The sequence below is a fragment of the Leucopleurus acutus genome (assembly GCF_964270905.1).
Source record: "Leucopleurus acutus genome assembly, chromosome: 5".
Lineage (NCBI taxonomy): Eukaryota > Metazoa > Chordata > Mammalia > Artiodactyla > Delphinidae > Leucopleurus > Leucopleurus acutus.
Genome location: NC_139147.1, coordinates 68,438,398 through 68,558,777, shown reverse-complemented (window position 1 = coordinate 68,558,777; position 120,380 = coordinate 68,438,398). Strand labels below are relative to the sequence as shown.

Here is a 120,380-nt window from a genome sequence, read left to right as displayed (position 1 = left end):
TGATTATCTCTGAAAGAAACTAGTCAAATGACCCCAGTAGTTCTGGATTCTCTGCCCAGGGCTGGGTCATTGTGGTGCTGCCCCAGTGTGACATGGGGACCAAGGCTGGAGCAGGTTGTCCACCTTTGCCTAGCAGTCTGCTTTACCCAGCGACATCCCTCTGGTCAGAGGCAGTGAGGACTGGGGGCTGGAGACTGATCTGTGCTGAGAAGTCCTTTAATCTGGGCTGGCACATTCCTCGGCCTTTCAATCAGAGTGCACGAAAGGTGACCCAGGAGGAAGGGAGGCGGGAGGCCAGTGGAGACGGCTTTCCAGTTGCTGCTCAACAGAGCTGTTGGCTGAGACCCGCGTGGGAGTCTCTGCTGGGCCCTCATCTGTTCAGGAACGCACACATGTACACACACAATCACAATCTGCCGCAGCAACAAAAAGGATGTTGGGCTGTGGCATTATTAAAGATGGTATCCAGTCTCCAAATGTAACGTCGTCTTCGTGCATATGTGTGTGGGCTTCTCTTGGCCCGGTCTGGTCAATTAGAGCAATGCACTGGGGTGACAGATGGTCTTCTCAGGGTGGGGGAGATGACCCCAGTAGAGTTTGACTTTAATAGAGGATAACTTTCCATTTGTGAGTAAATCTCCACATACACACGTTGCCCCAAACCCTTGTTGGAAAAGAGGGATAATCACAGATTCACAAGTAGGGACACAAGTACACCAAAGGCAATACAACAGGAGATTTCTGCCCATTGCCTTAGCAGCTCTAATCGGCAGCACTTCCACAGTGGAAATGTGTGAGTCCAGCAGGGGAGTATTGATGAAGATTATTTTATGAGGTGCTTACATTGCTGAGTTTAATAAAACCAGAACTGACTGAGAAATGAGTAAATCTGTGAGGTGGGGGAAGCCCTCTGTAGTTTTGGCTGGATTAAATCAAAATAGCCTCAAAGCCTCAGCCCACCACATCCGTGCCACCATTTTGGATGAGATTGATGGACATGTTAAGTTTAGAGAGGAATTTCCTGACTTAATTGGCTGGATCAATTACAGGATTTGCAGCAAAATCTATTTGTAGGTCAGGTTGTAAAGTGTGAGATCCCGGTGGTAGAGGAAGTAGAGGATCTTGGGGAGGGGAGGAGGAGAAAGAAAGGAGCACTCCTGGACCTCGTGTCTTGGACTCCCTTGTGCTTACTGGCTCAACTGCAATAGCCGTGTCCTCAGGCCAAGGTGGAGCCCAGTCAGTGAGAGCTCAGGGGACATAATGAGTATTTCTGCAGTTTGGGAATTCCTCACTGAGTTTCTATTCACCCCATGAATCCAGAGCCTGTAGAGGCCTGTGTTAGATCTTGGGGTTTTGGATTCCCTTGAACCTGGTAGAGCCAATGAAGTTCAAGAGTGTTCTAGGGCCCAGGGTGCCTGCTTCACAGGGGCCACTCATATATGTCAGGCACTGGTCAGGTCTGTAGCAAGCAGTCATGAAGAATTCCCGGGTCATGCCCAGCCACTTTTGACTGGAATGGCATCAGTGGGGTGGAAACCCATGTGTGTCATGGCAAAATACACACCGCATGTGTGTGCATGCACGCACCATCTGTTACATAAAAGTATCAGTCCTTCACATGAATTAATCATAATTTATTTAAACCACTCTGATTTGTTTCAAATTTTTCTTTACCAAAGAATGCTATTATGGACCTTCTTATCCGTATCTCTATGTCCTTAGGATAAATTCCCAGAAGCGATTGCCCTTAACCTCTGTGGCCAAATCTCTTGCTGATGGGAGTACACAGCCACCAGCAGCACATTCTCATTGCATTATTTCTAATGCTAGTAGCTAACTCTGATAAGTGCTGTCACCTCCAAGCACCATACCAAGTGCTGGTCATTTCTCTTATTCAGTTCTCACAACAGTCCTGAGAGGAAAGTACTATTGCCATGCCCACTTTACAGATGAGGAAACTGAGGTTTAATAAATTTAAATAACTTGCCTAAAGTCACACAGCTAGTCAGTGACGGTTCAACCCAGGCAGTCCAACTGCTTGTTATCAACTTGATAATTTTTTAAAGCGTAATTGTTTAAGTTTTTAAAATATTTACTGAGTGACCATTTCCCTCCATTTATATATTGGCCGTTTGCATTTCTTATTTTTAAGAAGGATATTTTGTACCTTTTCTCTTAGGTGGTCATCTTTTCCCTATTGCTTTGTAGAAGATATTAACCTTTGGTTAAAAGATATTAACCTTTGGTAAAAAAAAAAAAAAAGATTTAAATATTTCCTTAATTGATCCTATGCCTGTTTTGATACATAGATATTTGAATTTTTCACATAGAACTACTGGGTTTTTGTGGTTTTTTTTTAAAGGAAACTATACGGATTTTGCTTGAATGAAACTGAAGTAATGAGTTTTCTCACTGTCACCACCATGAATCTCAGGGATGCAGGCTTTAGGGGACACAGTTCTCTCCTTCTGCATATGCTGCATAGTGTCAGTTACTCTAAACAAAGACAGGATCCAGGCTGGGGATCTATTGGTTTGGGACTTGACTTAGGGGAGCATACAGCCTTATGCACTCCAGAGGAAGGGGTGCCTTAGAGGGAGAAAAAGAACAGAGTGTGTGTTGAGAGGTTCATTTCTCTGGGAGGAGGAAGTAGAGCTGGGTCCCCTATACCTGTCAGGGCAGGTGAGATTTAGACAAGAAACAAAAACTGGGCTCCTCCTCTCTGGTGGCAGACACTGGCCATGTGGTGGACAGTTATTGGGACCCAGAGTACAGGGTCCTTGTCTCACAGCCCAGTCCTTGAGCAGGTCAAGTATGACCCTCAAGCATCGATGGCTAGGAGCCCATTAACAATGAAAGGGATCATCTCCCCACATGGTCAGGCAGGTGGCCTTGACAGGAGGCAGTACACCTGGGTGAGGATCTGGGCTTCCCCGACTAGAGGCTGGATTCCAAGTCCTGGTTCCAAAGTCACACGGCACAATTCAAGCCTCTATATTCAAAGTTAAATTTTAGTTTGATTTAGCGCCTATCGTCTGGAGAGAGAGGATATTGACCAAACTTGCTTTGACAGCTGGACAAGCAATCTTCCTCCAGTAGCCATTCTTCCTATTCATTGTGTGGGAGGATGGCTCAGTCTCTAGCTTTACTGCTCACCAGCTGTGTGACCTCAGCAAATCTCTTCCCTCTCTGGATTTCAGTTTTCTGGCCTATGTCATGTCAGGGTTGGGCCCAGAGTCTCTACCAACTTCTGTGATTCCTAGAGCTTTGGGAAAAATTCTTGTACGTGGTGCTTTTTCCTCTTTGGTGCTAGCCAAGTGCTCCAGTGTTACTCTGGCCCTGTCTCTGCCACCTCTAACTTGTCTCAGAGTCGGCTGTGCTACTCAGGGCTGGGTCATCTTCAGGGGAAATCAGGCACCCTGAACCCGCTGTCCTCACACAGGAACCTGGGGAAATGTCTTCCTCAGAGTCTCCCATTTTTGATTCCTGGGCCCCAAGTTCCCCTTCATTGAGGCGGATAGAGGTGGACAGTGGATACACATGCATATGATGTGTATTTGTGTGTCACTGAAGTTTGGCTTTGACCTTGCTATTCAGCCCAAAATCTGTGAATTGGCCTTCAGCCTCTGCTTTTGGAAGTTCAACTGTAACGGGTGGAGTGCACGCACATTAGGGTGAGACCTTAGCGCAGTAGTTAGAGGTCAGGCTCCGCCAGCAGTCAGCCTCGCAGGGCTCTCCTGGCAGAGTGCGGTGAGAGGCGGATCCCGGCCTTCTCCCTGGGGCCCTCCGGGTCCCCTGGCCTCGGGGCCGGTGGGTGAGCTGGGGGGCCCGGGGACAGGCTGAGGGCTGTGTCCCGCAGAGCTCCAGAGCCCTCGCCACGGCCGACCACTGGCTGGGCCCAGGACCCAGCTCTGCGACCTGATAACAGTGACAGTCTCCATGGGTCGCAGTCCATGGAGGCCTCAGCAACTGGAGTATATGGACACTGCCATTAAGGTAACAGCTTCAACCAGCTTCAGTCTTTCCGTTCAAGTTTCAAAAATTGATACGCTGAGACCGGTTGTCTACCCCTAGGAGGCGGCCAGAGGTCAGGGTTAGGCTGCAAGGACGTCACCCGTCGTTTCTTCAGGTCCGTCTCTGTGGTGGGCTGTTCTCAAAGAAGGGCGACGGTGAGCTGTGAATTCGCCTGGTTGGTATTCGCCACAACATGTACTCCTTCACAAATGATTTTGTGTAGGATCACAAATGATCCTACACAAATGATTCTCTCCAGTGTAAATGAAAAGCCTGAGGGCCGGCTGGGTCCTGGGTGCCCGGCGTCCTCAGTGGTGATGGCTGGGCAGGGTCTGGGGACCTGGCCTTGAGGGCGCCACAAGCTGAGATCTGCCTGGTGGGCCGGGCCTGGGCACTGGTGGGAGGACCCAGCCTGGGTGCTGGATGAATGCTCCCGGGCAGGGTAGCCGGCCCCCGCAGGGACCCCGTCCTCTTAGCCAGGACCTGGACCTCGGAGGGTGAAGGTTGAGCCTTGGGACCTTGCCCTTTCTCGTCGGAACAGAGAAATAACATTTGTTTTGGTGGAGGTTTACAGGAACATCGTGACCTGACCGTGACCTAACCTCAAGGACAAAGGATCTGACACCAAGAAGTTTGCAACAACTAAACCACTCCCCTCCCTCACCTTTCCTGTAAAAGGGCTTTGCTGAAAGCTTTCGTGGAGTTCTGGGTTTTTAAGGCATGAGTCACCCATCTCCTTGCATGGCCCTGCCATAAACCTTTGTCTGCTCCAAACTCCAACATTTTGGTGTTGTTTGCCCTCACTGTGCATCAGGCACACAGACTTCGTTCGGTAACATAAATAGCTGAATGTGTACTTCATCATTTAGAGCACCCTCGAGCTTGTACCTGAGCTACAGCCATGGTTACATAGGTTACCGGTATTTCAATCAGCTCATCAACTCTGGTGACATGCACAGGGCACACTATTTAGATTTATTGTTAGTAGATAACACTCACTATAAATGTCTAGATGAATCTTGAAGTGAAAAATCTCTTTATGCTTCATATGTTAAAATTCAATTAGTCAGTTGAACTATATATATGCATATTTAGTACTGTAAGAGTAAAATGCCCCAATAATAAACAATGATTGTGAAAGCTGCTAATTTTATGTTCAAACACAATTAAACCCTTTAAAATAGCAGATAAATAGGGAACAAGACTCAGAGTTAAAAAGAATACTGAGAGAACGTTAGCTAGATAACTTTAGGAAAACATTACAGTCTTTGTGAACTAATAAATGTTAATTTAAGGGCTTCCCTGGTGGCGCAGTGGTTGGGAGTCCGCCTGCCAATGCAGGGGACATGGGTTCGTGCCCCGGTCCGGGAAGATCCCACATGCCGCGGAGCGGCTGGGCCCGTGAGCCATGGCCGCTGAGCCTGCACGTCCGGAGCCTGTGCTCCGCAACGGGAGAGGCCACAACAGTGAGAGGCCCGCGTACCGCAAAAAAAAAAAAAAAAAAAAAAAGAGTTAATTTAAAATAATACAGGGCAGGAACTTCCCTGGTGGTCCAGTGGTTAAGAGGCCACCTTCCAATGCAGGGGACGCAGGTTCGAGCCCTGGTCGGGGAACTAAGGTCCCACGTGCTGTGGGGCAACTAAGCCTGAGCTCTGCAACTACTGAGCCTGAGAGCCACTGCAACTAGAGAAGCCCACGCACCGCAACGAAGAGCCCATGCGCCCCAAGGAAGACCCAGCACAGCCAAAAATTAAAAAAAAAAAATACAGGGCAGAATAATAGAGATTTGATTAAGTCATAATTCCAATATTTTCCAATTGGCTTGGTGTCTATCATTCATTATGTTAAACAAAATAACCTTTAACCATTAAGTTTAATGTTGGTATTTAATTTCATTTAGCTTATGAGTCTTTCAAGAATAAATTCTGTTTGGGAATTCACGTCTTATGAAAATGGATTTCTAGAAAAGAATGTCAGTTTTTCTACTTCAACATTTCATAGGTAGGCAGAAAAAATTACCAAATCATGTATAATTTCCATGATAAATCACCTTTAATCTAGACATAATAAATAACATAAAAGGGATGGAGAAAAGAAAAAAGTCCAGGAAAATGTGATATCCAAAAAAATGTCTGGCTTCTCTACTGTTCTCAGTGAAGTGAGCATCTACTTAGCACCACAAAACTGCAGCTGACTATGCCAAGCAATTACTTTTCCTGTACTGTAATGTCAAATTTAAAATTTATGTAATATTAATTATTTGATTTAATTAGTATTAATATAATTTTAATAGCAAAATTATAAGAATAATTACATTCTTTGGGGTGAGATTTCAGATTAATTCCTGAATCCCAGATGTTTTGTTTTGAGATGGTGCTATCTGGCTTTGGCCTCAGTTTTAACCCAATATTGATCTTAGCATTTGCCCCAGTGTGCATTCCAGGCAACGTAAAAGGCCACTGGCACACACTGCTCAGCACCAGCCTGTCCATTTGCCCATCTCCCTGCAGAGTGCTTTGTGGCTGTCTTCTTTTCCTAACAATTAAACCACCATTTATTTAACCCAACCCCTAATGATAGACTTTGAGGGTATTTTCAGTCTTTTGTTACAAACAGTGTTGCAAAGACTATCCTTGTATATGTACAACTATAATGGCAGAATAAATTCCTAAAAATAGAATTACTCAATGAGTATACACATTTAAAATTTTATAGATGATCCAATTTATTGCACCTCACTTAGCACCTTCTGGTTTTATCTGTCTCTCTGTTTTAGAGGTAGTTCTCCAGTTTTAGTGGTTGGGCTCAGTCTGGGGGAAAGAGAATCAATCAAGGTGATTTCATTGTGCCTCCATCGCCAAGGCACTCTCTTCCTTCCTCCCCACCATGGTCCTAGTCCCCCAGCTACCTGGGCAGACCCCTATGAGGGTCCCACCACACCTGTTCAACTTTTGCCATCAAAGCTTGCCCGCTCAATGTCATAGGTTTCCTGGGTCCCTGTTCTCCTAACTGGATAAGCAGAATCCAGCTTCGGTGTGATTGGTTGACACTGCATTATAATTAAGGCTTTCAAAGCCTAACCTCAAAGAAGTAAATGAGGCTGGGACTTTTAGGAACTCTTCCTGGCGGGTGAGACAGAGATTTTGAGCAGAGGGATTCCCAAAGCCCTCTGCGTCAAAGCTGCCTGGGACACTATGACCCTCCTTTCTTCTACCTCTTTCCTTATTCCAGGCGTTGGGAAAAGGTCTGATGCTCCTGGAATTTCTCCGTGGCTCCCACCTGACCCTCCACTGGGCAAGGAGCAGGGTCCCTCCTGCTGCTTAGGGCATCTTTTCCAATTTAGAAAGTTCCTTTGTTCTCTTAATCTTCATTTTAATGTCTGTATAGGACCATGGTCCATCCCTAGGCCATGATTTTTACTTGATTTGTGGGAGGGGCTTGGGACAAGCAAGCATGGGGAAGCCAAGATTTCCATCTCAACCACAGAGAAAGACACTCAAATGAACGAGTCCTGTCAAGTTCATTACTCCCGAATCTCTGAAACAGCCCCACACCCACACCACCCATCAGACGAGCAACGTTAGGCTGGTCTTTACAGGAGGATGGCCACTGATTGGTGGCACCTGCCATAGGGTGGCCTGGCATGAGGGACTGTGCCTAAAGCCCAGAGGGAAATCGGCTAAACCAATCCGATTGGCTTCTGTGGGATGTGGCCTGGAGAATGAAAAGATTGGTTGGTAGCAATAGAAGAAAGGAGCAGACAGAGATGGGCAGGCAGAGGCGGGGTGGGGCAGGGATGGCTGCCCCTTCTCCTGGCTCCCGATGGCTGAGATAACTAGGATTCTCATAACTGGAGGAGCACACTCCCTGGTGCACCTCGTGGGTGTGGCTCGGAACTGTCTCTCCTGGCCTGTTCTCTTCCACCTCCCGCTTCTCCCAAGTACCCTGCTGAGGAGATTCTACACCCCCAGGGTGTAAGACTGACTTGACCTATGGCCTTTACCTTTAAATTCCCTTTTAGAGAAAAGAGGAGTTTGAGACGTTCGTGTCTGACGCCTGGGCCCCATCCAGGAACAGTCTATGTGCCGAGGTAAACCCACTTCCTGAGTGTGGCATCTCCCCGCTCCCAGGAGCACGCCCAGCGCTCAGTCAGCACCCGGCATCCATCGCTAGTTCTTTTATGTGAGGTAGAGCGGTGGCTATTAGTAGTAGTAGTATTACCTTTTTTTTTTTTAAACTACATACTTTCTGAAAGATTTTTGAAAAATTTAGTTACACCCTTACAATTTTTACGTTGATATCTAGAATTTTTCATCATAGCTTGAAGAGCTGCAAAGGATGTAATTTCTGGCATATTGCAAATACTGACATTTAAAAATAAAACTGTTCTTTTAAATGTAACTAATAGCATCTAACAAACAGAGCATTTTTTAAAAATATAGAAGAGCTCTACTTTCACAACTGGAAAATTTACATTGTTCCTTTTTCCCTTCGAACATGTATGTTATATGTTCACACAGAGTTTCATCCTAACGTAATATTTTTTTTTTTTGGTATGCGGGCCTCTCACTGTTGTGGCCTCTCCCGTTGCGGAGCACAGGCTCCGGACGCGCAGGCTCAGTGGCCATGGCTCACGGGCCCAGCCGCTCCACGGCATGTGGGATCTTCCCGGACCGGGACACGAACCCGCGTCCCCTGCATTGGCAGGCGGACTCTCAACCACTGCACCACCAGGGAAGCCCACGTAATATATTTTTAAGCGTGAAAGTCTTTTATTGTTCGCACTATCATACTTCTCTGCAACTAAAATATACATGTGAATTGAAATGTTAATTTAAAAAATTTTTATAAGTTAGAAAATTATTTGGGATCAAGATATCATGATTATTATTAACACCAAACATAGAGATACTTGAATTTTGACAATTATTAAATGTAAAGTTATATTTTAGAGAGCAGCAGTTTAGAATAAATGTGATTTATCACTAGAATGAGAAAGATTAACAGCAGAGAGACAGAGAGAGTGAGAGTATTAGGACTTAACATCAATGATTAGTGTCAAGTGCGTTATTTACAGAAGAATCTACAATATACTCCTGGTAGAGTGTGGACATTGAAATCTATGGTAGGAATTTAAAACGATAGAGAAGCTGGCAGTTATAACAAGGAGGCTTGTACCCAAGTAAAAGATGAGTATGGTTTTATGGTATTTGGTAATCTTTTGACAAAATTTAATAAAAACAATAAAACTTTTCTAAGAAAGAATAGGAGAAAATCTTCATGAGCTTGGGGTAGGCAAGGATTTTATATGACACCCAAAGCACAATCTAGAGAAGAAAATATTGATAAATCATACTTCATCAAAATAAAAAACTTCTCTTTGAAAGACCCTGTTAAAAGAGTTAAAATATAATTCATTGGGCTGGAGATTCCCTGGTGGTCCAGTGGTTAGGATGCCATGCTTTCACTGCCAATGGCCCGGGTTCGATCCCTGGTCAAGAAACTAAGACCCACAGCCGTGCGGCGCAGCCAAACTAAAAAGAGGAGGGTGATCCACTGGTGAGGCGAAAATACTGGCAAATCCAGATATATGAAGGACTATTAAGATGCAGTAATAAGAAAACAGAGAACAACATAAATGGGCAAAATGTTTGAAGAGACCCTTCACCAGGGAAGATTTATGAATGCCAAATAAACATGTGGAAAGATGCCATTTGCCATTAGAAAAACATGAATTAAAACCACAATGAGGTACCATAACACGCTATTAAAATGTCTAAAACTGAAAATGCTGATCATAAGAAGTGTGGTGAAGATGTGGAATAAGTGGAACTCTCCTACACGCTGGTAGAATGTCAAATGGAACAACCACTTTGGAAAATAGTTCGGCAGCTTCTTAAATAAACATACATTTACTATAGAATCCAGTCATTCCACTCATAAGTATTTGCTCAAGAGAAAAGAAAGTATACGCCCACACAAGAACTAAGACACAAATGTTCACAGCACTTTTATTGGTAAGGGCCCCAAACGGGACACAGTCTAAATATCCATCGCCAGGTGAATGGTAAACAAATTGTGGTGTATTCCTACAATGGATATACTCAGCAATAAGAAGGAGCAAAATGTTGATGCATGGAGCAACATGAATGAGTATCAAAATAATTATGCCAGGGCTTCCCTGGTGGCGCAGTGGTTGAGAATCTGCTTGCCAATGCAGGGGACACAGGTTTGAGCCCTGGTCTGGGAGGATCCCACATGCCGCGGAGCAACTAGGCCCGTGAGCCACAACTACTGAGCCTGCGCCTCTGGAGCCTGTGCTCCGCAACAAGAGAGGCCGCGATAGTGAGAGGCCCGCGCACCACGATGAAGAGTGGCCCCCGCTTGCCACAACTAGAGAAAGCCCTCGCACAGAAACAAAGACCCAACACAGCCATAAATAAATAAATTAATCAAAAAATAATAATAATAATTATGCCAATTATGCCGAGTGAAAGGAGCCAGACAAAAAGAAAGAAATCTACTGTATTGTTCCATTTATATACAATTCTAGAAAATGAAAACATCTATAATGGCAGAAGGCAGATCAGTGATTGCCTAGGGATGGGGTATGGTGACGGGGAGGTGGAGCGAGGGATGCTAAAGGGGTGATAAGTTCACTTATCTTGATGGTGGTTGTGGTTTCATGGGTATGTACATGTGTCACAAAGCTTATATTGTATACTTTAAATACCTGAGGCTAACTGCATGTCAATGCTACCTCAATAAAGTTTAAATGTGTGAATAAATGCCTAAGAAAATCTAAAATATTAGCTTAGCTCTTACAATGTTTCCTTTACTTGAAGGTGTACTATTCAGCTGTCTGAAGTGCATAGGGAAATCCCTTCCTACCCCGATTTGAAAGGCTCTCGATTTTGCCCACACGGAGGGCTGGGTGAAAAGAACACTCTCAAAGCTCTTCCTCCAGCTGAGAGTGGGGAAGAGGCAGAGAGGATGAGCTTCCAAAGCAGTGTGCTTCACTGCAATCTTGAACATTCTAAGACAGATACAGTTAGATAAGGCTGCAGTCGTGACATGCACAGGTCACATGGGAGAAATAGGGTCCTGACATCTTTACCGTCTCACTGTTGCTTTGCTTTCTTGGAACTCTCCCTCTGGAGTTTGGTGATCTCTGACAGAAGTTGGGGGATGGAAAAGGTGAGGTTATTACACAACAATTGTCATCCTTCCTGCTCTCCCGTTCTATTCTACATCTGAATTCTCTGCATCTCAACAGGAGTCAAAGCACCCCACTTGAATGCCACATTGTCTGTAACAGAAATATGTGTAAGAAAGCGACAGATGTGAAGCCCTACCCTAGGTTCATGATAACTTGTCACAGGAGGTGTTGCAGACACATATTTTTTTCTTCCATTTTTATTGAGATATGACTGACATACAGCACATATAAATTTAAGGTGTACAGCATAATGACTGAATTATATCACGAAATAATTATCACAATAAGTTTAGTGACCATCCATCATCTCATATGGATACAACATTAAAGAAATAGAAAAGAATTTTTTCTTGCAATGAGAACTCAGGATTTACTCTCTTAACTTTCCTATATAACATGCAGCCGTATTAATTATACTGATCATGTTGTACATCACATCCCTAGTACTGATTTATCTTATAACTGGAAGTTTGTACCTTTTGACCACCTCATCTAGTACCTCTTCCTCCCTGCCCCCCACCTCTGGTAGCCACAAATCTGATCTCTCTTCCTGAGTTTGTTTGCTTTTGAAGCATAATTGACCTTCAACATCATGTTGTTCCTGATGCACAACATAGTGACTCGATCTTTCTACACATTACAAAATGATCACCCTGATAAGTCTAGTTCCCATCTGTCACCATACAAAGATATTATTACCTAGTTATTGACTATATATTTTGTAATAATATACAATATATATAAAATAATATAATAATATATATATAATATATATAAAATAATATAATAATATATAATATATAATACAAAGATATTATTACCTAGTTATTGACTGTATATTCCCCACACGGGTACACTTCATACCCGTGACATTCATTTTGTAATTGGAAGTTTGTGCCTCTTAGTCTCCCTCACCTATTTCTCTCCTCTGCTCACCCCTCCCCCACCTTTTCGTTCTCTCTCTGACTCTGTTTCTGTGTGGCATAATACCCTCTAGGTCCACCCATGTTGTTGCAAATGGCAAGATTTCATTATTTTTTCATGGCTGAATAATATTCCATTATATATATATGTTGGACAGATGTATTTTTAATTACCCTTCCTCCTCCCCCCCTTTTCTGGCAGTGGGAAGGCTTTTACACCCCAGGACCTCCATAGTAATATTGCTAATTGTGAGAGATATACCTTTTATTTGTAAAGTGAGAAAAGGACAAATCTGAAAGGGGAGGTGGGACAGCAGAACCCAGCCCTGGCCTCGAGTCAGAAGGAGCTGTCTCAGATGGATTGAGGAAAGGCAGTACTTGGTTTCCTTAAGTCTATCATGCTGTGAACCTCTTGTACTCACGTGCCCTGGTCTGAAGGCTCCTGACACTAAGGGATTGTCAGTAATCGGGGCCCTTGCACTCTTTCTTTAATCAATAGAAATTGGTAAGGGGCCAGATGAGAATTCCATGCAAGGCTTTATTGGGGCTGAAGCTGCAGCACGAGGCAGCAAAAACAGGTAACAGGTGCCCTTGCTTACTCTGGGAGAGGAGCTGCTTGGGTCCTTAATGGGGGTAACAACAGGGGTGGTTCTGTGGGCTGGGCAGGAAGCATAGCTTAGGTGGTCCGCCCATCCTCTTGGTGGTGCTGCGTGCAGGGATCATGCACAGGGTACCCTGCTTTTGCTCTTGGCACCTCAGAAATTGCAGTTAGTGTGTGGTCCTTTTGTATCTTGTTCATAATTGCCCCAGCTGCTGCCTGAGTGCAGTTACTTTTAGTCCCTTATAGTTTCTTTTTATTCCATTGCTCGAAGAGATGTTTGTCCAGGTGCAAGCACTCCGGTAAAGTGTGGCAGGTCCCAGCCCATCCATGACGATCCTGGACTTTTGACTTCTAGACCCACCATTTACCAGCTGTGATATGTGAGGTGGGAGCAATGACACTTACCTTGCAGGACTGTTGTGAAAAGTAAAATGATTCTAGAACAGGGCCTTGTACAAAGCCCGCAGTACAAATACACTGCCCTTGGGAAAGCTCCTTCACTCGTGTGTGTGTGTGTGTGTATGTGTGTGTGTGTGTGTGTGTGTGTGTGTGTGTGTGTGTGTGTGTGTGTGAGACACAGCTTTATCCAGGACCTGCTGCCTCCTGGTGGGGGCCCAGAGCTCTGAAGCCACAGCCTGGGCTCAAATACAACCCCTGGCTCACCGCCTATGTTTTTTCTTCTTGTGCAAAATGGAGCTAATAATAGAACCTACTCTGGGTTTGCTGTGAGGGCTGAAGCATGGAAAGTACTTACAACAGTATCAGACACTTAGCAAGCACCCAAAATTGTTACCGTTGTTACTGAGCTAAGCATGGGGGTTAGGTTTGTCTCTGCAATCTGAGTCACTGGGAAGTCAAAGTAAATATATGTGGACTGAAAAAAATGCACAACCTAAAAGTTGAGAATTATGGTTTATTTGGCGAAATTTCCGGAAACTTCACCTGGAAGTCCGCCTCTCAGATAGCTCTGAGGGACTGCTCCAAAGAAGTAAGAGAGGAGCCAGGATATATAATTTTGCAACAAAAACCACAGTCGGAACATCAAAGATTACCATTAATTAAAGAAAACCAGACATCTCAAGTTAATGAATTTTGCGCTTTTCTATGTATGAGAAGATGCAAGAGTCTGGGCTCATTGAAATCATTCCTTTTTTTTTTTTTTTTAAATGATCAAACTGAGGTTTATTATAAAAACACCATGAAAACAATCTAAATGCCTCCCAAAGGGCGTGGTTAAGAAATCATTCCTTTGATATGCACCTTCACTATCTGGGCCAGTATTCCGTTTTTCTCCATCCTGAATTCCCTCAAGGTGCACAGTCTGGGGCAGCTGCAGTGGATGCTTGATGCCCACAACATCTTTTGTTTACTGATATGGCAGGCGAATATGGAAATATGGAAAACATGGGCTTGAGCTTCATAAAAATTGTTTTGTTGACAAAATTCAAAAATACGCCCTAGCTTCCTTTGGGGAACAAATGATACCAGTCCAGTAAATTACCCATGAAACATCTCTGAAAGATACCACTTGTGAAAGAAAACAAAGTCTCCCATATAAGGGCCTTTCCATCTCCATTTATCTGAACTTGAGAATTTCCCTCCTTCCCTCCATCCCTTCTGTACGATCAGGACACCCAAGATGGCTGTTCTCTTGCTCTCCCTACATCTCCTGCTCTACCAGCGTCTACTTCACCTACACCCTACTCACGTGACTGACCTTCCTACCTACTTGCCCCTGGGCCCAGCTAATGGCTGTTCTAATCTTTAGATCAGAACGTCTCCACCTGATAGCTTATCAAAGGGGCAGTGAGGGGGCATGCTCCTCTGCTGGTTTCCCAGGTAACCAATGAGCCCACCTGAAGTCAATTCCCCTTCAACTAGTAATCTCCCACTGCCCGGGGAAAATAGTCTGCCTACAGGTCCTGCCTGCTGTCTGCCACACACCGTGGGGTGTTGCTCCAGGACCTTGCTTCAGACATGTAAGTTCCCCCAACCATTAAACCACCAACGTCTCTGTTGCTGACTCTGAGCTCTTTCTTTGGTCTTGAAGCTGGGCAAGTACAGCTTGGGTTTGTAGGCCTGCGGGGTGCAGTCCATCTTCCTGCATTGCCTCCTTTCTGCCTCTTACTTGCTGGAATTCAGAATTGATCAGGCTCTTAAAGATCATCAAGTCCAGTGTTTGTTTGTTTTTTAATTAATTTATTGGCTGCGTTGGGTCTTCGTTGCTGCACACAGGCTTTTTCTAGTTGAGGCGAGCGGGGGCTTCTCATTGCAGTGGCTTCTTTTGTTGTGGAGCACGGGCTCCAGGCGCGCGGGCTTCAGTAGTTGTGGCTCACAGGCTCCAGAGCGCAGGCTCGGTAGCTGTGGTGCACGGGCTTAGTTGCTCCACTGCATGTGGGATCTTCCCGGACCAGGGCTCGAACCCGTGTCCCCTGCATTGGCAGGCGGATTCTTAACCACTGTGCCACCAGGGAAGCCAGGTCCAGTGATTTTTTTTTTTTTTTTTTGCGGTAAGCGGGCCTCTCACTGTTGTGGCCTCTCCCGTTGCGGAGCACAGGCTCCGGACGCTCAGGCTCAGCAGCCATGGCTCACGGGCCCAGCCGCTCCGCGGCATGTGGGATCTTCCCGGACCGGGGCACGAACCCGTGTCCCCTGCATCGGCAGGCGGACTCTCAACCACTGCACCACCAGGGAAGCCTCCAGTGTTTTAATGGAAGAAAAAACTAATAGGTTGTAATAGGGCCCATGCCAAGCTGTGTGGTTTATGAGAAGTGAAGTAAAGAACAAGAAGGAGGAGCGGCCAGTATGATCCGCCCTCCTGTCACCTCTCCTGGTTATTTTTTCCACCTGAGCAGAATCCCTGAAATTATCAATAACTCATTTTCTGGTGGAACCTAATGGAACTTGTGACACAATGAGAAATAGACGTTTGGTCTCTGCCCCCACTTCCTGGCACACAGATCCCCAAACCCTTGGGATCTCTGAAGGACATGTCTTTTGTATGGTAATGGTGGCTAGGGGCTGGGGGCTCTTGGGTAGCCTCTGGATGGGGGCTGGTTGCCAGGGGAACCAACCAGGTGATTAGAGGGTTGGCACTTCAGCCGCAACCTCCAACCTCCTGGGAGGGTAGAGGGACCGGAGGTTGAGTTAGTCACTAAGGGCTAATGATATAATCGGTTGTGCCTGTAGTGAAGCCTCCATAAACAACTCTAACTGAAGGGCTTTGAGGGGCCAAGCTTCTGGGTTGGTGAACACGGGGAGGTGCTGGGAGGATGGCGTGCCTGGAGAGGTCATGGCAGCTCTATGCCCTTTTCCCCCATACCCTGGCCCATTCATCTCTTCCATTGGCTGTTTCTGAGTTGTATCCTTTTATAACAAAGTGGTAACCTAGTATAGAAACTGTGTTCCTGGGTTCTGAGAGCCGTTCTAGCAAATTATCAACCTCAAGGAGGGCATCATGGGAACCCCTCATTTTCCTTTTTTATTGAACTATAGTTGATTTACAATATTGTGTTGGTTTCAGGTGTACAGCAAAGTGATTCAGTTTTATTTATATGTATATTATATAATATTTTATATCTATATATAATCTTTTTCAGATTATTTTCCATTATAGGTTATTACAAGGTATTGAATATAGTTCCTTGTGCTATACAGTAAATCCTTGTTGTTTAGCTATTTTATAGATAGTGTATCTGTCAATCCCAAACTCCTAATTTACCCCTGCCCCCCCTTCCCCTTTGGTAACCAGTTTGTTTTTTATGTCTGTGAGTCTGTTTCTGTTTTGTAAATAAGTTCATTGTATTATTTTTTAGATTCCACATATAAGTGTTATCATATAATATTTATCTTTCTCTGATTACTTCACTTATTAGGATGATAATCTTTACGTCCATCCACGTTGCTGCAAATGGCAATATTTCATTCTTTTTTACGGCTCAATGATATTCCATTATGTATGTGCGTATGTACACACACACACACCCCACATCTTAAACCAATCATTTGTTGATGGACATTAAGGTTGTTTCCATGTCTTGGTTATTGTAAATAGTGCTGTTATGAACACTGGGGTGCATGTATCTTTTCAAGTAAGAGTTTTAATCTTTTCCAGATATATGCCCAGGAGGGGGATTGCTGAATCTTATGGTAACTCTATTTGTAGTTTCTTTTTAAGGAAACTCCATACTGTTTTCCATAGTGGCTGCACTGATTTCTACCAACAGTGTAGGAGGGTTCCCATATCTCTACATCTTTTCCAGCATTTATCATTTGTAGACTTTTTGATGATGGCCATTCTGACCGGTGTGAGTTGATACCTCATGGCAGTTTTGATTTGCGTTTCTCTAATAATTAGCGATATTGAGCATCTTTTCATGTGCCTGTTGGCCATCTGTATGTCTTCTTTGGAGAAATGTCTATTTAGGTCTTCTGCCCATTATTTGATTAAGGAACTGTGATTTATAGCCTTTCACTGGTCAGAAGCAGAGGTGACAACTCGGACTTGCAATTGGAGTCTAAAGAGGAGGGAGGAGAGGGGTACTCCGGTGGGACTGAGCCCTTAACCTGTGGGGTCTACCCTGTTCCAAGCAGTTAGTATCAGCAGTGAGTTCAACTGTTGGTGTCTGCTGAGAATTGGAGAATTGCTTGGTGTGGAGAAACCCACATATTTGGGGTCAGAAGTGAGTACCGAGTGTAGAGAAGAAACAGGTTTTTCCATTGAGACTGGATAAATAATTAAATTAATATGGGGATACTTTTTAGGAGCTAAAAGCCTTCATACCTGAGCCGAGTAATTCTCCTTCTACGTATCTTTTCTAAGAAAATAATCAGAGAGTAGAAGGAGGATAAATATACAACAATGTATTCTGCAGAAACAGCCTTAATGTCCAACAATAAAATTAAATACTTCAAATTATAAAAGTTTCCCTTGTCATGGGAAAATGTCCGTGATATGTTAAGGATATAAAACAAAAATACAGTTTTGATCTGTTCTATACTAAAAACATTTATAGCAAGATGTAAAGAAAGCATTACAGTTTTCTGTATTTCAAAAATGAAGACTTTGGAAACTTCAAGAAGAGAATAGGACTATTTGATAACTAGTCCAGGAAGGTTAAGAAAAACTTTCCTCCAAAAGGTTAACGGATGTTCATGATTCCAAGTTTTTCCAAGAACGGGCTCCCCACTACTTAACATGGGATGTGCTTGCTTTGAAACTACAAAAATAAGTGCTTTCACATTTTTGTGATGACTCTGGACCTACCTTCAGAGCTTTTGCTGCTTGTTCTTTTGTTTTAAATGCCACAAAGGCAAATCCCTTTGGATCGCCAGTAGACTTATAATGTGGTGTGCTTATATAAACATTGCCACGTTTCCCAAATACTGTCTCAATCCAGCTGTGATCAACATTTTTGGGAATTAACTTCTATGATAAATTAGGAAGTTATTAATCCTTACATATTTAATACTATCGCCTTACTCAGAAGGTCAATACGTTTTGAACTTGAATATTAATTTTTTTAAAATGAAGACTTTGGGAGGGATGTAAGAGGGAAGAAAAGGAAGAAGGCCAATAACGCTTATCAGGCAACCAGAATGTGCCAGGTCTGTTAGGTTCGTCACTTTATCCCATCATCACAAAATGTGTAAGTATCCCCCTCCGTTATTTTAGCTCTATTTTTTAATGGATGAGAACACAGGATCTCCAGAAGTGCTGAAAGAATTCCCAGGTCTCAGGGCTTGTCGGTGGAGGAGCAGGATTTGGCCCAGCCTGTCCTGCTCCCGAACTCACGTGTTTTTTCCCACCACATCTTGCTGCCCAAATGCTCAAGGAGCTTTGGCTCCATTCCTACTGCCATTTGGAGTTTGATTAAAAACAAAATGCGGACCACGTCATCACAAGTGCTTTCAATACACATTTATTGCAAAACCACAGCACAGTAACTATAATGTCAACATAACCATATTTCCAAACTGAGCAGGAAATCACCATTCTCATGTGCACTCTCCCAAGAAGCGGGGGTGACACGGAGGCTCCGTACTGTGAATAATGACTAGAAGCCCCATTCTGAACTAGGAGTTCTAAACCATTAAACATTTAATTACCACTTTGGCAAAGCAATGCACATTACCATTTCTAAAATGTAACAGCACAGAGATTTTAAATGCATCTTTATTTTTCAGAATCTTCAGTATTCACAATGTGTAAAATGAAGCAGAGTTTTAAATAAAAAGCTATGCCAAAACACATTTCCTTAAAAAGACCCGATGGAAAGGAAGGAAAACCGCATATGAATAATATTTATCAGTGCTTACAGTTGACATTAACTGTAGTTTGAAAAGAATAAAAATACTCAAGACTTCAACATTTCCTTACAAAAGTATACTTGGCCATAAAATAAAAATCTATAAAACCCCAAATATTACAAAAGTAAAATGCAAAAAAAAAATCTTTTTATTAAAATGTAATATAATATTTACATGGTAAGAATTATTTAAAAATGCACAGAACACTCAGAAGTTGTGATGAGCGTCGGAGGGGAATTTATCACACACAGTCATGTTTTGACAGTTGCATAGACCCACCAGGTCACAGAGCTGGGCCAGCAGATATGCACATCCCCTGGCATCAAGGCTCAGTGTGGGCAGATTTTAAGCCCCCTCCCTGCACCTGTCTATTTTTGCACCATGTCTCCTGCTGGGAGAAGAATGTCTGCCCAGGTACATGGGGTGTCGCGGGAGGAGGAGCACCTGCTGTCAGTGAGCCTGTATGTCACCTGGATCTTAGTGTTGCTATTTAAAAGCCAGGTTCTGGAGCTGGGAGGAATCTCAAGAGATCATCTGGTCTATCCTTAGTCCTCTGGGACGGTCCTGGACCGTTCCCTTATTTACAGCCCCAGAGGCAGGGAAGCTGCTGCAGCCTGCTGGAGTACCCTTTCACTCTGGCAGTCAAAACTTCTTGTGCTCAACTGCAGCAGTTTCAGCTAAAAAGCATCCCCAGAGTGGACCGGATCCCAACAGGCAGGGACTCTGTTCTTCCGCAGACTGAAAAGGAGTCAGGGGCTTCAGTGTAGCCTGGGACTGGGAGGAGGGGACAGGGAGGGCATGAATTGCAATGAGACTCACCGCCAAGGGGAGGCCCAAGGCTGAGGGAAGGGCCGCCTCCGGGAAACCCAGGGAATGCCAGAGCCTGTATGGCACACGAGGACCCCAGCGTGGATCACGGCGGCCATGGGACTATTGCAGGCTCCCGCGTCAGCAGCTGCCTCTGCTCTGCTTCTGCAGCCATCCTGCCTCTACTTCCTTCCACCTGATCCCCCGGCCTCTGCTTGCTTTCCTGCTCTGTCATGTGGTGCAGAGCCCTGAAAGCCAGAGAACTATAAATGGAGTAAAATCAGACCAACACACTGTGGCTTGAGATCAGAGGGAGAACAAGAAAGCTCTTGGGCTTTCAGATAGTGATTTTGGTTGCAAGGACTTTCCGGTTTGCTTCTAGGAGTGTGACTGAGAGGGTGAAGGCAGATGGAAAAGTCTGAATGGAGTAAGACATGGTGACTTGCCTTGGCTCTAGAATCCACTTGGACTGCCCAAGATTTCTTTGCATCCAAGAATTGGTATGAAAAGAAATGACTCGGGCAGAGTGTATGAAATGCAATAGGGTACTGAAGGCGTTAAGAGGCGGCGGATGTCTAGATTCCCACTGCTTTCGTGGAGCAGAACGGGAACCTCCGCTCCGCCAGACAGGGCTTCCGCGAGGGCGGTTCCCAGATGGCTGGCTCCCCTTCTAGTGTCTCCACCCGCACTGGGGTGTGAGGTCCCCATCTCCAAGCTCTACGGCAGTTCCTCTGCCCTGCTTTGTTGTCTCCCCATTTTTGGACCACCTCTCTCCTGCCTCCATTCTTTAAAAGCAAGAACTTCTAAGTGCAGAGCGGGGGTGGCTCTGGAACAGATGACAGGGTAGGTTGTAGAATCTTTATCCCTCGAGAGCTGAAAAAGCAGTTGGCCAGACACAGCACAGGCAGGATGTGCTCGGAGGCGGGAGGCTGGGCCAGATGACTCTGAGAACAAGCCAGTTTTGGGGTTCTGTTTTCCAGAATCTGCTTCCACCACAACTCCCTGCCTCCAAACCTCCTTCTCCACTTTCACTCAGCAGACATATCAACAAACGCCTGTAGCCTGGCTTCTCTCTCGCTGACTCCTTCAGTGGGGTCTCCATGCTCACATGGCCCCAGCTCCCACTTGCTAGAAGGCTTTTCCCTCTGCCTAATCCCATGTCTGGACACTAGCAGATCTAAACTCTTTGGAAGCTGGTTAGCTTCCCTAAAACTTTTCCACTTCTTTTCAAGCCATCAAAACAGATTTCTCTGCCTGACACTTCAAAAGCCGTCCAGACGCATTTTTTACTCTATGAAGGTTACACGTAACTATAAAAACGGATTAGGGACAAGCATGGATTTCTAACGGCCCAAGAAAGCAGGATTTAGAGCGTATTTTTCCAAACAGAGTACGATCCCATAGACAGTCATAGAAATAAGCTACAAAGCTTCTAACAGCTTTTGGGGGTATTGCTAGGTTTGAATTACAGTTGTTATGAATGGACTCATCAGAATATGAATCTCTCTGAGGGCCAGGATGCTGTCTTCTTTGTTTCTGCATCTTCAGAGCCTAGCCCTGTGCTCAGCATGCAGCCGGAGCCCGAAATATACTGGTTGAATTATGAGATCCAGCTTCCTCCATCCCAGCTCTCCTCTCTTTTTAAAAAAATATGATCTGCCTCTCTCAGCATTTAATAGTGGTTAGGATGAAATCCCTGCCTGGCTTTATTTTAGAATGTTCTATTATATTCGAATTGTATTATAAAGTACTCAGAAGCAAAAAGATCACAGTCTGCTCTAAGATAAAAGAAGCAATTTTGTAAGAAAAAATTTAAAGTTTAAAAAAACATGAAATAAATTTCAGGACCTAGATAACTAAGAATTTACTGGTAAAGGAATACTGATAAAAGAGTGAATAGGTAAGGGAATCAGTAGCTGGTTCATTAGAGTAGCCTTTCGCCCAATTAGATGGAAGGACAATTATAGGCAACAGAATGCAGCATGGAGTTGCCAGTGCCTGGGGATCTATATTAACCTTGAGTAAAAAAGACAACAAATGTGAAGGGGCTTCTGTGTTCTGAGATAAGAGGGTGAAATGTCAGGGCTAAGCTCTCAATCAATGTCTTTTTCCCTGAAAAGGACAAGGGTAACTGCGTTTCTATGGGACACGGAATGAGGATTCTGGGGCACAGACTAAAAGGACAGTGGGGTCACGGAGGGGGACGGCTCCACTGGAGACATTTACGTCATTTACTGATTTTCTCCTCAATAAGTTATTGATCAGGAAGAGCAGTGTAATGTGAATTAGTGAGTTCAGGGAAGGACCGAGAGAAAAGGACCACCCCAGCACAGCCCTCCATTTTAGCAGGATTCCAGTGGGCAGCCCCGTTCTGCCTATAGCAGGAGGGGTGGGATCAGGCACCTGCCCTGACTTCTTCCAGGCCCGCTCCTCCGAGTTACAGACCTTCCTTGACCTTATATGCATGTAAGTCAAGGAAGCGATTTTGTTTGGGACTTGTAGATGCAATCTAGTAGGACGGGGGCAGAATTTTCCTAATACTTAATTTTCATAAGCCTCCAAAAGATTTATTTCCGGTGAAGAGGGAAGTAAATTTGGAGGTGGGGACATTGGCAGTAAATAAACCCATCTGCAGAACTAAAACCTGCCCTTTTGAGCATCTTTAGGTTTCTGCAAAGGCTTAGAAGGCCAGGACTGCAATAGCGATGCCTCAAGTGTGGACACAGCTGAAGGGCTCCCATAGAGTCTCCTGCCCCCAAAGCAGCCCTTCTCTCTCTGATGGGCTGATGTCCCAAGTTCTATCACTAGAAACCCTTTCTGTTGGTGTTCAGTCTTTGTTCTCTGTTAAAATTCAAATTCCTTTTAGAAAGGAAATGCACAAGGCCTTATGTGTATCTTGGTGTGTTTGTAATTAAGTCTTGTCTTCAGAGGAAGCTGGAGGTGCCAACAATCTTCCCAACTTCCTAAAGGAATAGTAACCCACTCCCCAGCCATGGGATGATGGGAAGGCTTGGGATTCCTCATGTGAAAATTGATTCAGTGCTCCCAGACAGATACAGGTTCTGCCTATGGTGGAAATTCCAATGGAACAGAATACCTTCCCTTGAAATCAGTTATGGTTAATGATGGTACAAGAAAAAAAAAATTGGGTTCCTGCTATGCATAATTATTTGGGAAACTCTCATTATTCCTTTTTCTAGCTAGTTCAGGAGAGTATTTGTTTTTTTTTAAAAATCTGTCTAAAATGTCCTGAAGGGTAGAAACATCTTTTGTTTTTCTGATTCTCCTTCATAGGCACACACTGCACACATGTAATTACTCTGTATATAGAATGAATAAAAGCGTGAATGAAGGAATAGTGGATATGTCGGTGGCCTGAGAGTTTCCATAACTGCCTGGCACCTATAATGCATGACTAATGGGGCCTTCCTTGTAGAAGCTCCTTGCTTGTTTGAAAGATAATGTGTAACTGGAAGGACCAGTGGAAAGGTATTGCACTTGTGTTGTTTTCTACTTTCTGTCTGGTGTGTGACCAAGTAAGTGTATATTAGATGCTATAAAACTCTTCAGCAAAAAGGAACATCCACTTGACCCTTCTATTTTAGAGGAAGCCAGGGTCCAGAGAGAACAGGTGACTTTTCCAAAGCCCCAAGGTGCTCAGCAGCTGCCCTGGAGAGAGAAACTGAAACCCAGGCCTCCTGACTCTCAGGCTGGACTTTTGGTTCATTTCTCTGACAGCTTTTGTGCCCATGTTATAATTTCAGTGAAGCCTTGTTTCCTAACACCTGGGTACAGATCAGACATGACCTTCTAAACCTCTGTTCTCACTCTATAAAAGATATATGCACAGCTCTACTGGCAGAATCTGGCCATTAGAGACAACACTGTTGCAGAGCAACTTACAGTTCTTCGGTGCTGTAACTCTAGAAATATCAGTTCGGTGCTGTAACTCTAGAAATATCAGTTCAAGGATCAGCTTTACCATCTGATCCAACAGTTTGATTTCTACAGGTGCCAAGTCGCTGCTGACTCACGATGAGTCAAACCAAACCAAAGGTTGGGTTTCTGATTTGTCCTGACTCCAGTGAGCAAATGCAGTACTCTGACCTGGCTCCCAGGATGCTATCTCAACAGCAGATGACAGATTTTCTCGTATCACATTTGATAAATTTAATAAATGCTGCATTTCATATATAAGGTCCTTTGGGGAAATAAACAGTACCTATAGCTTATCTTCTAGCACAGGCAATGAAGGAGCCATTTCTTCTTGTTGCTGAATGTGTGTGGTGGAAGAGTCTGTGTGTTCACGTGTAGGGACTCACAGGAGGAGGGCTACTGCACAAACAGGTGCATGTACATCAGTCATTTCCTAATATTTAAATAGAATGGACCTGAATTTCTGAACTGGAAGAGACCTTAGGGAACATCTTTGTTCACTCCTTCATTTTAGAATTGTGGGTAAATGAAGAATGAAGGGACTTGGTCAGGGTCAAACAGCTGAAGACATCAGGCCTGGCCACGAGCTGGGCCCTGGGGCTCCTAGGCTAGGGCTCTTTTTCTGTCCTCTCTAGTCTAGTTCATGAAGAAATTGGCCAGCTCTCTTCAATCATATGGGCAACTCAGACAATGTGGGTTTCACACAGCTTGCTTCCAAGCACAGTCAGAAATAAATAGGAAGATACAACCAGAAAGGGGAAAGCCTGATGGGAAAGATGGCAGGAAAGAAAGAAGTGACCAAACAAATGTAAGTTCTTGTCCTACTACAGCTCATCAATTTTACTGGTAGCTTGAAAGTTAGAACAGCTAAGGAAGGTGACCAGGAAAATAGTTAAGGATTACCAGAATCTTCATTAGCCATTATTTTTTTTTAAAAATGGGATAGCATAGGGCTTCCCTGGTGGCGCAGTGGTTGAGCGTCTGCCTGCCGATGCAGGGGACGCGAGTTCGTGCCCCGGCCTGGGAAGATCCCACATGCCGCAGAGCGGCTAGGCCCGTGAGCCATGGCCGCTGAGCCTGCGCGTCTGGAGCCTGTGCTCCGCAACGGGAGAGGCCACAACAGTGAGAGGCCCGTGTACCGCAAAAAAAAAAAAAGGGATGGCATAAGCTGTCTTTCTCGACTTTCTGCTTTCTACAGTATGGCGTGCCTCTGCTGAGATGGACAGCCAAGAAAACCCTGTCAAGAAAATCCGTTTGGATTTTGGGGGTAGATCATTCATTTTCTTCTCTCACGGGACATGGGCCTTAGTTGGCAGCATTAAAAACTGTCTATAGTTCCAATAAGAAAACCAATATTGCATATTGAAGTTCACCTTTAAACTTCAGAATATGATAGAGCTTGATGGTACATAACCAGGTCTGTAAAATGTCTCCATTAACCACTGCTACGGTTGATACAGATTTGTCTTGGAGAAAAATAAGGAGCTCAGAAACTCCTGCCCAAGTGTTCATGCCAACATGGTCTTAAGAAATAGTCCCTGAGATCACTTGATTTTAAATCCTCTCTGTTTTTATACTTGATGTAGGTAAATGCATAGAAAATTTTCTGAAAGGACGCATAGGGATTATCTCTGAAAAGGAGAATGGATCAACCAGCATATGTTTGGAGGTAGACTTCACTTTATATTTCTGTACTGGTATTTTATAATGGGTATACACTCACGTGTTTTAATTTTCAAAAATTTGAAAGAAATTTTACTTAAATTACTTCTGGTTAACACACTGATCACTTATGGAAAGAAGGCTGGTGTAGGAGTCGAGTGATCTGCTAAAACTGAGCTGTCATTTAACCTGAAATCTTCTCTATTTACTTATTTGTAAAATGGGGTGTTGGAATAAATCCTCATCTCTGATTCTACAATTCTTTCAGGTAAATGGGAAGAAAGCCAATCTGAACTAGAGGAAGTCTAAATTAAATTGTAGTTTAAAAAAGCATCATTTTCTATCATTAAGGTAAATCAAAAGTGCCTCCAAGTCACTCTTGCCATTTTGATCAAGACTGCAGAAGCCTCGCTTGTAAACTAGAAGAGCCTGGTGGAACCCCAAGAGTGCTGTGCTGTAGGGCTGATCTTCTGTCATCCCTTCTGGAGCCCCAAGCCTCGCAACGTACCAAACGTAGCATGTTTAGAGCTAAAATGGTTTGATGTGTTTTTAGCATTTTTCCAAGGTTGCTGAAATGAATTCCATGTTTTGTTTCATTTTTTAGCTGTTTTTAAAAAATTAATTCTCCCCTGTTGAATGAACAGAACAGCTAGGGTGGGGCAGCTTTTTGCTCTCTTTTTGAGTGTTGGCTGAGATGGAAGGCTATTGTCTGAGGCCTACCAGGTTCCGAGACACAAGAGAAAGACTACACAAGGCAAGTTAGTCCACATTCTAAAAGCACAACAAATAGGGACTCCCCCGGTGGTCCACTGGTTAAGATTCCGCACTTCCCACGTGCAGGGGGCGCGGGTTTGATCCCTGGTCGGGGAACTAAGATCCCGCATGCCGCCTGGCCAATAAATAAATAAATAAACAAACAAACAAAGAAACAAAAGGCATTAAAAAAAAATAAAAGTACAAGAAATAATAACACAAGAAACTTGTTAGAGACTTTTGTAATTCCCTTCCCATTTCAGGGGAATATTCTAACTTACACGACTTGGCTGTGAGAATAACTGTTAAATCTTTCTGGAGTGCCTGCATTTGTTTACGTTCTGCCCATGCTAGCATCCTGTTCATGAGAGGGCAGCATGGGTGTGTGGCTTTACTACTAGGCAGGAAGGAGACTGTGTTTTCGGCCCTGGAGCTTAGGGAGGGGTTGAGGGTAAAGAAGCCTATGCCAGGAAGTCAGCTCAAGGAAGCGGAGACCAGGATGGAACAGAGGGCAGATTCATGCAAGTGTTCAGAAAGCTGAGGTACAGGGCAGTGAGGACAAGCGAAGAACCTCAGGAAACTTCAGGTGAAACAAGGGGCTGAGGTTTCAGTCCTGACCAAGAGCAAACTAAAATTATTTATAAAAAGAGAAGTGGTTCAGGGGAGAGATTTAGGGCATGTCATTGCCTGTACTCTCTGCCCACAGCCTCTATCATTCCCATCCCCTGGCCAGAGGTGACACCCTCAAGAGTCTCTTAAGGGCCTTGGTATTAGCTCCTAGAGGTCATCTTCCAAGTTTGAGGTTCCAACTGAACCGGGAAGACACCTGAAAGGACATGAGTGCTCAGGATGGCCAAGATGTCTGCTTACTGAGCAGACACTCACCACTGTTGAGCACAGACTACCCAATGGATGCTGTTAAAAGAGCACCTAAAACTTTCCCTGTCAAGTTTTGTCCTTCTGGGATGGTCCAACACTCTCCCCCGTCAGTATTGTTTTTATTTCCCAACAGATTAGCAAACTGTTGACAGTATGGAAATAAGCTTTATCTCGCTCTTTTCTATATGATTATAATCATACAAGTTAAAGTGGAATTCTATTTTTCCTACATTTATGAAATAGGTCTGATGAAATTTCCTCATAGTTTTCTATGTATTTCTTTTTTAATAGGACACTTTCTTCATGTCACAGCTTTTGCACTTGCTTGATAATATGGTATAATCACAGTAATTCCTGTACTTATTGTTTCTGGGACAAATGTGGAATTAATGTGATTTTGAACATTAAGTTAAAACATCTACTACGCACTTGATCTTGAGTTTAAAGTGAAGCTTGTACTTATGCAAACAGCAAGATGAATGCGTAGATTTTAGTAAAAATAGTAAAAAAAAAAAAAAAAGAAGAGTAGATGAGAATTTAATCTCAATTTAAAATCTCTTCGCTTGAATCCCTCATTAGAAAGGCAAGCTGTAAACATTCTCAATAATTAAACATGAACGTATGATCTATGATAAAACATGCCCTTAGGCCATATATGCTTAAACATACAAAATGGTGCTTGACTCCCTCTTGTTATTTTATGAGCTCTACCCTCCAGTGAAATGCATTTGTGTATGTAATTGTCTGTTCTATATCTCCACCAGGGACCATATTAAGAAATGCTTCTTCCCATAACTGTGAAATATTCACTGATAAGCCACAGGGAACTTACACTATAACATGTCCTTACCAATTAATAATGCTGTTGACTTGGTTTATGAGGACTGAATTATTCATCAGAAACTTTTCAGATCGCGTCACTCACTGCAAGCTAAGACTTAGAGATGTCAGAGCACCAACGGGATAGCGATGAAGAAAAGAAGACAGATTTTACTTAGAAATCAAGCAATCACCTAATTTTAACAGTATCTTACTCTTAAGCCCCATCGTTTTTGAACATGAAAGAGTATTCACGAACACCCCAAAATGTCCAAATTAAGCTGCAGTTCTCTGAGGTAGAGAAAAAAAGACTGCTTTGGGAGTCAGAAAATGTGGGTTTTAGTTTGTTTTACTTTTGTCATTAACTAGGATTGTGACCTTTGGCAAGATCCTTTACCTCTCTGGGGCTGTTCCTATAAATTCTAAAATGAGTGCTTGGATTAGTAGAGGGTTAAGATTTTTTTCAATTATAAAATTCATTAGGACTCTTTAATGTTTGTTTATAAAGTGCAAAGATTATGGCTGGTCTTTTGATGCATGTGAGAAATACAAAAGTAAAAAAAAAATTTATGACATATACAGGTAGGTAAATAATGTGTAATCCTCCCCCTACCCCTAAAGATTTTGGTTCTCTTTCTATCAGGTTTGGTACATGAAATCTTGATCATTTAAAACAGCTGCAGCTTGTGATTAGAACAATTATCTGCTGGAGGGGTTAAGCGGATATAAGTGAGACAAATGGACACCTCTCATCTCAACTCATCTCATCTCACGTATGCTAAAAACAGGGGTTGGTGCCTGGTACAACGCAAGAATTTAAAATCACTACCCATTTGGTCTGTCTTTGAACTAATCAGTCATTTAGGTAATATTTTTTAATGTTATTTTTCATGTGTTAAAAGTAGAATTAACCATAATTAAAATGCTCTGTATGAGAAGTCTTATAGCAAAATTTTATATAGGAGTGTCCTCAAACACAACAGTTCTGACTAAAACCAAATGCATCATAATTCTTCCCTCACCTTTCTAGATTCATTCTAAACAGGAAGGGGTGGTGGTTATTTTAGCACCTGGGTCATGGACTATTGATACCTGGACTGGCTGGCTTTCAATTATCCTTAAGAATTCTGCTTTGCTTTCCTTTTATTTTTATTTGAGAAGAACGACAGAGTTAACAGGAACTAAGCCTAGCTTTCACAGGTTTTCGTCTTCTCTTTAGCAAGTTCCTCAGTTCTTTCAGTTCTGGCTGCTAAGTTATTAGCAGGGTGGTTCTAAAGGGGGATGGTCTAAAGGTGACTGAAGACAGATGTTAAATTTGAGGGTTTTCTTACTTTCCAGGTTGCACAATTTCGGATCTTAGAAGGCCTGACAGTAATAGCATCCTCCTCTAGGACCGAGGTTAGTAAAAGCATAGCCTTCAACTTACCAAGGGGGAAAGGAGGGGTATCTGGGACTGTGTGTGATGGTGTGTGCGAATGTGGCGGAGATGAGTCAATTAAGTGCTGACCAGGTCCCCTTAACCATACTTCACCACCTTGGCTAATAGAAGGAGCTGCCTTACACTCTGCTGTCCAGAAGAAGACAAATAAAATATATATTTAGCTGACAATGAAGATACAATTTCAAGTGAGTAAAAAAGGAGAGAGGGGGTTGGAGGAAGCTGAGAACAATGAAGATAAAACATCATTCTTCACTTTTTGAGAAAGTGTTTGATTTTCCAGCATGAGGGGAATTATGTAAATCTGAATAGTGGTACTATCATAACCCCACCAGAGCATATTTTATGTCATAGTGAAATACACGTCTGAGAGCTGTCCAGTGGGTATTATTTTTGAAAAAGCTGTCATCCACAGAAGGAAGGCAGGTATCGGCAAAATACTGCCCTCTCAAATATACACTCTATATAGAACTGAATATTTTATAACCTGAATTGAGATACAAGAAAGTAATTCAGAAATCACTCAACAGATCTGAAAGTTTCAATGCTATAAATTGTTATTTTCAAACAAGGGTCATTTAATAAAATGCAACCTTGGTAAGCAACAGCTGGTGCTGGATTTTCCATCCCATGCCACCACACATATATCTGCCCGAAGACACAGGATGTTCTATGGGATCTGTCATTTCACTTTTAACAAAGTGCTAAATCGGAACAAAATTACATTTTTCATACAGCATTTAATGCGACTGTATTAAACATTTAGTCACATTTAATATAATCATTTAAGAGCCTAGCAGATGAAATTGTATTTCACAGAAACAAGGATAAGTTAAGATCGAGACACAAAGTATGTGCTCTGCGGTCACTGGAAAGCACTTGATCACCATAATTAAGGTGGCCAAAGGTTTCCGATCTAATTAGAAATAAGGAGTCATATAAGAAATGGCTTTATTAGAAAAAAAATGTAGTGTACAGGTGGCTAATATCTATCATTGATACACCTCTTGGCTATTTTATAATTAAAATCTGATATAGGGTTTAAACTTCTTTAGAAGTTAGTGGCATTTCTTCCTTTTCTGATATGTGGCTTAGGGAAGGAGTTATCTTCATGTAATAGACACCCTTTATTTCTTTTCATAGTTACAATTAATCAGTAGTTTAGCACTGGCACAAAACATAGAGGGAATTACCTAGGTAGTGCTTTCTGTGTAAGACATCACACTTCTAACCCCAGACTCAGGCACACGTATGCCATTGATACAGTTTTTAAATACACTATTATCACTCAAGTTCCACATTATTATTACCTAGCAGTAATTAAATTAATGTGATCATCTGTAACCTAACAAAACCTCTGAATGAAGTTTCTCTCTTCTCCTTTTTTTTTTCCCTGTTAGATGTGCAATTCCAAGCAAATGTGCAGTATGCAGTATTGATTTCCAGTCTCTTTTTTAAACACTCCTTCAAGTCTGTGCTATTAAACTGAGACAACCACATCAAGATAGAGTCTGTCATAGGATTCCCTGAAGCACAGAATAAGGAGGAGACTGAGCAAACACGACCCGGGAAGGCACCAGTTGAACCAAGACAACTCTGTAAGACAAAAACATGCAGTTGTAAGCATTCACGTGTCACCAGCAGGACACCACCTGTATGCTGGGAGCAACCTGCTTTGCATTCAAAAGCACTTATGATAAGTGTGCCCTGGGAGGCCTGAAAACCGGCTTTCAATAAACAGGGACAAATGTGGAGTCTAAGTGATGCATGTAATATGTGACAGGGCTTTCCTGTGCAATATTTTTAATCAGTATTGTTAATGACTTTTCATCAATTTAACCCAACTTGACTTTGGTGGCCAAAAAAAAAAAAAAATCTGTTACTTCAAAGAAAGAAAAATCAATCACCTTTAAATGTTAGCTTGTTTTTAAAGTGCCCCCTATCACCATCACTCTTGTCCTTGTTTAGAAATATCTGATGGATTAGAAAGACAAACAACAAAAAGCACCTGAATTTTGAGATAACACTTTTAAATTTTTTGGGAAAGAAATAGCTAATTCTCAGCAAAAAATCAAGTAGTAATCACTGTAAAACAGAGCAGAAAATACATATATATATAAAATAAGTAAAACGTAAAAAATGAATCCTAAATTCTACTCTCAGAGAAACTACTGTGAATACTTTGGTTTCTTTCTAGTCTTTTTTTCCTACTAACATAACGGTTGTGTATGATGCCAATTACCAGAAGATTTACAGGAATCATCTAAACAGGCAATTCAAATAATGTTGTTTTTTAATTTAATGGAATTGAGAACGTGCTTCTTCAAAAATGCTCATTCACGAATGCAGGACTCTCCAACAGGCCAATCCTGGGCCTCTTGCTACCCAAACACACATGCTTGCCCTGCCGACTGTGCTGTCTCTAGCTGCTTCCTCTGGCTCCGGGGGCCTTGGAGCCAGGCATCTGTTCAGCTTCCTTCTCTCCCAACCCCCTCCGTCAGACTTGAGGCTTCCATGCAGAAGTGAGCAGCTTCTTGGCATAAAGGGGCTGGCGGAGGGGGGTGGCGGATAACGTCTCTAGTTTAATATCCATTTAGCAATTTCAATGAAAAAATAAAAACAAAACAAAAAATGAAGGAAACAGGTTCCCGGTACATTTTTACCTCTGGGCACTGCTATAAGTTTATATTTTCCCTCTGTGCTTCTACAGAATGCTAATACTGCCTTAATCTTCAAAAATCATCCTAAAGATTTCTATGCTGCTGCTTTAGATTAATCCATAATTCATATGGCTAAAAGAGCAATTTATGCTCAGGAACGGAAATCAGAAAACCAACCAGTAAGAAAAGGTGCTGAAGTACGTTTTTTTCCTATAATATGTTCGCAAAAGCAGCCTCCCTAACCTCTCAATTTCTACATTTTCAAAGTCAGACATGCTATTCTATAGCACAGAACAAAGATGTGTATTTCAATGGTATTTTCATGCAAAGCTGTTTTCTGTCCTTTACTTGGACTGACTAGAATCTAAACACTCAGAAACGCTGTGATCTCTGGGATCCTGTCTTTATTCTAATATTCCCTGAAATGACGCACCAAGCATTTTCTGCTTTTATATTAACCATAAAACCTCTGGATTTCTGATGATAATTTTAACAAGCAAAAAGAAGCAGTGAAAAAATACGAAAAGATAAAGTAGTAAAATAGAGATAACAGCGTACTGTTTATACTAAAACTGAGCGTCTTTTACTGTAAGGTCGCATTTTAGGCAACAGCTAAAAGAAAGTATGGCACTTGAAGTCTACAACAGAGATGTTTCCTAAACTTTAGAGACTATTTCACAGGGAGCTAGAGCAACACACATGCAGCAACAATCAACTTGTCCTAGCTCTCCTTAAACCTAGAAGTTAGTCAAATATTGCCAAAGCAGACCTTTATTTCATCAGAATTGTAAAACGATTCCTTCTACCTGGGTTCAGATGAAATCTCTAAAAATAACTCAAAATTGCTCTTTAGTGTCATGGTTTGTTGGTTGGTTGTTTTTCACTATTGTGCCTCTCTCTGAGAAGTCAAATCCACCCTTCACTAAGTTCACCTGGCTTAACCAACTACCAGTGTTCTTTGAAATTTTTGCCTTTTTAGAGGGAAAAAGGTCAGGGATGGAAATCTCTGCATGTCCCCACTGAAAACCATTCACATAAACCACACCTAAGGGGCTCTAATGTGCAGGAAACGGCTTGCTTAAAAGTTCAGTCTGGGGGCTTCCCTGGTGGCGCAGTGATTGAGAGTCCGCCTGCCGATGCAGGGGACACGGGTTCGTGCCCTGGTGTGGGAAGATCCCACATGCCGTGGAGCGGCTGGGCCCGTGAGCCATGGCCGCTGAGCCTGCGCGTCCGGAGCCTGTGCTCCGCAACGGGAGAGGCCACAACAGTGAGAGGCCCGCGTACCGCACAAAAAAAAAAAAAAAAAAAAAAAAGTTCAGTCTGACTTGGCAGAGCAAAATTGGCTGTGGTCCTTTGGAGCCCAGTGCCATGACGTAATTAAACCAACAGAGTCCTTACCCATCAAAATTTTCTTTTGTATCTTTTAAAGTGAGCACAGCTTTCCAACATTCGTTCCCTTTGCCTTTCACTAGAGGAACTATAAATCCATACCGCAAGCCCCCGTGACTTGCCTCTACATTTCTGCTGGCTCTCTGTCATCTCCTGTGCTGCAGCCTGAGGACTCTGCCAATTTCCAGTGAGGTGGGTGCTATAGTTTACTCAGAGCTCTGCACCAAATGGTGAGGCTCTGCTGGAGCTGAACTAATTAGGATGAAGTACCATTCTACTTTTCACCTCATCTTTCCCTGCAGTGATGTCACACTTTTGGCTTCAAGTACTTGTCTGGTTCCAGACACTATCTTCCAGAACCAACCTTCTAGTTTCTTTGGTGATTCAACCAAAATTATGGTAATTTAACAAAATTGTCTCCATTCTCTCTCAAGAGAAGCCAGCTGACACCACAATTTCACAGTGTGATGCCCTGCTCCCTTCCCTCCAGGTTAATTATCCGATAGCTTTGACCAGCACATTGCATTATTTTACTTCTTAGATAGAAAATTACTTCTCACTAGTCCACATCTGTTGAACCTGTTCTCCTGGTAACCACTAGAAAATACCTCCCTCCTCAGCACACAATGCAGCCTCAAATTCCTGGCTGGCTACTTCAAAATGAAAGGACTGAGGTAAAACCATTAATGTTTTTAGCCAAAGCTTGCTGCAAACCTTCTAGAAAAACAAGAACAACAAAAAATAACAGCCAATACAAACTACAAAACAAGCTACAAACTGTAAAACAGAACATTAGAATACATTTCAGAGCATATAAAGCATACAACGGCATTTCCAAATTGATTTTGTATGTGAAGTTATTAGAATAAAACATCACTGTGCTGTCTGAAATACTCGCTGAGATTCACAAAGCAAACATTATAGGAAGCAGCTCCGTTTTGCAAATATGCTTATATTAAGGAGCAAGTAACTTTTTTTCAAAGTGCCCTTAAAAAACCCAAGTCAGAAAAACTCCAAGAAATCTTTGACATGGTCCAGGTTCCCAAAGCAGAGTCAACACAGGACATGGGAAACTCTGTGACCCAGGGCTCTAAATAGGCCAGTGGCGTTGGTACAGAAGCCTGTATGACATTCGCCATCAATGATGGCAATGGCCATAATCAACAAGCAAATCACCAGTGGAGCCTATCTTGCCAGGCAAGGCACTCTAATGTGGTCATTTTGGGGTTAGTCTGTACAGCCCTGAAAAGCCATATCTGATGTAGTCATCTACCAGATAGCACAGGGTGGGAAACCAAAAACTCTGGTCAGGAAGTTTAGTACTTCCTTGAGAAGTGACCTTAAAAACCGCCTATCTGGGGCTTCCCTGGTGGCGCAGTGGTTGAGAGTCCACCTGCCAATGCAGAGGACACGGGTTCGTGCCCCGGTCCGGGAGGATCCCACATGCCGCGGAGCGGCTAGGCCCGTGAGCCACGGCCACTGAGCCTGCGCATCCGGAGCCTGTGCTCCGGCAATGGGAGAGGGCACAACAGTGAGAGGCCCGCGTACCACGCACAAAAAAAAAAAAAAAAAAAAAAAAAAGGCCTATTTTTATGATGATTAAAAATCAAGCCCTCCAATCATGTCACTAATAGTTGAATTCTGACACATAACTAACTTCTGGGTGAGTTTTTCAAGTTTAAAATGACTGAATTATGACATTCAAACACTGGCTCTAATGGAAGGGAATTCATTATATAAAATGTTTAGCAGACTGGGCTGCGGAACTAAAAATTTAGGAAATAATTTTATACAGTTTTCAGATTTGTAATTTAGGTATCATCATACCTCAGCTATAAGGCACGTGGACTTTTGCTGTGGGACTTTTGGGGCGAGATCAACTAATTATAAGTGAAAGAATCTCAACAGAGTTTTCATAGTTCTAGGAACTTTTTAGCCTTAGAGAGTTGTGGGGTATGTTTGTGTGTATTCATTATACGCACTGACAAATAAGCACATAAAAGCATCTCTTTAAAATAGAAGCCTAGATGTTTAAATTCCTATCAGCCCCAGCTAATTATCCAGAAGGAAACAAAACATTTGGTGAGTGCCAGCTGTGCCCTGGTCTAAGCCCTTTTACATTCATCTTCTCATTAACTCTAAAATGTCAAAACACACTGAGGTTCTTTTTGTCCTGAAAACCATCCTGTTCGATTAAGATTAATTTTTATTTAAAGTTTTATTTTTCACAATACTCACGGAGTTTAGGCAGAAACCTTTAACATCTACATAGATATGTATAAGAACATATGATCAGAAACCAACCAAGAAGAGGGAAGCTTTCTCCCCCCAGCTAGATAAATCCTTGATTGTATCAGTGAGATAGAAATTAGCAGAAATGGTGCTGTTTCTTCCACTGCCTGTGCCAAAGAACCAAACATGTCTGCTTGTATCTGGTCACTATAAATCTGCAAAATGAGGAGTGAGCACTGGCTGATGTACAGACACCAGTCTCTGTTGAACAAACACTGCACACTCAAGACCCAGGAGAGTGATAGAGACACTGCTTGCTGGGCACAATGGTAGGAGTGCACTGGGCTCCTCCACAGTCAGACAGCACAGGGGTAGTTCCTGCTTTAAACTGACCAATAAGTACATGTTTGTTATATTCTATAGACCACGTGCAAGAGGTCTATTAGGGGATAACATGATCTGGCATCTACTGTTGTTGTTTTTAAATGCTGGGAAGACAAAACAATTTCCATCCAACAGGAGAAACCATGCTCAGACGGGCTGCAAGGACCATTCAGCCCACCTGTGTCCATGAGGTGGAAAACCGTTTCTACCACTCTAAGGGCAACAGCCATCTCTGATACTTTACCAGGCAAAAAAAGAGAGGCACTGAGCCGCCTAGTTTCAACTATGACACAGCTGAAGTGGGTTAAAGCTGATAATGTAATAACTGTTAGGTGATTCTGTTTAGAAAACTAATGGAAGGCAAAGACCCTATACCTGGTGATGGCATTTTCCCTAATGGAAACACGTTTCCAGGAGGACAGTGAAGAGTGGTCTGACTTTATTAATATCACTTGCCTTCGAAAATGTCACTCTCTTTCATAGGATAAACCAAACGTATATCAGGTTTAGCAAAGTTGAAACCTTCTTTACCTGTATTACTGATGGACAGAAATGATCTAGTGTGTTGTTAATTATATTAGGAAATTAATATATCATTTGGACGCTCTTTGCTATTAGGTGAAAGTGCTATGTCAAAAGCTGTCCAAAACCCGGGGAGATTCTGTTTCATCAGCTTTGAACATTTCAAAATTTTTTTTTCCAGTCGAGGAGGTTATCATGGCTACTATTGCAATTATAAGCCTGTCAGAATTCCTAGAAACAATTAGGTCTCTTGGAGTGTCACATTTTAGAGCATTTCTTAATTTAAGTCTTATAAATTAGATTCTTCCATGTACAAATTACCCAAATTTACTGTATCTGATGAGTAGTTAAGAAAACAGCAACCAGAAAAAAAAAGTAGTAATATGCAATTATTTAAGACAAGGAAATAAAATGGGATATAAACCTAGTAGAAATTAAAGATTTATATTTAAGACTCACGAGTATAAAATTTTAAAAGTCTAGATGTATAAAATAAGTATAAATCCTTATTTTAACATGCAAAAAAGAAGTCTAGATAATTGTGCCCCAATTTTCTAAAATAGTGAGACAGAATTTGGACCACGGAAAAGAGAATATCAGAGAAAACCAAACAACTGCAAAACAGAGCCACTACAAACCCGCAGACCTCAACACCAGTGGGGCCTGCCTTCAATATGCCCAGCGAGCTTGCCAGCTGTCCCTGCAGCGTCTCCGCCCACCCCCTCAAAAGCTATTTTAAAGTTTCATTCTCTCCTTAAGCCCCTTCTCCACTACCTTCCCACCAACTCTTCAGAGATGAACTGGCTTCTAAGCCGAAAGTTGGTGCCATCAAGAAGGAGCTCCGTCAACAATGTGCTCAGCACAGGCCTCTGCTTCTATGCCACACACACTGCCTTATCTCCACCTCCTTTCGTCCAAGGCTAACTCCTCCACTTGGGTTCAGGAACCCAACCCTTCTTCCTCTGTAAGGACGACCCCCTTCTTTAAAGGTGTACCCCTGGGTTCTAACTGCAACCTTCTGTTCACTCTATACCTGCACTGACCAATTTGGTAGCCACATGTAGCAATTTAAATGTAAACAAATGAATCAAAATGAAATAAAATGAAAAATCCAGTTCCCTAGCTGCATTAGCTTCATGGGCTAGTGGCTACTGTGCTGGACAGCATAGATAAAGAGCACCTCTGATATCATAAAATGTTCCATTGGACAGAGCTGTCCTATACAGGCGATCCACTCTTTGGGTGATCTCTCATTCATCTGCAAAGCTTTAAACTACATATATACGCCTGACCTTAATTTCTACCTAACGTTAAGACAATAGAGTTGAAGTATTTCTTTTAAAAGCAAGACATCAGTGGTTCTCAATGAGAACCAGCATATTAGAATCAGCTGGTTGGCTTTTAAAAGTAGAAATGCTGCCACCCCCCCACCCCAAGTTAATTAAATCAGAAACTTTGGGGGGGGCGGGCAGTGAGGATGCATTCCATCAGGCTGGATGCCTTTCAAGAAAAGCAACAGAAGATATTTTCTTTTCTTCGCATGTGAAAGCTCAAATAAAGTAATTTGCCTTAGTGGGAATTCTCCATATAAATTCCCTACACATCAGTGCCACAAACCTCTCTTCTAACACATTTAGATAGTAAATAAAAAGTCAAATTTCTTACCTGTGTGATAAAATGTGAGAAAAAACAAAAGTACTCCCATGAACATATTACTTAAAAAAGTGACAACTCCACAAGTAATTCCTTCTGGAACTGGGTAGACAGTTTCCACAAAAAGCTCAAAAAATATAGGTATACTGCTATTCAGGAACACTCCCAGGAGAATACAGGAGGCATACAATGTCACTAAAATAAAAATACAAACATTTTAGTTTCAGAAGAGCAGCAGTGAGTCACATCAGATGGATATGCTGGGTGTTGTCTTTCATGAGTATCAACTCTGGAATTGCATCTCTTCTCAGTGGTAGTTGATGAACTTCAGCAAAGCGTCACACATCTGTCAGCTCTTCACACAGGTTTTGTGGAGTAGATAGGAAAAGGTTCTCTTGCTGGATGAGTACCAGTTTATTTGCTTTATCTTTCTGGTGGATTACTCCAAACCACAGCAACAATTTTTACCACTATAATTTAAAGGTTTCTTTCCCCTGAGTCACACTCCTGGCATACTGAGGGACAAGTAAAATATAGCAAATTAACACAAAATCTAGACTCATTCTTTAATTTTAAAGAGAAGTTAAAATCTAAGAAAAAAATGTAAGAAACATTAAGTGTAACTAAAAATTACGTATCTTAAGACTGGTTAATAACAGCCCTCAAGCATAAAATAAAAATTATCTGCTATGTAATTCCTGGAGAAACACTTAAAATAGAAATAGTCCTCAATTTTAGAATGAGTTTCATGTCAAGAGTTTTTTTTAAAAAAATACATGACTTTTTTGGAACAGAGAAAAAAATTTTACCTAGAAGTGTATCATTAATAGTGGCTAGGATCCCAGATTAGCCAATAAATAGCCTATTAACCCAATCTATAATGAAATCTTTGAATAAGGACACTATTCTTATTCTTAGAAGAATGTTTAGAGAAATGCACCCCACTCCAAATAATTTTATTAATGCTGTTTGTATACAAACCTTCAATAATTTTAATGTGAAGGTGAAAACAGAATCAATGAGGAAAAAATGATATCCTATTTAGAAACCTAAAATATCTCCCCTTAGACTAGTAAGTATATCATGCCCACTGATGATAATGTGTAGCAATTATTCTAACCTTAAAGTTACCAGGAAAATATTTTCAATAAAAATATTTGTTAAGTAAAAAAATTTCTGTGTAGGAACTGCAGAAAGTGAGGTAATTACCCTAAATCTGTTATGTATTATTCATAGAACATATCAAATTACCAGAATTTACCACACTGATTGCAATCATTAACAATCCCTAACATTGTTGAAGAGGTAAAAACGAAAACTGTATCTACTGTTTTCTAACAGCATTTCTCTAATTAATCTCAACTCACACTTCCTCCTCCAATTACACTAGCCTTTCAGGATTACAAAATATTTAACACATCCTAGTACCACAAATAGCTGGTGATTACTTTGAGTTTCTTTGATTAGAAGACACACAGAAATAGAGAACAAAAGGATGATGGTGAATAAAGAACGCATTGCTGGCTAAAGCAGTGACCAGGCTATTCATAGGATTACATGAGAAGCATCTGATGGATATAAACACATGTAAAACATGAAGCACTTTTCAAGAGTTTCTTAAAAACAAAACATAACCCCACACCTCATGCTCACTGTATATTTGCTGGACATAGATCATGCAAATCAATCAACACTTCTTACACATGACTCGTTAGTGGTACATTAGGAAATCTAGGGATGGAATATCACTGGTAGCTTTATAGAGTATTCTATCTACAAAACACTTTATACTAATTTATGGTCAGTCATGGTAACCAGAGCAGAGACCACTACTGACTCCAAAACAGATGAGCCTAGAAGTTTAAGATGAAAAAACACTGAATATAGCACAGAGAACTATATTCAGTATCCTATGATAAACCATAATGGAAGAGAAGATTAAAAACAAGAATATATATATATATATATGTAACTGAATCACTTTGCTGTACAGCAGAAATTAACAACGTAAATCAACTATACTCCAATTAAAATTATTATTAATTAATAAAAGTTATTAATTAATTTTAAGAAGAACTTATTAGTCATTATACACCCAGCATTTATCCCAAAACACACGAGGTTTTTAAAGCTAATAAAATAAAGAGAAACACTTTAAAACAAACGATATATAAGCGAAAAAGGCACAGAAAAGTGTGTTAAGGGATACAAACACACACACACATGCACAAATACACCTGTTTGTAAATGTATAGAGTTCTCTGGGAAAACTCAAGAAACTGACATTCAAGGTTGCCTCTAGAGAGGGAAATTGGGGGCCATGGGACAGTAGACATTTTTCATTGTATACCCTTTTCCTACTTTTTGAATTTAGTTTTTACTATGTGCATATCTTGCCTACTTAACAAAATAAAAAAAGAGAAATGTCATTGTAAACTAATGAATTGGCAGCTAATCCAACTCTACTTCATGCAGGTTTGTTAGCTCCCTGACTCAGAAATGGTTATCCCTGGGCGAGCTGCCCCACACACCAGGTATCTACACCCAGAAGCCATATAACCCAGCCTTGGTCCAGGATCCTCGACAGAAATATTCCCACCTTATTTATTAGAATTCCTATTATATGTAGGATAAGTGGGCTGAGACTGCTGATATAACTTCAGAGGCCAGAAATTAAAAAACCAAGCATTTTCATTCAATTCTCTCATTCTCAGTGTTTGCTTCTTGTATTATTATAAAAATGATGACCACAAGGTTGTTTTACACTGGCTGGATATATATGCTGAAATCACTTTTTACTGTAGAAACTAAAGAATCAAACTAATTTACACGTAGGGGACTGGTTCAAGATGGTGGAGTAGAAGGACGTGCTCTCACTCCCTCTTGTGAGAACACCAGAATCACAACTAATTGTTGAACAGTCATCGACAGGAAGACACTGGAACTCACCAAAAAAGATACCCCACATCCAAAGACAAAGGAGAAGCCACAATGAGATGGTAGGAGGGGCGCAATCACAGTAAAATCAAATCCCATAACTGCTGGGTGGGTGACTCACAGACTGGAGAACACTTAGACCACAGAAGTCCATCCACTGGAGTGAAGGTTCTGAGCCCTACGTCAGGCTTCTGAACCTGGGGGTCTGGCAACGGGAGGAGGAATTCCTGGAGAATCAGACTTTGAAGGCTAGCGGGATTTGACTGCAGGACTTCAACAGGACTGGGGAAAACAGAGACTCCATTCCTGGAGGGCACACACAAAGTAGTGTGTGCATGGGGACCCAGGGGAAGGAGCAGTGACCCCGGGGGAGACTGAACCAGACCTACCTGCTAGTGTTGGAGGGTCTCCTGTAGAGGCGGGGGGTGGCTCTGTCTTGCTGTGAGGACAAGGACACTGGCAGCAGAAGTTCTGGGAAGTACTCCTTGGCGTGAGCCCTCCCAGAGTCCTCCATTGGCCCCATCAAAGAGCCCAGGGAGGCTCCAGTGTTGGGTTGCCTCAGGCCAAACAACCAAGAGGGAGGGAACCCAGCCCCACCCATCAGCAGTCAAGTGGATTAAAGTTTTACTGAGCTCTGCCCACCAGAGCAACAGCCAGCTCTACCCACCACCAGTCCCTCCCACCAGTAAACTTGCACAAGCCTCTTAGATAGCCTCACCACCAGAAGGCAGACAGCAGAAGCAAGAACTACAATCCTGCAGCCTGTGGAACAAAACCCACATTCACAGAAAGACAGACAAGATGAAAAGGCAGAGGGCTATGTACCAGATGAAGGAACAAGAGAAAAACAACTAAATGAAGCGGAGGTAGGAAACCTTCCAGAAAAATAATTCAGAATAATGATAGTGAAGATGATCCAATGCCTCGGAAAAAGAATGGAGGCAAAGATCGAGAAGATGCAAGAAATGTTTAACAAAGACCTAGAAGAATTAAAGAACAAACAAACAGAGGTGAACAATACAATAACTGAAATGAAAATTACACTAGAAGGATTAAACAGAATAACTGAGACAGAAGAACGGATAAGTGACCTGGAAGACAGCATGGTGGAATTCACTGCTGCAGAACAGAATAAAGAAAAAAGAATGAAAAGAAATGAAGACAGCCTAAGAGACCTCTGGGACAACATTAAATGCAACAACATTTGCATTATAGGGGTCCCAGAAGGAGAAGAGAGAGGGAAAGGACCTGAGAAAATATTTGAAGAGATTATAGTCGAAAACTTCCCTAACATGGGAAAGAAAATAGCCACCCAAGTCCAGGAAGTGCAGAGAGTCCCATACAGGATAAACCCAAGGAGAAACATACCAAGACACACAGTAATCAAACTGGCAAAAATTAAAGACAAAGAAAAATTATTGAAAGCAGCAAGGTAAAAATGACAAATAACATACAAGGGAACTCCCATAAGGTTAACAGCTGATTCCTCAGCAGAAACTCTACAAGCCAGAAGGGGGTGGCATGATATACTTAAAGTGATGAAAGGGAAGAACCTACAACCAAGATTACTCTACCCAGCAAGGATCTCATTCAGATTCGATGGAGAAATCAAAAGCTTTACAGACAAGCAAAAGCTAAGAGACTTCAGCACCACCAAACCAGCTCTACAACAAATGCTAAAGGAACTTCTCTAAGTGGGAAACACAAGAGAAGAAAAGGACCTACAAAAACAAACCCATAACAATTAAGAAAATGGTCATAGGAACATACATATTGATAATTAAACGTGAATGGATTAGATGCTCCAACCAAAAGACACAGGCTTGCTGAATGGATACAAAAACAAGACCCATATATATGCTGCCTACAAGAGACCCACTTCAGACCTAGGGACACATACAGACTGAAAGTGAGGGGATGGAAAAAGATATTCCATGCAAATGGAAATCAAAAGAAAGCTGGAGTAGCAATACTCATATCAGATAAAATAGACTTTAAAATAAAGAATGTTACAAGAGATAAGGAAGAAACTCCATAATGATCAAGGGATCAATCCAAGAAGAAGATATAACTATTATAAATATATATGCACCCAACATAGGAGCACCTCAATACATAAGGCAACTGCTAACAGCTATAAAAGAGGAAATCAACAATAACACAATAATAGTGGGGGACTTTAACACCTCACTTACACCAATGGACAGATCATCCAAACAGAAAATTGATAAGGAAACACAAACTTTAAATGACACAATAGACCACATAGATTTAATTGATATTTATAGGATATTCCATCCAAAAACAGCAGATTACACTTTCTTCTCAAGTGCACACGGAACATTCTCCCAGATAGATCACATCTTGGGCCACAAATCAAACCTCAGTAAATTTAAGAAAATTGAAAGCATATCAAGCATCTTTTCTGACCACGACGCTATAATATTAGAAATGAATTACAGGGAAAAAAACGTAAAAAACACAAACACATGGATGCTGAACAATACGTTACTAAATAGCCAAGAGATCACTGAAGAAATCAAAGAGGAAATCAAAGAATACCTAGAGACAAATGACTATGAAAACACGACAATCCAAAACCTATGGGATGCAGCAAACCAGTTCTAAGAGGGAAGTTTATAGCTATACTCAAGAAACAACAAGAAAAATCTCAAATAAACAATCTAACTTTACACCAAGAGGAACTAGAGAAAGAAGAGCAAACAAAACCCAAAGTTAGCAGAAGAAAAGAAATCATAAAGATCAGAGCAGAAATAAATGAAACAGAAACAAAGAAAACAATAGCAAAGATCAATAAAACGAAAAGCTGGTTCTTTGAATAGATAAACAAAATTGATAAACCATGAGCCAGACTTATCAAGAAAAAGAGGGAGAGGACTCAAATCAATAAAATTAGAAATGAAAAAGAAGGAGTTACAACACGACACCACAGAAATACAAAGCATCCTAAGAGACTACTACAAACAACTCTATGCCAATAAAATGGACAACCTGGAAGAAATGGACAAATTCTTTTTTCTTTTTTCTTTGTGGTACGCGGGACTCTCACTGTTGTGGCCTCTCCCGTTGCGGAGCACAGGCTCCGGAGGCGCAGGCTCAGCAGCCATGGCTCACAGGCCTAGCCGCTCCGCGGCATGTGGGATCTTCTCGACCCAGGGCACGAACCCATGTCCCTTGCATCAGCAGGCAGACTCTCAACCACTGCACCACCAGGGAAGCCCTGGACAAATTCTTAGAAAGGTATAACCTTACAATACTGAACAAGGAAGAAAGAGAAACTATGAACAAACCAATCACAAGTAATGAAATTGCAACTGTGATTAAAAATCTTCCATCAAACAAAAGTCCAGGACAAGATGGCTTCACAGGTGGTTCTATCAAACATTTAGACAGGAGCTAACACCCATCCTTCTCAAACTCTTCCAAAAAAATTGCAGAGGAAGGAACACTCCCAAACTCATTCTATCAGGCCACCATCACCCTGATACCAAAACCAGACAAAGATACTACAAAAAAGAAAATGACACACCAATATCACTGATGAATATAGATGCAAAAATCCTCAACAATATACTAGCAAACAGAATCCAAAAACACATTAAAAGGATCATACATCATGATCAAGTGGGATTTATCCCAGGGATGCAAAGATTCTTCAATATATGCAAATCAATCAATGTGATACACCATATTAACAAACTGAAGGATAAAAACAATATGATCAGCGCAATAGATGCAGAAAAAGCTTTTGACAAAATTCAACACCCTTTTATGATAAAAACTCTCCAGAAAGTGGGCATAGAGGGAACCTACCTCAACATAATAAAGGCCATATATGACAAACCCACAGCAAACATCATTCTCAATGGCGAAAAACTGAAAGCATTTCCTCTAAGATCAGGAATAAGACAATGATGTCCACTCTCACCATTATTGTTCAACATAGTTTTGGAAGTCCTAACCATGGCAATCAGAGAAGAAAAAGAAATAAAAGGAATACAAATTGGAAAAGAAGAAGTCAAACTGTCACTGTTTGCTGATGACATGATACTATACATAGAGAATCCTAAAGATGCCACCAGGAAACTACTAGAGCTGATCAATGAATTTGGTAAAGTTGCAGGATACAAAATTAATGCACAGAAGTCTCTTGCATTCCTATACACTAATGATGAAAAATCTGAAAGAGAGATTAAGGAAACACTCCCATTTACCATAACAACAAAAAGAATAAAATACCTAGGAATAAACCTACCTAGGGAGACAAAAGACCTGTATACAGAAAACTATAAGACACTGATGAAAGAAATTAAAGATGATACCAACAGATGGAGAGATATACCATGTTCTTGGATTGGAAGAATCAATATTGTGAAAATGACTATACTACACAAAGCAATCTACAGATTCAATGCAATCCCTATCAAATTACCAATGGCATTTTTTACAGAACTAGAACAACAAATCTTAAAATTTGAATGGAGACACAAAAGACCCCAAATAGCCAAAACAGTCTTGAGGGAAAAAGCAGAGCTGGAGGAATCAGACTCCCTGACTTCAGACTATACTACAAAGCTTCAGTAATCAAGAAAATATGGTACTGGCAGAAAAACAGAAACATAGATCAATGGAACAAGATAGAAAGCCCAGAGATAAACCCACACACCTATGGTCAACTAATCTATGACAAGGGAGGCAAGGATATACAATGGAGGAAAGAGAGTCTCTTCAATAAGTGGTGCTGGGAAAACTGGACAGCTACATGTAAAAGAATGAAATTCTTGGGCTTCCCTGGTGGTGCAGTGGGACGCGGGTTCGTGCCCTGGTCTGGGAAGATCCCACATGCCGTGGAGCGGCTGGGCCTGTGAGCCATGGCCACTGAGCCTGCGCGTCCGGAGCCTGTGCTCCGCAGCAGGAGAGGCCACAACAGTGAGAGGCCCGCGTACCGCAAAAAAAAAAAAAAAAAAAAAAAAGACACATGCATCCCAATGTTCACTGCAGCACTATTTACAATAGCCAGGTCATGGAAGCAACCTAAATGCCCATCGACAGACGAATGGATAAAGAAGGTGTGGTACATATATACAATGGAATATTACTCAGCCATAAAAAGGAACGAAACTGGGTCATTTGTAGAGTCGTGGATGGATCTACAGACTGTCATACAGAGTAAAGTAAGCTGGAAAAAGAAAAACAAATATCATATATTAACGCATATATGTGGAACCTCGAAAAATGGTAGAGATGAACCAGTTTGCAGGGCAGAAATTGAGACACAGATGTAGAGAACAAACATACGGACACCAAGGGGGGAAAGCAGCGGGGGTGGGGTGGGGGTGATGGTGTGATGAATTGGGAGATTGGGATTGACATGTATACACTGAAGTGTATAAAATGGATGACTAATAAGGACCTGCTGTATAAAAAAAATAAATTAAATTAAAAAAAATTTACACAGGAAAGGGTTAAATTAAGATCTTCATAATCAGAATGGGGGAAAGGTAGCTGTGTCAGGATTGATTTAATATTTTCCCCAGTGTTCTGGGACATGCATAAAGTAAAACCTGATTATTATGTGTCTGAATTTGACTTCTTTTTGAATTTTCAGTTAAGAGTCTGATACAGTATCTTTACACGCTGGTTTGGCAGATCCAGTGGGTGAATGTCATCTATTAAAAGTCAGGCAGACAAGATAATTTCCTGCTCATCAGAGAAGTTCAATACATGATCATTAAATATTTCCATGACTTTCCATAGTACTGATACTAAAATTAAAATAAACTGCCTTTCAATAAAAGTCAAGGTAAGGGCTTCCCTGGTGGCGCAGTGGTTGAGAGTCCGCCTGCCGATGCAGGGGACACGGGTTCGTGCCCCGGTCCGGGAAGATCCCACATGCCGCGGAGCGGCTGGGCCCGTGAGCCATGGCCGCTGAGCCTTGCGCGTCTGGAGCCTGTGCTCCGCAATGGGAGAGGCCACAACAGTGAGAGGCCCGCGTACCGCCAAAAAAAAAAAAAAAGTCAAGGTACGTTAGCAGAACAAACACAATGCTGACACAGATTTTTTTTTCAAAGAAGCTGATAAAATTTCATAGGCTCATAATTTCAATTGCAAAAAACAAAGTCCTCTGTAGCACAAAATACAGTAACAAAGGCTGTATTTCAAGAATATGACTTGGATCATAACCCTGAAAGAACTCTTCTCTCCACCCCTGCTTCCAGTGACAAACCAAATTACTAAACTTTAGGGAAGTAAAACTATGTATGAATACATTTTTATTAATCAAATTATTCAAACCTTAGGTGATCAGTAGTTATAAAACAAATCACAAAATTTCAGTGAAGATGTATTGCCACTCAGCACTGACTTAAATTTATATAATTTTTTAAACAATTTTTAAAACTGCTTTTAAAAATATTATCATACTTGACTATCCTATCAACTCTTTGAGGCAGGTAAAGTAAGATGAAGTGCCTGAAATTCTGAAAGTCAAAATGACTTATATAGAAACAATGTAAACTACCAGTGCTAATAACAATAGTATAATTAAGGCCTACAGAATCTAGCGTGCTTTCCACCAAGCCACTGTATCAGATTGAAAAAAAATTCTTCTTTTATAATATGTCTTTTATTCAATGGTATTGACACAAAAGGAATGCTTCTCAAATCTGTATTCCACACAGAAGCTGGAAGTGACTGCTCAGAAGACAGATGACAGAATAAAAAACAGAGCACCAAAAGGTTACAGACAAAAAAGATGAAATTTAATCATGATAAATGTAAAATGGGTCCAAAAATTATTGCTTAGGTATATAATAGGGAAAATTTAGCTTAAGCCTTTCTTCAAAACCATTAAAAAAAAAAAAAGCATTTATCAAGTGCCTCTTATATGAAAGCAGCTACGCTGGAACAGTAAATAGGACACTCTATCCTCAAATCATTCCTAATCTAAAGGAATATGATGGACACCTATGGGCTCAGCAGCCATTTATATGCACAGTGTAAAGATAATTATACTTTATTCTCTTTAAAAGAAACCAAAAAAAGCTATGAGAAGCCACAGCCTCCTAGCATTAGGTGCCAAGTGCAGCAGGGAAAGTGTGCCAAATTCTAGTAATACTGTTTAAGGAGGAGCCTGACAAGCTATGGTAGGTTTAGAAGACTGACTATGCTTGTCGGTGGTGTGGAATCTATGTCTGATGAGGAAAGGTTATGAGAATTTAGATTAATGGCTAAGTCCAGGCATGACTGACATATTCAAATGTTCTGAGGGCTGTCAACAGAAGAGGGAGGTGGCCGACTTGCTCTGTGGGAGTTGTGTTGCTCCAAAAAGTAATAGCTTGCTAGGAGGAAGAATTTCCCAGGACCCAGAGCTGATTAACAAGGGAGGTTTTCATTCAAGTTGTGGTCATATGAACATACATCTGGATTGTAATGGAAGAGACTCATTTACTGAGTAAGTTATATCAGATGATGACTAAGGTTCATTTAAGTAGATCAATAACAAATTTAGATACATGTAAGTAAAGAGCTTAACTGGGATACTAAAAACAAAAACCTAAAAGGTGCTTCTTAGTGGGTAAGAATACTAGCAATTTTTTTTACAGTTTTATTAAGAAGCATTATAAATATGAAATAAGGATTATAAAATAACAATACATTTTTATCATAAATTATTTTAATGATTAGAATCAAGAAATTTCCCTAAATAGTAGGTTTATAAGATTAATACACTATATTAGATAAATTTTTATTATTGTGCACACTGACTGAATTTTTATTTCATGATAAAAGTTAAGAAAGTTAACTGGGGATTATTAGATTAGACATTTATTAAAAATATTTATAAAAACTAAATTAAACTTGATATTGCAAGTGAAAATACTCCTTTTGGAAATAAAGACATACACATAAAGGCAAACAGTAAACATTCAAAAGTTTGCCAACTACAGAGTTTTTCATATGTTTTGGGCATGTTGAATATATAGAATACATATGTATGTATATACACATACACTGATATACATTTCTATATCATTGAGCTGTGCCTTTCTTCTCAGCCTCAGATTTTCTTCCTAAAAATGATTACTGTGGCCTTCATGGTCTATCACTAATTAAAATACGCAGTACGGGAGTTTGCTGATGGTCCAGTGGTGAAGGGGACGCGGGTTCGATCCCTGATTGGGGAAATGGGATCCCACATGCTGCAGGTAAACTAATCCCGCGCGCCAGAACTACTGAGCTCGTGTGCCTCAACTAGAGAAGAGAAAACCCGCATGCCACAACTGGAGAGAAGTCTGCGCACCGCAATAAAAGATCCCGCATGCCACCACTAAGACCTGACGCAGCCATAACAATAAATAAATAAATAAAATAAAATAAAGTAAAATAAAATATGCAGTAATGAAACTGGGGTTCCAAAAGAGAAGGGGGCATATTTTGCTGCAATATTCATTAATGGTGATGGTTTTCTTTGCACGTGTTATTACCTTGTGGGTATCCCTTGTTTAGTCCCTTTGGTGGCAAAGTTTAGTCCTATAAAGACTGACAGTAATGTTTAGAGTCCCTTATGACTGGAAGGCACAGTTATTATCTTGCAGAAATGAAGCACAACTAATAATTCTTTGAAACAGTGGGCCCAGAGTAGAGATTGGTTGGGAAATCAGATATCCTAAGTAGTACAGGTTTATCAGTAACCTTGAAGCTCCCAAAGAATGACATATGATTCTGCAGAAGGCAATGTACTATTAACTCATGGAACACTGACTGATCACCTGGTCAAACCCTCTACCTTCAAGAAACACAAATTCTACTTGAAGACTTATTTCTCTTCTTGAAAATCTCCATGGATAAACATTCCATGACCTCAGTAAGAAGCGTTTATCTGAGCATTTCACAAATCCATCCTTGTCTTTTAATCCATGTTCTATTTCTGCCTCTTAATCAGTCATGAACATGAGTAATTCACTTTTAGTTCATAAAACTGAAAATAATAATTCACTCCTTAGCCTTCTTTCTTTAAAGTTTAAAATCCCTAATTTCCTTAATAATGTGCATTTCTTTAATCATGCTCATCCTTTTCTGAATTTTCTCATTTCTCCCCATTTTTGGGCAAGTGTATGTTTTTATTTCTTTGCATGCTATTAAAATGGGACATAATTATCTTAACAAAGGCAAAATGCATGAAAATATATTAAGAGGATTACTCACTAGCCTATACATGTCACATGCCTTTCAATACAACCAAATATATTTCCTTTCTTCAATTATCACCTAAAGCCAGCTTGTAGTCGGCTATCACCCTCAAGGGGCTTCTATCTAGCTAATCACCCACCCTTATTCTCCCCACCCATTATCTGTTTCCGACATCACCATCATGGCATCTTAGTAACTTGCATTCGATGAAGAACCTCTCCCAAAGCATCTTCTGTTAAACAGTCAAATTACACTATTTCAGCAAACTCAACACCAAAGTGCTAACATTTTTCAAAATGTCATTTTCAAAGTATTCATCTATTCAGTGAAAAATGACATGTGAATTGTGGCTAGCATGGCTAGACATCTAGTTCTCAGATAAGGTGAATAATGTATTTTCATAATTTTATTTACAGCATAAGCTTCAAGATTTTGAGACTCATATTACCTAGTCATGAGTTTATTTACTGCTCTATTATAGCTAATTCAATTAATGAAGATATAATACAATATTAAATATTGAGTTTCCCTAAAGAAATAATAAAAGCAGACCACTGAGAGCCTCCAAGAGGATGTATGTAAGCAAGTACATATACCAAAATAGTACACCTTTAGATAGAATGGAATGATCCAGCTTTTCTTCTATAGAGATGGCAACAGTAATATCAAGATCAGTGGACTACAGAAAGATTGCATTAGAAGGTTCTAGCAGTAGTAGCACTTATAACACAAGGGTTGAACAAAATTAATAGCTTTTAATTTATTATGTCAACAGTTATAATTAATGTGTATATTTTCAAACACTTTTCATGTAAATTCTTCTGATTTATAAAAAGTAATAATAGAAACACTATGTTTGCTAGACACTGGAAAAAGACTAGACATTTTCCTGATTAAAAAAAGAATGACTCTGGTAAAAAAAGAAACATGAATTTGCCATTACTGACTTTAAATATCAGCCTAAAGGTCTAGATGTGTCTATAATTAGATTTTGTAGTAGGTTCCCTTTCATGAAACCTTTTTTACTTAAAAGGAATTAGGTCAGATTTTTACAAAGGCAGTAAGAATATCTATGACAGATTTATTCAAATTCTCCATTGTTCCATTAAAATATGCCCTTTTGCCTTCTTACAGCTAGTGCTGAATAACAGAGTGGCTAAGCTTCCTGACTATTATTGGCAATAAGTCATATCTATTGAGATTCAAAATAGAGACAAAGTATACTTCATTCATTCATTCATTATTCAGGGCTTATGCTAGGTACTGGTGTGGGAGTTGGGGGTCAGAATTTAAAAGGCAAAAGTGCATGCTCCAGATTTTCAGACTGGTAGGGAGATAAGACATATACTCAAGTAACTATTAAGTGGTATCAGGAAAGAGAAAAAGAATACTATGATAATTCAGAGAAGGTATGTGAACAAATTTAGTCCTTAACCCAGTGTATTTGTAAGTTAAAAATGCATCTTTGTAGAGCAGAAACTAATAGAACAATGTAAAGCAATTATACTCCAATAAAGGTATTACAAAAATGCGCCTATCAGGAGTTTCTAAGTGACATTAATAAACAGACTTACATTCGAAAACAGGAGAATTTATAAATTCAATGGTTAAGATGTCTACCTCAAACTCAACCTCCCAATTCTAGCCTTGATTTAATTTAGAATTCTGCTTTCCTTTCTGTCCAACATAATTATTTTTAAGGACAGAATGGGAAAACAGTCTTGACTGGGGTCAATTACATCAATTTTCTTTAAAGATTTAAAAAGATGCATAGTTTTCACAATAAATGCTGGAGAGGGTGTGGAGAAAAGGGAACCCTCTTGCACTGTTGGTGGGAATGTAAATTGATACAGCCACTATGGAGAACAGTATGGAGGTTCCTAAAAAACTAAAAATAGAACTACCATACGACCCAGCAATCCCACTACTGGGCATATACCCTGAGAAAACCATAATTCAAAAGGAGTCATGGACCACAACGTTCATTGCAGCTCTATTTACAATAGACAGGACATGGAAGCAACCTAAGTGTTCATCGACAGGTGCATGGATAAAGAAGATGTGGCACATATGTACAATGGAATATTACTCAGCCATAAAAAGAAATGAAATTGAGTTATTTGTAGTGAGGTGGATGGACCTAGAGTCTGTCATACAGAGTGAAGTAAGTCAGAAAGAGAAAAACAAATACCATATGCTAACACATATATATGGAATCTAAAAAAAAAAAAAATGGTTCTGAAGAACCTAGGGGCAGGACAGGAATAAAGATGCAGATGTAGAGAATGGACTTGAGGACACGGGTAGCGGGAAGGGTAAGCTGGGACGAAGTGAGAGAGTGGCATGGACTTATATATACTACCAAACGTAAAATAGATAGCTAGTGGGAAGCAGCCGTATAGCACAGGGATATCAGCTCAGTGCTTTGTGACCACCTACAGGGTGGGATAGGGAGGGTGGGAGGGAGACACAAGAGGGAGGAGATATGAGGATATGTGTATATGTACAGCTGATTCACTTTGTTATAAAGCAGAAAGTAACACACCATTGTAAAGCAATTATATTCCAATAAATATGTTAAAAAAATAAAATAAAAAGATGCATAGTTCTCAAATATATATATGTTTTCTGATTATAAAAGTAAAACAAATTCAGTGTTACAAATCCAGACAAAAAAGGAGGTAAGGGGCTTCCCTGGTGGCGCAGTGGTTGAGAGTCCACCTGCCGATGCAGGGGATGCGGGTTTGTGCCCCGGTCCAGGAAGATCCCACATGCTGCGGAGCAGCTGGGCCCGTGAGCCATGGCCGCTGAGCCTGTGCATCCGGAGCCTGTGCTCTGCAACGGGAGAGGCCGCAACAGTGAGAGGCCCGCGTACCGCCAAAAAAAAAAAAAAAAAAAAAAAGGAGGTAAAAAACTAAATCTCCTCCATCCAGAGATAAAACTGTTAATTTTATCAGGTTAAATAGAAAATACATGAAATTTAATGAACGTATTATCTTATAATGAATATTCTGCACTTAATTCAAGGGAACAAATCTGTTCATCATGTACTCACGACTATATTCTTGTGAAATCTAACATATGCATACATGTCATACAGTATCACAAAAAAAATTTGAGTGTAATGCTATGAACAAACAGAGTTGTAAACTAAAACTGTTCTACCAGAATGTTGTACAGCTGCTAAAGTTGAAACTATACCAGAATAATAAAAAATTCTGGCTCAGGACACTCGACAAAATTGCTCAAAACCCTAATGAAGGAATGTTAGTATATTAAAAGTGCAAAGTATCCAAAGAAAGATTACTCTGGACAACTGGGATTTATAGGCAAAGCAATAAACACTGAAAAGAGGGAATCCCAGCAGGATGGTACAGAGCAGAAGTTTCCAAACCTTCCTTCTCAGCACCCTTTGTATCTCAGTAATTTTTTAGTGGTGCCTCGAGGCCAAAGGAAATAGCTAACAATTCTGTTAATTACATGGTTAGGTCCAAACAATTTAATAAATATATATATGTCCTAACAATTTAGTGGCCATTAAAAAATACTCATATATTGAAAGAAATAGATTTTTACTTCATTCTTAAACAACCACAATTACTTACTAATGGGATGTGTACATCTGACAGGCACTACACAACTTCTCAAATCTTGTAATCAGAACAGCACTGCCACTCTCATTTCCTGTTCCACACTTATTACTGTGCGGAATGATGTCCCCTCCTTCCCGCAAAAGATATTCATGTGTGAATTCCTGGAAACTGTGAATATGTTTCCATACACGGCAAAAAGGATTAAGGCTGCAGATGGAATTAAGGTTGCTAATCAGCTGATTTGAAAATTGGGAGACTATCCTGGATTACCTGGGTAGACCCCATGTAATCACAAGGATCCTTAAAAGTAGAAGAAGGAGGCAGAATATGAAGTTCAGAGGAAGATGTTACCTTGGAAGGAAGGAACAATGCAATATGAGATGCAATATGAGAAGGACTTGACCTGCTGTTGCCAGCTTTACAGATGGATGAAGGGAGCCACGAGCCACGGAATGTGGACAGCCTCTAGAAGTTAGAGAAGGCAAGGAAACAAATTCTTCCCTAGTGTCTGCCCACATTTTGATTTTAGCCTCGGGAGACTCGAGTTGGACTTCTAACTTACAGAAATATATGATAATAAATTGGTGGTTTTTTTAAGCCACTATGTTTGTGGTAGCTTATTAACAGCAGCCATAGAAAGACTAATATAGACCCCCAAATGATACTAATAACAATTAAAAACAACTGCAGCTATACATGTTTCAGGTCAATTAGGTGAGCTAATAATAAGTAAACTGCCTATATTATACTCCTTGGCTAGACTCACCAAGAAAAAAAGAGAGCAGACTCAAATAAATAAAATGAGAAATGAAAGAGATATTACAACTGATACCACAGAAACACAAAGGACAAGAGACTACTATGATATAATTATATGCCAACAAAATAGACAACCTAGAAGAAATGTATAAATTTCTAGAAATATACAACCTACAAAGCCTGAATTGCAATGAAATAGAAAACTTGTACAGATCAGTTACTAGGAGGAGATTGGATCAGTAATCAAAAACCTCTCAACAAAGAAATGTCCATGACCAAAAGCCTCCACTGGTGAATTCTACCAAACTTTCAGAGGTGAACTAATACCAATCCTTTTCAAACTCTTCCAGAAAACAGAAGAGGGGGAAACTTCCAAATACATTTTACAAGGCCAGCATTATCCTGATACCAAAACCAGATAAGGATGCCACAAAAAAAGAAAATTACAGGCCAATATCCCTGATGAATACAGATGCAAAAATCCTTAACAAAATAGCAAACCAAATTCAACAATACATTAAAAGGATCATATACCATGATCAAGTGAGATTTATTCCAGGGACTCAAGGCTGGTTCAACATCTGCAAATCAGTCAATGTGATACACCACATTAACAAAATGAAGGGATAAAAATCATGTGATCATCCCAATAGACAGAGAAAAAGCATTTGACAAAATTCAACACCCATTTATGATAAAAATGCTCAACACAGCAGGTAAAAAGGGAATGTATCTCAACGTAATAAAGGCCATACATGACAAGATCACAGTTAACATTATACTCAATGGTAAAAAGCTGAAAGCTTTTCCTCTAAGATCAGGAACAAGACAAGGATAATCACTCTCCCCACTTTTATTCAACGTGATATTCGAAAGTCCTAGTCACAGCAATTGGGCAAGAAAAAAAAGGTATCTAAACTGGGAAGAAGCAAAACTGACACTATTTGCAGATGACATATTATATACAGAAAATCCTAAAGACTCCATCAAAAACTGTTGGGGTCTTCCCTGGTGGAGCACTGGTTGAGAATCTGCCTGCTAATGCAGGGGACACAGGTTCGAGCCCTGGTCTGGGAGGATCCCACATGCCGCGGAGCAACTAGGCCCGTGAGCCACAACTACTGAGCCTGCGCGTCTGGAGCCTGTGCTCCGCAATAAGAGAGGCCGCAATAGTCAGAGGCCCGCGCACTGCGATGAAGAGTGGCCTCCGCTTGCCACAACTAGAGAAAGCCCTCGCACAGAAACGAAGACCCAACACAGCAAAAATAAATAATTAATAAAACAAAGGACTAGTCTTTAAAAAAAAAGTTTAAAGGCCATTTGTTATCCTTTAAAAAGAAAAACTTGGAACTAATAAATTCAGTAAAATTGTAGGTTACAAAATCAACAGAAAAATCTTGCATTTCTCTACACTAGTAATGAACTATCTGAAAGAGAAATGAAGAAAAAATCCCATTTACAATTATATCAAAATAATAAAATACCTAGGAATAAAATTAACCAAGGAGGTGAAAGATCTGTATATTGAAAACGTAAAGACATAAATTAAAGAAACTGAAGAAGACAAAAATAAATGGAAAGATATTCTGTGCTCATAGATTGGAAGAATTACTATTGTTAAAATGTCCATATTACCCAAAGCAATCCCTATCAAAATTCCAATGGCATTTTTCACAGAAATAGAACAAACAATCCCCAAATTTGTGTGGAACCACAAAAGACCCTGGATAGCTAAAGCAACCTTGAGAAAGAAGAACAAAGCTGGAGGCATCACATGCCCTGATTTCAAACAATATTACAAAGCTATAGTAATTAATATGGTATAGTATTGGCATAAAAACTGAGACATAGATCAATGGAACAGAACAGAGAGCCCAGAAATAAACCTACACACTTATGGTCAATTAATTTACAACAAAAAAGCCAGGACTATGCAATGGGGAAAAGACAGACTCTTCAATAAATGATATTAGGAAAACTGGACAACCACATGCAAAAGAATGAACTTGGACCACTATCTTACACCATATGCAAAAATTAACACAAAATTGATCAGAGACTTGAATGTAAGACCTGAAACCATAAAACTCCTAGAATAAAATATAGGCAGTAAGTTCCTTGACATAGGTCTTGGCAATAATTTTTTGAATCTGACACCAAAAGTGAAAGAACAAAAGTGAAAATGAACAACTGGGACTATATCAAACTAAAGAGCTTCTGCACAGCAAAGGAAACCATCAACAAATGAAAACGCAACCTACTGAATGGGAGAAAATTGCAAACCATATATCTGATAAGGGGTTAATATCCAAAATATACAAAGAACTCATACAATTCAGTACCAAAAAGCAAACAATGCAATTAAAAAATGGGCAGAAGATCTGAATACTCATTTTTCCAAAGAAGACATACAGATGGCCAAAAGACACATAAAATAAGTTCAATATCATTAATCATCAGGGAAACACAAATCAAAATCACGAGATATTACTTCACACCTGTCAGAATGGCTATTATCAATAAGACAAGAAATAACAAGTGTTGGCACGGATGTGGAGAAAAGGGAACCCTCCTACACTGTTGGTGGGAATGTAAATTGATACAGCCACTATGGAAAACAGTATGAAGTTTCCTCAAAAGACTAAAAATAGAGCTACCATATGATCCAGCAATTCCATTTCTTATCTGAAGGAATTGAAATCACTATCTCAAAAAGATATCTACACACCCCCCTTGTTCACTGCAGCATTATTTACAATAGCAAAGATATGGAAACAACCTAAGTGTCCATCAATGGATGAATGGATAAAGAAATTGTGGAATATATATGCAATAGAATATTACTCAGCCATAAAGAATGAAATCTTGCTATTTGTGACATGTTTAGATCTTGAGGATATTATGGTAAGTGAAGTAAGTCAGACAGAGAAAGACAAATATTGTATGATCTCTCTTATATATGGAATCAAAAACAAACAAACAAAAAAACCCAACAAACCAAGCTCACAGAAACAGAGAACAGACTGGTGGTTGCAAGAGGTGGGTGGGGCGGTAGGAGAAATGGTGAACTGTTTGGTTTTTGTTTTTAGTTTAAATAAACTGAATAAAAATTTTTAAAAAAGGCTAAATAGAAAATAAACCTATAGGTGCTCATTCAAAGAATTTTACTGGTGTGTACTTGAAACATCATAGCTTTTTGCCTCTGTTCATGTTCATTTTCCTTCCTGTTTAACAATCATGTAATGGCTATAAACCAGATAAAAAATACTTGTATTATGCTCTGATATGATTTTTAAAAGAATATAAGCTTTTCCATGCTATATAAGCTTAGGCTAAAGATTATACATTTCCATATGCAAAATCCAATGGAAATGTTTTTAGTTATTTCTTGAGCTCTTTTTAGATGGGATGATGGTCTGATGGCTAGACAAGGGAGACCTTTTTGTATATTTAACAATTACTTATGGAAAAAGTCCTACTGTCAGTGTGTATATACTTCTATAAACTGAAACTATTTATTCAAAGTTTAAAACAGTCTGTGTTCACCTGTGGTTAAAGGCAGGTGTGTGATGCTGTTCAAACAGGTCAGGGTGAACCACGTGGATGACAGTGTAGCCCCAGAAAACAGGAGGAGAAGAATTAGTTTCAGCATACCCCTGATAAAATCTGCAAACCTGAAAAGAAACAATGTTAATATATTAATGCTAGCTGGATTTTTAAAATACCATTTACATCAATGACACGTTTTCATTAAACAATAATTTCCTGAAAAAATTTCAATGCTTTTAAACGCAAGTTTTTTGATTTTTTTTAAACCAATACATTTTATGTGTTTGTGTGTGTGTGATAAATGTTGCTTCGTGATAAATGCGCTCTTTTTTCTCTTACAAAACACATAAAATGTGATCTCTGTTCTGGATCTGTAAGTTACAGGCTGGATTCTGAGTTTTAAATTGCCACTTTACTTTCTTTATATATTTTTCTATAATTTCCAAACATCCTATAATGAGCACATATTGTCCTAGTTTTATGAAACAGGCTAACTTGTTGATGTAAACTTGCAAAGATGGCTCTCCCAAAATTCAAACTCACCTAGAGAACCAATACAAATGGTTACACCAGAGCCTTTGGGGTCCTATACGATCTGGTCTCTGCCTCCACTTTCCCTTTGTCTTATTATTCTCCAGCTGCACAGCCCTGTTTCTGTCTCTCCTACATGCTAAGGTTGTTTCCCACAGCAACGGTAGCTTCTGCACCTGTCCTGGAATGCTGGTACCCCCAGATCCTCATATGACTTACTCCTGCTTATTGTTCAGGTCATTTGGGTCTCAGTTCAGGAAGGCTCTCCATGCTTGTGGAGGAAACCCTCCCCATCCCAACTCCACACTCTATTTTCTCTATAGCATTTAACTCTATTGGAATTTCTCTTGTTTTTGCATTTATTGTTTGTCTTCCCTATCAGACTATAAGCTTTGTAAGAGCAAAAACCTAGCTCTAGAATAGTGAATTTATTCTACAAAATTTGTGTATAATGTTTCACAGCATTTTAAGTTCTCAAAAATCCTGCTTTGTCTTGAATTAACATGAAACTCCTGGTTGAGATGCTTATCGTTTAGTAATGACCAAAAAGTTTTCCATTTGCCAACTGTTTTTCCTCATCTACTGATGAACCGTTGATTATATAAGCACAATCCTCTTGCTGTGCCTGTACACAGCTTACTCTGTCCTTCAGAATTGTTCCTATTGTAGAAAAACTGATCCCATCCCAAATACAACATATACCATGTTTTCTCTGTTTTTTAAATTGATTTTAATTTCTACTGTAATTATATGACTTGCAATACTATCTTTCATTTTGCACTTATTTAATGTGATGTGGCTAATCATGTTTGTAAAGTGTTATCTAGACTAAAATGACTTCCTATGAGAGCTGATGCCACCTTTTGGTGGGAAAAATGGATGCACCTTTGCCCAGTGACTTTGGTTAGCTCTCTGTTATGAAAGTTCACAAACAGAAAATTCTTATGTACTCTGAAAAAGGTTCCACAGCTTGATGGAAATGCCCCTCAAGAAAATCCAAATGCTTTGTTATAATTCCACGCTCACCACTTTTCTGATTTATATTTTGCTATGCTGCATGAACTTACTTGTCAGATGGGCAGATGGCCAGGTATGAGAGAATAAAACAGTTTTCTGGTACAATCAGAATTGAGTGAAGTTGAACAGTGAGTAAGTTTTCCAGGGCCTGATCACACAAGAATAAACTGACTACTCTGGTCTACCAATTTTAGATACCTAGTCCTTTCAAATGGGCTTATACCATCAAAGTGTACAGTTAGGACAAAAGTATTACATTTAGTAGTAACCTTTAGTAATATAATCACAAAAAAAAACCACCCAAAGCACTCATATCTATAAGGAGATTCTGTTCTAGGGATCCCAAAAAGGCTGTTTTGAATATAATCTAAAAATTGATTTTAGGCTTAGGAGATACCTACAATTGATTTTGGATCCCAGAGTAAGGGCAGTACTTTTTAGAACTGCCATTTCAACAATTTAAAAACAGAAACGTCCTCATTCTAACTTTTCCATATAGTTAAAATTAAGAGTTTGTAGAACAAAATGAAGAGAAAGGAGCATTTGAGATGTCATTTCTGATACATAATGTGTCCCTCTTTGACCTATGTGGTGCTCAGAAAAGGATTTGGTAAATGATGACTTGCTATCATTGGCTTGGAGATTTAATTAGAAAAATTAGATACGGTTCTTATCAAATGTGATAGGTCAATGTATTCTAGTATCAGTGTAGTGATTTCCTACAAATAGCTATGCTCCTATTCTTTAGCTTTTCGATTTTATCCTCATATTTTTCTAACTTATAAAAACCTCAGATAAAGTGATTTAGAAATTACAGTGACAATTTATTCTTTCATTAGCCCAGAAACACTAGGCAAACTGTAAGGTTTAGATATAATATTATCCTGTGTCAACTGTGTTTGAATATTTAGATAGCAAGGTGCTTCACATATCCTATTTGATCTCCCCAAACATGTAATTAGATTCTCCCAATTCCTGCTAAAGTTGACTGTCCAATTTTGTTTTTGATTAAACAGGGTAAAATGATTTGGAAAGTGAAAGAATATTATCTCACTGGAAACACCAAGAGTAGTTTTACAGGTAGTTACCTACATGAGTGACATTTTCAATCTTTTCTTTTTTCAGAATAAATGAGGCTTTTTCCTTCTTCTGTCTCATTCTAAAAATGTGTTGTCATAATGGTTAAGATCAGAGGGAGTTTGATGAAACTCTAAGTCTTTATGGACATTTTTCGTCAAAATGTGGTAACTATAGAGTCATACCTGCCAAAAGTGACCAGAAATAAATATCTGCTAATCAGGATACTGACTTTTCATGGAAAGTTCTAGAGATGCTCTTATGAATGATTCCTTTCAATTCTTTTCTAATCTCAAAAACTATCAATTTGCCTTTATTATTGTATACTCTTTCCCATTTGTAGATGTTGCTCTCTAATAATATGGAGAAAGTCAGCTTAATTATACTGGAAATACATCTCTAGTCTCCAAAAACATTTTAGGATGGACTACTCCTGTGAAGGTTTCTTGTAGCAGCAAATTCTACCTACTGCATGTGAATTTTCTTATAGCCTGAACAAGTGCCCTTATCTGACTTTTGCCTGTTTTACTTTTCCTTCAATTTTAATGTTTATCTAGGGGAGTGGAGTCTCCCTTTGGGCTCTTTTGGGTTCTGCCCACTAACATGTTTAACGTAAAATATTCTCACCTTGCCATAGCTATTCCAACAACACAGCCTCCAACTATGGACCAAAATCCAATCCAGCCAGCATCTACCTGTTAAGAAAGTGGAAGACATATTTAATACAAGATTATCATATTGAAGTTTAGAAGGCATGGAAAACAATCCTCTATAATCAGTATGTTAATAGCTAAATGGCAGCAAATCTAGGAAACACTATTTAAGAAAATGAATCAGATGAAAGGATTCATGTGTGACTAATTAATACAAACTTACCTAAATAAATACATAATAGATTAACTTTTTATTGGAATATTTAAATCAACAAAATACTCAGTGTCACAAACAGATATTTTTCAAATGTGTTCTACATGCCAGGCATTGTACTAGGAACTCTTAAGAAAACAGGCAAAGGAGAAAAGATGGTCACTGACCTAAAAAGCTTAAATACAGCCAAGATACAGGAAACTACTAGGCAATAATTAAGTGCTAAAATGTCTGGCACAAGTAAAAATGTATTAAGAGAAACACAGAAGAGTATGGGAAAGAGAGGGTTGGGGGGCGGGGAGAGAGAGAATATGGGTGCAGCACCTGGTGAAACTAGACAGAGAAAGAATTTGAGCTGGATTTCAAATGGATAGCTCACTCCACTCTTGAAGAAAACATTTCCAGCCCTGCCATTTACTAGCTTTGTGACTTTGGGCAAATTATGTCGTCTCACCTATAAAATGGACTAAATGAGAGAATCTGCATATAGAACTTGGATCAGCAGTTGACATACAGGAAGTGCTCAATAAAGGTTAGAGCTGTTATGCTTACTTGATGATGTTTCTCTATCATCTAATGTCTTGTCTCTTTCCTACCTTCATGGACAAACTTATTCAGAGCAATCTACAAATGCTGCCCATATTTCCTAATCACTCATGTATCTCTCTTTTTTTATTATTCAAACAGAAAGTCACAAAAATTATAATCATCCTCATCAGTTCACTCAGTCCCATGTAATTAATTTTGTTTCATCTTGATCTTTTGTTAGCACTTTTATGAATTCATCAGTTTTCCATTAGAGTTCTGAAAATGCTTATTCATTCAGTTCAGCAGTATAGTCAGTTACCAGAAACCTGTACTTGTCAGAGTCTTTTTCTTTAACTCTTACTATGACTTGGCTTCTATCTCAACTACACCCCAAGTCTCAGTTTCCTCATTAGTAGAATGGGGATAGTAAGGATTTTTCTGAGAATTAAATAAGTTAATAAATGCAAAGTGCTCAAGACCTGTTAGCTGTCAATACCTGACATTCCGTGTGTCCCTAACAATATCGGTGCATTTTGTCTCCTCTTTCCCCTTCCCCCAGCCATCACACTTGCTTACTATCTTATTTCTTACTTCTGGACTCCTGTAATAGCAATATTTTTGCCCACTATTGCCAGAATAATTATCCCAGTCATTCCACTCCCCTGGTCAGAAACAGTTACTGGCTTTCCTTGTAGTTATAGGGCAAAGTCCAAACTTGACCTGGCACTTGAGAGCTGCCCAAACTAAATTCTACCTTTTATTATTTTTCTACTCATATTTTCCATTACAGCTGTGATAGAGCTTGTCAGCTGTCCACCAAGATATGTTATATCTTATTCTACCAGGGTACTTAGTTAGATTACATGTCCTAGCCCCTACTCAGCTACATGTGACCACATGACTAAGTTCTCATTAATGGAAGGGGAAAAAGTGAGGTGTGTCACCTCTAGGCTAGAACCTGGAAGACAGCTATATACCCCCTCCATGCTTTCTTTCCCTTTCTGCCAGCTGGAATCTGGATGGTAATCCCGCTGCACCCATGCATATAATGACAAGGTCCTAGGAGACAGAAGACCTGCAAAGTGGAAGCAACCTAGGTCTTAAATCAGTGTGAGGAAAAGAGTAGTCGCAACTGTGAACAACTGTCCTAGATTATTATGCAAACTGTCCTAGATTGGTATATGAATGAGAAACGAATTTCTTCTTAAGTCTCAGAATTTGGGGATTCTTAGTCTACTCTAAGTAATACAATAACTTTATACAAATCTTCTTGCTCTACCAGTGTCTGGTTGCAGAAGCAAAGATAAATGCTCTCTGGAGAAAGATAACACCAGAAACTTAAATTATCTCTACATTTTTTTTCATACTACTGGCATGAAGGGCAAGAGAATTCTCTGTTCTTCAGAATGCCCCTCTCCTTGCATTTAGCATCCATTAATACTATGGATTAAGGTCCGTTAATACTATGAGCCCCCACAAACATTCTCATCTATCCCCTAGGTCAGTGGGGTCCTGCATTAGGTGAAAAACCACTGTGTATCTGACTGTACTAGCCCTGGTCCTTTCAGGCCATTTTGTGCTTTTTTCCTTCCCCTGTTCATGACATTTGCTTTAGTTAATAACACTCTACCCAACAATTAATTAAATTTTTTCTTTGCTTGAATTTAATTAATTAATTGGGGGGAGCAGCACCTTCATTTGTCCACCAACCCAGAAGCTTTGCTTTTAATTTTTAATTCCATTTTATTTAATACCTGGTATGATTCACGGTCTCTGTATCTCTCAGAGTTTGTACAAAGAGACATACTTGGAAGGGCTTCTCAGGGTTTATAACATGAATCATAAGATGTGTAAAATCAGCATCATCTAAATGGGTGCTACACTTTCCTTCTTGAAACTGAGCATGCTTGGAATACCTGCCATCCAGAAAAATAGGTTAGGAAACTAAAGGAAGGCTTTCTTCTTATAGTAAAGGTACACTAGGTAATTTGGATTAATATTCTGGTTGAAAACGCAGAAAATCTGGGGTGGAAAATCTATCTGAAGGCGGCAGAGAACCAAGAAGGTAATCCAGAATTCTGGAACCATGATATAGGATGAGAAGGAAGCCCAGAGGAGCAAGCCTGATAAGGGGGGACACTTTTCCTCAGGGGTATGTCTGCTGATTTCAGAAAAGGTAGCTAAGGGGCTAAAAAGTTACTGACAGCCTCATGGATCTAGGAAGAAAAAAATACGAGTTCGAGGCCTGCTCTAAGGTGGTTGGCCTTGTAGAAAACCCCAGACTTTAGCTGGGAACTCTGAGAGTTATACCTAAGAGCAGTGTGAATTAGAAATGGAACTGTGGAAGGAAGAGAGGGAGGGAGGGAGGGAGGGAGGAAGCAAGGAAGGAAGGAAGGAAGGAAGGAAGGGAGGGAGGGAGGAAGGAAGGGAGGAAGGAAGGAAGAAATGGAACTGTATTCTGAGGGACTAAAACCCAGCTTTAAATGATCTCAATTCTTGAAACTAGATTAAGTATCCCTAGACTCCAAAGAAAAAACGTAAGTTCTTTCTGGAGGAAAAGAACATCATTTGAAGCTTAAATTATCTCTACAACTTTTAATATACTATGTTGAGCACTCAGTCAAAAATAACTGAACACATAAGGAAATAAGAAAACATGAATGAATATCACAAATATAAAGAGACACACAGGGATCCAGATAAAGGGGTTAGGAGATACAGACTTTAAATAACTATTTTTAATAGTTCAAAAAAATAAAATACAAGATCAAGCATTTCCACAGAAATTTGGAAACTATGAAAAAGCATCAAATAAAAATTTTATAACTTAAGAATACAATAATTGAAATTAATAACTCACAGATGAGTTTAACAGCATATTAGATATGCTGAAAACTGAAATAGTGAGTTGGAAGAGAGGCTAGGTAAAATATTCCGTTTGAAGTAGAGAAAGGCAGAAGGATAGAAAATTCAGAACAGAGAGTAAGAGACATAGGACAGACAGTGTGAAAATATAACATATACGGTTAGAGTTACTGAAGGAGAGAGAAATAGAGAAAATGGAGCATGAGCTTCAAAGGGATATTGGCTAAGAATTTTCTGAAACTGATTAGAGACATCAAGCCACAGATTCAAGAACTCCTACAAACCTCAAGCAGAATAAATTTATTTTTTTTCCATTTTGAATTACTTTTTATTTTTCAAACTGAAGTATAGCTGATTTACAGTATTTTATGAGTTTCAGGTATACAGCATAATAGTTCAGTATTTTTACAGATTATATTCCACTAAAAGTTATCACAAAATAATGGCTCTAATTCCCTGTGCTATAAAATATATCCTTGTTGCTTATCTATTTTATACATAGTAGTTTGCATTTCTTAGTCCCATACCCCTAATTTGGCCTCTCTCCACTTCCCTCTTCCTTTTGGTAACCACTAGTTTGTTTTCTATATCTGTGAGTCTGTTTCTGTTTTGTATATACATTCATTTGTATTATTTTTTAGATTCCACATATAAGTGGTATCATAGAGTATTTGTCTTTGTCTGACTTATTTCACTAAGCATAATATTCTCTAGGTCTATCCATGTTGCTGCAAATGGCAGAATTTCATTTTCTTTTATGGCTGAGTAATATCCCATTGTGTATATATATATATATATATCTATATCTATCTATCTATCTCACATCTTCTTTATCCATTCAGCATAAAATTTTAAAAACTTGCCACCTAGTTAAGCTGCTGAAACCAAAGACAAAGAGACAAAGAGAAAATCTTAAATGCAGCAAGCTTTTAAATTTGAGAGCTGACTTCTCGGTTGAAACAATGGAGGCCAGAAGAAGATGGTATTTTCAAATAAACAAAAGAAAATAAATGCTAACCAAGAATTCTATATGCAATACAAAATGATCTTCAAAAACAAAGGTCAAATGAAGACATTTTCAGACCAAAGTAAAAAAACAAACCCCAAACAAGAGAATTTGTTGTAAGCCGACCTACACAAAATACACATACACACGCACACGCACACGCACACACATACAGGCACCACACACACACTGACTCTCTCTCTCTCTCAAGGATGCTCTTTAGACAGAAGAAAAATGATCACAGATGGAAGACTGAAGATTAAGGAAAGAATGAAGAGCAACAAAATGGAAATATGAGAGTGAATCTAAATGAATATTGACTATAAAATAACAATAAAAATGTGTCTTGGGCAGTTTAAAATATATGACAATAATAGCACAAAGTATGGTAGAGGCTTAAATGGAGTGAAAGGGTTCTAAGGACCTTGGACAGTCCTGGAAGAGGTAAAAGTTCTAATTTATAATAGATGTTAATAAGTGAAGTGTACATTCTGTACTTTCTAGGGTAACCACTAAACAGTAAAAGAGACTATAACTACCAAGCTAATAAAGGGGGAAAAAGGGTAGTAAAAAATCCTTAATCCAGAAGAAGGTAAGAAAGAAGAGAAAAAGGAGAGACTGGACTGGAAAAAAATAAAAACCAATAGTAAGGTGGTAGATCTAGACTCAAATTTATCAATAATTACATTAACTGCAAATGTACTAAATATTCCAATTAAAACACAAAGATTATCAGACTGAATTAAAGAAAAAATGATATGCTACTTATAAGAGGTGTACCTAAAGAAAGTTTGAAAGTAAAAAAATGCAAAAAGATATACCATGCCAACACAAATGAAGAGAAAGCTGGTGCAACTAATAGGCTTTAAGGCAAAAAAGCATTACCAGAAAAAAAAGAAAAACTTCCTACGGATGAAAGGTTCCATTCATTAGTCGATACTACAATTCTAGATTTATGTGCACCTAATTACACAGTCTTAAAATATATAAAGAAAATATTGACAGAAATAAAAGGGAGAAATAGACAAATTTAAAATAATTGTGTAGGATCTTAACACACCTCTCTCAGTAACTGATAGAACAAGCTGACAAAAATGAGTAAGGGATAGAAGATACGAAACACACAATTAACAGAATTGATCTAGTTGACATATATAAAACACTACACTCAAGAATTATAGAAAATAGTTCACCAAAAATTGGGTCAACAAATTTGAAAATACTGAAATCATAGTATATCCTTATGACCACATTTATGCAATTTAGCTAGGACTTAAGAAAAAAAGAACTAGAGGATCTTCCACAGTTTGTAGATTAAGAAATGTCCTTCTAAATAACTCTGGAAACTAGAAAATATCTTAAATTCAATAATAATGAAAATCCAGAATGTACGGAATGCAGCTAAATCTGTGTTTAAAAGGACATAAATAGCCTTAAAGTGCACGTATTAGGGAAGAAAAGCTAAAAATCAAGGATGTAAGCATTCATATTAAAAAGTTAGAAAAATAAAAGCAAAGTGACATCACTCAAGAAAACAGACTAGAAAAAAAGTAAGATAAAATCAAAAATTGATGAAATAAAAAATAAGCTTTCATTAAAGAGCTACTGTTGAAATTATTCAAGGGAAAATATGAGAAAGAAGATACAGAAAATCAATATCTGGAATGATACAATGACTTACCTTGGAGACCTAATAATATCATACAATGAAGAACTTAATACCATAAATTTGAAAACTGAGATGGAGTGGACAAATTCTAGAAAGGTATAATTTCTTAAACTGACACAATAATAAGTAGAAAATCTGAATAATTTTATAACTATTAAAGAAACTGAATTCATATCACAAAGAAAACTAGATGGCTTCATCAGCAACTTCTACCAAATATTTAGGGAAAAACAAAAGCCCCAAACCACTAAACTTACACAAACTCTTCCAATAATAGAAAAAGAGGAAACACTTCAGAAGTTGCTTTATGAGACTAGCAAAACCTTGACACTAAAATTGAAATGGCAGTAAAGATGCTCAACATCACTAATTATCAGAGAAATGCAAATCAAAACTACAATGAGGTACCACCTCACACCGGTCAGAATGGCCATTATCAAAAAATCTAGAAACAATAAATGCTGGAGAGGGTGTGGAGAAAAGGGAACACTCCTGCACTGTTTGCAGGAATGTAAACTGATACAGCCACTATGGAGAACAGTATGGAGGTTCCTTAAAAAACTGAAAGTAGAACTACCATATGACCCAGCAATCCACTACTGAGCATATATCCAGAGAAAACCATAATTCAAAAAGAGTCATGTACCACAATATTCATTGCAGCACTATTGACAACAGCCAGGACATGGAAGCAACCTAAATGTCCACTGACAGATGAATGAATAAAGAAGATGTGGCACATATATACAATGGAAAATTACTCAGCCATAAAAAGAAACAAAATTGAGTTATTTGTAGTGAGATGGATGGACCTATAGTCTGTCATACAGAGTGAAGTAAGTCAGAAAGAGAAAAACAAATACTGTATGCTAACACATATATATGGAAATCTAAAAAAAAAAAAGGTACTGATGAACCTAGTGGCAGGGCAGGAATAAAGATGCAGACATACAGAATGGACTTGAGGACACGGGGAGGGGGATGCAGAGGGGGAGAGGGAAGCTGGGGCGAAGTGAGAGTAGCATCGACATATATACACTACCGGATGTAAAACAGATAGCTAGTGGGAAGCAGCAGCATAGCACAGGGAGATCAGCCCAGTGCTTTGCAATGACTTAGAGAGGTGGGATAGGGAGGGTGGGAGGGAGGCTCAGGAGGGAGGGGATATGGGGATATATGTATGTATATGGCTGATTCACTTTGTTGTACAACAGAAACTAACGATAGTATTGTGAATCAATTATACTTCAATAAAGATTTTAAAAAATTGAAATGGCAGGACAAGATAAAAAAATGATAGACTAATCTCATTCATGAACCTAACTGCAAAAAATCCTAAACAAAATGTAAGCAAACTGAATTCAGTGATATATAAAAAGCATAATAAACCACCGACAAAATGCATTTAGTACAGGAATGCAAGGTAGTTTAACATTTTATAATCAACAAATGTAATTCACCAAATTAGCAGTTTAAAAGAGAAAAACATATGATCATCTCAATGTTGAATTTTATTAAATGTATTTTTCTCCATCTATTTGTCATTAGTAACAACCGATATGAGATGTATGCAGAGAGGCCAAAGTATCTATGGATAAATAAGTAAGTGAGTTTAATAAGGTTGCTGGATATAAGACAAGCTGTAGTTCAATCACTTTCAAAAACCAAGTATACTTCCTACACGCCAACCAACAGAAAATAAGATTTTTAAAGTTACCAATTACAATAGCTTCAGAAAGCATCAAATACCTGGGAATAAATCTAACAAATAAATAGAGGGTGTTTTTGCAGAAAAGAGATTTAGAGAGACGTTAGGACCTAAGTAGATGAAGAGAGATATAATAGTAATGACTTGGAAGACGAACTATTACCAAAAAAGTTAATTCTTGAACTGATCTATAGGTTCATAAAATTCTAATCTACATCCCAATAAGGGGAGTATTTATTCTGCTAAACACCAAAACTTATTCTAACACTAGAATACTTAGGACAATTTGGTGTTGGCACAGAGATAGACAAATAGACTAGATGAGAAAAAGAATTTAGAAACATCCATGCACATAAGGGCACTTCATTATGACAAAGATGACACTAGAGAGCAATGGGGAAAGAACAATCTTTTCAAAAATTGATATGAGGTTAATGGAGAACTATGTGGGAAAAAAGAAACTTAACCCTTACAACAAGCACAAAATTCAATTCTAGGTTTAAATGTGACAGGAATAACAATAAAGTTTCTAGAACAGCACTGTTCAATAGAACTTCCTGTGATGATGGAAATGTTCTATGTCAACACTGTCCGATATGGTACCCATAAGTGGCAAGTGGCTACTGAGCACCTGAAAAGTGGCCAGTACCAATGAGGAAATGACTTTTTAATTTTAATTTCCTTTCAACTAATTTAAACTTCAAATTAAATAGCCACATGTGACTAGTGGCTACTGTACTGGATAACAGAGTTCTGCAAGATAACAGAGGGGAATATATTTATGAACTTGGAGCAAGAAAAGATTTCTCTCACTCTCTCTTTTGCATTATAGGCTCTGACTGCTAAATCCAATATCTAGACTATCTCTAAATTGGTTTCTATTGACTACTTTTTTCTTTTAAAAATATGAACCATATTTTCCTGTTTCTTTGTATGTCTAATTTTTTAAAAACTGTATACTATATGCTGTGGGTGATACAATATCGAGATTCTGGATAATTTTATCTTTCTATAAAATAGTTCATTTTTGTGTAGTAGGCCATTCAATTACCTTGAACTTGTGTAAGCTTGATTTTGTGCTTTATTAGGGAGGAATATTAGAAACCAAGTTGTTTCCCAAGCTCCTTTCACCTGGCAGGACTCAATCTCCAAATTATCCCCTCTGCAAATTTTTGTCAGGGCTTGGTTTTAGGCTTTGTTCATGGTGGGTCTAAGTAGAATAGGCCTTACTCTACCTAGGGTATGGTCCTTGATTCTAAAGTTTGTCCTTTCTGGTGTCTCAGCAGAAGCCTAAGATATTAACAAGGTGTTAATGAGGTCATACCACTCTGGCTGGGCCAGAACTCCAAGGGTCCTGCACTGCCTGCCCTCTACTATATTTGTTCTGCTTTCCACCCCACAACAGTCTCTCTAATAAGTCTCTGGTAGCTTTGCCCTTTACATGTGCAGTCCATTCCGCAGCCAGGACTTGCTGGGGAGCGCCCTTTCACACAGCTCTCTTCTTTATAAATCAGTAAGAAAAAGGTAGCCCAGTAGTGGGCAAGAAACTTGAACAGGTATGTCACAAAAAAGGATGTCACTTAAAAAGATGTCATGGAAGTCACCACAATGGCACACAACTGCACAGTCATCAGCACGTCTAAATTTAAAAAGATTAACATTGCCAAGTGCTGGTAACGATGTGCAACAAGGAGAAATTTCATGTACTGCTGGTCGGACTATAAACTAATACAACTACTTTGGGGAAATCTGGCATCATCTATCAAAGCAGGCATACCCTATAACTAGCAATTCCATTCCTAGATAAATATTCAACAGAAATGTATAGAGAGGTGCATCAAGAAACATATAAGAGAATATCCATACAGCACTGTTTATGACAGCCCAAATGCAGACATTCCAAATGTTCATCAAAAGCAGATTGGACAAATTGTTGTTTATTCATACAATGGAATATCACATCAGTGTGCTGGATTTCTTCCATCTGACCTTCCAAGTCTTTCTACCCCTTTCTACCGTGCTATTTGGAAGCAGGGAGAAGGAATGGATGTCATAAGCATTTAGATAAAATGGTTTTTTTTGTTCTGTTTTGTTTTGTTTTGCAGTACGCGGGTCTCTCACTGCTGTGGCCTCTCCTGTTGCGGAGCACAGGCTCCGGACGCGCAGGCTCAGCGGCCATGGCTCACGGGCCCAGCCGCTCCGCGGCATGTGGGATCTTCCTGGACCGGGGCACGAACCTGCGTCCCCTGCATCGGCTGGCAGACTCTCAAGCACTGCGCCACCAGGGAAGCCCTAAAATGGTTATTTTTAAGGAAATGAGATACTGAGGCTAAAGAGAAAGTGAGGGATTAGACGTAGGCATAGCCATATATTTAATGACGAGATCTTCATCTTTATAAACCAAGAATCAAGGATTCTAAGATTTTCCTTCTTTATTTTTCTGTTTATTAGCATAAGTAATCATACCCAAATAAATGTGAAATTCATGGTGGTTAACAAAATCCAAGAAGAAAATCAATATTATTTATAACTATTTCATAAGGATCTTCCTTTTGCAGCAGTCAGGATAACGTTTTACCTAGGTCTTGAAGCTAAAAGTAAGAACAAGTAGACAATATTTATAATTTTAGTGAACTAAAAATACCTACAAGATATAAAGAAATAAAATGCTTACTTGGCTGACATGCACTGGTGTTAAAATTAAGTCCAGAACTCCAGACCAGCCAGCAAATACACCAAGTGGTATGGCATATGCTAAAGCAATCATCAAAAATCTCAAATTGCTGTAAAAGAGGAGTAAAAGAAAACATTATTACAAATTCAAAATCTAGAGTTTAAACTCTTACTCATAGAAAAAAGTAAGTCATTTTGAAATTGGAACACCAGAATCAGAAATAGAAAATATTTGTCAGTTTGTTAATAAATTCCTTAAATTTTTTATATTTATAAGAATAATTTTTGTTCATATAGTTTAAAAATTTCAATGTTTATTATACAGATGAATTACTAACATTATTTCCTAGAATGAGTAGGCAGATTCAGTTTTTTTTTTTAAAAGCTCCTATTTGAAAGGATAAATTACTGTTTCTTCTGATGAACAAGGTGGAGGGAAAAAAAGATTAAAGGTGAATGGTTAAACAAACTGTGTACATCCATACCATGGAATACTACTGAGCAGTAAAAAGGAATAACTACCAGTACACAAAACAACTTGGATGACTCTCCCGAGAATTATTGTGGGTGAAAAAAGCTAACTCCAAAATCTTCTTTACTGTATGACTCAATTTATATAACGCTCTTGAAGTGACATTATAGTAACGGGAAAGAGATTAGTGGTTGCCAGGGGTTAAAGGAGTAGAGTGGGAGGGAAGTAGGTGTGGCTATAAAAGGGCAACAGGAGGGAGCCATGTGACGGAAATGTTCCATATCTTTACTATATCCATGTCAATTTTCTGGTTGTGATATTGCACTGTAGTTTTCTAAGATGGTATCATTAGAGGAAACTGGGTAAAGGGTCCATGTTATTTCTCCATCTTATTCTTTACAACTGCATATGAATCTATAATTATCTCAAAATAAAGTTTAATTTAAAAATGTAATAAAAATTAGATACCGTTAACAATTTTTTAAAAAATGTGAACTATAAAGTATCTAGGCATAAACGAGGAAGACCCAAGACCTCTATGGGTGGGAGAGGGTGAAGCACATAAGGGCACAGAAGATGATTTAAATAAATGGAGACAGTCTATGCTGTCAATTCACCCCAAACTAATTCATGATTCAACTCAATCACAATTAAAATTCCAGTTGAATTTTTTTTAGAAACTTATCAAATTTGCTCCAAAGTTCATATGGGAAAATAAAAGTCCTCAGAACACTAACTCATCCTTTAAAAATACGAAAAAGGAAGCCCTTGTCCTGACAGCTATTAAGACAAACTGCACATCCAGAGTAATAAAATTAGTATGGTATTGGCTCAAGAACAAAGAGAGCAATGAAGGAAAAAAGAGGGCTAAGACACAGAAACTCAATCTACAATAAAGGCGGCACTACAAAAATCAAAGGGCTAAGGATTGTTTAGTGAATGGCACTAGTTCACTTTATGGAGGGAAAAATGAAAACCCTGTATCATTAGTTAACACCATACACTGAGGTGGATTCTAGGTGGGATGAAAACGTAAATGTGAAAGAAAAAACCAGAAAGTTGATAAATAAGGAATTCATCGACAAAATTAGTAGACAGATAGCAAATAGAAATTTGACTTCTAAAAATCAACAGCGAACTTATATCTAGAATATGTAAATCATTAAGAAAAAGAAACTACCACTGAGACATTGGCAGAAGAGGAATTTACAGTGGATGGAAACCTAAATGGCAAACAACCACATGAGTCTCAAATTTATCAATAACCAGAAAATGCAAATTAAACAAAAGATATATTTCTTTATACCCATTAGACTAGTGAAAATTAGAAAGATGGATAATGCCAAGTTTGGTAAGCATATAGGGAAATGGGCACTGTGGTTGGAAGTATAGACAAGTGCAGGCACTTTTTTTAGAGCAATTTGGCAATACTTGGCAAATTAAGCTTAAAATAGCTTATGACCCAGCAATCTTGTGGGGTTTGTTTTCCAAAGAATTCTTAGGTCTATGGTGATGTGCAGGATATCACTGCAGTGTTATCTGTGGTGACAATGAGTTGGAGGCAATCTGAGTACACAATGGAAGTGGGTATACAAAACGCAATGGTTTCATACCATGGAGTACAAAGAACTAGGTGTACACATAGCACAGGGACACATCTTGAAAACAGAGCACTAATATCACAAAATGAGAGCTATCCAGATATCATGTGCCTCCTGATGGAAGAAAGTAGCATCACCCATGAAGTGGTCTTGTAAAATCAAAACCAAAACCTGAATCAGAACATAGCTCTAGCTAACAATTTATAGGAAATACAAAGGGCAGAGGAACCTGGCAAAGTACTACAAAGAGGCAATTAACAAAATCCAGATCTTGGAGACAAGAGAGCTGGTTCCTCAACAAATAAATTACAAGGGAAAGAGAGAGAGGGAAAGGAAACCTACAAATTATAAGGCATTTGAGCCAACTGCAATGCATGGACCTAATCTAGATCCTGATTCAAACAAATTGCTAAAAAAACCCCAAAACTTATGACATTTATGAGACACTTGGAAATTGAAACACTGATTTGACAGTAGCAAACTACTGCTAAGACATTTTTAGTGTGACAGTGGTACCATATTTATGTTAAAAAGAGTCCCTATCTTTTTAACATATACAAATTGAAATGTTTATGGGTGAAATGATTTGTCATTTGGGATTTGCTTCATAATACAGGAAGGGGAGAAGTGGGTACAGTACAAATGAAACAATATCGGTCATAAATTGGTAACTGTTGATATTGGGTTATGGGGTTACAGATGTTATACTACTCTACCTTTGTATTTCCAAAATGAAAAGTAATTTTAAAAACCACGTAGTGTTTAGTGAAAAAACGTCAAAACCGAATGAAATACATGATGTGCCATCATTTAGATAAATTAAACAGAGAGGCACATACAAAACAACACACATGTCGCAGAGCACAAAGAGATACACGTCAAATGCGTTTGAGAGGTATCCTAGGGAGGGAGAAGGGAATGGGAGTGAGAAATATAAATAAAAGAATGAATGAATAAACGTGTTCATGTATCCTGTTCATGTATCCTGAAGTAAGGAACACGTTCAACTCAACTCTCCACTCTTGAAGTCTAAAAGGCAAAGACAACCACCACCATCATCAAACATTAAACTGATACATAAAGGGAGAAAAATGTTTACATTAGGTTACACAGGTTAAACGCACGTTAAGTGATGGGAATCATATGGACAGTAAATAAATAATTGTGGTGGAACCTTTGGAGCATAACCACTGATTTTTTTTTCTGCCCAGACAATGGAATTAGCATCTAGAGAAGCAGTTATTCTGATTAATCCAGGAAGTAATGATATCAGGAGTTCTTTGAAGGACCAGGGAAAATTACACAGGTAGGTTAGGGGAATGGAGCGTGGCAGGCCCAAAGAAGACCCCTGGAAAGCCCAAAGTAGAAGCAGGCAATCCTGCACAGTAAACGAACGAATGTGGGAAGAGACAAAGGAATGTTAGGCATTAGTGTAAAGGGTTTTTAATAGAGAAGAAAGATCTTATACTCTATAGTTTGAACAGAGAATAAAGATCTTGACTCTAGGGTAATTAGAAGCAAACACACGGTATACTGTGGTCAAAGGGATCATTTTAAGTTGTTTTTTCCTTGTCAGAACAATCTTTTACATAACTCCTTACCTTAAAACCCTACAGTTACTCCTCATTTCCCACAGAATAGTCCAAAATGATTAGTATGGCATGATCTGACCCTAACCTACCTCTCTAGCCTTACCTATTGCTCTCTAACCTCTAGCTCTGCATGGAGAAAAATTTAGTTAAATAGCATCTTAAAAAAAAAAAGTATCATTTTAACTCTCATCTTACAAATATGTTCTACTGATCACAATTCAATAGAACTAATATGATTTTCTTGCCTATTATGTGGAAGCAATTTACTAGCTGCTACAGAGATGTTGTTTTCAAAAACTTTTTACTGTACTCCAGAATGAGAAATATTCTATCTACCAATATTCAGTACATAAATACTGAAACAAAAGTATCACAAAAATATGTATCATTACTATGGGAGATGCAATAATATTTTCCATTCTTTTTTATTCCATTCTACTTTTTGATTGGCTATGAATCAAAGTTTGAAAAACAATGTTACATAGCTATGCTGTCTAACATGGTAGCCATTAGTCAAATGTGGCTAGTGAGCACTTGAAATGTGACTAGTGCAAGTAAAGAACTAATTTTTAATTTTACTTCATTTTAATTAATTAAAATCCAATTTAAAAACAGAAACAGTGAAAAGTATTTTTCCATTAAACACCAACTTTATTGTTTTGGCAGAAGTACATTTCACTTTAACTGCTGCATTGTATAAGATATTACTGTAGTGTGCACGTGGTAGCATATGTTGTTTCTAGTATTATAACCCGTCACTGATCTTCTTGGTGTCAATGAACTAACTCAGTTCTAATTATTTGTTACACACTGATATAACGTTGTAATTTGCTTATGAATATTTTATGCAGGAAGAAAACTATGAGATGAAGTATGATGCAAATTTCACAATAAATGGTAGATGCAACTTATTGCAGCAGAGTAAAATTGATGTCTGTTATGGAAAAAAATTTTTAGGACAATTAAGTGGATAATATTAAGGGACATGTTCAACAATTACACAATAAATTTTATAAGAAGTTTCTTCTTAAAATCAAAAAAGAATCAAGAAGATTAGTTGTCTGAAATCTAAATTAAATGTTCAACAAACATTTTTAAACAATTTTTAACAGATCTGAGCTTATACTTTTGGTCAGCTATAAAATGGTTTGGATTCCTGCACAAGAAGAAAAAGATTTTTAGATGGAGAGATGGTAAAATAAATTGTTCTTTTAGCTATGGAAGTTTTGTTTAAAATTATGAAGAGAAAAAAATGTATTTTATGGAAGTGAAAGATCTTCAATTAAGCCCCAAACAATTGCCTGTAGAATATAAGACCTTTCAAATAATATCAAAGATGTATTGATTCAAAATTTGAAAAACTGCAGGTAGTTATTTTTAACTTTAGATAAACAGTGTAATATGGGAGACACTGCTCAATGAAAACTGTTTTAATTGTAAATTTAATGAAATCTAAATGCAGACCATTTAGATTTCTAATGCAAATTTAGCATCTAAATTGAGATGTGCTGTAAGTATAAAATACACACTGGATTTAAAAGATTTTCTATGAATAAAAAAATGTAAAGTATCTCATTAATAATTCTGAATAGTGATTACATGTTGAAATAATACTTGAGATATATTGAGTTAAATAAAATATGCTATTAAAATTAATTTTACCTGTTTCTTTCTACTTTTTTTAAATAAGGCTACTAGAAGATTTAAAATTACACATGTGGCTCCCATTATATTCCTATCAGACATTATTAATATATAGGATACAAAGACAGTTCTTGACCACAAGGAACTTACCATCTGGTGGGAGAGGAAGACTAGAAAAGAAAGAACTAACTAGCGAGAGTTGTTGATGAATCAATAAAAACTCATCACAACTAACTGGAGAAAAAAATCCAAAACATAAGATCTAGTGGCCCAATTACAAATCATAATCATCAGAAATGGTCTATATATCCAAAGAATCAAATTCAGTACTGGGCCTTCAAGTATTTGAAGCCTTCAAGTGTAGAATTTAATCGAATTTAAGTTGTACCAATAAAATAAAGTAAAATTAGAAATTAAGTTTCTCAAAATATGATCCCACTGGAGGTTCAAGATGATTTTAGGTGATATGTAAATAAACATTATTTATTTTATTCACTTTGTATTAAATAGCACTTGTTTATTTTAATGTGTATCAAGAAATACATAATGAATAAAAATAATTTGCATATTAGGGAAAATATAATAAACACATAAAACACATGATTTCACAGATACTATTATATGATGTTTCCTTATAAAAGAAACTTATTTAAACAAAAGGTTTGATTTTTTAAATATGGGTGGTATATAGAGAAGGCAAAAACTATAGAGGTTTTTGCTTTGGGCAATTTTAATTTATTTTATTTTTTTTTGTTTCTATTTTATTTTATTTAATTTTTAAACATCTTTATTGGAGTATAATTGCTTTACAATGCTGTGTTAGTTTCTGCTATATAACAAAGTGAATCAGCTATACATATACATATATCCCCGTATCTCCTCCTTCTTGCATCTCCCTCCCACCCTCCCTATCCCCAAGCTGATCTCCCTGTGCTATGCAGCTGCTTCCCACTAGCTATCTATTTTACATTTGGTACTGTATACATGTTAGTGCCACTCTCTCACTTCATCCTAGCTTATCCTTCCCCCTCCCGGTGTCCTCAAGTCCATTCTCTACATCTGCATCTTTATTCCTGTCCTGGGCAATTTTTAAAGATAGATTTCTGATAAGAAATCTCTCTAAAATATTTAACCAATATTTTATCAATTATTTACAACCTGATTAGTAGGTTGTTGAAAAACTACTATCTTAAATTATCTTAGAGAAATGTGGAATCATCTTCAAGGTGCTAGTCAAAACCAGTAAGTGATTTTAAGTATATTTACCTTAATAATCTACAAAAGCTCCGCCGATAACTCAGCCGCTGGCTAGCTGCAGCAACACTGGGAGGAAGAGGAGGTCGTGGTGGGAAATAAGCTAGAGTTGCAGAAAATAGTAAGCAGACAACTCCAAACTCTGAAAAAAAAAAAAGTAAAATGTTAATCAGACAACACAAAAAGTTCAGTATCTCAAGTATCTATCTAACAAATATTTATTGCGCATCATTGAAGCTTTAGATATATAAAGATAAGCAAAATATAGTACTTGCCTAGCCAAAATAGCTCAGTATTGTGAGAAAGACTGATACATAAAAATGTAACTTTTAGCAGGTAAGAAGTCATAAGGAAATAAGTATGGTAGACTTATGGTATAGTACACTACACAGAAAGAGGACTGAGGCAGTAAACAAATGTTACTCTGGAGGAAACACATTAAAAACCAACAGTACTATCTACAACAGAGATCTTTAAACAGGTCTAGGATGACTGTCTAATAAGCATGGTCCTAAGAAATAAAGAATATAATAGAAAATTGCTAAGAACAGAATAGGAGAAGGTTTGTTTGACCAATGACAGGATATTCTGATGCACTGTGTAGGACAGACTCAATTTATAGACTACATGGGAAATCGGACAAAACAGAAGAGCATCCAAAAAAGAAAAAAAAAAGAAAGAAAGAAACCAGGAGACAGCAAAATTTAACAAACACAAGACTAGCTAATGTAGGCTATTAAACAATCAGAAGTAAAATGAACATCTGAACAATCTTAGTTTGGCACCATTACAGAAGGAAAGGTTCCTAGGAGTCCTGATCATTCCCTCCAGAGTTCTGGCACATGGAAACTCCAGCTTTTGACTGTGCCCAATTTAGTAGAAAAGCATGACTCTAGTAGAAAAGTCAGGAAGCCTTGGAGTATAGATGTATCCATGCCATTAATTAACTTATAAATTGAATGAATCCCTTACTCTTTCTGGGCCAATAAAGGAAACGGATTAAGTGATTTCTAGAGATCCGTTCAGTAGGATAATTCTAATTCTAGGGCTATATTCTTAGCAAAAGGTACAATATTTCTATAAGACACTTAACCACAGATAATGTCTTTATTCTTTGACAATCTGAGGAACAACAAGAAGTAAATGAATTGCTTTAATTTACAGTCCTTTTCATTATTCGTAACAATGAATGAGCATCTTCCATATGCTTATTGGTCATTTGTATTTCTTCTGTGATTGCCTTGTTTGTATTCTTTGCCCATCTTACTACTGGCATTTTTGTAAACAGCTTCACTGAGATATAATTCACGTGACATATAATTCACACATTAAAGTGCATAATTCAATGAATTTTACAACCATCACCACAATTAAAAAATTTTTTATCATCCCCCAAAGAAACTCTGTATCCATTACTCCACAAATTTCCTAGCCCAGGCAACCATTAATCTGCTTTCAATCTCTATGGATTTGAGTACTATGGACATTTCTAATAAATGGAATCATATAATACGTAGTCTTTTGTGACTGGCTTCTTTAACTTAATGTTTTCAAGATTCACCCATGTTGGAGCAGTACTTTATTTTTTGCCAAATAATATTCCACTGAATGGATATACCACATTTTTAAATACACTTAGTTAACAGACATTTAGATTGTTTCTACTTTGGGGCTATTATGAATAATGCTACTACAAATATTTGCGTGCAAATTTCTGCATGGATGTATGTTTTCATCTCACTTAGGCATATACCTGGAAATGGAATTGGTGGGTCATATGGTAATCTATGTTTAACATTTTGAGGAACTGCCAACCTGTTTCCAAAGAGGCTGTATCATTTTATATTACTACCAGCAAAGACGAGGGTTCCGATTTCTCCACTTTCTCATCAACACTTGTTATTTTCCATTTTAGTGATTATAGTCACCCTACTGGGTTGAAGTTTAACTCATTATGGTTTTGATTTACATTACCCTAATGAATAATGACAATGAGCAACTTTTCATGTGCTTCTTGGCCATTTGTGTATCTTCTTCGGAGAAATCTCTATTTGAGTCCTTTGCCCATCTTTTAATTGAATTGTTTGTCTTTTTGTCGTTGAATTGTAAGAATTTAAAAAAAATATTCTGGATACAAGTTCCTTATCAGATATATGATTTGCAATTATTTTCTCCCATTCTATGGGTCTTTTCACTTTGTTGATGGTGTATTTTGAAGCACAAGATTTTAATTTTAATGAAATCCTAGTTTTCTATTTTTCTTTTGCCATTTGTGCCATTTATCCTTTATAAAAAGGCTTCGCCTAACCCAAGGTCATGAAGGTTTACTCCTATGTTTTCTTCTAAGAGTTTATATAGTTTTAGTTCTCACATTTAGGTTTATGACCTATTTTGAATTAATTTTTATGTATGGCGTAAGGAAGGGATTCAAATTGATTCTTTTGCATGTGCATATCCAGTTATTCCAATACCACTTGTTGAAAAGCCTATTCTTTCCCCATTGAATTGTCTTGTCACTGTTGTCAAAAGTCAATTGACTATAAATGTAATGGTTTATTTTTTGGAATCTCACTTTTGTTGATTTATATGTCTATCATTATGCCAGTACCATGCTGTCTTGATCAGTGTAGCTTTGTAGTAAGCTTTGAAACTGGAAATTGTGAGTTCTCCAACTTTGTTCCTTTTTAAGGTTGTTTTGGCTATTCTGAGTCCCTTGCATTTCCATACAGATTTTAAGATCAGCTTGCCAATTTCTGCAACAAAGGCAGCTGAATATTAATTGAGATTGCACTGAATTTGTAGATAAATGTGGGGAGTATTATCACCTTCACAATATTAAAACTTCTAACACATGAACAGGATGTCTTTCCATTTCTTTAGGTCTTCTTTAGTTTCTTTCAATAGTGCTCTATAGTCTTCAGAGTGCAAGTTTTACACTTATATTGTTAATTTTATTCCTAAATATTTTATTCTTTTTGAGGCTATTGCAAATGCACTGTTTTCCTAATTACATGTTTGGATTGTTCATTGCAAATGTGTAGAAATACAGTTGATTTTTATATATTAATCTTGCACCCTAAAACTTGTTTTTTTAGATCTAATAGTTTTATTCTAGCTTACAGAGGATTTTCTATATTCAAGATCACATCATTTTCAAGAGATAGCTTTACATCCTTCTTTCTGATATAGATGCCTTTTACTTATTTTTCTTACTCAGTCATCCTGGTTAGAATCCCCAACACAATGTTAAGTAGACATGGCAAGAGTGGACACCCTTGTCTTGTTCCTGATCTCAGGAGGGGATGCATTCAGTCTTTGACCATTAAATATGATATTATCTATGGGTTTCTTGTAGATGCCGTAATATTATTAGGTTGAGGGAGCTCCTGTCTATTTCTAATCTGTTGGGTGCTTTTATCTTGAAATGGTACTGGATTTCCCAAATGCTTTTGTTTTTCATCTGTTAAGATGATCACATAGTTTTTCTCCTTCATTCTATTGATTTAACATATTACATTAGCTGAAGTTTGAACGTTAAACCAAATTGCATTCCAGGAATAAATCCCATTTGCTGGTGGTGTATAATCCTTATTATTTTACTGGATTTGGTTTGCTAGTATTTTGTTGAGAACCTGTGGGCCTATATATATTGGTCAAAAGTTTACTTATGATGTCTTTGTCTGAAATAATTTTAGTTTAAGAGTCATTAATCTCTTAAGACCATGATTCTAAGCAAAATATTTTTTAATGGAATGAAGGGTCATGGGACATTATCTCAGGGACGCAAACTGGAAAATACAAAAGCACTGAAGCAATAGCTGGAAGCTTTGAGTAGGGGTTTCTGCTTGACTGCATGAAAACCATAAGGCAGAGGATGTAGAGCATTACTACATGCCTAATAATGCCTAAAATCCAGTCATTTAAAAGATATAATGATTTCTTAAGCTTTCAATAAAAAGAATGATATAACAAATTTATATATAAAATTTATATATATTTATTTATATAAATTATAAATATATATATTTATAAATTTTAATTTAAATAAAATTTATGTTTTACCTACTTTCAGTTTTATTTACTTAGTTACTTTTACATTTCAACTTCTTTCTTTAAAAGGAGTGAGCTGTCGAGCAGAAGTAAGAAGAACTACAATCCTGCAGCCTGTGGAACAAAAATCACATTCACAGAAAGATAGACAAGATGAAAAGGCAGAGGGCTATGTACCAGATGAAGGAACAAGATAAAACCCCAGAAAAACAACTAAATGAAGTGGAGATAGGCAACCTTCCAGAAAAAGATTTCAGAATGATAGTGAAGATGATCCAGGACCTCGGAAAAAGAATGGAAGCAAAGATCAAGAAGATGCAAGAAATGTTTAACAAAGACCTAGAAGAATTAAAGAACAAGCACCTAAAAGAATTAAAGAACAAACAAACAGAGATGAACAAGAGAATAACTGAAATGAAAACTATACAAGGAATCAATAGCAGAATAACTGACGCAGAAGAACGGATAAGTGACCTGGAAGAGAGCATGGTGGAATTCACTGCTGCAGAACAGAATAAGGAAAAAAGAATGAAAAGAAATGAAGACAGCCTAAGAGACGTCTGGGACAACATTAAATACAACAACATTCGGCTTATAGGGGTCCCAGAAGGAGAAGACAGAGAGAAAGGACCTGAGAAAATATTTGAAGAGATTATAGTCGAAAACTTAGCTAACATGGGAAAAGAAATAGCCACTCAAGTCCAGGAAGTGCAGAGAGTCCCATACAGGATAAACCCAAGGAGATACACGCCGAGACGCACAGTAATCAAATTGGCAAAAGTTAAAGACAAAGAAAAATTATTGAAAGCAGCAAGGGAAAAATGACAAATTACAAGGGAACTCCCATAGGGTTAACAGCTGATTTCTCAGCAGAAACTCTACAAACCAGAAGAGAGTGGCATAATATACTTAAAGTGATGAAAGGGAAGAACCTACAACCAAGATTACTCTACCCAGCAAGGATCTCATTCAGATTCGATGGAGAAATCAAAAGCTTTACAGACAAGCAAAAGCTAAGAGACTTCAGCACCACCAAACCAGCTCTACAACAAATGCTAAAGGAACTTCTCTAAGTGGGAAACACAAGAGGAGAAAAGGACCTACTAAAACAAACCCAAAACAATTAAGAAAATGGTAACAGGAACATACATATCGATAATTACCTTAAACGTGAATGGATTAGATGCTCCAACCAAAAGACACAGGCTGGCTGAATGGATACAAAAACAAGACCCATATATATGCTGCCTACAAGAGACCCACTTCAGACCTAGGGACACATACAGACTGAAAGTGAGGGGATGGAAAAAGATATTCCATGCAAATGGAAATCAAAAGAAAGCTGGAGTAGCAATACTCATATCAGATAAAATAGACTTAAAAAAAAAGAATGTTACAAGAGACAAGGAAGGACACTCCATAATGATCAAGGGATCAATCCAAGAAGAAGATATAACTATTATAAATATATATGCACCCAACATAGGAGCACCTCAATACATAAGGCAACTGCTAACAGCTATAAAAGAGGAAATTGACAGAAACACAATAATAGTGGGGGACTTTAACACCTCACTTACACCAATGGACAGATCATCCAAACAGAAAAATTAATAAGGAAACACAAGCTTTAAATGACACAATAGACCATGTAGATTTAATTGATATTTATAGGACATTCCATCCAAAAAGAGCAGATTACACTTTCTTCTTAAGTGCACATGGAACATTCTCCAGGATAGATCACATCTTGGGTCACAAATCAAACCTCAGTAAACTTAAGAAAATTGAAATCATATCAAGCATCTTTTCTGACCACAATGCTATGATATTAGAAATAAATTACAGGGAAAAAAAGGTAAAAAACACAAAACACATGGATGCTAAACAATACATTACTAAATAGCCAAGAGATCACTGAAGAAATCAAAGAGGAAATCAAAAAATACCTGGAGACAAATGACTATGAAAACACTATGATCCAAAACCTATGGGATGCAGCAAAAGCAGTTCTAAGAGGGAAGTTTATGGCTATACAAGCCTACCTCAAGAAACAAGAAAAATCTCAAATAATCTCACATTACACCTAGAGGAACTAGAGAAAGAAGAACGAACAAAACCCAAAGTTAGCAGAAGGAAAGAAATCATAAAGATCAGAGCAGAAATAAATGAAATAGAAACAAAGAAAACAATAGCAAAGATCAATAAAACTAAAAGCTGGTTCTTTGAGAAGATAAACAAAATTGATAAACCTTTAGCCAGACTCATCAAGAAAAAGAGGGAGAGGACTCAAATCAATAAAATTAGAAGTGAAGAAGGAGAACTTACAACAGACACCACAGAAATACAAAGCATCCTAAGAGACTACTATAAGCAACTCTATGCCAATAAAATGGACAACCTGGAAGAAATGGACAAATTCTTAGAATGGTATAACCTTCCAATACTGAACAAGGAAGAAAGAGAAACTATGAACAGACCAATCACAAGTAATGAAATTGAAACTGTGATTAAAAATCTTCCATCAAACAAAAGTCCAGGACCAGATGGCTTCACAGGTGAATTCTATCAAACATTTAGAGAAGAGCTAACACCCATCCTTCTCAAATTCTTCCAAAAAATTGCACAGGAAGGAACATTCCCAAACTCATTCTATGAGGCCACCATCACCCTGATACCAAAACCAGACAAAGATACTACAAAAAAAGAAAATGACACACCAGTATCACTGATGAATATAGATGCAAAAATTCTCAACAAAATACTAGCAAACAGAATCCAACAACACATTAAAAGGATCATACACCATGATCAAGTGGGATTTATCCCAGGGATGCAAGGATTCTTCAATATAAGCAAATCAGTGTGATACACCATATTAACAAATTGAAGAATAAAAACCATATTATCATTTCAATAGATGCAGAAAAAGCTTTTGACAAAATTCAACACCCATTTATGATAAAAACTCTCCAGAGGGCTTCCCTGGTGGCACAGTGGTTGAGAGTCCGCCTGCCGATGCAGGGGACACGGGTTCGTGCCCCGGTCTACGAAGATCCCACATGTCGCAGAGCGGCTGGGCCCGTGAGCCATGGCCGCTGAGCCTGCGCGTCCAGAGCCTGTGCTCCGCAATGGGAGAGGCCACAACAGTGAGAGGCCCGCGTACCACAAAAAAAAAAAAAAAAAAAAAAACTCTCCAGAAAGTGGGCACAGAGGGAACATAGTAAAGGCCATATATGACAAACCCACAGCAAACATCATTCTCAATGGTGAAAAACTGAAAGCATTTCCTTTAAGATCAGGAACAAGACAAGGATGCCCACTCTCACCACTATTATTCAACATAGTTTTGGAAGTCCTAGCCATGGCAATCAGAGAAGAAAAAGAAATAAAAGGAATACAAATTGGAAAAGAAGTCAAACTGTCACTGTTTGCAAATGACATGATAGTATACACAGAGAATCCTAAAGATGCCACCAGAAAACTACTAGGGCCAATCAATGAATATGGTAAAGTTGCAGGATACAAAATTAATGCACAGAAATCTCTTGCATTCCTATACACTAATGATGAAAAATCTGAAAGAGAAATTAAGGAAACACTGCCATTTACCACTGCAACAAAAAGAATAAAATACCTAGGAATAAACCTACCTAGGGAGACAAAAGACCTGTATGCAGAAAACTATAAGACACTGATGAAAGAAATTAAAGGTGATACAAACAGATGGAGAGATATACCATGTTCTTGGATTGGAAGAATCAATATTGTGAAAATGACTATACTACACAAAGCAATCTACAGATTCAATGCAATCCTTGTCAAATTACCAATGGCATTTTTTACAGAACTAGAAAAACAAATGTTAAAATTTGTATGGAAACACAAAAGACCCCGAATAGCCAAAGCAGTCTTGAGGGAAAGATACGGAGCTGGAGGAATCAGACTCCCTGACTTCAGACTATATTACAAGGCTACAGTAATCAAGACAATATGGTACTGGCACAAAAACAGAAAAATAGATTAATGGAACAAGATAGAAAGCCCAGAGATAAACCCACGCACCTATGGTCACCTAATCTATGACAAAGGAGGCAAGGATATACAATGGAGATAAGACAGCCTCTTCAATAAGTGGTGCTGGGAAAACTGGACAGCTACAGATAAAAGAATGAAATTAGAACACTCCCTAACACCATACACAAAAATAAACTCAAAATGGATTAAAGACCTAAATGTAAGACCAGAAACTATAAAACTCTTAGAGGAAAACATAGGAAGAACACTCTTTGACATAACTCACAGCAACATCTTTTTTGATCCAACTCCTAGAGTAATAGAAATAAAAACAAAAATAAACACATGGGACCTAATGAAACTTAAAAGCTTTTGCACAGCAAAGGAAACCATAAACAAGATGAAAAGACAACCCTCAGAATGGGAGAAAATATTTGCAAACGAATCAATGGACAAAGGATTAATCTCCAAAATTTATAAACAGCTCATGCAGCTCAATAGTAAAAAAACAAACAACCCAATCCAAAAATGGGCAGAAGACCTAAATAGACATTTCTCCAAAGAAGACATACAGATGGCCAAGGAGCACATGAAAAGCTGCTCAACATCGCTAATTATTAGAGAAAGGCAAATCAAAACTACAATGAGGTATCACCTCACACGGATTAGAATAGGCATCATTAGAAAATCTACAAACAACAAATTCTGGAGTGGGTGTGGGGAAAAGGAACCCTCTTGCACTGTTGGTGGGAATGTAAATTGATACAGCCACTATGGAGAACAGGATGGAGGTTCCTTAAAAACTAAAAATAGTTTTTAGACCATATGACCCAGCAATCCTACTACTGGGCATATACCCAAATAAAACCATAATTCAAAAAGACACATGCACCCCAATGTTCCCTGCAGCACTAGTTACAATAGCCAGGTCATGGAAGCAACCTAAATGCCCATCGACAGACGAATGGATTAAGGAGATGTGGTACATATATACAATGGAATATTACTCAGCCATAAAAAGGAACGAAATTGGGTCATTTGTTGAGATGTGGATGGATCTAGAGACTGTCATACAGAGTGAAGTAAGTCAGAAAGAGAAGAACAAATATCATATATTAACGCATATATGTGGAACCTAGAAAAATGGTACAGATGAACCGGTTTGCAGGGCAGAAATAGAAACACAGAAGTAGAGAACAAACGTATGGACACCAAGGGGGGTAAGCGGTGGCGCGGGGGGTGGGTGTGATGAATTGCGATATTGGGATTGACATGTATACACTGATGTGTATAAAATGGATGACTAATAAGAACCTGCTGTATAAAAAAATAAATGAAATTAAATTTTTTAAAAAAGTCATGCCTTTTCCTATATAATAAAGTGGGAGACTGAAGAGTAATGTAAGCAGAAAATACCAAATTTCCTGTGCATTCTGCAATAACATTGGGTCCCCAAAATAAAACAAAAAAAGAGAAAAGGAGTGAGCTGTATACAGGGGGTTAAATGCTTTATTTACTGCCACCACCTCTAATTTCACTTTTCTTCCCTCCAAATCCTACTGGGTTGGCCAAAATATTCGTTTGGGTTTCTCCATGTTCCAGAAAAACCCAAACGAACTTTTTGGCCAGGCCAATGTTTTGAAATGTAAATTCCATTATAGAACTCTCTAGTGTAAAATTCTCCAGAGTGTGGCCTTTGCCTACAACATGATGAACTTCAAACCCTTTACTTCTGCTTAGAATGCTTGTGTGGTATGGCTTACCTCTCTGGCTTCATCTATCACCACTCTCACCAGATCTAAGCTACTCTGGGTTTTCAGTTACTTGAATGCAGCAGACTCTCCCCGCCATTACTGGGCTTCTCCTCCATGGTTCTCTCTGTCTTTCTAATGTATTCTTCCTTCTGCCCATTATAGTTAGGTAACTCTCATCCATCAGGTTCCAACTTAAATGCTGCAACTCCAGGAAGCTCTACTTGACCACCAAAATCTGGTTAGGTGCTTCTCCTCTGAGCTCTCAAAGCAACTGTAGATCTTTGGTTATAGCCCTTACCACCCTGTTTTACAACTGTTTGTCTGTATCCTTTGGGACACTGTAAGTTCTGTCTGGTCAGGAACCATGTTTACTTCAGTGCCTAGCACACTGACAGATACATAGGAGTTCAAAATATATTTGTTAAATTAATAAGTAAATACATGAACTAATATGAAGTACATCATAATCTGGTCCTTTATCTTTCCAGTCTCATTTTCTGCCACTTGCTACCTACACCCAAACACATATTTACACCACTCTAGTCACAGCAAATTACGTGCAGTTCCCTGGACATACTGAGCTCTCTCATACCTTCTCTGCCTTCTCACTTGCTGTTCCTTCTATAAGGAACCTTAATCCGCTTGAACATTCAGTCAAGCCTTCCCTGACTCCTCAACTTCTCCCCAAAGCCAAGTCAATTAGGCCTTCTAAGCTCTGTATATCCTTATTTGTATTATAATGATCTCATCAGTGATCTTACCAAATCCCAGTGCTTAGCAAGGTCCTTGATATATAGTAAACACTTATAAAAAGTTTTCTGAATGCAGAAGGAAATAATAAACAGGCACATGGGGAGAGAGGAGATATATATATATATATATATATATATATTTTTTTTTTTTTTTTTTTTTTTGCGGTACGCGGGCCTCTCGCTGTTGTGGCCTCTCCCGTTGCGGATCACAGGCTCCGGACGCGCAGGCTCAGCAGCCATGGCTCACGGGCCCAGCCGCTCTGCGGCATGTGGGATCCTCTGGACCGGGGCACGAACCCGCATCCCCTGCATCGGCAGGCGGACTCTCAACCACTGCGCCACCAGGGAAGCCCCAGAGGGGATATATTTAAGGAGATCTAAGAGTGGACTAGGGCTTGACTCTAGAAATAAAGAGAAAGGACCCAGGACAATATTTTGAAAAGATCAACGTCCCTTATGAATAGACTAAACATACAGAGAGTAGGAAATGAAAAGGATAAATCATGGGTGATACAGGTTTATAAGGTTAGAGAACACGGCCAATGACAGGGAAACTGCAAGGGAGAAAATGGGCTTAACACCTACCAACAGATGCTTAACAAATATTTATCGTGGATCATGACGTTCAGCTTTTTATACTGATACCTAGAAAATACACCACAGTGCTTAACTGTATGGACAGGAAGAGCAAAGTTAAGAAATAACCTTACATGTAGCAATAATACATTTTAAACTTCCAAGAAAGGGTCAGTTTCAAATAGGCATCTCCATATTACATGAAAGGAAAGCACATATATGAATATGTATGGATTAGTCCTCTACTTCATAAGAAGTGATCTGGTATACAAAAAGTAGAGTGAAGATGATGGGGATAAAAGACAAAATATAACAGGAAGAAAATAAACTTCAAAATACCTGCATATAATACAGTCTCTATGCGATCTTTAATGTGGGCCCTGCTATTCTCTGAAGCAAGAAGAGGCGCCGTCCCATTGGGAGCTGGAACAACAAGTGGTCCAACTAAAAATGCACATGCTCCCCCAAGATAACTGAGCATTGATGCAATAGCTGTGGCAGTGGCCCGCTCGTCTGCAGAGAACCACGTTGTGGAGAGGAATGGAGCTGCGTTCATTACAGTTGGACCTGCCAATCCGTTTAACAGCTGTCCTGCATGGATTAGTCTGCAATCAAACAAATTAAAAGGCTGTGAGGTAGCTGAGACAGGAATCTTCTAGACAAAAAGAAGTTAGCCACACTGCAGTTAACTATGGCAATAAGAATACATATCTGTAAAAACTATGACACACCTGAAATGTAAAGTATGGTGACTCTCTGTGAGGGAGATAAAATACAGCAATAGTCACCCCTTATTCATTTCACAAATATTTACCAAAGCCTCTGATCTGTGTCACATTCCAAACTAAATACTTCCAATAACTTGTTTCATTTGTTATCACAACACTATGTGGAAGCTATTATTATCCCCATTTATTGAGATATGAAAGCTTTGGCTTGGAAAGATAAAGAAACTTGCCCAAGTGCTAACAGGCAAGCTAAGATTTAGACCCAGGTTTGACTCCCAAATCCATACTCTATTAGACTGCCACTCACGGAGACCTAGTAAGTGCCGCCAGCCCTACAAATAACACAGTTCGTTGAGCTCAACCTTCCACACCTACTCTGTGCCAGGTGATGGAAATACAAAAAAGAAAGTAATCATTACAGAATCTTCTAATGGAAGAGGAATCAGAGGATCTAGTCTGCACCTAACTAGTTGAATGGCCCTGGGTAATATGTCTTTGTAGGATTCCATTCCTTCTCCTCTAAAATGATGAGATTAGTTTAAATTGAATATTCATGCCTCGAGCATTTGTTAGGTTAAGGTACTATAATCACAGATCACTAGGTCCCTTCCAGTCCCAATCCTCTGACCATGACTTTAATTGTAAGGGTTAGTGAAAAGTAGTTTCTTGCTTCCATTCCAGTTGTTCTCTTGCTCATCCTTCCTCACTATTCTATTCAGTGCTCTATCCTGTTCCCTGCTGAACACGGAACGTGAAAACCCTTTCCCACGTTTCTTCCTCCACCCCCAAAATATACATTCACATTCAAGAGTAGCCTTGAAGGAGAAAAGAAGCCAAAAGTCCAAAAAGCACAGACAAGAATGTGGAACCTAGAAAAATGGTACAGATGAACCGGTTTGCAGGGCAGAAATAGAGACACAGAAGTAGAGAACAAACGTATGGACACCAAGGGGGTAAGCGGTGGCAGACAAGAATGGGAAGTGAGTCAACCTCTTCTACCTTGGAGGTAGAGGAAAGGGAAGGAACAGTGTATGTGACATACACATGATACTACCTACTTTTTCTTTCTGTTCCTTTTGCTTTTCAGTCACCATGTGGGTGCCAAATCCTCTTTTTAACAAGTACCACCTTAAGCTACTTAGAAAAAGTTTTTCAAATGTACAAGGAAATAATAAACAGGCATGTGAGGAGAGGTAGGGCCCTAATGTAGAAGCATAAGTGAGTGGGAAGTGAAATATGTGAATTACATCTGCTCAAATCTTTGTATATGTTGGAAAAGTTATTCGAAGGCAAAATGGCTTCAAGCATCGTTAATATTACTAAATTAAGAAAACCAAAGACATTTAAAATTTTTCTTGGGTAAGGGGGAGGTATTTTCTAGATGACAAACACAATGAAACTGCTTATAAACCAAATACCTCCTCCAAATGCCAGAGGGTCCCCAGCTGTCACACAGAAATTTCATCATAGAAGTATTCTTGAAACACTGTCATTAAGTGGTTTTAATCATGACTCGTGATGGTACAATAATCAAACGACACATGACGGCTCATAAAGGTAACTGCTTTGACATTTAACACCTTTAATGAGGTATTCCTGAAAGACTCATCTCATCTAGAAGGAGAAGGGTTGGAATGAGTAAGATTTATTATGCCTAAAAATGTTAAGCGTAGAAGGAGAACATGGAAGAAACGACCTATTAAAAAAAAAAAAACCTTGATAAAACAGTATGAATCCTGAAAACTAAGGTATAAAACTCAAATCATTGCCGTGGCTTAACTCTTTGCTACTTCTCAGTGAAATCACGAATAGACTATTTTCCAAGGAGTCATAGAACACGTGAGCTTGAGATAAGGTAAGGATCATCCAAGTCCAGTTTACTCAATTCTCAGATCAGAATATTTCTCACTATAACATGTATACCTGCTAAAGTAAGTATCCAGAGCACGTATAGCACTAGGGACATTACAGATGGCTACTAAGTCTAAAAGGTCACCCAACTTGGAAGGCCAACCTAAAACATGAATTATCAAAGTGAAAAATCATAGGGAAAAACAAGCTGTTTTGGCGTTTCAAAATTATTCTAATTTAAATAAGTAAGTGCTTTTTTGCATTAAAGTCATCATAAATAAATGCACTCCTCATAAATGAGCTCAGTAGGAGAACTGGGACCTACAGGATTTTGAGTTACCCTCTGAATTCATGGGAAACCTGGCAGGGAAATCCAGTGCCTGCTCTTCCCAGCATCTTTAAATTTTCCAGATCTTAGTTCTGCTCCTTCTTGCACCTATATCTTAGAGTCCCTCAGGGCCTGACACTTACTAAGTGGTTATAAGCACTGCCGTCTGGTAACCATGGCATAACACCAATCTGTAATATAAAGATTTTCATGTTTGCCTGACACTGGTTTCCGTCACCTACCATTAACTTACCCTATTTTTCATCTTGTTTATGTTCTCCTTTGCTGTACAAAAGCTTTTAAGTTTCATTAGGTCCCATTTGTTTATTTTTGATTTTATTTCCATTTCTCTAGGAGGTGGGTCATAAAGGATCTTGCTGTGATTTATGTCATAGAGTGGTCTGCCTATGTTTTCCTCTAAGAGTTTGATAGTGTCTGGCCTTACATTTAGGTCTTTAATCCATTTTGAGTTTATTTTTGTGTATGGTGTTAGGGAGTGTTCTAATTTCATTCTTTTACATGTAGCTGTCCAGTTTTCCCAGCACCACTTATTAAAGAGGCTGTCTTTTCTCCATTGTATATTCTTGCCTCCTTTATCAAAAATAAGGTGACCATATGTGCGTGGGTTTATCTCTGGGCTTTCTATCCTGTTCCATTGATCTATATTTCTGTTTTTGTGCCAGTACCATACTGTCTTGATTACTGTAGATTTGTAGTATAGTCTGAATGGGAGAAAATATTTGCAAGTGAAGCAACTGACAAAGGATTAATCTCCAAAATTTACAAGCAGCTCAATATCAAAAAAAACAAACAACCCAATCCAAAAATGGTCAGAAGACCTAAATAGACATTTCTCCAAAGAAGATATACAGATTGCCAACAAACACATGAAAGGATGCTCAACATCATTAATCATTAGAGAAATGCAAATCAAAACTACAATGAGGTATCACCTCACACCAGTCAGAATGGCCATCATCAAAATATCTACAAACAATAAATGCTGGAGAGGGTGTGGAGAAAAGGGTACCCTCTTGCACTGTTGGTGGGAATGTAAATTGATACAGCCACTATGGAGAACGGTATGGAGGTTCCTTAAAAAACTAAAAGTAGAGCTACAAAAAAAAAAATTTAAAAAAAAAAGAACTACCATATGACCCAGCAATCCCACTACTGGGCATATACCCTGAGAAAACCATAATTCAAAAAGAGTCATGTACCACAGCGTTTATTGCAGCTCTAGTGACAAAAGCCAGGAGATGGAAGCAACCTAAGTGTCCATCAACAGATGAATGGATAAAGAAGATGTGGCACATATATCCAATGGAATATTACTCAGCCATAAAAAGAAACGAAACTGAGTTATTTGTAGTGAGGTGGATGGACCTAGAGTCTGTCATACAGAGTGAAGTAAGTCAGCAAGAGAAAAACAAATACCGTATGCTAACACATATATATGGAATCTAAAAAAAAATAAAGTCATGAAGAACCTAGGGGCAAGACAGGAATAAAGATGCAGACCTACTAGAGAATGGACTTGAGGACACGGGGAGGGGGAAGGGTAAGCTGGGACAAAGCGAGACAGTGGCATGGACACATATACACCACCAAATGTAAAATAGATAGCTAGTGGGAAGCAGCCGCATAGCATAGGGAGATCAGCTCGGTGCTTTGTAACCACCTGGATGGGTGGGATAGGGAGGGTGGGAGGGAGGGAGACGCAAGAGGGAGGAGATATGGGAACATATGTATATGTATAACTGATTCACTTTGTTATAAAGCAGAAACTAACACACCATTGTAAAGCAATTATACTCCAATAAAGATGTTAAAAAAAAAAAGCCTTGGGGGAAAGAAAACTTACCCTATTTTATGAAATTAACTTGTTTGTAAAAATATATTTAAAAATAATTCAGTTATATATATAAAATCTTGTTTTCCCATTTAATAGTAATGCAGAGTTTTTTTTTTTTTCTGGAAAAGTACTGGCCCTAAGACATAATAAAATCATACAAACATTACCGTAAATTCTTTAAAATGACAATTAAGGAGAGGAAATAATTATAAATGGTTCAATACAAGTTGTATTATTTAATTCATTTAACAAAGAGGTCCTGAGTATTCACTGTGTATTGGGTAGGCACTGTGATAGCAATGGGTACATGGGATTATAAAATTAAAAAGCTAAAGCTTTTTAAGTAGAGTAGTTGAAGAGTAACCTACCAGTACTCTATCAGGAATATAAAGAAAAATAAGGCAATAATTAGGCCTAAGCTTGTGGGGCCTGGGACAAGAGTACTAGTAGAGGTCCCTGCACACCCTCCTTCTCCTCTGACCTCTGGTTCTGATCTATAACATCAGGGGCTTCACATACATGCACATGAACCTTAAGGTCCAACTCCATCCAAGCTCCATCTATCCCCTTCCAAACACCTGCCCCTTAGCTACCCCTTGGGCCTAGGGAGCACACCCCAGGGATGCAGTTCACTCTTGGAAGAACAGACCTGGGAAAGAGGTATGTTGCAGGGATTGCTGGGGTCTTGTGTAGCTTGAAAGTGGTGATGGGCAGGGCAGACACATCTCTTCGGCTCTACAGACTCCTCACCCCATAAGGAATGGCAAAACTGAAGGAAAACCAGAGTGGAACACTCTTAGGCATGGAGTCCAGGACAAGGATCCGGTGGCACTACTGGCAACAACAGTGAGGTACAGAGGAGGGATGGTTTGGAGGGCTGTTAAGGTGGTATAATAGATATAGTTAAGTGAATGACTGGATATAAAGGGGGGTACCCATAACTGTAGAAATGTCCAATAAGTGGTTGACTACAGGTTGCAAGCTAAGGAAAGAGGTCTGAGATGAGAGATACACATTGGGTTTGGGGAACAAACTCTGGAGAATACCATCATTTAAATAGTCAGGGGAAGAGGAGTCTAGAAAGACAATTGAGAAGGAGTAATTATAGAGGCAGAAAAAAAATAAAACAGGAAAACCTGGTGTCATAGTAACTAAGGAGAGAAGGGTTTAGAGAAGATGAAAGTGAGGTACCAATAATTTCAGATCAAACAGAAAGAGGGTTTAACTGAAATGTAACCACTGGATTCGGCAACAAGGAGGTCTTGCATGATCTGAGCAGAAGCAGTTTCAGGAGACTGCTGAGGATGGAAGTTGGATACATGAGAAAATAGAAATTTACAATTAGACTATTCATTCTAATTGTTAAAAACAGATGCCAGAACAAAAATTAGGTATATGAACTTGACAGTATGAAAAGGAAAAACACCCAGCTTACATGAACAGTCTGAACTTAAAAGTCTCTCTGCCTTCACATGCTGAAAGATAAATGCAACTTGTTGTGATTGTCCTAATGCTTTTGAAGCACTCCTGAAGGAAGCTGGCTTTCAGAAACTCATACCGATTGATCTGGGCTGACTGTTAAAAACAACATGGACATATATACACTACCAAACGTAAAATAGATAGCTAGTGGGAAGCAGCTGCATAGCACAGGGAGATCAGCTCGGTGCTTTGTGACCACCTAGAGGGGTGGGATAGGGAGGGTGGGAGCGAGGGAGACGCAAGAGGGAGGAGATATGGGAACATATGTATAACTGATTCACTTTGTTATAAAGCAGAAACTAACACACCATTGTAAAGCAATTATACTCCAATAAGGATGTAAAAATAAAAAAAAAACAAAAAAACAACAACACAGAACAACAAAAGAGGTGTGATTCACAACCTTCCGTTAAGTGAAGTAGATCACATAACTTAACGTTAATTTTTCCGTCATGATTACATGCTTCAGTTTTGTTTTGCAAGTAGCAGTTAAGTTCCTTGTGGGTAAGGACCACGGTTTCTAAACTCCCCAGAGTGCCTCCCAGGGTGCGAAGGCAGTGTGGATGCTCTCCAGGATCCAAGTACAGGGAAGTGGGGTCACCGAAATACACAACTAACCTGTGTTGTACAAACCTCACAAGGTTCCACCACATACATCACATCAGTTCCACTTGTAAATTTTAGAAAGCTTCTATTCAGCAATACAAAAAACAAGGTGATTAATATTTGGGAAACAAAACTTTTAGAAAAAGAAAATGAGAGTGGTTAGAGCGAGGCCAAGGCTTTAGCACTGTCTCCAGCACAGTGCACCCGGGGAGGGCAGGCAGAAGTTAGCAGCATGAGGACGTAGTTTTGTCTCCTGGGCAAAAAGCTCTGTAGCAGAAAGGGAGCTCTCTGGAAGCTGACTAGTTAATTCAAGGGATCTAACTCTTGCTTCCTTGCCTGAAACTTCATGCCTGATGAAGATGGGTATACTCGTATATTCACAGTTAGGAGACTGCAGGTGTCCTGACCTTTGCAGGTCAAGCCCTGACAGACGTGCCAAGGCGCAGGGGTGCTGCTCTCCTTCATCCCAGTCTCCTCTCACTGGTCCCTTAATTGACTCCCTCTCCTTGTCTCCCCCTCCCCACCCAACTTCCTTTTCTTCCCTTCTCCCTTGGGTCTTTTTTCTTTGTCCCTTTTTTTTCTCCTTACATAGCTTCTGCCTACTTCTGAGGCCTAGTTTACACTGTCCCCACAGGCCAGGTGGAAAATAGGGGAATTTCCCTTGTGGGCTGAGAAGAAGATTAGATCAGAGCTTTGGGAGTTTTTCCAGCATCAGCAGAACCAGATGGTAGAGACTAGGAAGTGGGAGCGGCCCACCAGTGTCGGTACTGCTGAGGCTGGCTGGCCCACGGCAGGCATGAGGACACCTAGCATGGCCTGGCCACATCTGCCCCGGCCCTGGGCACCTCAGCCCTCAATTGCTGCCCCTGCCCATGGAGAGGCCAAGGCTCAGGGGCACGTAGTGTGGCATTTCTGCACAGCTGCATTCCTTTTCTTATTATTCAATATACTATAGCTTTTCAAACAAATGCCAATAGCTAAAGTTCAAACTGAAGACCTGTAAGTTCATGTGTTTTCATGTACTTGACATTTTAGCTTGTATTTAATGATATTCTGGTATCCCAACCTTTTGCTTCCTGACATTCTGGAACAAATACCCATGATTCTTAAATTATTTTCTACTTAGAATAATACGATGTTTTAGAATTTGAATTTTTATAGTTGGAAGAGACTTCAAACCTCAGCTAGATAACCCACCCTCTTGATTTTATAGAAAAACCGAGTTCCAGAAAAGCTAATAATACATTTAAAATCACACTTATTTTATAACTTATTTATAACTTTCTTTTCTTCAAAAAGTATTTGTGAGGGGAGTTCCAAAGTCATATAACTAGCTAATGGCTAAACCAGGACTAGATATCAAAATTAAATGTGATTTCACCAGTCCACAATTTTTTTTTTTTTTTTTTTGCAGTATGCGGGCCTCTCACTGTTGTGGCCTCTCCCGTTGCGGAGCACAGGCTCCAGACGCACAGGTCCAGCGGCCATGGCTCACGGGCCCAGCCGCTCCGCAGCCCGTGTGATCCTCCCGGACCGGGGCACGAACCCGTGTCCCCTGTATCGGCAGGCGGACCCTCAACCACTGAGCCACCAGGGAAGCCCCCCTTTTTTTTAAGTTTAATTTGTTTTAATACAGCAGGTTCTTATTAGCTATTTATTTATTTATTTATTTATTTATTTATGGCTGCAATGGGTCTTTGTTGCTGCACATGGGCTTTCTCTAGTTGTGGTGAGCGGGGGTTACTCTTTGTGGCGGTGCACGGGCTGGCATATTTTTATTCTATACAGAGATGTACTTTATAAACCTTTATTATGACTAGCACTGGGGATAACATTAGAGAGTTGGCTTTTTAGAAACTGAGCAGGTATTTCCTCAGTGTAAATCCAGCATTCTTAACTTAAATTCTATGTATTTTTAATGAGAAATGATTTAGAATAAGAATACTTATCTCTAACACTCAATATGCCAATGGTTCACAAGCTTCCTCCCAATTCCCCATTCCTAATCATCCTGCATGAGAATAAACTCATGTGTTACAGGATTTTCTGGATATTGAAAATGGTCTAAAGTGCTAGAAGTAGTTTTCCTTTATTTAGCCCAAAAAGGCAATAAAAAGGGTCAGAGATGCTATGAATTAATTACAGGAAAAAGGAAGTTAGGAAGGGAGAAACAGACTGAAATGGTGAAAAGGAATGAGCTTTCTAAAGATTTTTACCATAGCCTCAGTTTTCTTTTATGAAAACCTACTTCCCTTTTGTACCCTTTAATAATTTTGGCCAATTATGATCCAATTAAAAATATCTACTGCATATCTACTATGGTCAATGCACCTACAGCAGACACTAAAGGGAATATAAAGATAAGAACTATAGTCTTGGCCTAAAGAAGCTTATAATAATAACATATCAAGTACAGTTACAGAAAGTTCATTAAAAAACACAGTGAAAAGAATATTGGGTTAGATATCAAAAGACTCAGCTTCTAGACTTACCTAAATTTATTAACTGTATAATCTTTGGTGAATCACTTATTCTCTTTCATTTCAATTTCCCCAAACGTACTTTATCTCACAGGATTTTTATTAAGGCCAAATACGATAATCTCTCAGCAAAGCTCGGGAGAAAAATGGACTTAGTCCTGGTCTGAGAGAGACCTACCTCCCCCCATTTTGTCTCATAACTTTTTTTTGTCTCATAACTTTTATTTTGTCCTCTTAGTTTAAAAGTATTTTTTATATATACTCGTAGTAGAAAAGAAGTGCAGAGAGAAGAAAAAGTCCATAAATTCAATCATTCAGTAACTCATATAACCATTCCTAATATTTTGATTTTTCAGTCTTTTTTTCTTTCCGTTTTTTTTTTCCCAATGCATCTCTCAATCAAGACAGGCACAGGTAATCATAGATATCAAATTGAATATACAGTTTTATGCACTAAATCATTTTAACTTTATAGTGCATAATAAGCATTTCTCATTTCATTCTTTAGATCATAATTGTTAATAGCTCCACTGATAGTCTATCATACAGATGTACAAAAACTCATTTAACATTTTCCTAATGTTTGTTACTTATTTGTTAATATTAATAATGGTGTTGTGATAACCTTTGTATAAAAATATTTGCCATTTCCAAATTATTTCCTTAGGGTCAATAAGTCAGAGGGTATGAACATTTTAGATCTTATGAAATATACTCCAAAGTTGTATTTCAGAAGAGCCTGTAGCAATTTACAGTCCCATCAGTAGTGGTCAACAGTGCCTGCCTCACCAGCACTGAATACCACTATTTAAAAAATACTCACCTAAAAATAAAGAAAAAAATTAAAAAAAAAATTTTTAATAGAAAAATAAAAATTACACACAAAGTTGGTGTGTTAGTTTTCTATTGCTGTTATAACAAATTACCACAAACTTAGTGGCTTTAAGACAACACTCATTTATTCTCTTACATTTCTGTAAATCAGAAGTCCAACATGGGTCTCACTGAGCTAAACTCAAGGTGTAGCATGGCTATGTTCCTTCCTGGAGGCTCTAGAGAAGGATATGCTTCCTCGTCTTTCCCAGCTTCTAGCAGCCACCTGCATTCCTTGGCTCCTGGCCCCCCTCTTCTGTCTTCAAAGCCAGCAACAGTGGTTTGAGTCCTTCTCACACTGCATCTCTCTGACTTCATCTTCTATCTCTCCTTTTAGGACTTTTGTGATTACATTGGGCCCACCTGGATAACCCAGGAGAATCTCCCTATTTTAGGGTCAGATGATTAGCAAACTTAATTCCACCTACTATCGTAGTTCTCTTTTGCCATGTAACAGAACACATTCACGGGTTCCGGGTATTAGAACATGGACATCTTTGGGGGATGGGGGTATTATTCTGTCTGTCACACTTGGTAAGGCCAAAAGGGATCTCCTTGTGTGTGTGTGTGTGTGTGTGTGTGTGTGTGTGTGTGTGTGGTTTTTTGCGGTACGCGGTCCTCTCACTGCTGTGGTCTCTCCCGTTGCGGAGCACAGGCTCCGGACGCGCAAGCTCAGCGGCCATGGCTCAGGGGCCCAGCCGCTCTGCGGCATGTGGGATCTTCCCGGACCGGGGCACGAACCCGTGTCCCCTGCATCAGCAGGCAGACTCTCAACCACTGCGCCACCAGGGAAGTCCAGGAATCTCCTTGTTTTAATTTGCATTTCTTTTTTTGACTACTGGTCTTTTTTCCCATTGGTATATTATAATTTTTCTTATTTTGAATGAGTGCTTAATATATTTATTTGTATTATTTACCTGTTCTTGCCCTTATTTTGACAAATATTTTCTCCTGTTGGTCAATTTTGTTTTAAGCTTAACAATTTGTACACTCAACAGTTTGTAAGTGGTCAGATCAATTTTTCTCTTTATAATTTTCCTGTTTTTCATGCTTTAGAAAAAAATTCCTATGTAGAGATCAGATAAATATTCCTATATATTGTTTTCCAACTAAATATTTAACCATTTAATTCATCTGAATTTATTTTGATGCATGGTGTAAAACGAGGATCTAAACTGACCTTTTCCCCCTAAACAGCCAGTTTGCCTGTGGTAGAGACAATAAACTATCCCCCAGTGTCCATTCTCTCTATTTTCCTTTTAATTACAGAGCACCCCAAGTCTGTGCTGGGGTGAGCTACAGTCTGCATTTCCAAGCTCCCCCTGCAGTGAGGTGGGGTCTTGTTACCAAGTTTGGGCCAATGTGATGAGAGCGGGAGGATTTCAAGGTCACCTCCTTGAGGATAAAATTCTCTCCCTGGTCTCCCTCTCCCTCTTCCTGTGGGATGAAATGTTACTACAGTGTGGATAAATCCACTCTGGACTGTCCTGCCAAGGCATCTCCCTAGGGAAGCAACAAGACAGAGGGAACTTAGGTTCCTTTGTAGAACAGAGGTGCCTAGGCCCTGGCCCACCTGCCAACTCTGGACTATCACATAAGAAAGAAATACTATCTTGTTTCAGCCATTATATTTTGAGACTCCTCACTATAACAGCTTAACTGTTCCCTGATGGAGAAATCAGCTCCAGAATTAGGATTCTGCATTCAGAAAGGCATAACATATTTGGCACTGACTTAGTGGTTAGGCTGCAGGCTGAAAAGGCAGGTGACTTGTGAGATGCAGCAAAACCACTGCTTGTGATTACCTGGAACTGGCTGGAAAAAAATCAGAACACTACTGTTTCCTGCCCCTTGCCGCTTTTAGGATGGCACTACAAGAGAGATGGAGCCAGGCAAGTGGTAGCTGGTTTGCAAGCACAGACGGAAGGGACAAGAGCTCTGCTAAGAGGGTTTCTCTCTGCCCAAGGCCTACTATCCAAATTGAATGAGAATCCAGGAATTTGAAGCCTCAGGTTGCTTCTGTATCCTAAAATGGCAGGAAATAACATCCTTCAGAGCCTGTCTAGCAGCAAAGATCAAATTAAAGGTGTTATTTTCCTACCCAGTCCTTTTTTCAGATGGCATCCTGGTAGCCACCACGAAATTGAGGGAAAAGGGATGAGCTGAGCACAGAAGCAGTAAAGGAAAGGAGATTCAGCAGGTGTAAGAAACACAGCCATAAGTAAAAATCTTTGGATGTGGCTACATTTACATGAACCCACTGGACGTAAATAGAGAAGCCTACTAAATGTTTGAGGGAAGTGTATCACCAAAGACACCGCAAAACGGTTCTATGAAGCTTTAAGATGCTTGATTCCTAAAGTAATCCTGAGGTCCCCAAATCAGTATCAGGCAGAAAGTGAAACACCACAGCTGTGTAGCCCCTAAGAATGGCATAGCCTCCAACTTCAGGTGTATTCACTAAGAAGAATGGACCAAAAAAGAGCCTTCCCAAGGACAAAGCCAAAATCACAAAGAACAATCAAAGGGGTCACTCCCAGAGAACCACAAAGACCTGATAGAAGCCAGAGACTCTGGATTTTGAGTTGGACACAATAATTGGACTGGACTGTGGGTCTTATCCTTTGAGGAAAGATGAATATGTTTTTTGCATGGGAAGAGGGGGTACCTGGATACATGGAGACATTTGATAGCAGAGACTACTAACTGTGTCCTTACATCCATTCTCCCTTTCTTTTGTTATAGCATCCATGCATTTTTTGTTGTTATTTCTTAAATTTACTTTCAAACCAACTTTGTTACCTGGGACAGAGAACAAATCCTCCCACTTCTACAAAAAGAAATCAAATATGACATTCCATGGCAAAAATGAGACTTCCACAATCTTCCTAACAGGAAGTACTTGTTTCTAGCTGAGATTTCCTACCCAGAGGAGTACTGCTTAATTTAGTGCCAGTTTAGTGCCTTGTACCATTATTTCTGTTTATGCTGTGATAGCTATATCTTTTTTTTTTTAAAGCATCCTTGCATTTTAACTGGGGGCATGGCTGCTGAGCTACATTTCCATCTCCTCTTGCGGATACATGTGGCCATGTACTAAGTCTGTACCAATGGGATGTGAGTAGAATTGATACATACAGCTTCCTAGTTATCACCTAAAGATGTAGTCACTTGCCCTGGATGTCCTATTTCCCCTTCCTGTAGGCTACAATGAAAGCACTGATGATGAGCCAGCTTTGACCACTTGGACAAGGATATCACCGCAGGGGATGTTAGAACAACAGAAAAGGAATTTGGGTCCCTGGAACAGAGCTCTCTACATGCCTGGAGCAGCCCACTATCTTTTAGACTGTTTCTTGGTAGAAAAATAAACTTCTATTTATTGAGCTTGTGTATTTTTTTATCTCTTTACACAGCTTAGCCTATGCTTTACAAATACAGACTGTCAATAAATGTTGACTGCCGAGTTATGAATTTAAATAATGAAATCTGAAATCTGCAAACCAACATTTGTTAAGAATGTCTATTATGTTCATTTTCCCATTCTCTTTTCAGAAGTGCTTATATTTTTATATTATTTTATAAGTTAGATATCATATTTGCAACACATATTTTTCCTAGTTTGTATTTTAATTTTATGATTTCTTTTAGAAGCATGAGGGTTCAAATGTTTATGTAGTCAAATCTACAAATGCTTCCCTTATGATTTCTTTCACTGTTTTTATACTTGGAAAAGCAATCTCTTTAGGGATAAGATTAATTTTCCCTTACACTGTTTCATTTTAAATATGAAGCTCATCAATCCATCAGGAATATATTTTAATGCACGCTGTATGGTTAAGTATCCACATTTCTTTTTCTCATACGTAACCAATTTGCCCAAACACATAATAGATAAATCTATTTAATAAAATATGCTTTATTTAGTAACCCTACTGATTTATGTGTTTATTTTTATATGTTAAATTATTACCAATGTCTACTTCTGGCCTATTTTGTTCCTGTAATCATTCTGTTGCAGATAAAATAATCTTTTACTTGTTTGTGCCTTTCCATATTAATAGGAAAAAAAATCTATGGCAAGTCTTTATTCAGAAGGAAAGAATAAACAGACATTTGCAACAGACTTTGAATATATTCTCCATAACTTTCAACTCAGTTTACTCTGAAAATCCTATCAACATTTGTGATTATGATTATGTACAGTAAGGAGAGACAGGGTTATAAATCAGGGAGGGGGTCTCAGGGGATTTCTGGATTTCTAACCTGGGTGATGGGTACATAGCTGTCTTTTTCATGATTATTTCACTAAACTGTACATAAATGTTTTATGTACTCTTCTATATGTATAGTATATTTAACAACAAAAAAAGTAAATTTAAAAATTCATATATGATATTATAGGTCCTTAGAAGAAATGTCTCAGAAATAATCACATTCCAAAGACAATCAAAAGGGAAAAAAAGTATCTTCCAAAACTCTAAAGATCACTTTACGTATCTTCTATTGGCTTTTTCCCCTGTTAAATGCTTATTATGAGGAGTTAATCTCCTACCAATCTTTCTTATCTGAATCCCAGCTGACCATCATGAAGAAATATATTCATGAAATCTGACCTCTGGAGTTTTAAGAGTCAAATTGCAAATAAAACTATTAAATAGAAATAAATCTTAATCTGCTTTAAAATAAGACATTAAAAATATGTGATTATACTGTAGGATGGGCAAGCACAATGCAGTTACTAGTTAAAGTGAGGATGCTACGCACCTAGGGCAGTCAGGTTGTCAAACTTAAAATGAGTATAAAATTAACTAAAGGAACTTGTTAAGACTAAATGAGTAGGACTGGGATGGGGCCCAGGGATCTGTATTTTTAATAAGCAGCTTATCTGTGGACCTTACTTTTAGAACACACTGATCAGAATCCTATGTGTTTTACAGAGAAGAGTCTTCGTTCTTAAATCTACCAATTGTTCATTTTTATATCAAAGGGTTTATATTTCTATACTGGGGAAATTTACATATAACCCTTCCTTGCCTTTCCTTCTCTTATTCTCATTATTGAAGATCTGATGTGTTCATTTTAGTTTCTCTTAACTAGTGTTTTCAGTCCAAAAGGTGATATATTCACATGGTAAAAATATTCTCAAGCAGAGAAAAGAGTATAAAACAAAAAGTAAATCTCCTTTCCACCCCAGACTTCCAGGTTCCCAGGCTTCCTCCTCAGAAACAACCAATGGTAATGGTTTCTTTCAGAAACAGTCCTTACCAAATACATCCCTCCCACTTTTTTCTAAGTAGGAATATATTAAACATAACATTAAAAACTTTGTCTTTTATAAAACTCAATGATATATCTTGGAGATATTTCCAAATCAGCATTTATAGAACTTTCACCTCCTTTTCACAGCTACATACTATTCCACTATATACTTCACCATCACTAGTCCTTTGTGGAAGACTTTTGGGTTGCATCCAGCCTTTTGCTATTACAGGCAAAGCCACACAAATGTGATTTTCCTTACAAACTGGTAGAGCTTTATATGTGGGCTAATTTCTAGAATGACAAGTGTTGGGTTAAAGGACATGTGCATTTTGAATTTGATAAATACTGCAAAAATGCCCTCTAAACAGGATGCCCCAAATTGCTTGCACGTCAGCAATGCCTATTTTTCCCTATACCCCGGGCAACACAGCACATCATCATACTTTTTCATCTTTGCCAATAAACAACATATTATTGCTCTTTTAATTTTCATTTCTTTAATTATTTTTTTAAATGGTTTGCCTCTTTTTTTAAAAAAAATTATTTATTTATTTATTTTGGGCTGCGTTGGGTCTTCGTTGCTGTGTGCAGGCTTTTCTCTAGTTGCGGCGCACAGGCTTCTCGCTGTGGTGGCTTCTCTTGTTGCAGAGCACCGGCTCTAGGTGCGCGGGCTTCAGTAGTTGCAGCTCGCGGGCTCTGGAGTGCAGGCTCTAGAGCGCAGGCTCAGTAGTTGTGGCGCATGGGCTTAGTTGCTCGGCGGCATGTGGGATCTTCCTGGACCAGGGCTCGAACCCGTGTCCCCTGCGTTGGCAGGTGGATTCTTAACCACTGTGCCACCCAGGAATCCCTCATTTCTTTAATTATGATGAAGTGGTTGAGCATCTTAAGATTTGTATTTCAATTTCTGTAATTACTTGCTCATATCTATTACCCATTTTCCTACTGACTTGCTATTTTTCTTATTGATTTAACAGAGTTCTTTTCAACTAAGGAAATTATCCATTTGTCTTATTGTTGCAAACATCTCACAGTTTTTAACTTGCCTTTTGACTTTGTTTTATAGTGTATTTAATCATGCAGATATTCTACATTTTTATGTAGTCAAAAGTATTAAGCTTTTCTATGGCTTCTGGGATTTGTGTCTTAGTTGGAAGGTCTTCCCCATTTTAAGATTATTAAAAATGTCTCATTTTCTAATACTTCTATGGTTCATTTTTTACACTTAAATGCTTGATCCAATTGGAATTTACTTAAGTGGTAAGGCAGTGATTTAGGGCTCTTCAGTTTTTTTTTTCAGATAGCTGAGCAATTACCATAAAACCATTTACTAAACAATTCGTCCTTTCTAGTATGGTCATTTTAAATGTAATACTGCCAGCTACAAAGCATTTCACAATGGAGTGTATTTCTAGAAAATCTGTGTTTACTAGAACCATACTATTTAACTATCTAACACGTTAGTAATCTATTGTTAATATTAATGAAAATTACACTGAATTGAAAGATAATGTTATGAGAATCACTGGATACACCCTATGATTAAAAGCAGATATGACCTACTATAAGTTCACCTTCTAGAAGTTTGTAAATTGTTTACTGGGCATGCTATATCGTATTTCACACTATAAAGTAATGCCATCTGGTGCGATAGAGCAATGCCACCTGTAATGTTTTTGGTATGATTTGCTTCCCAATCAGAGAAAAAATGCTTTATAGTTCATTATTCTAAGTTCTTTATTTATTTGTGATGTTAATAAAAGTGGCAAAATAATTTTTCTTGAATTTTCATTGGTACTTTGCAGATGAAAGAAATATTGATACTATGAAGAGGTACACCACGGTTAGGAAGGTGGTAATAATAGGTGTATTGAGGAAAGGGCTTGTCAGAAAGCTGCTACTCTCATGTCTTTAAGACTCATAGAAGATAAAATACAGGAAGTAAAGGGTGCAGGGACACTGTTCAGAAGGCTGGGTCAGAAGCTCAAAAAGCTCCAAGTGGAACAGGGCACAGAGAAAGATCGCTAAATACTTGTTTCAGTGCTAGCCAAATACCTACTAAAGGTCTCTATCCCTTCCTCTTCAGTGTCATGGAGACTGAAGCTTAAAAGTGGTGATCTATTGAAACTACTAGTGAAAATACGCATTCTAATTGCAGCATTTTCATTTTAATAGCTGCATATGCATTGTTAATAATACTGCTCTAAAGAAATAATGTATGGACATAAAGTGAAGTCTCATTTCAAGGGGATAATATCCTAACATTCCTTATAGGTGAAGGCACAACGACAGAAAATTCAACTTCTACTTTCTTTTTATGAAAGGTTCAATCTCTCATAATTTTTTTTTTTTTTTTTTTTGCGGTACGCGGGCCTCTCACTGTTGTGGTCTCTCCCGTTGCGGAGCACAGGCTCCGGACGCGCAGGCTCAGTGGCCATGGCTCACGGGCCCAGCCGCTCCGCGGCATGTGGGATCTTCCCTGACCGGGGCACGAACCCATGTCCCCTGCATCGGCAGGCGGACCCTCAACCACTGCGCCACCAGGGAAGCCCTCTTGTAACTCTTTATTTTATTTCTCTTTCTTTCCTTTCCTATCTTTGTTTACATTTCTTTATGAGCTCTATTTTTCATACCATTTTCTCTACCAACAGAGTCAACTCTTTATTATTCCTATAATTTTATATCTGAAAAGAATATGAAGGGATATAAGATTAGAGAGAAGTAATAGAGTGGATGGCACAAACAGAAGGAAAACTAACAAAAATACCAGTAGGCATTTTTAAAGAACTCGTTGTTGAATTTAAGCTTACACTGAAATCTGTACTTAAAGACTGTAGATGCTTTAAAAAAACTGGATATTTGAAAAATTAAGAACATCTCAAACACAGTGAAACTCATCTGTTAAAACCTCACTCAGAAGGATAGGAAATGAAGACCAATGTTCCACAGGAACCCAAATGATTCTGCTATCTGCCTTTTAAAATATGAAACACATGTACTCTAAATTTTCTGGAAAGATAACGTATTTTGAAAATTTGAAAAGGAACAGCATTTATTTTGAAGTGAAAAATTCTGTTCAAAATGAAAGCCAACATCTTATACCTAAAATCCATTCCTTCCTCCTCCTGTGCCCCATGTCTCTGTTAATGGAATCAACAATTTCAGAGTCTCCAGAGTGCAACCTCAATCATATCACCTCTGATATCTTTCTCTCATGTTCTCTCTCGCATCTGTGCTATCCTTTCCATTCCTACAACTTCCCAGGGCAAGGGAGTCATTCTGGACTCCTCACTTTCTCTTATTCCCTTTATTCAATCCACTGGCAAATCCTTCAAAATATAAACAGAACTTGACCACTTCTCACCACCACCACAGCCATAACTATGGCTCAAGCCACCATCATCTCTCACCTGGTTTATTTTACTGGTTCCCTACCTGGTCTCCTCACTCTTGCCCTAGACCTTCAACATCAGTCTATTCTCAATAAAGCAGCCTGTGACCATGGTCCTCCTCAGCTCAAAGCTGCTAATGATTTCCTAGCTCAGAAAAAGGTGAAGTCCTTATGAGGTCCTTTTTTTTTTTTTTTTTTTGTGGTACGCAGGCCTCTCACTGTTGTGGCCTCTCCTGTTGTGGAGCACAGGCTCCCGACGCGCAGGCTCAAGGGCCATGGCTCACAGGCCCAGCTGCTCCGCGGCATGTGGGATCTTCCCGGTACCAGGGCACGAACCCATGTCCCCTGCATCGGCAGGCGGACTCTCAACCACTGCGCCACCAGGGAAGCCCCCTTACGAGGTCTTGAAGGACCTGGTCTCACACTCCCGCCACCACCCATAACTGTGCTAGTCTAATTTCCTACCACTCTTCCCATGAAGTCTCTGGTTCAGCGGCTCCAGCCCCACCAGCCTCCCTGCCAGGTGTGCTCTTCCCTTCCCACCCTTTATACTTGCTCTTCTCTCTGCCTGAAATGCTTGTCCCTTACATAATGCATTGTCCATTCATTCCTTCAAGGTTTCTCCCCAAAACGTATCTTCCCAGTAAGAGTTTTTTTGCCCATTCTTTCTGAAATTTCACCATCCTTCCACTGACATTTCAAATCCTTCTTTCCTATTTTATTTTTCTTTCCATAGCACATACTATATATTTAACTTATTTATCTAGTTTATTGCCAGTCTCCCCAACTGGAATGTAAACTCCACGAGGTACAGATTTTTCTATTGTGTTTTCTGCTATATTCCCCATGTGCAGAAGAGAGCTTGGCACACAGGAGGAGCTCAGTGAATTTTGTTGAATAAATGAACTAATAAACGAATAAAGAAATAAAGCAAAACAATGACTCCAGCTTGGGCTCTCACTGCATCTTTTCAGGCCTCCTGCTGGCACTCTCAACCCTCTGTAATCAATCCTACAGACTTCAAATCAATAGTTTACCTCATATACAGCTGATCCTATTGCTGCTCAGATTAAGAACCTAAGTGGCTCCCAACTGTCCAGTGAGAAACTACAGTTCTACAGGATGGCATCAATATCCTTCACATTCAAGATACCCTTTTCTAAACTCATCTCTTTATATTCCATTCTTATGTCTTATTCTGTACACCAGTGTCTCCCAAACATGAGTAATTTATGCTCCTTTTTAAGGGGAAAAATTTTCTCAATGGCTCTTAAGGTCAAATCCAAGAATCCCAGTTAGAGAAACACTAGGAAACTGACATCCTGGTTAATAAAAATGTCTTTTAATTACAGATTATTATTGGTTAAAAAATCTTTTAATATTATAACCAAAAGGAAAACAAAAATTTTTAAATCTTCATATACCCTGCAGCCCCTGAGAATAAATCCATGGATCCCAGGTACAGAAATGCTGCTGTACAGAAATGAAGCTACCTACCCATCCTGGAAGAGGCCTGTGCTTACCTGCCTCTGTGCCTTTGTTTCCATTGTTCCTCTACCCTGGAATATCATTCCCCTAACTATAGTTATCAAAATTCTACTTATCCTTCCATGCTTACTTTAATTATCACCTTCTTCATGAGCCCTTCCTTTTGATATCCTCAGCCAAAACTTACCTTAGTCTCTTGGGGCAATTTTATAAATCTTCTATGGCATTAACTACATTATTCTTCCTTATGTTATACTATTATTTTCCCATGGTTATAGCTCCCAGATAGTGTGAAGATGAACTTGTTCTCTATTTATTTACACAACAACTAGTATAGTGTCTTCCACATGACAACTAATAAATGCCCACTGAATTAATCATGTCAGGAAAAAAAATGCTACTATAAATATGACCCTCTACTGATCTAAAAAATGGAACTGTTTACTAACAGCTTATAACTAAACATATATAATATACTCATAACAAGAGAGAAAAATGTGGAGAAAAAATTTTAAGTTATTTATATGATTTACCTTCTTTTAAGCACTAAGTCTGATATAGGTATGCATCTTAGACCAGTTCCCAAAACCATAAGGAAAGATGTCAGAAGCACAGTTATCCGAAGACCTAAAAGGAAACAAAAATATCTGGATTATTTTCTTTTCAAGTAAGTCAATGTTAAGAACAAAGATTTTTTACTCAGTCATACTGGTATTATATTCTAATACAGCTTTTCTCTATAACTCCCAATATGGGGAAAAAAACCCTCTCATGCTGAAAATGAAATGATTCTAACTTTAATAGAAAACTTGAATGATCACATCGAGGATAGAGGAAAAAGTTCTATTAGCTCCGGTTTTTCAAAATGAATGGCTAGACTGCTTTGTTCAGATATAACAATAAAAAATATAGAAAATAATTTTAAAAGACAAGGTATTTTAGTTTTATATCTCAAATATAAAATTTCTAATTTTCGAATGCAAGCTGTTAATAAAAAAATTCTAAACTGCCCCTGAAAAGTTTTTTAAGATGATAGAATGCTTTAAATTTTCTCAAAACATGACAAGTGGCCAATTACTTCTTTTATCTTATAATGAGAACAAGTTTGTTATAGGGTCTTAGGAGATGGTCCATTAGAACCCTCTGATTATTAATACAATAATAGTCTTAATTTTTCTTGATTCATTGGATGGCTTTCAACTTATAGAATGATGCTGGTAAAAAAAAAAAGCATGGTTTAGGGTTTTAGATAATGCGGATCAGATAGCTTTTCCCTTTGTATTCCAAATACAATCAATTATTTTGAAAATATGCACCAATGGTCAGTTACATGGATAACAGGGCAAAAGAGAATATAAAATATAAAAACAAGGTAACCACATGTAAAATAGATAGCTAGTGGGAAGCAGCCACATGGCACAGGGAGATCAGCTTCGTGCTTTGTGTCCACCTAGCGGGGTGGGATAGGGAGGGTGGAGGGAGACACAAGAGGGAGAGGATATGGGGATGTATGTATATGTACAGCTGATTCACTTTGTTATAAAGCAGAAACTAACACACCATTGTAAAGCAATTATACTCCAATAACGATGTTTTAAAAAATTAAAAGTAGAATGTGAAAAAAAACTAAGGTAACCAAAACTAGACACAATAGTCTATCTATGGCAGAATAATATAACAGGACTACATCTTCTTACTGTTGGAATGCTGCATTTTTCTATTACTAAATCAATGCTGCCTTACTGCTTGTAGCAGTCACAGAGGTGGCTTACACTGAGTATGTGGCAAAGGTGGCAACATTTCTTACAATTTTTCCCAAACTCAGCACCTCCTTGAAACCATTTCACAGTGAATAGACTTAAACTATTTAATGCAAATTTTCTTTTTTTTTTCAGATCTTTCTTTTTTTTGGCAAGGGGAGCCGGTTAAATGTTTGGTTTTCAAAGGGCTTCTCTGCTTGAAGGAAATTGGAAGTCAACAAAACTATAATTATGCAGATTAAACACAGCAAGAAAAATAAACTTGAGATTCAGATCAGGCACACACACGCTACATTGAGGGCAATTTGTGATATGAACTGAGCTTTATATGATCTGAATATGATTAATATAATTTGGCAGAAGTAATCCGGTAGAAAACTGTGCTTCTCAGGAACAAGTAATGCATACATACTGCTCATTTACTGTGTCTACTAACAGAACACAGATTTTAAAACCACATTATAGCCACAGGAAATAGAGCGTAATTAATAAAAAGAACATTCATGGTCATAAATATCCTAAACTTGCAAAATGCTGCTCTTATAAGGTTATACTGGGTGCCCTATGAGATAAAATTTTATAGATTTGGGACTATAAGGCTTACATTCAACAGGATGTTTATTTTTTTCTAATATTTGGTTTGTAATTAAGGTAAACAGCCACCAAGTGGGCAGTGGGACCCTGTTTATGGCTCTACGGTCCAAATAACTAGGTTTCCTACTACAACTGCTGAAAGCTAGCACACTTTTTTACTCAATTATGACTTTTATCAAACATATGACAATATAACAGCTAATATAAACTTTTAAGAATAAAGAAGTTGTGAAAAGCTGATTATTATAAAGCAACCTTACAGGTACAACTTGTGGCTTGCTTACTTTTAATTGTTGCCAAGTATTACTTAATCCACCTCAGCTGCTGCTCAGTTTTGAATAGAATGCTTTCTTGATCTCATTTGGATCTTGATAAAGCAGGGCTCTGCAGTTCCATGTAATCAAAAAGATAACAACTGACTTTGGGAAGGAGAGGTATAAGGACCCCAGGAAAATATGCTTATGAGACATCTAGGACCTTCATATAAATAGATCCCAAGTGATTACAGTACTAGGATGTGAGTGCAAAAACCATCTGATGAAAGGTATGGGAATAATTTCAGAAAACCAACCATGATTGAAAATAAAAATAAATTCTACTCAAATATGGCATCCAGACTCTGCAGGAAGCCCCCTTCCAATGGATGAGATAACTCCTTATGCCAGGAACCTATTGGGTACAGGAAGAGAGTCTCCACAATCGGTGCCTAAAAACATGATGGCAAAAAAAAAAAAAAAAACCAAAAGTAAAAAAACACCCCAGCACACAAACTCTGTGTAGTAGATACACGGAAATGAGTTTGATCTGCTGAAACCACCCTTCCCAGGCCCCACACTTCCATCAGCTGGAGTGAAGCTCTGCTTGCACCTGGCAAGACCACCTGTCCCTACCCTCAACAGCTACAGCCTGGCCTCGCCACCCCGATCTGCCTTGGACACCAGGAGGACTAACCACATCATGCCTGCTTTTCCTGTTCACACTGGTCACAAGAGACCCAAGATTCACAGGTCATCCTCGTCCCAACAGGGCTTCATGCATACCCAAATCCGACCTCATCTCTGCCAGCGCCTCAACTCCCCAGATCTTTCCACGGTGACTCCTGGAGCGCTCAGAATCAGCGGATCAGTAGAATCCCTATATTTTCAAGCTCTTCACCGTCTTCACCTTTTTACGACTCTGAAACCTCTTCCCTGAGGACAGTGCTTCCCCAGCCCCTTCCAGATCACTGTTACTCCCTCCCCCCTAAAGCTCCCAGGCTTCTCTCGATGCTTTGATTTCCTCTGGTTTAAGCACTATGATTACGAGGTGCCTTGCTGTAGTGTTAGGCACGCTGAGATTTGCTTGGTGTGGTTTTTTCCTTCATGCTGTTTCCTCAAACTGGATTCTTGAATTTCTTAGATTTCTGGGTTTATGGATATCATCAAATGTGGAAATTTTTCTGCCATTATTTCTTCAATTTTTCCTCCCCATTTTATCTCAATCCATGCCCTCTCCCTTTACCAATCTCTTCTCATCTGGGACTCTAATATGTATATTAGGTCACTTAAAACTGTCCTGCTCCCTGATACCTGTGGTTTTTTGGGTTTTATTTCCTGTGTTCCACTTCGGATAGTATTTATTACTACATCTTCAAGTTTGCTAATCTTTTCTTCTACAATGTCTAATCTGCTCTTAAATCCTGTCCAGCGTATTTTTTTGGTCTCAGACACAGATTACATTTTCATCTCCAGAAATTTAATGTTGGACTTTTTATGTCTTCCATGTCTCTCCTTAACATGCTTTGTTCTGTCTTCTTGAATATATGTAGTATATTTATTCACCGTAGCTGCTTTGATGTCCCTGTCTATTAATTCTATCATCTGTAATATTTCTTGGTCTGTTCTACTGATTGCTTTTTCTCCTCTTTATGTGTTGTATTTTCCTCCTTCTTTGCACGTTTGGTAATTTCTGATTTAGATGTCAGGAATTCTGAATTTTGTTGGGTGATGGATTTTTTTTTCAACTCCTTTAAATATTTTTGAACAATGTTCTGGGATACAGTTATTTTTAATCTGTTCAAGCAGTACTTTTAAGCTTTATTAGGTGGAACCAGAGAAGCCTTTAGTTTAGAGCTCTGTTTGTCTTTACTGTCGAGGCAACACCCTTCTGAGTATTCAACCAAACTTCCTATGTATTATGAGGTTTTCCCATTCTGGCTATTGGGAATGTGAACAATTCCCAGCCTTATGTGAACCGCGAGAACTTTTCTGCCTGTTCCTTTTTCGTAGTCCTTTTCTCAGACTTAAGTAGTTTCTTCATGTGTAACTGCTAATCAGTGCCCAGCTGAAGACTCAAGAGGAACTCCCTGCAGATCTAGAACTCTCTCTCTGTGAACCCTTTTCCTCTCTGGTACTCTACCCTAAGAATTCTAGCTATGGTGGCCTCTTAAGACTTCTCAACTGTCTCCTCGACTTGGGAAAACTGTGGGGCTCTGTTTGAACTACAGATCTCTGTGAGAAGTAATCGTAAGGATCACTGACCTCTACCTTTTGTCCAATGTCTGAAAACCACTGTTTCGTATACTTTGATTTTGTTTTCTGTTTTTAGTTGTTTAAGATGGAAGGATAAATCCAGTTCCTGTTAATCCATCATGGCCAGAACAGCCTTTGATCCAATTCTATCTGACTGTCATACTCACCACTCCCTGCTGCAGTTGTCTGCAGACCACCACATACCTGCCTCCACGTCATTCGCCCTCATGGCTTGAAACTGTTTTGGCTCGTTATTACTCCTGAGGACACTACTTCTTTCATGAATCTGGTGATTTCAATACCAGATATGATCCTTTCAATATCCTGCCCTCTCAGTCCCCTGACTGGTTATTCCACAATCATGCCCTCTACCCTACCTCGGCTGTCCACTCTCTTTGTTATACTCTGACCTTATCTTTACCCTAATTGCGTCCACGACATAATCCCAATTTCAAGCGTCCCATTCTTCAACCATGACCTCCTCTCCTTCCCACTCATTCCTTCTAGTACTCTAAATTCTTCATCGATTGGGAATGACAATTTTGGAGCCTACTACTGTTCCTTATCTACCTCACGTGTTTCCTTTTCTTTTTTACCCAGTTTAGATTCCGCGGTCCACTGTTATATCACTCTCTACATAATCCTCTACTCCTGGCCTGCACGTTCTCAGTCCTACACACCTGGCAAACCGCAACTCTGGTGATCTCTCTCTCTGCCAACTCTGCCCATGCCTGTGCTTGCCCAACAGAACAGGCTGGAGGAAAACAAACGGCCATGCTGATTGGTCTCACTTGAAATTAATGCCCAGTCACTTAAAGCAGGCCCTCTGAGCTGCCCGACAATCCCACTACAATTTTCTAGTCCGTGTGTTCTCTCCTTTCCTAGGAACTAGTACTACAACTTATCGTGTCTCCTCAATCTTCCAAGAATTGTTCTCCTATCCTCGCTGTCAGGTGGTAATTTTGCTTTCTATTTTCTGAGAACTGTAAACAAAGATAACTCCCACGAGCTCCTACCACCCACCACGTGCATCCATATCTATACACTCTACCTTTTCTTCCGTTGCTACTGAAGAATTAGCTGTCGACACTTCTATCTAAGGCCAACCTGTCTACTTGTACTCTGGAGGACGGCATCCCATTTTGCTTAGTCAAGGGCATGGCTACAGCAGTTCTTCCCCTTCCCTCCAGCGCTGTCAATTTCTCCTTTTCTACTGGATCCATTAGGATACTGCATTCCAGAGATATGCTTTAGTATCTCTTATCTTTTTTTTCTCTTTTTTTTTCTTTCTCTCTTATCTTTAAAAATACATTCTCAGTAGCCACATTCCCCCTGGCTACTCCCTCATGTCTCTGCTGCCCCTTAAAGTGTGTTTGACATAATGTCTACACTCGTGAACTCACCCCCACCACTCCAGTGAGACTATTCTTTTAAAGGATACCAAAGATTTCCATGTTGCTAAACCCGGCTCTACTCTCAGTCCTCACTAGCTGGTTCGTCCTTATCTTCCCAAGCTCTGAATGCTGTAACGCCCCTGGGCTCAGTCTTCTGAAGCAAGATCCCTCTCCACAGGTGATGTCACTCAGCTCCAAGACTCTAAATACCATTATAGGTTGACAAATCCCAAATCTATTGCTCAGGGAATAAACTGACAGTTTAGCTTGTCCTATATCTAATAGGCATTTCAGATTCCTGATCTGCATGCCGTCTACCCCCAAATGCTCCTTCCACAATCTTCTACAACTCAGTAAACTGCAGCTTGGTTCTCCCAATTACTAATGCTAAAAAAGTTGAGAAACATCTTAAATCTTCCCCTTTTCTCACACTCCACCTCTGCCTATCCATCAACAATACCCAAATCCTTCACTACTATCACCCCAGTTGGAAGTCAGCATCAGCCCCATCTGAGCTGTTCCAACAGCCTCCCAACCGGTCTCCCTGCTCTGGCTCTTGTTCTCAAGACAATAGCAGAGTCATTTTACTCTTCTGCTCAAACCTTCCAGTGGAGTGAGCCCTCCTCACTCCTTTAGGCCAGCGTCCTTACAGTGACCTAGGAGGCCCTGCATGATTTCAGCCTCTCACCACCTCTCTGGCCTCACCTTCTACTGTGGTTTCCCTTAGGGCTCAACTCAGCCACAGAAGCCTCATTGCTCTTTCTGGAATATGCCAAACAAGTTTAAGACCTTTGTCTTTGTCCAAAACAGTCCTGTCCAGAATTGACAAGGTAGGTTTCCTTTTCCCCTCAGGTCTCTGCTCAAACACACATTATCAGTAAGTCCTTCCCTGACGGTCTAGAGAGAGTATCACCCAATCACATCCCCTTTCTCTCTTGCCTTGTTTCATTTTTCTCTAAAACATTTATCACCATCTGACACACTAAATATTTAATTTTATTGTTGTTTTTGCCTGGATCTCCTCACTAGAATGTCGGCTCCATGAGGACTATCTCCCTAGAGCTGGGCACAAATTTAGGTGTTATCTCCTTGTTGAAATTTTCTTCACTAAGCTTCTAGGGCACACTCACTTTTGGTCTTCTATTATCTCACTAGGTAGTCCCCTTTTATCTCCTTGCTGGAAAATGAAAAGGACTGAGAGGGTACAAAACCGATTTCAGAAAGATACCTGGTCTTCTACTAAGTTGGGTGGACCCATGGCAGTAGGAAGATCAGACCTATCCTCTAGGGAGAAAGATACTTCAGTACCCAGGGATACCAGGAACTTACTTTTATGTATGCAAAGAGGACATAGGCAGCAGGACAGCCAACATATGGAAGGAAACTGGCTTTCTCCTACTGAAAAGGAAACCACCTCCTAAGTGAGAGAATTTTAAATTTATTTTTTGTTGCTCTAACCAACAAAAAACATAAAATAGAATTCACCATATAGTCATAGAAACTCTGAAAGAATTCCTAAAGTAACTTATTTTATAAAGAGAATAGGTAGTCCCTAATTTATCTGGCCATGGATAGTAGATATAATTATAATAAAAAGGACAAAATTAACATTTTTGTACCATAAAAACAAGGCTGGCTAAATTTAGGGAACAATATTGAAAAATGCTCCTGATAAAAAGTTAATAAAAAGAAACAATAAAATAGCATTTCCCCTTAAGTTATCCAACCTTGTAAGGAATGACAGAGGAACTGTCACAGATTGAAGGAGATTAACAAGAAATAACAACTAAATGCAATTTGGGACCCTCGACTGAATCTTGGAACAGGAAAAAAAAAAAAACACTAGTGGAAAAACTGGTGAAATCCAAATAAAGTCTAAATTTAGTTTAAAAACAAACAAATCCAAACAAAGAAAACCTCCATTCAGTACAAGAAACCCTTCCTCAGCATCTAGCACATATCTCTGCCTAAGTACTTGCTCTACCTGGAAGTTCCACACCTTCCAGGGCTGGACACTTTCATTGTTAGAAGGTTCTTCCCTGTATCCCTTTGAGTTACAGCCCTTTGTAACTTCACTCAGTTTAGTTCTTCCTTCTAGAACTATGCACATTAAGCCTAATTCCTCATTTACTTGGTCTTCACATATTTATATTCTGCCTCAAGTTTCTTTTTGAAGCTTGGCACACCCAATTCCCTTCATCTGACACATTATGGATTTTTACATCCTTTACATTCTTGTCACACAACTTTTAAAGCTCTCCAGTTTGCCCATGGCCTTCTAAAAATTAACCCTCAGAACTGAACACTAGAATAGAGCGTTTCAAACTATTTCTCTTGTTTTAGATACTACACTTCTGTGCCTAAAACTGTCCTGCACTTTTTAGCAGCTACATCACATTGATCATGAATCATTTACCCATACTTGTGTGGTGTAATTCAATGCCTCATCATTCAATCCTATGACCTTTTGTTCTCCTCACAGAATCATACTGGCAAGTGGTAACGTGAGATGTCTGTCCAAAGTATTCTCTATGAAAAGAGAGTCTTCATTCATCTGCAAGCTTCATCTGAGAGTTAAAAATCTCAACTGACACTTGCACCTAGTCACATACACACACTTTAAAGCTGCTGTGCACCATTTTCCAGAACCATTTGCCAGAAACCAAAGCGTCAGATCCGAGTTCCCCAACAGCTCTTCCTGGGCTTGAGTCATCTATTATGCAAAGCCAGCTCATTACTTCCCTGTATCTGAGCAGCATCAGTCTATTTTCTGACCTTTCACCCTCAAAATCCCCAAATCCCTTTGAAGTCAAAGCATCAGTCATTTTTGTCAGGTGTAAAAAACACACATAGCACGTGCACGGGGATGCTCTGATGTCCAAATATGCAAAAACTTGACATTTAGAGCTCGCTTAATCCCTGCTGTTGCATAATTGGCCTTGATGAAAACATTGTATCTACAAAGAAGCCTTCCCTCATTTGTCGCTTTGGGGACAGAGTGTTCCTAGTCAGGAATGGGATGCCAGCAACATTCGGTCACCTCACACAACCCCTAAAACGAAGCCGAGGGAGGCGGCTCCCTAGGGGTGACATCAACGGCCGGAGCTCCCGGTACCCCCTCACCTCTCTTGTCCAGGAGCCACATGAACGCGAAGCAGGGCATGAAGCCGATGGGCCCCCAGAGCACGAGGAGCGCGATGTCCCAGCTAGAGAAGCCGTAGGCCTGGCGCGCCGAGTTCTGGATGGGGCCCCAGGTGTTCCAGACCAGGCCCTGCACGAACCCCAGCAGCGAAAAGAGCAGCAGCACGAGCCAGCGGCGCCCGTACACCCTCCCGGGACTCGGGGCTGCCGCGGGCAGCGCCGCCGCCGCCGCCGCCTCCCCCCTGCTTCTCCAAGCAGCCCCCGGCGCAGGCCCGAGCCCGGGTCCCAGCAGCGGTTGCCGCTCCTCCTCGCTGCTCCAGCCCGAGCCCATTACGACGCGCGGCCCGCGGGGTCGCTGCCCAGCGCGGATACTGTCAGAGAAGGTGGAGGCCGAGGTTGCTCTGGTCGCCCTCGGCCTCGCGGCCGCGTTGCTGCGCCTGCGCCGCGCCAGCCGGCCCCGGTCCGGGAGGCGGGGCAGGTGCGATGGGCGAGGAGGGGGCTGGGGTGCGGAGCCGGGCTAGCCTCTCGCCGGGCGGTGGAGAGAAAACCTCGGCGAAAGAGGGAGTGGAGCCGGTGTCCCAGAGCGGGGATCGGGAGGAATTGGGAAGGCAGGGAGGAGCGCCGCTGAGCCCCAGGAAAAGGAAACTCCCGGAGGGGCTGTAGTACAGGAGGCTGGGCTAGGAACCCGGGATTGCTGGGGGAAGTGTACATGTTCACGTCCTGTGCCTAATAA

At 39.1% G+C, this 120,380-nt stretch overlaps 1 protein-coding gene across 1 annotated transcript; it reads right to left on the bottom strand.

Moving 5' to 3' along the window:
• Nucleotides 1-30,148: 30,148 nt before the first annotated feature.
• Nucleotides 30,149-120,072, bottom strand: SLC49A4 (solute carrier family 49 member 4). The gene is made up of 9 exons (XM_082839862.1): nt 119,630-120,072; nt 110,782-110,875; nt 90,244-90,509; nt 78,768-78,897; nt 72,194-72,302; nt 61,504-61,571; nt 58,249-58,376; nt 38,213-38,395; nt 30,149-30,956 (listed from the first exon to the last, which is right to left on the bottom strand). The coding sequence occupies exons 1-9, from the start codon at nt 119,976-119,978 to the stop codon at nt 30,841-30,843; spliced, it is 1,443 nt and encodes a 480-aa protein (XP_082695988.1). The 5' UTR covers nt 119,979-120,072; the 3' UTR covers nt 30,149-30,840.
• Nucleotides 120,073-120,380: the final 308 nt, after the last annotated feature.

Bases quoted from the DNA above. Each gene is read 5' to 3' on its own strand.
- SLC49A4 (XM_082839862.1), bottom strand. From the start codon at position 119,978: ATGGGCTCGGGCTGGAGCAGCGAGGAGGAGCGGCAACCGCTGCTGGGA. The intron at 78,898-90,243 runs GTATTTTGAAGT...TTTTTTTTTCAG, and splicing joins AGAGACTGTATTATATGCAG to AGTTTGGAGTTGTCTGCTTA. The intron at 30,957-38,212 runs GTAAGAAATTTG...TTTGTCTTACAG, and splicing joins TCTCACATTTTATCACACAG to AGTTGTCTTGGTTCAACTGG.